This window comes from Lampris incognitus, chromosome 5, assembly GCF_029633865.1.
Source record: "Lampris incognitus isolate fLamInc1 chromosome 5, fLamInc1.hap2, whole genome shotgun sequence".
NCBI lineage: Eukaryota > Metazoa > Chordata > Actinopteri > Lampriformes > Lampridae > Lampris > Lampris incognitus.
In genome coordinates this window covers 11,064,697-11,208,875 of record NC_079215.1, presented here as the reverse complement: position 1 = coordinate 11,208,875, position 144,179 = coordinate 11,064,697, and the positions used below count along the sequence as shown (strand labels likewise).

General features: G+C 45.6%; 3 protein-coding genes across 3 annotated transcripts; 2 read left to right on the top strand and 1 right to left on the bottom strand.

The window, feature by feature from the left end:
• Positions 1 to 8,038: 8,038 nt before the first annotated feature.
• On the bottom strand, positions 8,039 to 15,001 carry tlr3 (toll-like receptor 3). The gene is made up of 5 exons (XM_056279819.1): positions 14,928 to 15,001; positions 12,000 to 12,484; positions 11,615 to 11,809; positions 9,590 to 11,442; positions 8,039 to 9,336 (listed from the first exon to the last, which is right to left on the bottom strand). Exons 2-5 carry the CDS (start codon positions 12,456 to 12,458, stop codon positions 9,105 to 9,107), a joined length of 2,739 nt encoding a protein of 912 aa, XP_056135794.1. The 5' UTR covers positions 12,459 to 12,484; positions 14,928 to 15,001; the 3' UTR covers positions 8,039 to 9,104.
• A 32,272-nt stretch (positions 15,002 to 47,273) lies between these two features.
• sorbs2a (sorbin and SH3 domain containing 2a) lies at positions 47,274 to 119,033 on the top strand. The gene is made up of 26 exons (XM_056279502.1): positions 47,274 to 47,725; positions 57,657 to 57,843; positions 79,951 to 80,006; positions 81,907 to 81,996; positions 85,865 to 85,891; positions 86,104 to 86,228; positions 87,914 to 88,339; positions 89,277 to 89,403; positions 92,305 to 92,480; positions 94,026 to 94,092; positions 94,713 to 94,763; positions 94,912 to 95,125; positions 95,644 to 95,758; positions 99,570 to 99,641; positions 101,263 to 101,319; positions 102,494 to 102,543; positions 103,506 to 103,678; positions 104,278 to 106,122; positions 106,965 to 107,044; positions 107,323 to 107,420; positions 107,835 to 107,949; positions 108,485 to 108,622; positions 108,829 to 109,023; positions 114,297 to 114,334; positions 114,985 to 115,091; positions 116,296 to 119,033. The coding sequence occupies exons 3-26, from the start codon at positions 79,997 to 79,999 to the stop codon at positions 116,358 to 116,360; spliced, it is 4,461 nt and encodes a 1,486-aa protein (XP_056135477.1). The 5' UTR covers positions 47,274 to 47,725; positions 57,657 to 57,843; positions 79,951 to 79,996; the 3' UTR covers positions 116,361 to 119,033.
• A 1,960-nt stretch (positions 119,034 to 120,993) lies between these two features.
• LOC130112545 (PDZ and LIM domain protein 3-like) lies at positions 120,994 to 139,722 on the top strand. Its single transcript, XM_056279963.1, is given in 8 exon segments — positions 120,994 to 121,349; positions 127,277 to 127,428; positions 128,589 to 128,673; positions 128,899 to 129,086; positions 137,323 to 137,450; positions 138,777 to 138,784; positions 138,786 to 138,890; positions 139,022 to 139,722. Coding segments are annotated over 8 exon segments (948 nt in total). The 5' UTR covers positions 120,994 to 121,256; the 3' UTR covers positions 139,211 to 139,722.
• Positions 139,723 to 144,179: the final 4,457 nt, after the last annotated feature.

Below are 144,179 nucleotides of genomic sequence, written 5' to 3'. Positions count from 1 at the left end.
TTACAGAGGGAGGAGTTGAGGCCAAGGGAGAGGAGTTTGGTGGTTAGTGTGGCAGGGATGAGCTGTAATCTATAAACAGCATCCGCATGTATGTGTTGTTAAGTTCAAGGTGGGACAGAGCAACGTGCAGGGCAGTGGCAATGGCATCCTCAGTAGACCTTTTGGGACGGTAGGCGAACTGATGTGGGTCGAATGTGGGGGGGGGGGGATAATGTTTTTGATGTGAGCCAGAAATTAACCATTTTTAAGCTATTTGAGACAAAAACGTAAAGCCTAGACTGAGGCATGGTAGTTGGTTAACAACATTATGATGCTACCAAACCACCAAAACACAGTACTCTGAAATGAATGTAATATATAAAACACTGTATTCACAATAAGGTTGGTGTTCCCCGCTCCGTATTAACGTTATAACCTTTAGAGTTTATCTGACTATCGCAACGTCTCTGCTAGCTAAAGTTAGCCTTCCCGCTCATTGACTAGCATTGACAGGAGTTAGCAAAAACACTGCTACTACTACTATACATATATTTCACCCTCGGGTTTCATCATAACGACAGGTTTATCTTTTAAAAATGGGGAAGTACACTTTGTTTGTGAGGGAATTTACAAACCTGTGAGTGATGATGAACAGAGGAGGATTCACCGCCGCCGCCTTGGGAAGCTGTGAGCGCCACTGACGTCACCGCAGTCCCGTCTCAGCGGGCCGCCGCCAGTACCAAAGACATGGGGAGGGGGGGGTGTTGTTGTTGTTAATAACTAATACTTTTACATATTGTGGGATGGGAATGACATGAATTCAGGCACATACAGGGAGTATATATCCAATATTAAATATATTTAAGCATATATCTAGTAGTGGTTATGTTTGTTTATTTGGGGGGGGTTTTGTCCCCCCCCCCTTGTCCCCTCCGTCCGCCCCGGTTCCGACGTCCTTGTTTGGGATCATGTTTACAGAATATATGGAATCAATTAACCTGATTTCTTACAAACTGGATGGTACCTATCATTCAGCTCGTTTCAGCGTGGTGCGAGATGGCGGTGGTCATGATGGGATTTGTGTCTTGACACATAGCACACCATAATCTCATTCCTCGAGGAACTTGGAGGTATGAATAAAAAAATGTTCCTCATGTGGTGACCCACATTTATATATCGAGAGACATTCACCTAAGAGGACGGTGTACCTTTAAGGGAAGAGGCGAGAGGTCAAATAATGCACTTCCGCTTCCGGTTCACAGTCAGTTCAGCGTCGTCGTCGAATGTATGACATGCTAAGTTGGAGCTAGTAAACTACCTCGACTACGTCTACTCTCACGTCTCCTGTCTCGTTGTTTTCTAACTCCACACTCATATTTAAAACTAATGGGAGCCAATATGTTTCTAGGGAAGGCAGAGGACGACTGTGTGATTTGCTTCATGTAAGAAAGTGATGCGGACAAAAATATGATTTGAAATGGATTTACATATCTAGATGCTCTGTTCGTGTTATTTCTCACATATTACACACATCTGGGAAAAAAGGTATTTGCTTGTGTAAACTACTAATAACACACATTAGCCCCTAGCTAACGGGTCTGACCCTTTAGCCGAGCGGTTAGTGATGTCGCCTTGTGGTGCAGTACACCCCGTATCGAATCCCGCACCGGGCAAGAAAATAACCGGTTATACTTGTATGGACTATCATTTTTATCCGAGTTATGCTGATTGAATTTTCATCTTTGGATGAAAACACATCAAATTGAGCAATTGTGAAATCGTTTGTCTTCTGCTTCGCATATTCTTACTGCATTGTTTCAGACGACTAAGTTATTACTTTGTTATGTGCGGTGTGACCTTGCCATAGATGGGCACATTTTGAAACACATAAAAAAAGAAAAGAAAAACAATCGATCTACGTCTGTAAAAACAAAAAGAAAATGTGGGGAAAATAAAAAAAAACCTTGGTGTGCTGCTGTTCTGTTGTTTTCATATATCACGCTTGTGTCCAGAGCTAATATACCCTTCTACTACTCATTCACAAATGTCCTTCACTGGGGTGAGCTCTGTAAGACCAATAGCCGTGTTATTTTTTACATAATGATAGATACTTTATGTTGGTCATTTGTTTGAATCGATAATCCATATGGAATATAAATGGTGGGGTTTTCTGATAAGGCACGACATGCCATCAAAATGTGCGGCACATTGCTTTAGGGCCATGAATGATATTTTCTATGAGACCAGGTAATATCAGTATCAAATATCAATATCAAAATATGCCACCTATAGTTTTATGTTGGTAGCATTTTCTGATCAGATAATGTAGACTATCAAAATGCGTCATGCAAGATTTATGTCAGCAGCAACTTCTGATGAGGTAATTTAGACTCAAAACGTGCTAGTTAATAGTTGTATTCTGGTAGCATTTTCTGATAAGGTAGATATCAAAACATGGTATATGCCCAAGGGCGTAGGGGAGATTTTTCATGGGGGGGCAAAACCGTGTAGGGGGGTCCGGGGGCATGCTCCCCCAGGAATTTTTTTTTTTAATGGTTTTAAACTGCCATTTTATAACAGTTTTCAGCAAAGAAAAACATGTTTCATGGCCATATGATGATGATAAGGCCTCCCCCGGAAGATTATTACTGTAAACTAATAATAAGACACGTTAGCCGCTAACTAACGGGTCTGACCCTTTAGCCGAGCGGTTAGTGATGTCGCCTTGTGATGCAGTACACCCCGTATCGAATCCCGCACCGGGCAAGAAAATAAGCGGTTACAATTGTGTTCACAGTAAGGTTGGTGTTCCGTATTAACGTTATAACCTTTAGAGTTTATCTGACTATCGCAACTTCTCTGCTAGCTAAAGTTAGCCTTCCCGCTCATTGACTAGCATTGACAGGAGTTAGCAAAAACACTGCTGCTACTACTATACATATATTTCACCCTCGGGTTTCATCATAACGCCACGTTTATCTTTTAAAAATGGGGAAGTACACTTTGTTTGTGAGGGAATTTACAAACCTGTGAGTGATGATGAACAGAGGAGGATTCACCGCCGCCGCCTTGGGAAGCTGTGAGCGCCACTGACGTCACCGCAGTCACATCTTCGCCAGTACCAAAGACATGTGGAGGGGGGGGGGTGTTGTTGTTAATAACTAATCTACTCATATATTTTCGGAATGTGTGTGTGTGTGGTGTTAGTGTGTGTGTGTGTGTGTGTGTGTGTGTGTGTGTGTGTGTTAGTGTAGATAGCGGGACCGAAAACTAAAGCATTTATGATCCTAATTCTTTTTGGAGGTGGTAGGTATTGTCTCAGAGAGTAAGGGGAAAAATCCCAGAAAATTAAAATTATGCATAATTATGCATAAATATGCAAAATATGCATTTTTCTAAAAATGGCTAAAAACCACCTTTCTCGGCATTTCAGATGATTCTGAGCATCTTGGATTTTTTTCACCTATATAAAAAAATTTCTATGACAAATGTTTTGGCATTATGCAAAATATATGCATTTTTGCAAAAGTGCACTCATGATCCTAATTTTTTTTGGAGGTGGTAGGTATTGTTCCAGAGAGGACCAGAAAAATAGCAGAAAATTAAAATAATTATACTAATTATGCATAATTATGCATTTTCTAAAAATGGCTAAAAAACACTTTTCTCTGCATTTTAAATGATTCTGAGCATTTGGGGGGAGGGAGTGGGAGTGGGGGGTGGGGGGGGGGGTTTAGGGGCAGGGGGAAGGCGGTTAGCTGGCAGGATGAAGAGGAGGGAGATTTAGACGGGTGGATAACCAAACCGCTACATTGTAGCGGGGGTTCTTCTAGTACTTTTACATATTGTGGGATGGGAATGACATGAATGCTGGCACATACAAGGAGTATATATCCAATATTTATATATATATATATATATATATATATATATATATATATATATATATATATATATATATAGTAGTGGATGTTCTTGTGTATGGGGGGGCCTTCTCCGCCTCCCCCCACATTGAGGGAGACTTGCCCCCCCCCCCTTCCGATTCCGATGCCCTTGTCTGATTTTATGCGATCAAGGCGTGCTTCCTATAGTTTTATTCAGGTGGTATTTTCTGGTGGGGTGATTTAGACCATATCCCGACACGCTGCCTGTAGATTTATGTCAGCATCAATGTCTTATAAGGTCATTCAGACGATCAAAACGCTGACAGCATGCCACCCATAGCTTAAGTGTGTTGGTGGGTTAACAAAGATTACAAGGACGCCCTTGCCATCATGTAAACTAGACTGTCCAAATGCCGTCCGTTTCCTGATAGACGCTGTGCCCACTATTGAAATTTGCGTGACAGTATTGTTCCATAAGAGAAACAAGGCCATCTAAATCCTTAAAACGTTTGGTGAATTAGTACAAATAACAATTCACTTAGCATGCAAACAAAGTAAAGGACTGCTGGCCTTTTTTTCTTCTTTTTTTTTTTTTTTTTTTGCTTTTGAATTGCGGTAGAAATGTCCGATAGGGTGGCAAAGATAAATAGATATGAGTATAAATGTGTAATCCGGGCGGCAGGCGGGGAGACACCCTGCACAGGCCGCCAGGCCATGTGGCACGAACTGTCGACGAGGCGGGACAAATGGACCGAACACCGGCAAAGACCTGTCCCATAACCAGCGGCGTTCTGCGCGGTGACGCGTATTGTGTGTGCAACAGTGCCATCGTGTGGCGGAGAGAGGAAACGCATGGAAATGTAGCGTTTAGGATACCTCGAAAGAGAGACGTTTTGTCCTCCCAGTTGCAAATTGAACGTTGGCATTAACTTACGGTTCCCTCTAATTCTTCTAATCCTTTTTATTATTGTTATTTTTAGCCGAATACGTGTTGTTACAGTGTGAGCCTAAGATGTTGAAACGGATTGCCCTCATGATAACACAAGACGACACACAGCTGCCTGAAGGCATATTAACAGATAAATAAATAATCATGTGCTAAAGGATGGAGCCACACTTAAGGCTGCATTCAAGACAACTCGGATTTGACTGAAACTGAACACGAAACGCCAAATATCATGCCGTATATTATCCCCAGCAGCCTGCACACTTGGACCCTCCACGAAACGACCTTTTGACCGTCTTACTCGCTGACCGTGTCACGTGTACTTGTGACGTTTTGGTCTGTGGAGTAATTCTTCTTTCTCGTGCACTTTTTGTTATTAATACATGTATTATGTGTTATTTGTCTTTATGTGGCACTGAGGTCCTTGTGAAACGTAATGTCGTCCCCTTGTATGTATGAGACATGCATATAAGGCAATGACAAATAAAAGCAGTCTAAGTCTAGGAAATTTAAAAAAAAGCACGACTTTCTGCCTTTTCTACACACAAAGGAATGATTGAACAACTTCCCATGCCAAGCATTGCTGTTTGCTCGGGGAATAATGATAATAATGATAATAATAATAATAATAATAATAATAATAATAATAATAATAATAATAATAATAATAAAAAGAAATAGTCACATGCGTTTCACTATTTCATTTTAAGCACTTTTGTTTTTTGTTTGTTTTTGTTTTGTTTTTTTTGATCAAGGTAATACAGCTAAGCTGGCTAGTGCAAAGAGTGGCCAATAGATGTCATAACATTGAAATTCCACATATTGCTATAATACATGCAAAACACAATTGATAATAACAGCCATCACATAATTACGCAACCAAAATGTTCCTTAAAATGTAAACACTTTTCCTGTATTATCAGGAACTATGGATATACTGACACTGTTACACTAGTTGACTCAAGTTGAATACTAACAGCCATATATTGTGCCAGAAATCAAATTAAAATAAATTTAATATATATATATATATATATATATATGTGTATATGTATATATATGTATGTATGTATGACGTTCTGCACTATCTACACAAAAAGGAATGTTTGAAGAGTCTTATCGAGGAAAGAAGACTATTTCTCAAGCCATTTGCTTCCGGTTACTTCAAAATAAAAGTCTCTGCACATCCAATGGTTTGGCTGAGCCACCAAACAGGACAGGGACTGACTACAACGGACAATTAGGTCTGCAGAGAAAATCGTTGGTGCCAACCTGCCTGCCATTCTTCAACCTGCCTTCCAGACTCAGGAACCAGCAAGCAACATCACTGCAGACCCATCACACCCTGGTCACAGCCTGGTCCAACTCCTCCCCTCTGGCAGGCACTACAGAACACTGTACCCCAAAACATCCATCCATTATCTGAACCGCTTATCCTGCTCTCGGGGTCGCGGGGATGCTGGAGCCTATTTCAGCAGTCACTGGGCGGCAGGCGGGGAGACACTCTGGACAGGCCGCCAGGCCATCACAGGGCCCAGGGTACATTCAAGGCTGGAATGGGTGCAGATCAGGGAGCAGATCTCTGGGGCTGTCCACAATGTGATTGGGTGGCTTGGAAGGCAGCAGCTGAAGGTTTTTAGGAAACATCTGGGACAACCAGATATAAAAAGTTTCTTTCCGTGGGCTGTCGTTCAAATGAACCCCTGACACTGTCAAATAATTCCAACCATGTTGTGTATACTGAACTGTACATTATATGTATACTGGTACACTCTGTCATGCCCATCTACCTCAGGCATGTATGTAAGTAAACTGCTAGCATCTATTTCAGCATCTCTGATATATTCTCTGCACCACTGCATCTTATCACCTCTTATTTCCATCCTTGTGTATATAGCTGAAGATTGTTGTATTGTTGTGTTGTTATTCTATGTTAAGTACACTGAGAGAGCCTCGAAACTGGAGTCAAATTCCATTAGTACGTGCAAACCTACATGGCCAACAAACATCATTCTGGTTCTGATTTGTATATACGTATCCCTAAATACAATGGGTCAGATCGGTATTCTCTCTAAATTAAAGCTAAGTTTAGGGCAAGGGATGTCTAACAGCCGTAAAATGAATGAATGAATAAACATTTCACTACATCCTAGGCAGTCAGCATGCTCCTCTGTGTGTATTACCATGGATAACTGTTTCTCAGTGAATTGGGTATTTAGAGCAAAGGCCTTAGCTGGGACATTTGGTTGTAGCATACCAAGCTAGCTGGCTAACGGGTCTGACCCTTTAGTCGAGCGGTTAGTGACGTCGCCTTGTGGTGCAGTACACCTCGTATCGAATCCCGCACCGGGCAAGAAAATAACCGGTTACATTGGTGGCAGCGGTGGGATCCGGAAGTGTGCAGATCCTCAGAAGTCTCTTCGGAGCGCGGGAAGAACAAGCGCGAGGGCGCGCTTCCGGGGAGGGCGACGACTGTAAAGTACTAATAAGACACGTTAGTCCCTAGCTAACGGGTCTGACCCTTTAGCTAGGTACTGATGTGTCTTATTAGTAGTTTACACTAAGCTAGCTGGTTATAGCATACTAAGCTAGCTGGTTATAGCATACTAAGCTAGCTGCGGGGAAAGTGATACAATGAAATCTGTTCTGTGGCTCAACGAAGGAACACAAAGCCTGTTCAGAACCCCTGAACTTCAAGATTTGTTGTTTCTCACTTACACTCGTAAATAAAAAGTTTGCAAAAATGACAATTTCATTGAAATTCAAGAGGTAAAAAAACTCTATAAAAAATATGAAGGGGTGGAGTTAAACCTTTTCATTTTGTAAAGTTCCCTGGATGTTTCAACTTTCTTTTTGAGGCCCGCCTATAAACTCAGCCTTTTTTCTTAAGAACTACTGTAAACAAACTGCTTAAAGGTTGCTCTTGTGAAGCTATGTATTAAAAAAATGGATCTGAAAAGGTTTACCAAAGGACACAACTGTCCAAAACGTGTTACTGCCCTGAATGGAGAGAATGTAAAGTTTCTGCAATTTATAATTTGCCAACTTTGGGTTTAGTGATAGTGAAAACTCTAAATTCATTTCACTTAAAAGCTCGGTGTCTCTTGTTATACAGCAAATATAACAAGAAAAGCAAGGTGAGAAGAAAAATGTAGTACACCGCTATCACCAGTAGATGTCAGTACAATGCAATAAATAACGAGACAGGGAACAAGGTTATTTTCTTGAATACAATCTTCCTTAATAGAAAATATATCTTTAAAACCATTTTTATTCGATATGTACAGAACTCTTTGGTCTGTTTTGTGAGAATATTTACAGATTTGTGTCACTAATACATTTATAACTTCAAATGCAGGTTAACGCTCAGCAATCTGATGACTAATGCTTCAGGATAAAAGCTGAGCAGCTAATTTAGTGTAAACAATGTTTCCATGAAAGGTTTGTGTTGGTCTGTATGTGTTTGGATTGTAAATTGCATCTATATTATTAACCTATTTTTATCATGAAAGAGATCACATTCATCCTGAAAAACAACCATTTCTGATTATTCAGTACATGACTTAGTACAAACACTTCATTTTGATGTTTTCCTAAAGTACATTGTCTTTATATACCTCACATTTTTTTAACTTTCTGATTAACTGAACAAGAATATCTTAAAAAATGAATTATGACAGAGTGAAAATATATACACAATAAGTCCAATCATTTTTGTTGCTGTTGTTTTTGATGGTGGTGTTTGTATGAGTGTGGTTACACGTGTGTCAGTGAAGTGTTTTACTCGCAGACTGTGCTAGCATATCAAGAATGCTTGCATCCATGTTTTACATTGTTCGTTAAATTGAGTTGTTATTTCAGTGTAGTTCTGTAATCAAAATAAATGAATTTACAGGGGAGTTGCAGATGTTTGAGAGTTGGTTTTTTTTTGCAGTAAATAACAGGAACTGCTCAGCTCACTGAACTTATAACTTCCATACCTAAGCATAATATTGCACACTGCTATTCCTCAAATGCAACCAATGAGATGTGGCGGTGAGAGGCAAAAAAGAAAAAGAAAAAAAGTCTTATGAACTGGTCTTTTTGTCCAGAATTGCAGCATCTCGATTCTGACTGTCTTCATAATCTTGTGTACTACTACTATATTATGTACTAATTTTGTTGCACTGCTGCCTTATTCTGTGATATCCAGTTTGGGTATCACAGAATAAGCTCTGTTTTCAACAACCTGATTGCAATCTAGTAGAGATGTTACTTCGCCTGTACTTTAATGCATGATTAAGAATGGGTTTTGATCATTGCTGCAGTCTGTTAGTCATGCCAAGTGCTATGCAAAGCTTCTGGTGAAACAGAGCCACTCTCTCTTTATGGACGGGCCAGTGGAGAATGCAGCGAGACCTCAGCATGCCCCTGCGCAGGTACAGCGAGCAAGAAAGCTTGTAGTCCTGCACATCCTGTAGGAAGACCAGAAGCACAGAGTCCCTGCTGGCCTCAATGACCTGGTGAAGCACATGGTGGGCTTTAAAACTGGATGAGGAAAGACAAGGGGAAGAGTGTACATGATTAGAAAAACAGTGATATAGAAAGACAGACGGGTGTTATGGGGGGGTAAATAACATTTTGAAGTGAGTGTAAAACATAATCCCACTTAAACCTTAGTATGACATAAAACTTTAATCATGGAGGCAAACCCCTTGATGCTTAGATACCCTGTAAATGATTTCTAAGACTAAATTTGAATACATAATGCTTAAACAAAGCAATGCAGAATTTTTTTTACCGTCTACACCAGTGGTCATTGAGGAGACATTCGGTGACGACGAACAAGACTTTTCTGGACCGTCTGATGTTACCCACGATGGATTCAAGCCGCGACATGCCAGGCAAAGAGTCTCGGTCCTCCAGACAAAAGGCACACTTTTCATTTTCTAGAGGGAGCAAACTTTTCTCCACCCACTTGATGTCCTCCTCTGCATGGATGACATAAGCGTCATATTCAAACTCCCGTCCCTCGTTGACTTTGGCGTCGCTGAAACCTAATGTGCGATTGATCAGAATGTTCCAATAGAAGTGAATCCTCCAACCATGAAAACGTACCAGGAGTGCAGTCATAATCAGTGAAATGACAGCAGTGCTGCTGAGTATGAAAAGGGCCTGAAATGGGCTCAAATCTTTGCAGGACAGTGGATCAAAGTCCATGATGGTGTGGTTGAAGTAGGCTAGCGGAGTGTTGCACTTGTAAATGTCTCTGAGATAGGGAACACTAGCATTGGTTTTATTCAACCATGTTACAAACCACAGAATGCTTTCACAGGTACAGTCAAAAGGATTTCTGTCCATAAACAGCATGCTGAGGTTGCGCATAGGTGACATGAAAACTTCTGGCCTCACAGCTGTTATGAGGTTTTTCTGCAGGTGTAAAACCTGCAGCGAGGGCAGGCCATCGAAAACTGTGTCCTTAAGACTGTTCAAGAGGTTGTTGCCAAGGTTTAGTTCACGAAGGTTACCCAACCCACTGAAAGCCCCCACAGGAATCTCATCCAGCCCATTATAGTCCATATACAAGATAGCTAAACTCCGAAGGCCCTTCAGAAACAACACTGGACCATCTGGGTTTGCGCTCTTCCAAAGTCGGGCCAAGTTATTGTGTTGAAGCTTCAGTACACTCAGGTCAGCAAGTCCTTCGAAGACATTTTTATTGATATTAGCAATGTTGTTGTTACTGAGGTCCACAAAGGTGAGTTTGGACAGGTGACTGAATGGGGAGGTATCCAAATACAAATTGCTTGTCAGGGCTTTGGCTAGCATAAGGGTTCTGAGATTGGGAACATGGATGAAAGATGTGGGGGTCAGAGTTATTGTTTGGCGATTGTTAGACAGGTATATTTCTTGAACCTGAACCAGGCCTTGAAACTCTTGCCCTGTGAGAAATTGTCCAATAAAGTTGAAGCCAAGATAAAGAGCTGTGAGATTCCTGAACATGTTGAAGGCTCCTGGGCCTATACGCGAGATAGCTGTGCCTGTCAGGTTCAGCTTTCTTAGAGGTGATGCTGCAAGTGAAACAAATGTGTTATTGTCAAGGTTTTTCAGTGTTGTGCAAACGCTCCAACCCATATCGAGATCATGAAGACCTGTCAAGCCTACAAAAGTGTGCTCTGTGATGCCTTGAATTGTATTATGCTCCAACACCAGGCTCTCTAGTGTACTTAATGGTTTGAAGGAGAAATCCTCAATAGCTAGGGATGAGGAAGCGTGTTTGTTCCCACGTGAGATATGTCTCAAGTTGAGCTTTTTCAAACTGCTGAGACCCTGAAATGTGGACTTGGTCAGGGCGCGGATGTTATTGTCCTCTAGAAATAGAGTCTCCAGTGAATCCAGCCACTGAAATGAATCTCCTTCAATTTTACTAATGCTGCTATTGGACAGATCAAGAAAGGTGAGATTGGTTTTCTCTAGCCCTCTGAAGGTTATGTTTGTGACCTTGCTCAGCATATTCTTCCGGAGAGATAGGGTCTTGATGGCAGTTCCAGACAGTTCCGAAGAGAGTGCAAAAGTAATCTGGGGGCTCAGATTGCACCCATCCATTGTTAAATTTTGTATTCTTGCAATGGACTTGAAACAACCAGCTGTAATCTAAAATTTAAAAAAAAAAGTATTAATCAAAAGACATTGAATAAATCTTACAATGAGACCCATTGCACGGTAGAAATAGAAACAGAAGAGGTAACTGAAAGGAAGGCACTTTCACGGTAGTTCTGATTCTGACAGCACCATTTCATTTCCCGTTTCACAGAAACTTACGTACCGTTTTCAGGTGCAGATATGATAGGTTGAGGATTCGTAAGTCTGATGAACCACTAAGAAAGGAGAAGTCATCTTTGTTGAGAGTAGAGATGTCATTGCGAGACAAGATGAGGGCAACAAGGTTGGGGAGTTGGGGCCGAGTGCCCAGCGCTGCCGAGACCAGTTTGTTATGGGATACATCAAGGAAAAGCAGGCTCTGTGAATAATGCAAAACGTGTAAGCGTTCATGTCATATTGCACACAGTAGTTATTACGTCCTGAAACCACTGTAAATACTATTTACTTGTGTCACTTGATCATAATTGTCACTATATCACAGTATATAATAGGGGATTTTTACAGCGTTAGAGTGACAAAACACATCTTCACATCAAAGATACTTTTACCTTTAGGGCAGTGAAGGGCTCTCCTTCTAGCTTCAGCCTATTGCTAGCCAAATTTAGCCACGTTATATTGGTACAGTGGCTCAGATCCCTTTCTTTCAGGAGAAACACTTCATTGTGCTCCACATTCAGTGACTGCAGCAGTGCCAGTGTCTGACACAAACCCTCCTCCAACCTGGTGATGCTGTTGTGGTTCACATCCAAGTGGAGGAGTCCTTGGTATGGAGCTAATGAGGCAGCAGGAAGCTTCCCAAGTCTGTTGTGAGACATATCTAGGCTGGTGATATTCCTAGGAAGGTCGGGAGGGATGGTCTTGAGGCTGAGGTGGCTACAGTCGGCCTTATCATGTTGAATAAGGCAAGCTGACCGCCCCTTTTGAGAGGCCATGCAATAGTGCACTCCGCTCATTAAATAGCTCACACTGCATATCCATGATAGGAGGAGGAAATGAGCTTGAAGCATGGCTTCAAATGGCTGGATACCCAGAACTGCAGGGGGGTGGGGGGTTGGGGAGACAAGAGTAGAATAAATACAAACTGGTAGACATGTTTTCTGTAAAAAGATTTTACACGGATTTATTTCAAAAGTTGTTTAAGTATCAAAATCTGTTTACATCAGACATTTTAATCATAAATAAATTTTACAAATAAGCGTTTACAGCAATTTTCCAATGTGGCTTGCAGTTATTTTTTTAAGAGTAGTTTCAATTTTAAGAGATTTTTTATTTTATTTTATTTATTTAGTTTTGGAAGTCCTCCCTCGGTGGTTTGAAATTACATTAGGGGAGATCAGGGTTGGTTGGCACGCCGTATCTCTCTGGCACAATTTACGTTACAATATTCTAACCAGCAGTGAATGAAAGGTTAAGGTCTCAGCTATAAATGAATATGTTTTAATGTACACAAATGTTTTCGAAAATTAGGCGATTCGTGATTAAAATCACGTTGTGCATTTGTGCCAACCAGGCCCATCACGGGGTTGGTTGGCATGCGTTATGGGGTTGGTTGGCACATTGTTGAAAATGCTAGTTACCAAAAAATGAAGCAACCAATAGAAACAATGTGAACATTTAATTCAAACAAGAACCAGAAAACGTGAACATTGAATAGAATATATGCCCATTTTTAAAACCAAACAACATTTTTAAGCAATTCATCAGTAGGAATGCCTAATTACTATGGCCATTGACCATCCAAAATAATAATAATTAACTATATTATATTACATGTTATATAATTGCACAATATAGTTAATATAATATAACATTAATATAATAGGCCCTGTGATGGCCTGGCGGCCTGACCAGGGTGTCTCCCCGCCTGCCGCCCAATGACTGCTGGGATAGGCTCCAGCATCCCCACGACCCTGAGAGCAGGATAAGCGGTTCGGATAATGGATGGATTAATATAACATTAATTAATTAATATTATATTCAATAATAGTAATATATATTAACTATACACATTGCTTTTAATCTTTCGTATGTATGTGTGTGTGTGCGTGCGCAGAACATTGCCAGCTAAAGTTAGCAACTGGTAGCAATTGTGATCAAGCTAGCAAATATGAAATCGTATTAGCCTTTAAGAATATCATTTAAGATTATAAACTTTGACTCAATTTTCATTTTATTTTTGCCTACCTGGGCGGGGCTGTTAAGTTAATGGCAACATATAAAACATATGATGACAAAATCACCATGAAAACGCTGACGCGTACTTTTGGCTCAGGATTACACGAGCGTGATAAGCGGCGAGTAAACAACGAGTTTCTTAAAGGGACAGTAACCGCAATCTTTTTAAAGGGACAGATACCCCAATACCCACAACCCACCCGCAATGTCCCCGCTGCCGTTCAGCTGTTAAATGGTAGATAGTAGGCATCTGTTGTCTGCAGAGCGCTTGTTTCCTTGGTCCGTATGTTTGAACTCCTTTGGTTCTCCTTGCCCACTTCTGCCTTGGTGTTTGTGTGTTTTGTTTTTGTGTGAGAGTTTTATTACACTGGCTGCAAACTAATTTCCCTTTAAGGGACAATAAAGATATTTTGACCTTTGACCTGCCTCTCTCACACACACACACACACACACACACTCGTGTATAATACATGTTTACCATATTTTTACTATAGCGCTGACATTTGACCCAACTTTGTGAGGAAACTGTGTTTAGCCACCATCACTCATCACACACCCGCGCCTCTCATATCAGAAGGTAGCTGACTCCTGCGTCTATTAACTAGAAGTAACACATCAGCGATATCTCTGCCTAACGCAGCTTTTATAATACTGTAGCGAATTCGGGGGGGGGGGGGGCAGTCGGCGACCGCCGCAGCCGGGACGCGAACCCGTGGCTCCCACATCGCAAGCGACAGCGTTAACCAGTCGACTAAAGGGTCCGACCCGTTAGTAAAAGACCGACGTGTCTACTTATGCATGCACGTTACAACGCGTGTAGTCCACTCCACAGACCACTTCTTTTTTTGTACTTCCAATACTACAAAACTGAAATGTTACCCTCACAAAAAAATGTAAAATAATTAACGACTTTCAAATGTTTAAGCATAGTAGACGAGTTCAGGTCCAGAAAGCAAACATTTTTTACGTTACATTTTTTTTTTTGTTTCTGCGACCTTCAAAGGAGCAGAAAATAGTTGCGTGCCAACCAGCCCCCCCGTCTACTGGGAAGGTGGTCTGCCTTCCGTCCCGGGTCTACCCGGTCCCGGAAATGTTTCTGCTGGCTGCACAAATGGATTCAAAAGACCTGCTGCGACGCGACACGCACGCACGATCCCGACATCGTACTGATCAGATCCCCTTATTGATCATCCCGCGTGCACAGCTGCTCTGTAAATGTACAGAACTATATAATATAGTCGCCCCCCCTCCTCCCCCCCTCGTCTGCCCGCACGCAGGCTGGCGGCTCTGCAGGTTCTTACCGGACTGCGTCGCCCCCCTGATCGGCCAGCACGCCGTCTGTCGTTCCAGCGGTTGTTTTGCCTGCCGGGCGGCGATCGCCTGAAATACAGGAAGAGGAACACGAACCGCCGTGGGTTCGGTTATATCCGAGGGCGAAGGAGATGCCAAGGAGGCGCCCGGTAGGCGGTCTTTGGGTGAGAGAGAAAGAAAAAAAAATCGGATCGCTATTTCCTCATAAATGAAAGTAATAGATCGCCCCTAAATGGGCGGCGGCGGCGCGGAGCGCTGCGGTCAGCCTAAAACGTGTCCCTGCGCCGCTACTAGCGTAAGGACGGTAAGAAGCGGCGCGGTCTTGGCATTTCGTCGGCGCCGGTCAGAATAAAAGCTCCCGAGTCTTCGTGGCAGTTCGCGGTGTTGAAAATTAAAATACAACCTGGCGTGTCGGCGAAATCCCGTCTGGTTGCGCACGGCGTGGTGAAATGGCTGGTTTGATTGTAGGAAGAAATGGCATGTGACGTGGGGCGCAGGGAAAGGTAATTGCGCTGACATTTGGGGTTTCGGACCCGCTTTCTTAGGAGAGCTCAGCGTCGGCGGAGCCTCGCCAGGTGACCCGCGGGCCACGCAGGACGGGTGCGAGGCTCCGAAATGTACCGCAGCGAAGTCCCTCGAGGGCCGGATAGTCTGAGACTTTCCGGAGTATCAGGACTTGAAATGGGCGTTTTCGGAAAGGTCCTAAATACACAATGACCCCGGCTGATTTCTTCAAATAGCTCGGCAAAATGTCCTCATATTTCACAAGAAAGGGATAAAAAGTGACTCGGCCATCCTAAATTGGCCCTGTGATGGGCTGGCGGGTGTCTCCCCGCCTGCCGCCCAATGACTGCCGGGATAGGCTGCAGCATCCCGCGACCCAACTGGGATAAGCGGCTTGGATAATGGATGGATGGATGGGTGGATGGGTGGGATTAAAAAGCTGAGGAATGGGATTTTTTTTAACAATCAAAAAACTTTTTTTATGTTAGCTCAAATTGGGCAATTTTTCATAACAGCCATATTTCGCTAGTGAAAGGCTCCATTTTTTTCTAGCTAGACAAACAAGCAACTCTCACATCGTAATTACTATTATTATCATTATTATTATTCATGTTTCCTGTTTTACATCCTGAAGAGCCGGGTCCAAACTATGGACCTGATGCACTGTAGGGCAGATGTCACTTGATTGACAGTACTCGTCATAATATGTGGGCTGTTCCGAGTGGGGCGATCCTCTGGACTGCATGGATGCTGATGTTGCCTGGGATACGGTTGGTGAACGTTTCCACTCCCTTCTTCATGAGTCCTGGAGCTCCGATGACCACTGCTGTTATTATTATTATTATTATTATTAGCCTAGTAGTATTTCGTGTCTGAGTGCAACCCAAGGAATTGTTATATTTTTCATAAAACCTGGTACCTACAAGGAAATTGAAGTTCGGCGTTTTGACTTGACGCGTATTACCGTGTTTACACTATTATCAGCGCAAAACAAAATTACAACGAGCAGCTGGCAAAAGCTGCATAGTAGCCACAACAGACACGAAACGAGGAATTGAGAAAACTGGTGAGTTTCACTTCGACAATCTACCGTTTCGTCTTGGGTTCCGGCGTTTCGCAACATGTACTTTCACTACGCATGTCCATCAGTCCATCATCCGGACCGCTTATCCTGCTCGCGGGGATGCTGGAGCCTATCCCAGCAGCCACTGGGCGGCAGGCGGGGAGACATTACTGAGCGGACCAGGATGTGTAAACAAACGCCATGTGCGGGCGAACCATTCCCCCATTGGTCAGAACTTTGGGTGGGAATTTATACAGTCTTCCGGGGTGACCACCTGCGGTCTGTTTCCACCCGGCATTAATCATACAAACCATAAGTGAATCATTTGCATCATCTGTACCTATGCTCATAGGCGCATTAACATTTAGGGGTACTATAGGCCCTGCGGCCACAGCAATGGCGCAAATAATCGGGCCATGAAAATAAAAGATAAAGACTCGGACTCGATAATTAACAAGATGCCCGACCGTTCAGATTTAAAAACAAAAACAAATCAAATCACTGTGAAACTGCTTTACCCATTTCCTCGTGAAGTTGTTTCTAAAAAGAAACAGAAAAAGCTGTCACTCATATAACTAGGCCGTCACGCGCATTTAATTGATTAGCTTGCCTCAAGTTCCAATATGCCACGCGGCAACATTAGTTCAGCACCCGCGTCAGTAGACAGCGACTAACGGTGAATGGAGGTGCCCTCGCTCCCAATCAGTAAACAATGTGAAACTCGTCTAATACCCCTTTTCCACTCCATGGCACCGACTCGACTCGCTTCTGTGTCGTTTTCCATTACCGTAATGGTACCTCCTCAGTGTAGCTGTTCGTCATAGCGACGCCCGTTTTACAAGTTCAAAATGTGCTTTCACGATAACGCCGCTCAAAAATGCGGCATTGTAGTAGAGGACGCCCGATCTAAAAATGGCGCCTGTTCATTCCTGTGAGAATTGCTTGCCCAATACGGTAGAGGCTCGTTCCCATCGATGCAGAGACCGGAAACGGAGTTGAGAACGGTCAACTGAGCATGCGCGAAATGCCTCTACCACGCGCCCCGCGTAGCATCCAGGCGCTAGGATTCTAGGAAGACCCGCCCCTGCTCTGCGTCTGATTAGCTAACTTTAACCCTAACCCCGCCCTAACCCTAACCTTAACCTACCCAAACAACGGAGGCGTCGACGACTTGCGCATGCTCAGTTGACCGTTCTCTGCATCGATGGGAACTTTAAAAAAAAATATTTTTATTGAACATTGTTCATATTCATGTACAGATTCTTGAAGAAAGTTCATTATAAAACAAACATGGCAAATATACATTCCATCCAAAAATACATAGAGATATCCAAAGTGCCAAAGGGAACAGTATGTAAACATTTCTATACAGTATATCAGGAAGTACATAGAGGTTGACAAATATACGGTATCACCGATGGGAACTAGCATCTACCCTACGCCCATGGTGCTATCCCATGCGCACATTGATGACGTAGCGACGCAGTGACGCGTTTCTCTGACCAATCAGAGGTCTGCAATGATTTTGGTACACGCTCCAGTTTTGTTTTGTTTTTTGGAACTTCGACGAAGGTGGTACCAGGAAAGTGGTAACAGTTACCAAAATGCCGGTACTTTCCAGTAGTGGAAAAACGACAAAAGGGCGAGTCGAGTCGAGTCGAGTTGAGCCGGTACCATGTAGTGGAAAAGAGGCACAAGACAATACGTCAATAACCAGTGCCGGATTTACCTATCGGCTTGGCAGGCTGAAGCCTAGGGCCTCAAAATCTGATCGACCTTTGATGCCTGTGTGTTTGCACAATTGTATGCATATATATATATATATATATATATATATATATATATATATATATATATATATATATATATATATATATATATATATATATGTATATATATATATATATGCAAGTTTGTGTGTTTGCATAGTTAATTTGTTTAGTCGATACGTGTTGTAGCTATTAAGCTTGACTACTCAACAACTGACCCTACTTGTTTGTCCAGCCATGCAAACTAATTGTACCATGTATCACAAGATGTGGCTCACAACTACCCAGGGAAGAGAAAAACAACACAAGAAGCAGACTTTGGACCCTATGATAGAGTGAATGGGGAGGGGGGTCATAAATGGTTGTCATTATACTTGTGTTACCCTCTTTGAAATGAGTGTGTTTCAAATTGAATGTTTCTTTATTTTAAGACAGGGACTTTTGTTTAGTTAGAAGAAACAATGTTTTTGTCAAGATCATGTCTGGTCGGCTTGGCTATCTGTAGATTGCAACAGTTTGCTCAACAGACGTTATTTACCGTAAATGTGTACTGAAGTTCACCCTAGATCATGTGCTCAAGAATTTAGCGCAATATCACACAAACTGTACACTTGATTTTGGAAGGACAAAGCCAACCAATACCATGGTATTTCAAAAATTATTTACACCAGTTGAATGTAATAATCCCACAAAATCCTGGGCAGTCTGTTTTTGGTATGGGCCTTGGCTTGTAGACCACCTTGTTCACTGCATTTTCTTTACTTCTTTTTTTTTAATTCAAACTGGGACGCTGTCATTCAAAACAGGGAGGGTTGACTGCACATTTTGACTATTACAGTTATAAAGCTGCAACTTTGTAAACACGTAAGTAAAATTATTTTGAAAATACAATTATTCCCAAACAGTCATTATTTGGGGAAAAAAAAGGGCCTCAAAATCTAGGGGGCCTCCAGCAAGGCATATGATATTTTTGACACCGTCATAGGCCTTTCTTACACATGCTGTCATAACGCACTGTAGTCTGTAAACAACCCTTCTGTAAATATTTCCATGCTTTCCATTTCAGAATAATACCGTCTTAAGCCGAGAACGCCACACTAGCATCGATCTCTGTATTGATTTTGTCCTCCCAGGAAAGCAGTGAGATAGATAAGCTGAAAACACTGCTGTGCAAGCATCTGCAGAGGACGTTGCCGTTTTCATCGGTCAGGTTAGTAGTAAAACTACGCTGATTTACAGCGTCTTTGTTAACGATAGGAAAAAGCATACTCGTTTTGTAAACGGTTTTTGGAGGCAGATTTGATTCAGATTTTGCTTTACAATTGTCAATAAGGAACAATTCTTCAAGAAAAGTTGCCCAAATATTATAGAGAAAAAAATGTCTTTTTTTTTTCTTCTTCACTGAAGTGGACCCCATTTTGCGTGAGCGCCCCTTCGTGTTGATTCATTTTACTTTTTATTTTCAGATTCTAACCTGAGCGTGAGTAAAAGATTTGAAAGTGGTGCCAGCAAGCGCAAGAGAAAAAGACTTGAAAATGATGTGGTAAAGAAGTTGAGACCAATCACGGCTTTCTTGCATCAGCCACTGACACAACCAGTGCCAGCGGTGAAGCAGGTACTGCATTGATACTAACACAAGGAGATCAGTGCGGTGGAGCTATCCAGCCAACTACTAACATCCAACCAGAAGAAAACCTCCCAAAAACAGAAACAGCGAAGCAGAATGCAGAACAGCAAGCTCATTATGAGGGAGCAGCCTACAAATGTAATGATGATGATGATGATGATTATTATTATTATCATCATCATTATTATGCCGGCTCAAAATGAAAATATAAAACTAACTAGAAGAACCCCGCTACAATGTAGCGGTTTGGTTATCCACCCGTCTAAATCTCCCTCCTCTTCATCCTGCCAGCTAACCGCCTTCCCCCTGCCCCTAAACCCCCCCCTCCACTCCAACTCCCTCCCCCCAAATGCTCAGAATCATCTGAAAATGCCGAGAAAAGTGGTTTTTAGCCATTTTTAGAAAATGCATATTTTGCATAATTATGCATAATTATTATAATTATATTTTAATTTTCTGCTATTTTTCAGGTCCTTTCTGGAACAATACCTACCACCTCCAAAAAAAATTAGGATTATAAGTGCATTTTTGCAAAAATGCATATTTTGCATAATGCCAAAACATTTCGAAGTCCCAGAAATTTTTTTTATATAGGTGAAAAAATCAAAGATGCTCAGAATCATCTGAAATGCCGAGAAAAGTGGTTTTTAGCCATTTTTAGAAAAATGCATATTTTGCATATTTATGCATAATTATGCATAATTTTAATTTTCTGGGATTTTCCCCCTTACTCTCTGAGACAATACCTACCACCTCCGAAAAGAATTAGGATCATAAGTGCTTTAGTTTTCGGTCCCGCTATCTACACTAACACACACACACACACACACACACACACACACACACACACACACACACACACACACACACACACACTAACACCACACACACACATATTACGAAAATATATGAGTGATTAAAGAGTCACTTACTGGACAGGGAGAGGTTAAAGAGCCACAAGAAAATAATGTGGACAGTCAGAATTTTCAGCTCACGCCTGGTGAGATAGGCCAAGTCCGAGTTAGTCCTGACGCAGATATACTAGATGATGGCAAACATAGATGTACTGTAACAGACGGTGGTTTGTGGACAGAATTCTCACATGAGGAAGTTTCCTATTGGGTAGAGAGGGGCGCCTCCCGAGTTCAGCATCGTTGTGGACCATTTTCAAATTCCAAGCGAGTGTACAAAAACAGTCCGGGTTTCGCACAAAAGCTCTTTTTTATTCAACAAAAGTCAATGGGGAAACACAAAGCCGAGAGTGGCTAGTGTAGGCTCCCCCGAAAGGCCGGATTTATCGCTTTGTTTTGTAAACTCTTTCCAAACCTGGCATCTTCTGCTACAGCTTTAGCTTCTGAAGGGTTTGATGACAGGCAAAACTCCTTTCTTATCCAGACTCATGAAAACTCACAGGGATGCCACGCCGGCCTACCTAACACGGAGGAGAAGCCAAACGCTAGTTTCATAGCTAGGGGAACAAATAAAAGCAGAGCAGCGGTACTGGCGGCATGTCATGGAGAGAATTGTTGCTGTAATGTGCCCTCTTGCAGAACGAGGCCTACCATTCGGAGGACACGATGAGCAATTTGGATCTCCAAATAACGGCAGTTATCTCCGTCTTTAAGAACTAGTAGCGAAATTTGATCCATTTTTACCGGCTCATATCGAATCGGTATGGGAATTCTGGATCAGGAAATCCCTCTTATTTGTCAAAAACTGTATGTGAAGAAATTGTTCGACTCATGGCAAAAAAAAGTTAAGGACACAATTCTGGCTGACGTGAAAACGGCTGGATATTTCAGCTTGTCAGTAGATTCCACCCCTGACTTTCACACACTGATCATCCATCCATCCATCCATTATCCGAACCGCTTATCCTGCTCTCAGGGTCGTGGGGATGCTGGAGCCTATCCCAGCAGTCATTGGGCGGCAGGCGGGGAGACACCCTGGACAGGCCGCCAGGCCATCACACAGGGCGACACACAACACACACACACACACATACACACACATTCACACCTAGGGGCAATTTAGTGCAGCCGATTCACCTGACCTACATGTCTTTGGACTGTGGGAGGAAACCCACGCAGACACGGGGAGGACATGCAAACCCCACACAAAGGACAACCCGGGATGACTCCCAAGGTTGGACGACCCCGGGGCTCGAACCCAGGACCTTCTTGCTGTGAAGTGACCGTGCTAACCACTGCGCCACCCTGCCACCCACATACTGATCAATTGACTTTAATTATCAGATATACGTATATCACTTGACGATGGTTTACCAAGTGAGAGATTTTCAACTTCCCTTGATCTAAAAGACCACACAGGAGAAAGCATGGCTGACTTAGTCTTTAACTAACTCACTACCGAGCTTGAAATTGACTTTAGAAAATGCCAAGGGCCGTCTCACAACAATGCTGCCAACATGGCTGGTAGGTACAACGGTACGCGGCAAAAAAAAAATCGAAAAAAGCAAAAAACAAATTTGCAAGATTTATTCCATGCGCTGCTCACTCTTTAAATGTGGTGGGCCGTTCGGCTGTTGATTGCTGCCTTGATGCAGTGAACCGTCTTGGCATTATCACTGAAATGTATACCTTCTTCTCATCCTCCACAAAGAGATGGGCAATTCTAAAATCATGTTTGCAACTTCAGTCAGAAGTGCCTAAATATTTGTCAGACACTAGGTGGGAGGCACATCAAAGAGCCACAGGAGCTATTTTGGCTAGTTAGTGCTATCACTGATGCCCTCAGTCATGTGTACTCTGATGTTAATGGGAAGGGGGATACCAGGCTTCAAGCTGGCAATCTTTCGCAGAAAATGGAAGAACTGGAATTTGTGTTTATGCTGCATGTTTGGACCCGTGTGCCAGGTCATTTTCACAAGGTCAGAGCTGTTATTGAGTACTTGTGCAAGTTTGTACAGTTCACTTCAGGATTTTTTAAGTAAAATTAGAGAAGATTTTGATGAGTTTGAGCAACAAGCAAAAGCCACTGTGCCAAATGTTAACTACAGAACTATCACAAGGAGACAAAGAGTAAGTGCACCTAGTCCTGATGCCTCGGATGAACTCTCCTCAAGAGATAAGCTCAGGATAAAATCCTTTCTTACTATATATTAGATGCACTTGAAGCCAACTTAAGAAGAAGAGCTACTGTGTACAGTGATGTTGCACAAATGTTTTCCTTTCTTGCTAATCTGACAGCATCGAAGCCAGGTGTTGAACTGCTATGGAAACATACCCAGAGGATGTTGACCTGAAACTTACTGATGAACTTTTGCACTTTCACTTGTACGTCTCTGTCTCACACAGACCTTTATCAAATGATATACAAGGAAACGATTCAGATGGCCTTCCCTAATGCAGAAGCAATATTGTGGCTGTTTCTTAGCTTAATGGTCACTAACTGCTCTGGAGCGAGGTCTTTTTCAAGACTCAAAAGAATTAAAAATGTATTAAGGGCCACAATGTCCCAAGAGAAGTTGTCCACAATGAGCATTCTGTGCATTGAAAGTGACAAACTAAGTGGAACAAATTTTGATGAACTTTCGGATGATTTTGCTATGAGGAAGGCTAGAAAAAACTTTTTTTTAGTCTTAGTGTATTTGATGATTGTAGTTTTATTATTTCTTAATATGTATTTTAAAACCGACTGTTTAACGACAAGATAAAGTAGAATCTAAAAGTGTCAGATTGTCGCTGTCAGGTAGTCATGATCGTCTTGTTAACATTTCCTAGGTAATAAGATTTTAAGCTCAACTTTTCTTTTAAAGAATATAACAGTAAACTTACAATTTCATTTTCCTAAAAATTCCTGTTTATTCCACAAAATGTTTACAAAGTTTATTTAACATGTTAATTTTAACATTTATGCATGTTTTTCAATCACTACGGTATTTAAAAATAACATATTATGTCCTTTAGAGGAGGAACTGTGAATTGCGGAATTTTAAACAGCCGTCATCATCCTCCGCCTTGCTCAGTTTTGTTCAAAACACTCTTCCATCTCCCTCTAGTCGTGAGGGTGGGGGATTGGGAGGGGCCTCGCAAGTGGAGTAGCCCAGGGCCTCCCTTCATCTAAATCCGGCACTGTCAATAACAAGTCAAGATGAGGCTCAGTTCCGCGCAGCCATCCATCCATCATCTTAACCGCTTATCCTGGTCTCAGGGTCACAGGGATGCTGGAGCCCATTCCAGCAGTCATTGGGCAGCAGGTGGGAAGACACCCTGGACAGACCACCAGGCCATCACAGGGCCCCCACACACACACACACACACTCATTCATTCCTAGGGACAATTTAGTACGGCTGATTCACCTGACCTACATGTCTTTGGACTGTGGGAGGAAACCGGAGCCCCCGGAGGAAACCCACACAGACACGGGGAGAACATCCAAACTCCGCACAGAGGATGACCCGGGATGACCCACCAAGGTTGGACTACCCCGGGGCTCAAACCCAGGACCTTCTTGCTGTGAGGCGACCGCGTTAACCACAGCGCCACCGTGCCGCCCCCGTTCTCCTTCCCAACTCGTCAGATACTGCAGCTTGGTCAGTGGCCTTATGCTTCAAACTATGACGCTCGAGGCATCCCTTTAACGTCAGTTCTGCACTTGCAGGGCTTTTCAATAGATACCAATGGTGTAAAATGTTGGCGTTAGTACACGATCCTGCAAACCACGGATACGTTAAAATCTCGACATTTCATTTTTTGTTTTGTTTTTTTGGTCATTCTATGGGTGGTCAATGATACAGAGAGAGGACAAGGTGGGATGTAGTCTAGCAGCTGCAAATGCCAGCCATTTTTACCCCCTACAAAATCACTTCATGCCCAGCTCTGATCTGAACAGGTCATTTAGGAGAGATGGCATACCAGGCCGCTAGGTTAACTGGTGCTGCCACGAGTGCAACTGACTTGGTGATTGTGCTGAAATAACAACCCCCCCCCCACACACACACACACACACACACACACAACGGAAATAAACTGCAGACCAATGTGCATCAACAAACTCTACGCAGGTATTCATATTTGAATCTCACCTCTTTTTTCTGAAAAAGAAAAAGCAACAACACAAAAGGTCATGCTGCTTACTCAATGATTCCACAATTAGGATGTCCCCTAACTCCCACTGTCATTGCTAATGCAGAATATGTAGACTACATATAGCAAAACATAGGGTCACGGTCTAGATCAAAATGTTTCCTATCTAAGACCAAATCACACAGGAAATCAGTCCAATTCATATTCCGAATTTATTTTTACCCTTTGAAAAGGGATTTTTTTTTTTTTGCCATAACACAACAACTTCAGTTGCTGAATTGAACACACACTACTTTACTGCTTCCTCTGCGTCTTTACCATGTTAACTGCTCGGGGGGGGGGCAGTGTTTGGGGACTTCAAGAGAAGCCCGTTGTGGACACCTTCAGGTTTCTGGGATCCACAATCTCCCAGGACCTAAGCTGGGCTTCCAACATAGACACAATCATCAAAAAGGCCCAGCAGAGGATGTAGTTTCTGCACCAGCCCAGGAAGTTCAGCCTGCCTCGGGGGCTGCCGATTCAGCTCTACACTACAATAATCCAGTTTGTCCTCTGCACATCCATCACTGTCTGGTTTGGATCGGCCACCAAACAGGACAGGAACAGATCACAACGGACAGTCAGGGCTGCAGAGAAAATCACTGGTGCCAACCTGCCCCCCATTCAGGACTTATACACCTCCAGACTCAGGAAACCTGCAGGCAACATCACTGCAGATCCGTCACACCCTGGTGACAACCTGTCCCAACTCCTCCCCTCTGGTAGGCGCTACAGAGCGCTGTACCCCGAAACAACTGCACACAAGAACTACTACTACTACTTTTGGCTGTTCCCGTTAGGGGTCGCCACAGCGGATCATCCGTTTCCATCTCTTCCTGTCCTCTGCATCTTCCTCTGTCACACCAGCCACCTGCATGTCCTCCCTCACCACATCCATAAACCTCCTCTCTGGCCTTCCTCTTTTCCTCTTCCCTGGCAGCTCCATATTCAGCATCCTTCTCCCAATATACCCAGCATCTCTCCTCCACACTCAAGAAGTCAAGTCAATTTTATTTGTATAGCCCAATATCACAAATTAAAAATTTGCCACAAGGGGTTTTACAGCAACACAACATCCTGTCCTTAGACCCTCGCATTGGATAAGGAACAACTCCCCAAAAAACCCTTTAATAGGGAGAAAAGAAACCTCAGGGAGAGCAACAAAGGAGGGATCTATCTCCCAAGAAGGACAACACACAATGGATGTTGTGTTTACACAACTTACACAATACAACATTGAAAGAGGACAACAGAATTATAAAATTTATAAAGAACAGTTTCTTTCCACAGGTGTCACTCTGATGAACACTTAAAACAGTCATACAGTGTCAGAAACAATCCCCATACAATACACCTGTACCACACCCACTGCTACTTTATGCAGTATACTATTTATTTATCTATCTATCTATCTATCTATCTATCTATCTATCTATCTATCTATCTATCTATCTATCTATCTATCTATCTATCTATCTATCTATCTATCTATCTATCTATCTATGTATTTATACTTTAGTATTTATACTTTATTTATACTATGCTACTTGCCCCTTGAGGCAAATGTGTAATTTGTGACAATGGGCTATACAAACAAAATTGACTTAACTTGCTACAAATACTAAATTATATTTAGTATGCATGTATATTTATATACATGCATTTTCTGTCACGTCCACCTACTTCATGTATATAAGGAACCTGCTAACATATTTATTCCAGCATCTTTGCACTCTGCTGCATTGAACTATTACCTTCCTGTTTCACCTGTGTGTAGTCATTTCTTGTGTATATTCCTGAAGATTGTTGTGTTGTTATTCTATGTAGGTATATTGGGCATCACTAAACCAGAGTCAAAGTCCATGGCCAAATAAAGATGATTCTGATTTGTAGGGTGTAGACTATATAAGTGTGTATTATTGCGTAGCAGATGAATGCAAAACCACTGGAAACATGTAGGCCACGAAGAAGCAGTTAGATGTTTCAGAACATCAAGCCAAACTCAGCTATGCTGTACTGTATTGGACCGGCAGCTGAAGAAACTGCAATACAGCTGAGAAATATGGGTTTGTTTAGTATGGGTGTAAAAACGCCTTTGGGAGTTACCCCTCCTGCAGTTTATCACAGTTACCACTAGAGGGCAGTAAAACCATATGTAGTGCTTGATGCTGGCACTCACATTGGCAATAATTTAAACTAGCATGGATGATAGATAGAGAGAGAGAGAGAGAGAGAGAGAGAGAGAGAGAGAGAGAGAGAGAGAGAGAGAGAGAGAGAGAGAGAGAGAGAGAGAGAGAGAGAGATATGGGTGGATAGGTAGATAGATAGACAGACAGACAGACAGACAGATAGACAGATAGATAGATAGATAGATAGATAGATAGATAGATAGATAGATAGATAGATAGATAGATAGATAGATAGATAGATAGATAGATAGATAGATAGATAGATAGATAGATAGATAGATAGATAGATAGATAGATAGATAGATAGATAGATAGATAGATAGATAGATAGATAGATAGATAGATAGATAGATAGATAGATAGATAGATAGATAGATAGATAGATGGATGGATGGATAGATAGAGAGATAGAGAGATAGAGAGAGATAGAGATAGATAGATGGATAGATGGATGGATGGATAGATAGATGGAGAGATAGACACCCTGTACTTTTTAAACTAATTTTTTTATTCAACGCATCAATACAACACAAAGAACTTACAACTTGAAGGAGAAGTATGAGGGGTGGAAGTAACAAAAATTAATTGATAAACTCGAGCAATTGGTCAGTGGGCGTGGTTTTGGGAGGAAGTAACAAAAATCGCTTGCCGTAAAGGATAAATGTTAGCTGGTTGTTGTAAACGATAAATGGACAGTATACAACCTGTCAATCAAGTTTATCAAATCAGCTGACAATTCATCACTCTGTTTCAATTCACATACATTTTCACCGCCTCCTTTTTTATCACTTAGTTATTGTTCCTTCCCTCCTTGAGACTACATTCCTTAAATGATAAATAGCTATTGTGTTATGCATGATGAATGATGAATGTAAGACAGGGGGAGATGATGAAACATGGCTCTGTTTTCATCGTTTCACGACTGTTCTAATCAAATCGACTTGAAAATAATCAGATCACTTGATTTTTTATCACTCTATTTTTTTTATTTTGCTTCACATCCATATTTGCCCATCTGTTTTTCCCATTCACATGCATTTTCATCACCTTCATTTTTATCAATTAATTTTGAGTCTGTCAGTGAAAGGGTAAAACTGTGTGTCCCTCGTTGTAATCCCTGCAAAAGTGAGATGTCTGATAGTTTTGCAGTGTTTCTCTTTGTCCAGGTTGCATCAAAGTTGTGCAGCAAGCTTGTGCTGTTGGCCTCACAGACGGGCAGATTTTTTTATTTTACTCTGAAGCAGCGCAGAGGGCAGGTGCAACGCAGGGAATTTGGTGGCGAGCAAATATTTTTCATGTCATTAAGCACATGTTTTATTTAACTGAATTATTCGTTGTTTCATAAAAGTACTGTGTCTGGAATTTATGGTACGTGCAGTGTGTAGTACCGGGCAAAGGCGGAAATCCCAGGGGGGACAGGGGGGCACGGCCTCGCCATCCTGGGTAAAAAAATAAATAAATAATATAATATAATTTGTAGCCCCCAATATATCACTGTAAACACAACTCTGCAATTTTTAATAATATACAATGAACTCACTTGTACTGATTATAGACACGGAAAGGCGCGTTTTTAAGTTTCAATAGATCGATGTTGCATTCTGGCCATCCATGGCAAAGGATGTTGAGAACATGGTCCAAGCCTGCAGTGTGTGCAACGGTCTAAAAGGACATCAACAGAAAGAGCCACCACAACCCACCCCAATCCCAGAACTGCCCTGGTCCACCGCCGCCACAGACATCTTCGAGTGGAACGGTCACCACTACCTGGTCTTGGTCGACTCGTACTCAGGGTGGTTTGAAATCGATCCACGTAAAAACCTCTCTTCACAAAGTGTGGTCAACAAGCTAAAGCGACACTTCTCAGTCCATGGCGTCCCTGACACTGTCTTTACAGACAATGGCACCCAGTTCACCAGTCAGACTTTTCGTGAGTTTGCCACAACCTGGGGGTTTCCACCACGCCACCAGCAGCCCTGAATACCCACAAGCAAACGGCCTGGCAGAACGGGCGGTTCGAAGCCCAAAGAGGCTGCTTGAAGCTTCAGAGAGAGATGGGACAGATCTACTTCTGAATCTGCTGAACATCCGGAACGTGCCACGAGATACAACCCTGGGCTCTCCCGCTCAGCGTCTCCTATCTAGGAGAACACGCACCACCCTACCTGCCACCTGTCAAAGGCGGGGCGCATCCGCCGGGTGAGGGAGGGCTGCGGTTTGTACTGCAGGGAGGCTGGCCACTTCGTCGCCCACTGTCCCAAGGCTCCAGCAAAAAGACAAGACCCGTCAGTAGCTGGGGAGATTCTGACGGGTTGAGTCTCCATGCCTACTTCTCCCCAGCCCTGTATGTCGTTGTCCGCCACTGTTTCCTGGGGCTCTCAAGCACATCAGCTTAGCGCCTTTGTCGACTCCGGCGCTGCCGGTAACCTGCTAGACATTGCCCAGGAGTGGGGCGTCCCTAACACTTGATTTCCGGAATAATTAGTAGTTACAACTAGGGGTGGGGCGATGCTGGATCGAATTCCGAATCGTTCGATACGGTCCCAGAGATATTAGTACATTGCGTAGTCTGTTAGGAAATGACTGACACCAAAATCAACATTTTAACAACTTTAATACTGCAGCCAATTCAGGAGGCAGTCAGGAATCTGCCGCAGCTGGGACGCGAACCTGGGTCGCCACTGCTGGCCAGCAGTACCAGGGCCGGTCATTGGTAAGCTGAGCCTCCACCAATCTGGTATGGAAATCAGATTTATGATCCGAATGCCCTTCCTGTCAAAACCCTTCCCCTTTATCCAGGCTTGGGACCGGCACTAAGAACGCATTGGCTTTTGCATCCCCAGTGGCTGGGTGCATGATCCTATCAACATACTACATGGGTGGGATATTTCCATAACTTGTTTTTAACAGGATTTATTCCCCTATGCTGTTTTGTGACTCGGTCAATACAACAAGGTTTTCTATCCACTTTATAAGAAGTCTGTTAAGGTAGCTTCATTTAGCCTACATTATGTATCCCTACATGTATCCCATTTTGCTCCTACTGACTCTCATTCTTCTCTCCAGTGCATACCTGCACCTCTCCAGGCTCTCCTCAACCTGCTCCCTACTCTCACTACAGATCACAATGTCATGTGTGAACATCATAGTCCGCGGAGACTCCTGCCTGATCTCATCCGTCAACCTGTCCATCATCACTGCAAACATGAAAGGGCTCGGAGCCGATCCTTGTAATCCCACCTCCACCTTGATTCCATCTGTCATTCCAACCACACACCTCACCACTGTCACACTTCCCTCGTACATATCCTGCACCACTCCTACACACTTCTCTGCCACTCCCGACTTCCTCAGACAATACCACACCTCCTCCTTCTGACCTTCTCTATACTTCTCCATCAACATTCTCAAAGCAAACATCACATCTGTGGTGCTCTTTAGTGGCATGAAACCACACTGCTGCTCGCTAATCGTCACCTCTCCTCTTAACCTAGCTTCTACTACTCTTTCCCATATCTTCATGCTGTGACTGATCAACTTTATACCTCTGTAGTTGCTACAGATCGGCGTATGAGTTTAAATACTTGGGGTCAATGGTCCAAAGTAACAGGGAGTGCGGAAGAGAGGTGAAGAAGAGAGTACACGCAGGATGGAGTGGGTGGAGAAGAGTGTCAGGAGTGATTTGCGACAGAAGGGTACCAGCCGAGTTAAAGGGAAGATGGTAGTGAGACCAGCTATGTTGTAGGATTTGGAGACAGTGGCACTGACGAAAAGACAGGAGGTGGAGCTGGAGGTGGCAGAGTTGAAGATGCTAAGATTTTCACTGGGGGTGACGAAGGACAGGATTAGGAATGATTATATTAGAGGGACCGCTCAGGTTGGACAGTTTGGAGACAAAGCAGGAGAGGCAAGATTGAGATGGTTTGGACATGTGTGGAGGAGAGATGCTGGGTATATTGGGAGACGGATGCTGAATATGGAGTTGCCACGGAAGAGGAGAAGAGGAAGGCCAAAGAGGAGGTTTATGGATGTGGTGAGGGAGGACATGCAGGTGGCTGGTGTGACGGAGGAAGATGCAGAGGACAGGAAGAGATGGAAACGGATGATCTGCTGTGGCGACCCCTAACGAGAGCAGCCGAAAGTAGTAGTAGTAGTAGTAGTAGTAGTAGTAGTAGTAGTTGCTACAGATCTGCACATCACCCTTATTCATGATGGTGTTGTGGCAAGTATAAAACCATAAAAAAAATGTTATCCCAAAGGGCTCAAAACGAATTTGTCATATTAATAAACACAGGTTTCAGTCTGGATGGCATTCAGTTTCTCAGAGTACCCCCAAGTCCAAGTTTAGTTTATAAGGAACAACGGAAGGTAAAATGAAAAACCCAGACATGGCCAAGCTGGACAGGATTCAGATCACAAGGTAAATCTTTGACCCACAAAATAACCTGACCTCCCCCGGTGAAACCAGGGACATCTGAATAGGGCTTAGGATAAGGTTTCCCCTTTCATATCCTATTGATCCTGGAACAGCACTCGTACCTCGAGAAGCTCGGTGACTAGACCAAGGCCTTTACTGTTGTCAGCTAGAGCTTTGTATAGAGAGGTTGTAGACATCGCTGTGACCATTTTTGTAACAGCAGCTCGGCCTCTCTAATAGCTCACTAATTTGATTAGTAGGGGTAATTGCACTCCATTCACAACACACACATTTCTTTTTTCTCTCTCTTCCGCTCAATTACTTACGAAGGTCTTTTCTGGTATAGCACTTGGCCACCTGATTGGTTTAGCTCGGTGCTAAGCCAAGGCAGCTTACAGGCTTTTTGCCAACGGTCGGATTGCTGAAGACCTATAAGCAGAGTGGAGGCCTAGCATATGATGTCAAACACGGGTGTAACAGAAGAACTTGCAGTCTGATAAGAGAAAGACGGGGTTAAGGACTGCTTGCTGGATAGACAGCAGATGAAGGAAGAAGCGGTGTGCAGAGCAAATGATGCAGCGAGGGATGTTTTGCGCCTCCCTTTACGGGCTAACCTGGCCATAGTGTATAAATCATGAGGTGCGCCGCAGACAGCGCACTGAGAGGAAGAGGGAAAGCTGACAGGAGTAAGATACAGATCCCGTTTCACGCAGGGGAGAAAGCCTGGCATTGGGGGTGGTGAGCAAGGGATTAAGGGTAAGACTTGCATCCACATGGTGGACTAACTGACAAGCCTCGCCGTGTGCGTTGCGCTCGCCGGGAGAGGGGCTAATGTGGCATGTGTGCGTGCGATTGAGTGCGCTCACGCAGAAGGGATAACTTGGGAGGCGGTGTCTCCATCAATGGGAGTGTTTGTGATTATGTGCTCCACATTCTCCATCTCACCGGCTCGGGCAAATCTCCGCCTCTCCTCGTTTGCCAGCCGAATTGCTGAGGGGTTAGAAAGCAAAGGTGAGTCTCTCTTGCCTGCCCCTTCGTGGCATGCTGTCTACGGTGGATTTTAATTTCTCACGCGCATTTGTATAATTCACTGCATGACTCCTAACTTCCTTATCACTGATACGCTGATCAGTGATAAGCGGATATATGTAAATGCAAGGTGTGCGTGCACACCGTACGCTGTGCGGTTCTTGTTTCCTACATGTGCAAGTAGGTGTGTGTAGGTATGTCTGCAGGGCTAGAAGTGTTGCCTGTCGAGTATGTCAGTCATTCATAATATGTATGATGATTTAAATCCAGACAACAAGGTAACTTTGCAGAATGGGAAACTGCAATGCAGTGTGTAGCCTATGATATCTGCTTGTACTGTTGACTGTATAGAGGATTCACCCAATGCACAACAACCGTGGTCATTTGAGATTTTGCATCATTTTACACTGGCGCTTTAAGATGCGAGCGAGGGGGGGGGCGCATAGGGAGCGGGGAGCGATACAAACAAACGGTGTTGTGCGATCGGTAGAGATGAAGAGGGGTGATGAAATAAGTGCATGGGATGTGGGACTCAAGAATCAGCAAGTGAGACTAGGACGGTAGGGCTCCGGCATGTTCCCCCTGTCTCTGCAGGAAAAAAAAGAAAAGACACTGCAGTATGTCTCCCCACCCCCACCCCTCCTCCTCCTCCTCCCCCACTACGCTAACCAATGATGTTTAGAGGTCAGATTGCCAGAGCTCGACCGCCGGGGTGTCAACCGCAGGGCCCAGAACAGGCCGGTGATCGTGCCGGAGGACAGGACACGTACACAAACAAACGCACACCCACCGCGTGGACATGATACCCGAGCCGCCGTGCACAGTCCACTACATCTGATACAGGTGAAATGGCAGCAGGCCTCGGTATCTTCTAGAAAGACTCACGTTTCGGGGAACGTTCTGGCTTGCGCCCTGAGTGGCAGCACGGGCTGTTTCTGAATATTATATTAATTCCCTTTTTAAAGCTTCCCCACACTGTTATCTGCTTCTTGGTCCCTGGCGGAGAAAGTGTATTTTTTCACGTGACCATTAGTTGATGCTGTGTTTGTCTCATTAAGCGATAGTAATCCCACTAGGTGCCGACTCAGGTCTCTTGGCACCACAGCGTCTGTCCCCTTGGGTGACAGGACATCAATACCCGACACAAATCAGCAAGGATCCGCTACTTGACTGTTCGCTCGCTGCCCTGCAGCCCGGTAAACCAGCCCGCCCCGGCTCGGCGTGGTGTGACTATTGAAGACAACGGTTAGGTCACCGCAGGGAAGGTGTAACGTATTCCTATTTATGGCAGAACACGTCAGCCTCCATTACTGTAACCGGAGCGTTTTAGGAATCCCTTCTGTTGGAGTTCCTGTAAGTTGGTCATTACTTTATCCATTTTTGGGCAACTATATAGGATTTCCTGGCATCTATGAAGCATCAATAGAGCTTCCCCCACCCCCACCCCCACCCCTTTTTCTTCCCAATTGTATCCGGCCCATTATCCCCCCCCCTCTTCCGAGCTGTCCCGGTCGCTGCTCCACCCCCCTCTGCTGATCCGGGGAGGGCTGCAGACTACCACGTGCCACCTGACAGTGAGGAGTTTCGCCAGGGGGTGACGTAGCGCGTGAGAGGATCACGCTATTCCCCCCCCCGGTGCCCCCTCCCCCCCAAACAGGCGCCCCCGACCGGCCAGAGGGGGCGCCAGTGTAGTGACCAGGACACGTACCCACATCCGGCTTCCCACCTGCAGACACGGCCATGGTATCTGTAGGGACACCCGACCAAGCTGGAGGTAACGCGGGGATTCGAACCGACGATCCCCGCGTTGGTAGGCAACGGACTAGACTGCCAGGCTAAATTGTGTTTTAGCGTGTACACACAACATCCATTGCACGTCGGTCCATCTTGGGAGACACCACCCGGACGCCCCCTGATAGAGTCCATTTTAAAAAAAAGACATTCGAAAGCAGTTACTTGTTCATTTCTTCACAGTCTCCTCCTCCTCCTCCTCCTCCTCCTCCTCGTGGAGAACCCGCCGTTTTTGGTGGGTGTAGCGCGGGTTTTACGCAGGCCTTCTCACGGAGGGGCAACGGAAGCAGGCCTCCTCCAGGCGCAAACTCTCCGCATCAAAGCGCAAATTACCACCGTCACTTCCGGTTTGAAGTCCGTCACAATCTCTCTTTAATCGACGTGTGCCCGGAAGTGAAGTGTGCGCGCGTGAGGCGCGTCTGGGTACACATCTCCCGCCTCCCCGAGCGAGTCTCCGAGTGATGCGTGCTGGCTCTGAGCTGTGGGGCTTGGCAGCAGCCGTCTCCGGGCGCCGGGCGCTGTACCTCGGATACAAGCTGTGGGGTAAGTGGTCTAATCGGGGGGGGGGGGGGATTAGATCTGTCCAGGCCCAGACTGAATCCATGGAAAGCGAATTATTGTTTACAAAACATTTGCGTTCGCTTGGCAGAACTGTCAACCTACATGGGGATCACCGGTTCGAATCCCCGCGTTACCTCCGGCTTGGTCGGGCATCCCTACAGACACAACTGGCCGTATCTGCGGGTGGGAAGCCGGATGTGGGTGTGTCTCCTGGTCGCCGCACTAGCGCCTCCTCTGGTCAGTCAGGGTGCCTGTTCGGAGGGGGGGGGGTAGCGTGATCCTCCCACGTGCTACGTCCTCACTGTCAGGTGAAAAGGGGCAACTGGTGACTCCACGTGTATGGGAGGAGGCATGTGGTGGTCTGCAGCCCTCCCCGGATCAGCAGGGCAACGACCGGGACGGCTTGGAAGAGAATTGGCCGGATACAACTGTGGAGGGGAAAAAAGGGGAGGGGGGGGGGTCCGAAAAAGAATTGTCAATCTATAGCTGAACGACATTTCTATAAATGACTCGTGGTTCTTATGTGTCTGGGAAACATGAAATCTGCCCAAGTTGTGGCTGATAACATTTCACCATTTTAACCCTAAGTAGATGTTTGGTCGGGGCTCGGTGACAAAGGATGCATTTTACTACTTGAATATTGCTATCATTCATGATAATGAAGTGCATTCATAAACACTTTGGCCACTAGTGACGGAAAGAAAACTAAACCTTGCCAAGGGAGGAGATGAAGGCCAGGGTTGTCTGTCTCTCCATAATTCATAACTTATCAGGCTACTCACATAAAAAAAAAAACCTCAATGTAATGGGGTTTTCATGTGCAGCATTTAAAAATATATATATTTTATTCCTCCTCTTCCAGAAGCCGGTGCCTCTGGTAAAAGTCAAACACAAACAGATAAGAATTAAATGATCTTTATCAGTGTGTTTTGTGGAAATGGGGGTAAGGTTCAGATGTTTTCGGTTGTTCTGAGAGCGGTAGAGTAATTACTGTGATTTCTCAGACATCGCCGGTTGCTTACACAGCGTACTTTTGTCATGGGCCCTATTCAAACAACGACAAATAAGAGTAGTGGGGTCTGTTTATTCATGTCCTGGCTGATCACCCACATTGACTTCCTGTGCTATTATGTAATTGTGCTACGCTAATCATTCATTTATGGCCCAGAGGATGTTATCAATCCCACTTATATGTGTGATAAATAGGTTTGAACTTTTAAGTGTACCTAGTGTTTCTGGGAGTTGTTCCTTTTTTTCTGGGGGGGGGGATCAAAAGTGCTAGCATTTTTAGTACAATTCAGCCTTCTGAGTTGCTTGAACTTGCGTAATGGCCGTAGAGAGTTTTCCGTTCAAAGGTTGAATCGTTTTGTTCCCCCTCCACTTCTTCCACTTCACCGAGTCCATTCCTCCGGCTGTTGCACAAATATGTCTTTGCATCATGTGGTCAAATTGATCTTCAGATTTAGGCGGCTTTTGAAGTTGCATTGCGGAGCAGCTACCAAAGAAGGAAGCGGGAGAGATTTGAAGGTCACATTCCTTATCCCAAAAAAAAAAATGCTGGCCCAAGAATTCCTGTTTTGATCTCATCAAAATAAAGTGTGACTTGGGGGTGGGGGGGGGGGGCGGCAATAAGGCACACAAAGCCTCAGAGTGGGTCTACTGTTGGTCGGCTCTGTTTCTGTGTAAAACCGGTACTGGGCAACAAGCATCCCCCAGTATCCTCCCTGCACTTTTAAGAACGCTTCTGAATCAGCGTTTCCTGTCTAGCTACAAAACTACTGGATTTCTGCCATCTCGCCATCCTATTCCTGTAGATTGACTCAAAGGGTTGGGACCTTCTTCCCCCCCTCCACCGACCCCACCCCCACCCAAAAGCTCTTAAGCAGTGCCAGCGGTCATTAGAACCAGCACACACAATAGACCAGGGCACGCCAATTGTATTTCTGACCTGTATTAATCTTTTCCTATTGGCTCTTGCTGAGTTGTTCCACTCTCCCCTTTGGCAACGCAGGTTTGATAGGATTAATTGACCCATTACTTAATTAAAGGCCTGAGAAAAAGCTGAAAATCTATGAAGAGGATTTAGCGGTTTACCAATAAATCAAGCACAGGGTTCTAAAGTAGATTATTATTCTTTAGACATGCAAGTACGTTTTACTTATAGCCTCATTAGCAAGCAGATAAAGGAATGTGCTTGTGACAATAGCGGTTCTGCCAGCCGAGGTTGGGACAGCTCTAGCTGTCTTTAGCACTGTTTAGTGTGTTATCGTATGGAAAATAGCATACGTTTTCTGTGTGTCTACGTGCATCTGTGCAAAGCTACATACATAATCCTGATTCTGAGTTTGTATTTGTGGCGGTACCGCTAGAAGAAAGAAAAAACCCATTGTGGATTGTCGATACCGTTGTAGATTGAACTGAGCCTTCTCGGCACTGTTGATAAAGTTCAACTTCGTGTGTGTTGGAATACAGTGAGGTGGCACGGTGGTGCCGCCTCACAGCAAGAAGGTCCTGGGTTCGAGCCCCGGGGTAGTCCAACCTTGGGGGTCGTCCCGGGTCGTCCTCTGCGTGGAGTTTGCATGTTCTCCCCGTGTCTGCGTGGGATTCCTCCCACAGTCCAAAGACATGTAGGTCAGGTGAATCAGCCGTACTAAATTGTCCCTAGGTATGAATGTGTGTATGTGTGTGGGCCCTGTGTGATGGCCTGGCGGCCTGTCCAGGGTGTCTCCCCGCCTGCCGCCCAATGACTGCTGGGATAGGCTCCAGCATCCCCATGACCCTGAGAGCAGGATAAGCGGTTCGGATAATGGATGGATGGATGGATGGAATACAAGGAAGCTCTTGTGCTCCGGCTCTCTCCTCTAGAGCACCAAACCAGGAGATGTTGATATTTCAATACTGACCCAAGATGCTCTGAGACATAAAGCCAAAAAGCAGGTATTGAAAATCAAGACAAAGTTCATTATCAATCAATATTATCAATATTCATTCTTATCATGTTCATCATCAGTATTCACTGCCCTGATAATTGCATTACAGTTCATGTGGGGAGACAGTCAGTCATCAGCACATGTTGCAGGGAGACATTGTGGTTGTCTCGACCGTAGAAGTAAATGGGCGAGGAACACTGTGGGAGGCAGGGTGCGGTTTGTGTATTGTATGAAGGCAAGGATTATCATTGGTCACTCATCTGGATAATGTATAGAATTAACCTCCCAGTGTATATGTGTGTGTCTGAGCAGACAGAGAAAAAAGGTCTGGCATTGCGGACCAGTACCGCTCATATGTTGGGATGACTTACTGCTGGAAAAATCTCGAGCCGTTGCCATCTTCCTTTGCAAGGAAGTTACTTAAGGCGATGCCAGGCCTTGGACGAACTGCTTAGTCCAATAAATTACTGGGTTTTCAGAACGCCTGTCTCTTACTATCTCCCTCTATTGGAGAGCCTGAACCTTATCGCAACCTTTCACTGGTGATCTGTCAAACTGCCCATCAGCAGCAGTGTGTATGCCCACATCCTCTGTCAAACTTGGACCATCAGGAGAGGTTTAATTTGCTGTTCTTCTTTGTCGTCGTCGTTCTTGTCTCGAGATAAAGAGACCTGACGCACAATAAGCCTAGCATCCAGAGTAAAAACTCCAGATTTATCATTTCAAAGAACATCCCCCCCCCCTTTTTCTCCCCTGTTGTATCCGGGCCAATTACCCCACTCTTCCGAGTCGTCCCGGTCGCTGCGCCTGGCACCCATAATACCCACAATCAACTCCCTATAAGACATGAAAGATATTTGTGTATCCTTGGATATAAAACACAAAAAGCATGCAAATGCCCATGCCACATACCATCTCTACTAGTTGTGCCACAGTCACAGTACTACAACGCCCCTTTAGAGATACCGCAATCCTCATTCATCTTCATCCCTCTTACTTGCTTCTATTATTTATGTGCCCTTTTCCGTCACACCCATTTTCCTCTCACTCCCTCGCTGTCCACTCCAGCCTCTTTGTGTCTGTGTTTTATTTTTCCATCATTTGCGCCTCTGGCTTACCCCGGTCTCTCTGATGCCCTGTCAAAATCATCTCCCCTCCCAAAGGCGCACATCACAGCACTCGCCCTTCTGCTACCGCAGCAGACATTTCATCGGCGTCCAGCTATGCAGCATTTCCTCAGCCACACACCAGCGTATCAAACACCTCGACGGTCACATGGCCGAGGCCTGTTTTGTCTGCAGAGTAAGGTGTTGAGGTGGGTGAAGTGGGGGTATAAAATTAGAGGCGTGTGTGTCCAGGCTGACAACTGTCTACCAGTAACTGGGTCTGACAGACAGATGTGGGGAACATTAGGCAGTGTGTTGCATAATGGCTGGGTGCTGTTTCGATTTTTCTTCATTGCCTTGATATGGAAATGGACAGGGGTGACTTTCTGCCAGCCAAAGTTGCAGTGCTTAATGGTGCTATGAAGGACACACTGTCAAAAGCTGTGAATCACAACTGCTGTGTGACAGAACGACGCGAGGTCATCGTCTTAAAACTGCTTGAGGGACTATATCTATGGTAAAATATTACTTTTTAAATGTTATCAGCATTGGAAGTTTCCCCCCAAGCCCAAAGGGGGGGGGGTCTTTGTTACTATTTGCTGATTTCCGAGCACGTCAAGTCAAGTTTATTTGTACTGCCCAAAATCCCAAGGTAGTTCCGAAGGGCTTTACAATCGGTACGATATACAAAAATACACGACAACATGGGATATAGGACACCCTCTACCCTGGGACCTGAATGAGGAAAATCTCCACAAGAAAAACCTTATCAGGAAAAAAAAATGAGAGAAACTTCTGGAAGAGCATCATAGGAGGGATCCCTCTCCCAAGACATCCAGGCATGCAATAGGTGTCAAAAGAACAAAATACACAAAAATAAATAACAGAATTGTGATGTAACATCATAGATTACACACAGTGAGGTAATGTACAATACATGCAGTTAATGAGAAAAAAATTTTTTTTTTTATAAATTTATTTCTGATTTTTCCCTTTTTTCTCCCAATTTAGTGGCCAATTGATCCCTATTTTAATTCAAACACCCACCCTCGTATTGCATGCGTTCGCCAACTGCATCTCTCCGGCCGGCAGTCTCGAAGGAAAGCGCCTCCCCACTTTCGTGACAAGGCGAATCCAAGCCGAACCACTGTTTTTCCGACACACACAGAGACGCATTCACATGACGAACACAAGCCGACTCCGCCCCCCTCCCGAAGACAGCGTTGCCAATGATTGCTGCTTCATCGAGTCCGGCCATAGTCGGATCTGACGAGACCGGGGCGCGAACCCCAGTCCCCAGTGGGCAACTGCATCGACACCAAGCCGATGCTTAGACCGCTACGCCACCGCGGACCCGTTAATGAGAAAATTTAAGCATGGTGGGTAATGAAATTATAACGAGAGTGCGAGGCAAATTTGGTGAATCTGTGACCATCCAAGACAACATCAGGAACCCCACAGATGCAGTCAAGAGCCCACAGTATGGGGCACCAGCACCACAAAGCCAGCTCTGCTCAGTCGGGCCCTGCTGAGAGAATAGACTTCACACGCAAACAAGAGAGGAAGCAGACTGCAACACAGCATTCACACAGAGAGAAGTGATGAGAGTGATGCAGACGTTGCCATAGCTAAAACAAATAGTGTAACAGCAATTTTCAACGAGAACAGTGCAAACGATAGCATAAATCTGCAGGAGGGTGGGACTGCGATGAAGGGGAAACAGGACGTGTCACAAACAGGCTCCGAAGTCATCAGGCGGTCGAAAGAGAGAAAACGATGATCCGTGGTCATCAGACAGTCCATAAAGGAGGACAGTTGGTCCTAGAAAGTGAGAAAGAGAGAGGGGCGGACAGGTGCACAACATGGGCTCTTATGTGCTCGGGGATACAAACAAAAGGGTAAGGGCGGTGTATTCGGAAAGTTTAGGAACATTCTCGTCAGCAGGACAAGACCAAAAAATACCGCTATGTTATAAATACACTGAGACTGAGGCCCTCCCAAAAGAGGATAGTCGTGACAAAGCCCAGAAGGAAGTCAAACTGCCAACGAGATAAACAACTAGTTGAAAGCTAACGAGAACAGATGGGTTTTCAGATTAGATTTAAGAGTCTACGGAGTCAGATACTGTGACGATGGCCGGGGGGGGGGGGTCTATTCCAAAGAAAAGGGATGTGGTGAGAGAAGGCTCTGCAGCCCGAAGACTTCCTTTTAACTCTAGCGACGGAGAGGAGGCTTGCACTTGGAGAACGGAGGACATGAGAAGGTACACAAGATCTGACCGCTATGAAGGGCCAAGCCAGTTAAGTAGTTTATAGGCTAAAAGTAGCGTACATTGAGCATGCATCAAGACGTTAATGGCAGCGTTTTAAACCTGGATCTACCAGGAACGGGGAGCCAGTGAAGGGAGGCCAGAATCGGCGTGATGTGGTCAAACGTTTTTGTTTTAGTTCATAATCCTGCAGCAGCATTTTGATCCAGCTGAAGGTTTTTAGTGCTAGCGTGCGGCAGGCCGGGGGGGGGGGGGGAGGACATTGCAGTAACCTAATCTGGTTGAAGTAAAAAGTTGGGGTCAGGATCTAAGCATCAGCCACGGACAGAACAGACTGAACTTTAGCAATGTTTCCTTTGATTTTGTTGGTTATACAAAAATTAAGAAATATAAGAAGTCACAGTGTTAAAAGTCATGCAGGGGCGTCCGGGTATCGTGGCTTATCTGTTCCGTCGCCTACCAACACGGGAATCAAGCGGTTCGAATCCCCGGCTTGGTTGGGCGTCCCTACAGACACAATACACTCTGTGCATAACTGTAGTCCACTGACTTCCGGTTTCTCCCGCAGCGGTCATGCCAGTTTCCTGTTTGTTGGCGTGTGCTAATGACAATGGCATATTTTTCGCGGTACCTTCACGATTTTACCATGGATAAATGTCAACGACGTGCACAGAACTGTCGACAAACTGTCACCTGCACCTACCAGCAAACGGGTGAAAAGTTTCAAGTTTTACTTATCAAGTTACGTCCACAATTCCGTCCAACCGTCCACTCATCCACCAGCAAACAGGAAACTGGCATGACCGCCGCAGTAGAAACCGGAAGTTAGCGGACTACAGTTATGCACAGCGCCGAATGGCTGTGTCTGCGGGTGGGAAGCCGGATGTGGGTATGTGTTCTGGTCACTGCACTAGCGCCTCCTCTGGGCACCTGTTCGGGGGGGGGAGACTGGGGGGGATTAGCGTGATCCTCCCACGCGCTACGTCCCCCTGGCGAAACTCCTCACTGTCAGGTGAAAAGAAGTGGCTGGCGACTCCACATGTATCGTAGGAGGCATGTGATAGTCTGCAGCCCTCCCCGGATCAGCAGAGGGGGTGGAGCAGAGATCGGGACGGCTCGGGAAGAGTGGGGTAATTGGCCGGATACAATTGGGGAGAAAAAAGGGGGGGGGGAGTCATGCAGAGTGATTAACCATTGTTTTCTTACATCATTCAAGCGACATGACACAGATTTTGGGGGGCAGTAAGGAGCAACAGCGTGCTGCTCCGCCTACTGCCACTGGGCGGAAATTCATGTAAACAGCTTTAGGGTTGGAGCTGGACGTAGGCCGGGATGCATATTTTCAACTGAGCAGCTAACGTATTACCTACATCACATCCTAGGTGGATGCTAAGCACCGACATTGTGAAGCAGGTGTGTCCGCAGCGGTTAAAGAGAGCCAAAGTTGCCTCATGGGAATTGTTTTTATCTAAACCAACAACCCAGAACCAAAAAAAAAAAGCCGACGCCTAAGAAGACTGATTTGTTTGAGTATGTTAAAAGGTGACCGAGCACTTCTGTCAATGGCGTTCTGTGAAATCCCACCTGGATGAGCATGGGCAATCCCGAGTGATGGAGTACCACGAGGGGGAAACTAGGAGAGGAGCGGTAGGGGTGCAGAAAAAATACATTTTGCCAATTTTCTTACCAATGAGGATTATAACGTTAATTAAGAAACCCCCCCCCAAAAAAATCTTTAATGACTTACAACAGCATATATTTGATGCATGCACACCGTTTTTTGTTTTTGTTTTAATGAACAGTTGTAAATTGACCATAACTTTTCTTTTTTTTCCTCCCATGTTGTGGCTGTTCAGTGTTGGTTTTTCCTTATATTGTTGTAGTATATGTCCTTATGTATGGTGACTAGTGAATTTCCACTTTAGGGGACCAGTAGCCTTTATCAATTAAACAACCAACCAATCAAAGATGGGGCTATAAGCATGGGCTATCTTACCATTGCAATCCCATGTGGCCTCATGTTGACTCCATGTACAGCAGTCTCCCTGACCTTACGTTAGTCTGTTGAATCACTGAGCTTTCTTGCAATAATAAGATAACCTCATCGGCATAACTGTATGCATCTCTCTCAAGTGAGGTATCGGGTTCTGACAGACACAAAAAGACAAAATAAACCTGTGCAAACAGGCTCCTCAAATAAACGTTGTCCCACTTAGGCCAGATTGTTCTAGCTGCACTGTTTTGATAATTGCCTTCACTATACTGCAGATGGCAACAGAGTGGAGATACCCCTGACCATTTCACCACGCTTTCTCCGCTGATCGACACGTCAATGCTGATTCAAGACAGAACCTACCCACCTCATACAGTTTCAAAAGTACGTGACAGAGATGAGTTGAGAGGGGGAGAGAGAGAGAGAGAGAGAGAGAGAGTGGGAGAGAGAGTATTAAAGGGTCAGAGGCATCTTCCAGTTTAGCACTCTTGTAGCGTAGGAGTATCCCTGTGTTATGCTGTGGTAATTACTGCTGACGGACACGCCCATCATTCCTTTGGCGTAAGCTGCTCTGAATGTAAGACAGCTGCTGACTCCTTGTCTAAAAGGAGAAAAACACCCCCTGTCCGCTTTTAAGTACATCCTGGAAATGTGATGAACATGTCACCGTGTCACCGGTTTGAGAATAACAATTGCCGTCAGCTGAGAGGAAGTTAATTCTTCTGAATATTTACCAGTTTTATAGTGAAAAAGGATCTTATTAAACTGTACCATGGAATTGAATGGCGGTCCACTGTACGATTTGCATGCTATGTGTGAACGAGTGTAGATTTTAAGTGGCCTCCTGCCCTCAGCTCATAATTCAGTGTGGGCAGAATTTTGAGTTACTGTGAATAAGACAATATAGGGATCGACTGTAAACTGTGACCACTTATTGCTGATTCACTCCGTCACTCGTCCTTCCACCCTTTTCCTCCTCTTGCTCCTGCCGTTGCTTTAAATTATGTTTTTATTATGTTATTTTATTATTATTATTTTGTTATGTTATTTAGTTTTTTTTTAAATTAAATTATGTATGTAAAAATTGCACATCATAACAATCTAGTACCAGGTCTAGTACCCTAATCTAAAATGAATACCCAAGAGTGAGGCCGGTGTTTTCTTAGGGTGATGCTCACTGCAGTTAGCTGGCAAAGCTAATTTAGTGGGGAGAACGGGGGTGTTTGCTGGGTCAGTGGAGGTTTGCATCCGGATGGTTGAGGAGGATATGCGGATGCACAAAATGGGAACTGATGCTGTTACTAATTTTTGCTTTGGCAACAGCCAGTGGCATCCAAAGAGCATCAATTCAAATTTAAGTGGCTAACAGGTACAACAGGAACAGTGGTTGGTAATGAGGACAAATAGCCTTCAGATATGAGCTTAAAGTGTACTTTTTTCAGTGAACCTGCCAAAGGGCTGACACAGGAATCCGCATCAGCAACCTGGCTCCCTCGTGTATTTGGTGAGGCATTTGACAAGGTCAGCCCCTGCACATCAAAAGCAAGTCTGAAATGTTAATGGAGGTGGCATGAAGTCCTTACCACACAATATCTAAGGGCCCTCAAATGTCATGTACCCACTGAGTGGCACTATGCCACGCTAACACTGGGCAGACCAGCGATCCCTAATATCAGTTCTTCAGAATGTGGAATTCTTTGGGAACCGGCAGTGGAAGCATGTGAGGGCCACGGCTCAGATAAGAGGGTTATTTTCTCATAAGATCCATGTGCCAACCTGCTCTCCTTCACGGCGCGCTGTCGTAAGATCCGCCACAGGCAGAGTAGTGGTATTTTTAGGGCTTGGACATGAGATAATTGCACACATGATGTGAATGACGGCAGGGGGGCAGGGGACTCTCTGGTTGCAGTTAGTAGTCTTTGCTGCAAAAAATGAAAATAAAAAATGACAAGATCCTTTTAAATCGTATTGGCTACAGAGGGAAACGCGATCGTGGAACGTTTTATCCTTCCGCTATTGCGTTCTCATTATGATAAGGGTCCGGTGCAGATACTCTGCATTATAAGGAGACGGTTCTTCATGACTGGAGCCAACCTGACTATTTGAAGTATGCAAGACCCTGTTTTGGTTAGCAGTCACACCGACGAGGATGTCTGTGTCTTGGTTGGCTTTTTCCACGAACACCGTTGTGCTGGAATGGCAAGCTCCTCCCTAAGTATATTTGCGATCAAACCCCTGTGGGTCCCTGCATACCAGACACTACGTATCATCCTCTGCCCTTGCTGTGGTGGGAGTCTGCTCTCCTGTCGCCATGGAATTGTGGATGATAAGACGCTCTAAAAGAGATCTGATAACGTTCATCCTTAAAAAGGCACCTACTTGACTACACAGTAAGATGGAGTAAGGGCGGCACTTGGATGGGAGCTAATGATAGACCAAAATGGATTGCATACAAGTGCATGCAAACTTCTGTGCAGACACACACACACACACACACACACACACACACACACACACACACACACACACACACACACACACACACATTCACATTCTGGCTTCCTTGCAAAAACAGAGTATTAGTTTGTATGTAAACATATTAAACGTTAACATTAACAGAATTGGTCCTTTGTGATTTCTTTGTGCCATAAGAATATACAACTTCACATTTCAGACTATCTATGCATCTATGAGTTATTATTATTTATTGTTTATTAGTATTAATGCTCACAACTAACAACTGAATAGAAGCAGAATTTACATGAATGAAAATAGAAATATATATATATATATATATATATATATATACATGCTTGCACATCATAAAAGTATAAAACTATACAGCTATATATATACACACTTGCAGCCATACAGTCATACTCACACGTTTGCAAATACAACCATACACCTACATACAACTTACAACAATATACAGCACAAGCACAAACCAAGAGACAAAAACAGACCCCAAAGACATCAGCTGTGATTTGTTCCCTTCACTTCTCTGTTGTGGCACAGTGTGGGTGACGTAGGCAGGGCTGCTGCTCCCAGTGTGTTTGCTCTGCGCTGGACGTGTGTGAGGTGGTGTTCGGTCTGTTTGCATTGTCTGTGGGCGTGAGATCGTGGAGTGGATGTGATGCGTGTGTCTTGTCTTTGGCCAGCTGGATGGCTTCCCGTCCCCTCCTGCTCTGAAGAGAGGGGGGTTGCGGTGGTGTCTATCTATAACAGGGGTGTCCAACTCCAGGTCTCGAGGGCCGCAGTGTCTGCAGGTATTTGTTGCAACCGTGCACTACACCACCTGATTAAACTAGTTCCTTCCCCTCCTTGATCCAGGAGGTGAGCTAATTAGTTAAATCAGGTGGTGTAGTGCACGGTTGCAACAAATACCTGCAGACACCGCGGCCCTCGAGGCCTGGAGTTGGACACCCCTGATCTATAATATATATAGTCATCAAATAATTTAACAGTTTGAAGTGTGTGTGTGTGTGAGAGGGGGTGGGTGGGTGTGTGTGTGGGGGGTAGCGTATCAGGGACCATCGTAGATTCTTTATAGCCAAGTGAAGTTACCCCTCGGTTGTAAGTGCGGTCCAAAATAACACGTGTCGCTGAAGAACCGGCGGAAGGGAATCGATCGGTCGCGAGTTTCGGCGCTGATACAAATCCGGAGACGGGCCACCGACCCGCGCGCACACCACGGGACAACCGCATCCGTCCTCTAGCAGGCGAGGGTGAGCCGCGGCGGTTTCCATGACGACACGACGAGCCAATGGGCGGCTTCGCGGCCGCTGAACGACTATAAGAGAAGCCATTTTGCACATGGAGGCGCGGCGTCGCTCAATTAACGAGGACGCGTTTCCCCCCCCCGGAAACAAGGAGGCAGACTCGGCCTTTTTTTGTTTGTTTGTTTGTTGTTGCCCGTTTAGCGTGGCGTGTGACGGGCGTCAAGGGACCGGTGGAAGCCGTCAAACTTGGGAGACGGGCGGGATAAAAAGCAGGGCGTCCAGCGGTTAAAACAAGCAAGCGCAAAAGCCGTGAGATGAAGTCGACGCGCAAAGTGCCGCGTCACCTTTTCTTCTTCTTCTTCTTCTTCTTCTAATGCTCTGTGATTGTGCGGCACCTCCAGCCGGGGCCCGGCATCACCGCAACGTTGTGTTGAACGGCCCAGTAAGCGCCGCCGAACCGTGAGAGAGGGGGAGTCGCCTTTGCCGACTGGCAACGTCCATGCGCGCCCCCTCACCCCCCGCCCCTCGCTTCTTCTTCTACTAGTCGGAAAGGGAGCGTCGAAAAGCAGGTGTACGGTTTCAGACAAGAGGACGCGAGGAAGAGAGGGAGTCCTTCCCTAAACTGCTCTTTAAGCTCTGGCCGAGGACTCGGGGCTCGTTTCGCATGGACCGGACCGGCTGCTTTAAGCGTAACAGAATCACCGCCGGACGGTGCGACATTTGTTTTAAGGTAGGCAGAACGCCCCAGCTGCCGATAACCGCTTATCCCCCCCCCCCCCGCCACCCCGCTTTCGGCTCTCGGCCGTCAGCGCTGAGCGCTTCGAGACCGCGAACGGCACCTCCGGGCTGCGGTAGGGGTCCCCGTGTCACTCGGCGAATCAAAGCCGTTGTCGCCGCGGTTGCCTTAACGGCGTCGGTGCGTTGGATCGGCTTCAAGCGCTTCGCTGCTCAGCGCCGCGTTTCAGCCGCCGTCTGGGCGCTGCTGTTGTTGTTGCGCAGCTAAACGGAGGCGGAGTGCGGCTCCCACCGAGGGAGCGTGCCGATGAGCCGGTGCTGTTTTCTGAGACGGGCGATCGGTCAGCCACGGAGGGCGTCCCCATCCGCTGCGCTGCGATATGTCGGCTTATTAGCGTTAGCATTCGACGTTAACAATTAACATTAACAACGAGGCCGTCACTAATGGACGTGATCAGCCCATAAGGCTTAAACTGCCTGTCGCATGTGTACTCGGCAGCATCACTACGTTGGCTCTCAATCACGACACAAACCTGGGGGGGGGGTCAGTTAGTTTGTATGCGTGTCCGCTGCGCTTAATAGATGGTGCGTTTCTGCAGCGCCTATTGTGTTTTTGTGTCACCAGGCCCGCATCGCTCGACCCAGGGACATCTGTGCATTGGGCGCACGTAAAGCCTCTTAGTATGGCCGTTATATGGTGGACTCAGCTGAGGTTGCCCGGTTTCATTCGTCTCCCGCAAAATCACTCGCGGCTTCTGACGTGTCTTTTGTGGCGCTCGCGTCTAAACCATCCGTGTGTGTGGTACCTTTAAAGTCCAGTGTTTCTCAACCCAGTCCTCAAGGACCCCCCTATCCTGCATATTTTCTTTGCAACCCTGAATAGGTACCTGTTTGTAGTTATTCATCCAATCAGCAATGACATTTGTCAGACGTTGCACACCTTGCATAATTAAGTGCTGCGAGATGATTGGTCGAGTAAGTACAAGCAGGGCTACCTATGCAGGGTTACAATGAAAATCTGCAGGATAGGGGGTCCTTGAGGACTGGGTTGAGAAACACTGCGCTTAAACGATGTCTTCAGTGTGGGGCCAGTCCTCAACTCGGAGGTTGATTCCACAGGACACATAGTTGGCTGGGTTCATTTCGGCGTATATTAGGTTCTAAATATAGCTGGTTTTTCAGGCTAATAACTCTCCCGCTCACAATTTGTAGGCTGTATCCCAGCTCTGAAAGGAAATAGTAAGGGAGAGTCTGACCCCCTTTGCTTTTATTCATCGACAGCCTGCTACCTGGATTAAAAGGATGATGTCCTTAGGATAGGTTGAAAGCCAGCATGGGTAGTAGACACGTCCTGTTAGATCCATTTTAATGTTCTTTGAACAAAGTAAGGGGGGGAAGTTTACAAAATGTATAGTGCTATCACTCCATGCTACCAGCATGCATGCATGTGTGTGGGTGTGTCTGTTGTGCAGGTTGGCGTGCAGATGTAGGATTCTTGTTGCCTATTTGAGACCAGAGAGTGGGACAGGCAGGTGCAACCTCTTAGTTTGGCTACTTCACCTGGTTAGAGATATTGATCACTCAATGGCTGATCATTGCTTTTTTAATTGATTGATGGTAAATGTGCTGCAAAGCAAGTCTCGGTTTGCTCTTTGGTTGCACCTGCTACCTGCCAGTTTAGAGTTACAGAGAGTGAGGGACGGAGAGGAAAAGGGGTCAAAGCAATCCATTGGGGAATTAGAGAATGTGATACGTTTTCTATCCAAACTACAGCATGTAATAAGGGTTGTGTTCAGTCACAGTATCTTTCCCGCTTTCTCGCCCTCTTTTTTGTGTGCACCACATTCTTTCACTTCTCCCCTTTTCTGTTGGGTTTCTTTCAAGGTGCAACCCCTATTTATCTCCCTGTCCTTGTTCCCTGTTCTCTTACATTGTGGCTGGCTCTCTTGCGTATTTACCTCTTTCAGCAGCCCCCTCCTACTCTTTCCTGCCTTGGAAAAAAGGGCTGATGTCATGGCTGAAGTGGCCTGTGAAAAGCCAGCTTGATTCTCGGAAGCTTTGTTGGTGAAGGGGGGCTGCCTGCAGGACATGCTCGCTGCCTAAACTTTCTCAATGAGTAAATCCTTTTAGAGTTCACAGTGGGATTTCATGTTGGTTGACTTTGGACATAAATCCCCCTGCTGTTTTTTTTCTCCCCCAGCTAGAATCATAGCAGTTGTGTTTTATTTTTATTTATTTATTTATTTTCGGCATGGTGCCTGTGATTGACTAATTGTCTTGGAAACTTGGGGATATAGACGGTTCTGCTAAAAGAGACAAAAACAGTATTTCATAGTAAGAAAAAAAAAGAGATTTAGGCTTGTTGTATATTTGAAACAAGTTAGTTAGATATTTGGTAAATAAAGTGGAATATTAAAGAAAGGAAAAAAATTGCTAATGAAAAAAAAATCCTTCTTATTTTGTCCTTTCAGTTGTGCAGCATTCATCACCGAACTGTACACAAAAAAGAAATGTGCCAAAAACCCCACATGTAATTTTGCTGGTGGGAAGTGTATGGAAGATATATTGGAACCATTTGCAAATCAATACATTTTGAAAAGTGCTTTTCAAGCAAAAAAAAAAGAAGAGTAACAAACGACTTGGATAGACGTCATGATCCACTAATGCTAAAACATAATTTATATTAATAGGTATGGATCATAACAATTTCCTGGAGAATGCCTGTTTTGTTCTACCTTGTTTTCTGCATTCTCTGTTTTTGTTTTCATTGCTACTAAAATCGTGACGTTTTCTCTCTGGTATGCAAATGGTTAAAAGAAGTTCTGCAGAGTTGCCGCGCTGGCGATGTGGGTGCAGGATCAACAATCTCAGCAACAAGCAGTCTTGTAGCTTTTCATTTGGGTGAACATCACTAAAACGAGCTATTGGTGTGAGCAGGAGACCGTTGCGTGGTGGAAATATTAAGTTACAGAAATTGACCTTTTGACAGGCGTGGCTACCACAAGGCTTAAGCCCCACTCAGCAGCAGCCATAGCTAGCTGTGTGGCAAACAGAACTGAACAATACTGGGGGGAAAAATAATATCATGATATATTTGTTTATTTTGTGATATTTATTGCAATATTAAAGAATAAAAAGGAGTTAATTTTACCACATATACGCAGCTTTTAACTTTCAAAGCTCCATTTGCAAAGAATTTACCACTTCGGCAGTAATTAGGGTGATTTTAGAGGGGAAAATAGGCTGTTGTCCAAGAAGGCAGACTAAATTATATTATTTTTCAGACGGGCTAGAACATTTTTCTTCAGTTATCATAAAAAAGAGCCTTGCTAGAGTTCATTTTCTGTCAAGCAGTACAGAAAATTGCCTAACATGACTGATGAGCCCAATTTGTCTCCTTTGCAATGTGGCTATTGCACACGTGTATCTCATGAGTAGCAATGCCAATTTTCCTGAAATGATGTATTGTTCAGCCCTAGGGGCAATCCATTTTTTCAAGCACATCGGAAATTACCACTCGAAAACTTGAACATATCAAAGCCTCCATTTTATCCTATATGTCACACAGCTATGAATATACCGGGCTCAAACTGAGTAATTACGTAATGCCGTTTTTTCATTTTGCTGAAATCTAAAATGTGTACTGAAAGGCAAAACTACTTTTTTAAAACATGCCAGCACCAAACCCCATGAAAGCTTCATACCTCAACTAGCTTAAACATCAAAATGGCTCTTTGTAATAGTATAACCCGATAAGTAGTTTTTGGTATTTATAGTACTGTCTTACCCATCATGACTTAAAATGTCTAAACTGACTAGTTAACTAAGTAATTCCGATTATTATAATTAAGTTAAGTGAGAAATTGTAATACTGACTAACAATTACAATAACTCATTATAATGTTGCTCAGTTTAATGTAGCATTTCAGAAACCTGGATTTTTTTCCCCCAAAACTAAATGAATGAAGTAAGAATTAGAAGTAAGGCTGTATTGTAAGTCAGTACCCTGCTTACCTGTGAATTCAAATGGAAATCAAATTTACCCGCAACTCATCATAAACTAAAACTGTCACTTGGATAACTTACCGGGGTTGACAAGCAAGTGATTTCGGAGGTTGTATGAGAGGGCTTTTGTCAATATAAGTAGATCAAGGTTAGCCCATGCCGTAAACCGATTAACGACAGCGTAGATGGCTTAGGTAGTTACGCTAGGCAGGAGTGAAGAACAACTTAAGATATGCCCATAGTGACATCTGATTTATGTTGTTTTGTTTTTGTTTCAGTTAACAGAGATTTTTAGGCTTTTGATTCAATGTCATGCTAAAAAGTTGGCGCCTCCATTGAGATTTTGAACATTTTATTAAGGTGATTCAAAAATGCATTTTTATTTTATAGGTTTTCTAAAGGTTTATTCAGCAATGCTCCTCTCCCTCCGGAAATACTATCTTACAGCATTGTTAAGAGAGTAATCGATTAAACTAATTTTGTCACAGTACTAGCAGCGTTGGGAGGGTTGCTTTGGAAATGTAATAGGTTACATATTACTAGTTACCGTGTTAAAATGTAATGAGTAATGTAACTATTTTAGTTACTGCATCAAATTAATGTAACTTATTGCATTTGATTACTTTTGATTACTTTTCTAACAAATGTTTAAAACTGGACAATAAAGCTGAAATGTCCTAAAAATATAGAGTTAACCAGGCAGTGTAAACCTCACAACAGTACTCTACACTGATTACTGTCAAACTTGTATTTAAAAAGTTCTTCAAAGTTCTAAACCGCGTTGTCCAGAAATATGCCAAAAGAAGGCATTCCTGCATGGTGAAAAGATGCAAAGCAACAAAATGAATGTTATATTCTATATATTAGCTTTTTACTGAGAGGAATATATTCAGATGCAACCCCTTTGTAATCACCAGCATTTTGATTAGTAACTGTAATTTAATTACATATTTTTCTCAGTAACTGTAATGGATTACAATTACATTTATTTTGAAATTGAATTACGTAACACTTGTAACTAGTTACTCCCCAACACTGACAATGAGATGATCTTGAAATTGTTTTGACAACCCAGCAGTGACGAACCGTTTCTGCCTTCAAGACCTTCACAGAAGGCGCTATAACTCCTCAGATGGTAAAAGAAGAAACAATTCTGTGTGATCCAATTAATTTTTTCCCCTTCGTCTTTGTTTGTAGTGTTTATGTGTGGCAGAGGAAAAATTCAACCAATCAATATTGTTTTGTGTCACTAGAGAAATCAACTACATCAGAATATTTCTCTTGGGTGTCTCGGGGAAGATTGTCTTGATGGGCCTTCAGTGTCTCAGTAGAGACACTAAATTAATGGGAGCATAATTTTGGTTTGACAGTTTGATCAACCAATTAACCTTAGATTTGCTGCCAGTGGCAGTATTGTTTTTCAGATGTAGGTGTTACAACAAGTCTGTGTCAATGCTTTAGGCAATGGATGTACTGTAGTGGGACGAGCTGTGAGACCGGCACTAACTGGATGTTACTGTGTTGTGTATGAAGAACTGAAAGTGACAAAGTGGAGAAGAACTTAATGTTTCTGTGATTTTCGAGATATCGATATTGTCTCCTTATCTGAGACAAACCTTTATTGACAAGATGGATATAGTTAAGAAAGGGTGACCAATGCCTGAAGCTCTTCATTTTATCCAGTCATGTGAAGACTATGTTCAACCATGTCAGGCTCGCAACTGGGGTGGATTTCATATGAATGGCACAGGTGAGAAACTTTTTTTTTTTATTATTGCTGGTGTTGCTACCTTGTTCTATCAAAAACTCAGATTGATGTTAAGGCTTATTGTCAAGAAATGCACATTGACTTTCTTGCAGATTATTGGCATGCATGCAGAGGCTTTGATGACTAAGAACTGAATTTGCGGAAGAGTCAGTCAGCACATTTTTAGCCTGTCTCCACCTACTCACATTATAAAAAAAGGGGACTTAAATTAAAAGGACAGTGATGGTGGTGTGGGGTGGCTGAACGTGGCAATGCTGAAGTACAACACCTCGCCCCAGCTTTTCACAAGTCTCTACCCAGAGGGTCTAGTTGGATAACGCCGGTGTGTCACCTTTCTACTTGGCTCATATCCTATTGGTCTAACGCCCTGGACCCCATGTCATATTGTATGATGCGGTCTCATTTTTTTGTTACATTTATCACCAGGGCAGTTATTATTAGGGAAAAACAAACTTGTTTTCAGCTCAAAAAAAGGTAACTGGGGGGCATCCAGGTAGTGTAGCGGTCTATTCTGTTGCCTACCAACACAGGGATCACCAGTTCGCCAGTACTTCCGGCTTGGTCGGGCATCCCTACAGACACAATTGGCCGTGTCTGAGGGTGGGAAGCCGGGTGCGAGTATGTTTCCTGGTCGCTGCACTAGCGCCTCCTCTGGTCAGTTGTGGGGGGGCTGTTCGGGGGGGGACTGGGGGGAAATAGCATGATCCTCCCATGCACTCCGTCCCCCTGGCGAAACGCCTCAATATCAGGTGAAAAGAAGCGGCGGGTGACAGGGGGAAACTTTTTTTTTTTTAATGTAACTAGAGTTTTACTACCTCTTTGATATGGTTTGTGCAGTTTTCTTTGCGCTGGCATGATTGTGTCACAGAATATATACATGTTATTGTGGGGACACTGTTTTGTGCATCATCTATGTTATTTGTGATATTGAAGAGATAGATGGGAGGTACCCGCTAAAGGTCCTGGCCAAAAAGATGCAACCCAGTATCACATGTCTACTTCGAGATGAACAAATTGCTGCAACATCTCTAAAAAAGAGCATCTCTGTTAGGTACTGATGGAGAATCGAAGCATTCGCCAAAAGCACTCTTCTTAGTATTGATCATGTCTATGCCTATACACGGTGTATACATCAGTTGCTTACGGGCGTTTGCTGAGAGAGAGCGAGAGAAAATACTAGAGCCGGGGTCTCGCTCATTGACAACCCCCATTCCAACCCCCCGCCACAGTTGCACACACACACACACACACTTGTCTTTTCTGTCTTGACGTTTGATGAAAGAGGTGCCGTGCTATAGAAATCCCATTCATCCTTTAACCCTACACCAGTCAGCGACGGGCGCTGGCATTGGCCAGGCCGAAAGGCTTAGGCAAAAAACACCGCCACCAACATTCAGATCTTGTTACCGGTCAGATACGTTGGTGAGCTTGTCGTGGAACCGTGATTGGTGACAGGAAATGTGTCTCTTTGCGGGTTCAATACAGAGATGTGGAGAAGAAGAAAAATGTCCCCCTTTTTTTTAATAATTTAGGGCTACACGATTAAAGTCGTAGAGGTCAAATGAGAAATAATATCACCTCAACAAACAAAAATACAAGTTCCATAATGTGAAACAAGGTGGCTGAATCATTTCCCTATGCAATCCATCGCTCCAATACACAAACCTCTGGTAAATGACAAAATTGTGCGATGAATTTTGCTTCACTCTAAAATGGTGTAGCCCACCCTGAATTGAACGGTGGTCCAGCAACTGACTCTGTAACATGCGCATGCACAGCCACTCCTGCTTTTTTAGCGCCACTCACTTAACTGGGAATGGCAGAGGCCACACCGGAGCTGATAATGAATTGGGTGTTGAAACTGGGCTGGTAAGACCATGTCGACACAGAATGCGGCCCTGAGAGGCTCATAGGTCAAAGTGTGTGTGTGTGTATTTGTGCATGAGGGTGCAAGTGCCTGCCAGGCGTTATAAAAATAGTTTGCTGTGGCACTTTAATGAGAACATTCCTAAGCTGCTGTCACATCATATTCGTATAATTGTTTTCTCAATCAGTCATTTGGCATATCCACGCAAAGAGTGACTTCTTTCTACACAATAAATCCAGTCAACCACGGTTCACTCTAAAAGGCCTGGGATTCAGGAATGTGACGTGATACTTCATCATGTGAGCATGTGGCGTTCATGATGTACTACCGAGGAAAGGGATGAAGGCATCTCGGGCCATCCAAGGAGCACAAAATCCATGTTGCAGACCAAGCTAAGGAAGCCATTTTGCTTCATCTCTTGTTATGAGTATAACGAAACTAGGGGAATGGCTCAACTTCGACCCTTCTCTCTTTTTGGAGAGTCCTGAGGATCAGAGTCTTCTGTGATTCTGTCCCCAAGGTTACAACATTAACACTTGTCAGTTCTCAGCTTTTCGCCATACCTCGATGATCCTTGGCATGTACCCAGATGAGTCTGGGAGTCAGCTGGTGTTTGATCTAGCCTGCTGACACACAAATCATGGTCAAGGGCTGTGGGCACCTCCAGAGCCGGAGGCTTGTGTGTTCCTTAGTGGCGGCAGCGCCGGGTATCATGTCGCTCCACACTTCACTTATCTTTAGAGACGTCTGTGCCTTTTTAACTGGGATTTTTACATTACCACTTCATTATTGGCACGTTGACAGCGGGCAGACAAAAGTTGACCCGGGAGGACAAAAATAAGCGCGTCCATGTCCGATTTATGACGCCGGCAGGTTGGTTGACACCCCTTTGTGTCGGCGCACGGTGTCGGTGTTTTATCTTTGGCGGATCTAGGCACTCGGTGACTCCCGCTGTGTACCCGGCTAGGCAGATAAAACACGTTTTTCCTCCCATTTTTGGTAGGAAAAGAAGGAAAATTGGTTTCTGTAAGCAGTTTTTCAGCTTTTTTAAGGCAGTTCAAGCAAGACGGTGAACTGCACTGGAGACAGTGAAACTTGGCCATAGCTATGAAAGTCACAGAACAAAATCTAAATCGTTTCAGCCGTTTATATATGCTTAGATGGATCATTCCTCAGTATCGGTCACCTAATCTGGGACCGCTGGTCGAGTGATGGCGCTCCGTTGAATATCTCTGGTGCCAGACTGCCGAACGTTACCGTGCGGCAGGTTTCCGGTTGCTGTTTTTTTGCACATTTTCACAAGTGTGGATGTGAAGGATGGAAGTGGTCCAAATAGTCTGCTACACAGTAGCTGCGTGGGGGGCTTTAGGTGGGCAGACTCTAAATACGAGGCGCTAATAACAGTAGTTACATCACTCCTCTTGGAATAGCAGGGAGTCTCTGTTCTACAAGTGGTTGTCTGACCCTCTCTCCTGTGTATATTTGGTGTGATTGTGTGTACATGTGCGGGCACTTCCAAATATACGTCCCAATATGGATTACACGGCGGTAAGATTATTAATGACATTGACGAGTGAACACTTAATTTGTCTGTATACAGTTACAGGTAGGTCCAGGACTGAGTGACACGTTTGTGTGTGTCTGCATGTGTGCGTTGATTTGCATGTGTGCAGACGGTGCACATCTTCTCAGCGAGCCTGCGCTTACTTTTTCAGAGGTATTCAAACTGTCAGCAGCACAAACTGAAAGCTTGTTTCATGTTAGGGCAATTCAACACCCAGGCTGCTTTCAGTCGGGAAATTCCACTTTAGATATGCCCCCGCATTGACATCATCGGCTACTGTGTGACATTTAAGCCCGACGGGAGAGGTGGGCACTGGGCATGCGCAAGCCTCCCTTTACACCTCTCTCTCCTCGTCTGCTAATGGCCGCTGCCGTCCATCATCCAGCCATGATGCTTACAAAGTCAGCGGCAGGGCTTGGTACTACCGTAGCCTATCCCACGGGATGAGAAGGAGAATTTTTGTTTGTGTGTATGTCTGTCTGTTAGGTGTGTGTGGGGGGTGGGGGTGAGGGGGGCAAAGAAAAGGGAGTCAACCCCGTCAGCCCCCACCCATCTACACCGGGGGGTAACTTTCCAGTCCCATAGATGAGCATGTCTGTGTCTGAAAATAGACCTATCTGATCACAGCTTCACCCAAACAGGGAACTCTCTCTCTTCCCCCTCGCTCCCTCTCTCTCCAACCCTCTAACTTTCTCCTCACTCTGTTGTATCCACGCTCCCAGGCACTGGACGGGCTAAGCTCTGGAAATAAAGCTTGACCGGGTGGCGAGAATCGTCCGGAACAAGGGGAGAAGTTTGGAAACGTGAGGAGGAAGAAAGCAGAAGAAGGAAAAAAGGGCAGCTGGACTCTCAGCGTACCTGTGCCTGACCGTTCACAGCGAGCATCTCGGCTTTTTTGATTTTATGACGGTAAGGGGTTTAATTGTCGTGCACCTGCACCCTGCCGGGGAAAGGTCAAGAGTTTTCACCGGCAAGACTGAATTTCATGAAATGTATTCATAGTCCATCGCTGTGCTTCCACGGGGATTTGTGCGCTCGAGTCAAGGTATTTTCATGCTTGCAGAATTCAGACTAAACTGTCATTTCAGCGTCTTTGTCGTGGCATTACTGTGCAGTCGACAAACTTAAATTCAGTACGCAGTACAGCCTTTTTCATGTTCCAAGACGAGAGTGAAAACGGAGCATATGTGCTACGCATTGATGATTTATTTATTTATTTATTTATTGCATTTCCTCAATGCATGCACCTAATTTAAGCTGAATATAACACTATGGGTTCTGTAGATTGTCAAAGATAATGATATTCTGCAGTTTGCACAGCCTACTATCAGTTTGAATTTTGCGCTAATACAGATATGAATGCACAATTTGTTATTTTGTAGTATATGAAGGATTTTGTCATTATGTGGAGTGGATTTTTTTTTTTTGTGCATACCTTTCATTTAAAAGTTATGCAAACCACAGTAGTCTTTTCAAAAACCAGACACCCAAAGGGACTTTTGGCGAACCATTTTGCCAAGCCATAGAATTATACAGCCCGTGTGTTGAATTGTTTTCCCTTTTCCAACAGCGGACAGGATAAAATTGTGTCAAATAAAACTGCGGTTTCGAGCCCGGCCGTCCCAGGAATAGCTGCAGTTAATTCTAAGCTTGCATTTTTTATTTTTATTTTTTTGAGGGTTGAAGGGTTTCTGGGTTATTTTGTTTTTGTTTTTAAAGTTTATATATATGATATATACAAAACCGTACTACATGAATTAGACTTATCCCAATATTAAATATTTTTTGTGACTGAAAAAGGAACGTATGTGGAAACTGTAGGCATATAAAGGGTTGGTTGTTATACCAAATGACCGATTCATCCGTTGTCATTTATCAAAATTGTTTTGTTTTCTGTATCCTGATAAACTCGATTTGGAAACAAGAAGCTGTGCCCCCCCCCCACGCCCCCCCATAAAAAACAAAATTTCTGTTGCCTTCCCTCTATTTACACACCTTCCTATAATTTTTCCCTAGAATCTCATTTTCCTCCCCCTCTCCTTTCTTCTTTCTACCTGCTTCCGTCTCTTGTTACACCCTTTTTTTCATGGTCTCGTCTTTCCCGCTTAACAATAGGAGTGCGCCGACCCCCCCCTCCATTAGGCCGGTCTCGGAGGTGTTGTGGAATGTCCCCTTGACCCCTTGGGTACACAGTGAGGGTCTCTCCCAGCCTGCGGTCCGCGGCTTGCTTCGCTCGGTCCCCCCCCAAACCGCGCTTTACACAGAGGCGCTTTGTTGCTGCGTTGTAAACACAACCGGGCCGTGTACGTCACATCGGCGAAGCGTCCCAGCGTATCGGTTAATGTGTCAAGAAGGCTCGCGCACGTCGGCCTCAACACCGCGCCACTAGTTTTATGGCTTCACGGTCGTTTGGATTGGCCACGGCTTAATGACATGTGTGGATCCGTAGCATGAGTGACGCAAGTCTGACTGCCAGTCTAGGAAAAGAGAAAGAAAAACCTGGTGTGAAGCCTCTGTGTTGAATTAAGTGTCCAGACTTAAGTCTGCTTGTTTGGAGGTGCAGGATCCTACAGAGCGTGCCGTGAAATGGGAACCGGCAGATCCACCGGAGTGTTTGGGGTTTTTCTTTCCCCCTGAAAGTTTTTAACTCCCTTGTTTTTGTAGCTTTCATTTGTTTTTGGGCCCTCCTTTTCCTCATTCCTTCCTGTTAGTGGTCATTTGCTTAAAAGCCTCTGACGTTACGCAAGGACAAAGACCTTCGAAAGTAGCGTTTACGGGATGATGGCAGAAGCAAGCGTCTCGAGTTTCAGTGCCATGCAGGAGTGTTAAACACATGCAGGCGGTCTGCAGATAGGATTTCTCTGATTTGCACTAATCCTTCATAACACGTCCATTTTTTTAAATTATTATTATTTTGTGATAAAGCTTTGCCAGGTAAGGGGATTTGATTATTTGTAAGAGGAGACACAATCGCCAAAAGAGGTGCTTTGTCTAGGCAGGAGTTGTCGGAGCCTTTTAAATATCGTCTAAATCCCACATAAAGTCCTCCTTTCAAATTCAGCGTGTCATTGGATGATTCACGTTGGCATCCCTTGTGTGCAAATTTGCACCGACTTTAAAAAGAGCTTTCATTTAAGGGGGAAAATTACGTCTTGACTGAATTACAGTGATAAACTTGACCATCTTCTTTTCACCGTCAGTCATTTTTTTTTTAGGTTCTGGTTATGCCATTCTAAGTGGTTTCGTGTTCATTTCAGGGTTCTGGTCTAGTTAAAGCTTACTCTCCAGCATGTGTCGGTTTGTGTGCCTCGTGTTAAAAGAACGAAGCTGTCTCTGTCAGGATTCCCAGTTCCCCCGGCGCCGCTCTGAAACTTGCGGTCAAAACGTCTTATCAGTTGGGTTCAGGGCTCACAGGTTGCACAGAGATTCTTCAGATAGAGCTTCCTCTGCGGCCCAGACCCCCTCAGAGGGCAAGGGTCCCGTCTAATGGCGGTAAATATAGCACCATCACTAACCAAGTTCTCCTTATCTTCATCCTCCTCACTTAACCCTGGTACCTGTGGAATTCAGACTATGTATGGGGATGTAATCTTAGCTGATAGTCGGTACCTCTAAAGCGTACCTTTTATGCACTAAGACTGATTATTTATATATATATATAGATATACACTACCGTTCAAAAGTTTGGGATCACCCAAACAATTTCGTGTTTTCCATGAAAAGTCACACTTATTCACCACCATATGTTGTGAAATGAATAGAAAATAGAGTCAAGACATTGACAAGGTTAGAAATAATGATTTGTATTTGAAATAAGATTTTTTTTACATCAAACTTTGCTTTCGTTAAAGAATCCTCCATTTGCAGCAATTACAGCATTGCAGACCTTTGGCATTCTAGCTGTTAATTTGTTGAGGTAATCTGGAGAAATTGCACCCCACGCTTCCAGAAGCAGCTCCCACAAGTTGGATTGGTTGGATGGGCACTTCTTTGAGCAGATTGAGTTTCTGGAGCATCACATTTGTGGGGTCAATTAAACGCTCAAAATGGCCAGAAAAAGAGAACTTTCATCTGAAACTCGACAGTCTATTCTTGTTCTTAGAAATGAAGGCTATTCCATGCGAGAAATTGCTAAGAAATTGAAGATTTCCTACACCGGTGTGTACTACTCCCTTCAGAGGACAGCACAAACAGGCTCTAACAGGTACTATTTAATGAAGATGCCAGTTGGGGACCTGTGAGGCGTCTGTTTCTCAAACTAGAGACTCTAATGTACTTATCTTCTTGCTCAGTTGTGCAATGCGGCCTCCCACTTCTTTTTCTACTCTGGTTAGAGCCTGTTTGTGCTGTCCTCTGAAGGGAGTAGTACACACCGGTGTAGGAAATCTTCAATTTCTTAGCAATTTCTCGCATGGAATAGCCTTCATTTCTAAGAACAAGAATAGACTGTCGAGTTTCAGATGAAAGTTCTCTTTTTCTGGCCATTTTGAGCGTTTAATTGACCCCACAAATGTGATGCTCCAGAAACTCAATCTGCTCAAAGAAGTGCCCATCCAACCAATCCAACTTGTGGGAGCTGCTTCTGGAAGCGTGGGGTGCAATTTCTCCAGATTACCTCAACAAATTAACAGCTAGAATGCCAAAGGTCTGCAATGCTGTAATTGCTGCAAATGGAGGATTCTTTGACGAAAGCAAAGTTTGATGTAAAAAAAATCTTATTTCAAATACAAATCATTATTTCTAACCTTGTCAATGTCTTGACTCTATTTTCTATTCATTTCACAACATATGGTGGTGAATAAGTGTGACTTTTCATGGAAAACACAAAATTGTTTGGGTGATCCCAAACTTTTGAACGGTAGTGTATATATACACTCTAGTTTATAGTAATCTCTGCTATGAGTTAATGGTGAGTTAAGTCTTTCAAAATGTGCCGTGGGTCATGTTATCCTTTCATATGAACGGCGCCATTTGACCCTTTTATAGATAACTTTTGATATCTAATATCGCCCTTCGCCGTGTGAGAGATGCCCTGTGACAAATTTGCCCTCTACCCTGACATAGAGGATGCAGATCACTCTTGCAAATTGTGTACAGTGATCCATGAGGCCCCATCGCTTTTTCTGCTGTGTTTTCTAACCAACTCGGGTGTTCCTGGAAAGCCGCTGGCTAAAAAAAAGCTTTTACACCCTAACTATGATGAAATTGAATTCAGAAGGTCGAAAAAGACCCCTTGCTTCAGCGGGTCGATTTCCTCATCGCCCTCTCAATGACCTTCATAAGCATCCCATCTCCTATAGCCCATTTGCCGCCCGGCCCAGTGTGCAGGGCCTGGCAGCGGGACCCTCTGTGCAGCAGGGGGACTCCTCTCAGAGGCTCAATCTGCGTTCACTGCCATGACTCGTTGACCTTTGGCTGCTGCGAATGCCTGCTCTTTAGAGAAAGTGCTCATAAAGATTATCTCAGCCGTAACCGATAAAACAGCTGCTGCCTTTGATGGTTTGACAGACACTGATGTTTTTCTTCCTCCTCTGTGAGTGCCGTGCTCTGGAACGCCGAGTGCATCCAGCTTCCCCCTTAATGTCACTTGAGATGCAAAAAGGTCAGCGATTGAAGTGTGTATTTGATTTTAGTCAGTAGTTTTCTCTTTTTTTTGTGTTTTCGATATCTTGCAAATGAGCATGAACAGAACGGCTCGAAATGGCAAATAAGTCAAGTGTAAATGATTTTTTTCCCCTTCAAAATTGTTTACAAGATACATTTTCTTTCAACTTCAGTGATGCAATAACCAGAGAGAGCAAGAAAATGACACAAGTTTAACAAAGGTCATTGACAAAATGTCAGACTCACAGTCTCTTAACGCTTCACTCGACTAGCTTGGTAGGCGGAGAGTTCCAGTTGTCTGGTACTGAGAGACGAACAAAATGTTGGCACTTACAGATCGATGTATTAGTCAGTGTACTTTGGATCTGCAGCACGCACAATGTGATGTGTTTTGAAGTTGTCTGAATGGTCCCCAGGCTGGAGTTTCATCTCAGTTCATATTCTAATGACTGGGCCTTAGCAGAGTTTCATCTTTTGACCCTCCGTCTATGAGAAAAAGACTCAACAGTTTCTCTATGAGGTATTTTTCTCCGTCCCCACTTGGCTTTAGTTATAAGACTTATACAGCTTAATGCTGCATGCTGATACCCTCGCGCTTTCACCTCTCAAATGCTGTCTGTCTTCACTAGTATGCTGTTTTATTCTGTTGTTTTATCAGTGGCAGCTGGCCCTGCGCTGGGGTGCCTCCCCCTTCAAATATCAAGAGATGAAAATCTACTAAAACATGTTAAATATAATTTAGTTGTATAATGCAAATGATTATGAAATAGTGTTTTTCAGTCTGTGAGCGCCTGTCAGCAGCCATTAAATATTGGTTCCAAATGGTGTTTGGTTGATTTCTGTCTGAATACATATACTTCCTGGGTGAGGGGTGCCGGCCAAACGATGCCCTACGTAAGCCCTCAACCTTTTGGCGAGCAGGTGACCTGAGGCTGCTGTCTGATTGGTTTCTTCAGATTTTGCAGACACTCCCACTTTTATTGGCAGCGAATTGGTGTTGTTTTAATGTTTTTTGATCTAATGTGATTGGACAGTTGTCGTGGCTCTCGATCATGTTCACACCCACCACCACGCTTCTTCTTGACTGTCAATCATCCACTGTCTACGAACCCTGATAAAATCTATGGGCTACATTGTCCTTCTCAATGACTCTGTGATTGTGTGGACATTAAAGCAGCTGTCAGGTGTGCTGCGCCAAGGTAAATTGCGCCCCCCTCCCCAAATTTTTAGCACCAGCCTCCACTGGTCTTTATGCTTTTTTGCCCTCATGTCTGGATGTCTTTTTTCCTCATTGTGATTTCTCCTACCCTCTTCCTGTTTCAAATCCTTATATCCTCATCATTGTTTTCCCTATTTTTCCCCTGCCATTCTTGTTGTTACCTCCATTTTCTCTTGCCCCGATTTTCCTTCTCGAGTTCACTCGCTGTGTTACCATCCACTCCTTCTCTTTGCTGCTCTTCGTGGATATCAGAGTAACGCACTGGTGTTGCATAGTTGCAAGTACAAATCGAAGGACAACTGCATCACCAGTTGTCACATCTCATTTCTTCCCCTCCCGTAGCTCTGTTTTACACTACAGGGGCTTGTGTTGCATAATTGCATTAGCGCTCCCAGGCCAGCAGCTCTGCTCGTTAGCGGGGACATGATGCAATGTGTGGGACACATGGGCCTCTGTTGTTTGCAGTATGGGCAGCGAGTGGACATTCAGGATCAGGGTTGTCCATTCATACACCCAGAGGGGGGTCCGCTAATGAGAGGCGAGGCTGGACAAACAAGAAAACTGATAACAGGGACGCTGTTTAAACTGGTTGTTCAACTATAAGCATTGTTGTGACGTTGGAATGGTTACATGTGATGATGGAGCAATCATAAATAATGGTCAGCGACCAGTAGAAGACACATGTGAGACTTACAGCCCTGACACACCGGCTGCATTGTCGCTTTGTGCGTAATGCAACTGACGTCAGTAATTGAACACAGCAACCACAGTGGAAAAGTCGGAGGAAAAACTCTTTTGGTGTTGGTCTCATGACCGAAAAATATGATCCTGTCTCTATTGTTTTGATTTACATCACTATAATTCTCTCCAGATAGCTAATATTGGACGGAGACGGTTAAATATCAAGATTTTTTATAGCAATTACTTGACATGATATTTTTATGATACAAAATTATATGTAATGTAATTGGTGGCACAGTGGTTAGTGCGGTTGCCTCACAGCAAGAAGGTTCTGGGTTTGTCCCGGGTCGTCTTCTATGTGGAGTTTGCATGTTCTCCCCGTGTCGGTGTGGGTTTCCTCCAGGTGCTCCGGTTTCCTCCCACAGTCCAAAGACATGTAGGTCAGGTGAATCAGACATACTAAATTGTCGCTAGGTGTGAATGTGTGGGCCCTGTGTGATGCCCTGGCAGCCTGTCCAGGGTGTCTCCCCGCCTGCCGCCCAATAACTGCTGGGATAGGCTCCAGCATCCCTGAGAGCAGGATAAGCGGTTCAGATAATGGATGGATGGATGGATGGATATAATGTAATTGAAATAAAAAACAATCATTATATTCAGTGCTCATAATTTGATTTGATTTTTTTTAACAATAGCTAGCTTGCCACCCCAACGACTGGCACAACACCACTTCTGCCAAGGTCTACACATTGAAGTTGATGTGTACGTTGGAGAAAACCAATGCGTGCTTGGCCCGAAACGCATTGCAACTGTGTCAGCACACCAGGGGTGGAAATTAACATTTTTGTCCACCTGCCAATGTGGCTGGTGGATTCCAAAATCTACCAGCCACTCAATTTTTTTACCAGCCACATTCTTGTTTTAACCGGCAGGGTGTAACTGCATGTGAAAAAAAATAAAACAAGATCTACAATATTCAAGCAATTGGCTATTTTAAATATTTAAACTCTTAAAATACTATTTTCAAAATCTAGTTTACTCTTCTATGGTTTTCAAAATTGTGTACACTACCTTTAAAACATTTAACATATTTGTCAAAAAATAACCAGTGTATCAGTGCCACCAAAATTCCCTTTATTATTACATAAACCAAGACTGTAACAAGTCAAAGGAATTGTGTCAGTATGGGTCTTAATTCAACACTTAATCTAACGTTAGTAACTACACGTAACGTTAGCTAGGTAATGACATCACATGACAGCTATATTCTGACCTTAATTCAACACTTAATCTAACGTTAGTGAATAGATTTTTAAAAAATTACGATTTACTTGCATTGCCACACGTAATCTGTAAATGGCCTTCCTTTTTTCGCGATTGCGTGGGCATTTCTAAGCAGTAGGCTCATCTTCTCCAACTGGGACGTGTTCGTGGCAGCGGTATCCTGCGGGGTCAATTTTCCCTGTACTATCTTTATTACATGGATGTGGCATTTGGATGATTCATGGTCTTTTATGGCTTCCAATTTTAGGTTTTTAGTCCCAATAATGAAACTGTTAGCTTTCTTGTTGGCATCCGAAGCGTGTTGACAATATACCCAACAGAACATTGTCTGGCTTGTCTCCTCGTAAACTAACCCATCACGGGACACTCTGTCTCCGTTGTCAGTTATTCTCCACTTCTCATTAAAAAAACATTTTCGTTTCGTCTTCGCCTCTTTTACCTGTCTCCTCCTGGGATGTTTTCTCTGCAGACCTCTTAACCCCTGCGATGTAACGCCACATTGTGTTTTCTGGCTCTCTCCTCGTCCTCGAAAGTGTCTGTGTGAATTAGCAGACTCGCAAGACGAGCGTCCCTATACTCTGCCTCTGATTGGCTAACCATGAAGGCAACAAGTACTAGCCAATCAGAGGCAGAGTAGGGCCGGTCATAGGGGGGAAAATAAGGCAGATTCACGATTCAGTATGTCACAAATTGCTACTTTTCTTTACCCGCCACCGTGGCTGGTAGGTTGAGCAAATTCACCCGCCAATACGCAAATCCACCCGCATTTGACGTGTAGCGGGTGCTAATTTCCATCCCTGCAGCACACAGTGATGCTAGCTGGCCATTTGCATTTACATTGGAAATGAATGGAACCCCTGGTGCAACATAACGCAACGATGCAACTGGTGTGTCCACGACATTACCCATAGAACACACTTGTTCATCAAACTGTTTTTGTGTAGCACATAAGAGTGAAGTTTGCTTTGTGCAGGAACCATTTGATTCAAACCATGGACAAAGTTTCCAAGTTTTCGTCATCTCACAGATTCCCAACACAGTTTAGTTCTGAGTTCGTCTCAATACAAGACATATATTGAAGATTAGTTTGGGCCGAGACTGCTCCAAGTGATCTGAATATCAACATGGGATACAAAACACGCTATATAAACCCACTATGACCCCACGGCTTTTGGTTTGACCTGTCCTTGGTGGCACGGTGGCCCAGTGGTTTGCGCTATCACCTCACAGCAAGAAGATCCTGGGTTCGAACCCCAGGGGTTGTCCAACCTCAAGGGTCTTCCCAGGTCCTTTCTTTGTGGAGTTTGCATGTTCTCCCCATGTCTGCGGTGGGTTTTCTCTGGGTGCTGCTGTTTCCTCCCACCACCAAAAAGACATGCATGTTAGGGTTAATACTCCTGTCTGTGTCCCTGGCCGAGGCATGGCGAGACGAACTGGAGTTGGTCCCCGGGCGCTGCACGGCGGTTACCCACCGCTCCCAGCTACACAGCTAGGATGGGTTAAATCCAGAGAAAGAATTGCCCCACGGAGATCATTAAAGAAGTAAAATAAAACATAAAAATAAATAAAATTATGTAACACTTTTATTTCTCTCCTTTTACTGTTTAAACCTGTTCAGACGGTAAAATGACAAATAAAACAATTTGCCCTCAGAGATGAAACCAGCCTTCAGGGTTGAATAGTTTAAGATATTCTGCCCTTTTTTGTTTTATTCATTTATTTATTTTTGATAAATGTATTCTGCTTATGTTTTTTAAAAGCATTTTGTTGGTGGTTTTGAAAACTGTGAGAGAGAAATCTTCATTATTATGATTATCATCGGGGAGCGCAGTTTATTTGTGGGCTTCAGCGCAGATCTTGTTTATAAAACTACAATTACCCAGCTTATCAACTGTTTCGCACCATTGGAAGTGAGCAAGCTTTGTTTGCTTGTTTTGGACATGTGTAAGGTTCGTTTCAACATGAGCCGTGCAAAAATACCCACATCCGAAAGAACGGCAACTCGTAAAGAAGCGCCCGGTGCCCAACCAAAAAGCCCAGCGTCCAAAACATCATGCCTACATTTTATTTTGATTCCCAAGCCTCGGCTCTCTTTTCACCGCAGCCCTGCACTCCCCACATATTTCCCACAGAAACGCACCACTAAAATAACTTGGCTCGGGATCAGTAATTAAGGAAAGGAGCAATCCTGAAGTCTGCCTTTTTTGGAAGGGTCAGTCTCTTGTCAGTCGAGCTTCACATTAGCCATGTTCTCCTCTGGATTTATGGAGGACCTCCGGGGACATTCTGTCGCCTCGTCGGAGGGGATTTGCTTTTTCCTCATCCCCCCCCTCAGCTGATTACTGAGCGTAGATGTAAAACTGACGTTGGCGGCAGGGCACGGTGCCAGATAGTAAATGGTGGCCCTTTTGAACCGGTGAGTAGTGTATTTTATAGGGAGTTCGTTAATATTACACTGATAGATAGATTAAAAATAGCCATCAGATGATCATTTTGGGGAGGCCTTTAAATAGATTTGCCAAAGAACAGGATCTGCTGGCATCTTGTGAGTGTGTCTCTTGAGTGGCAAGTCAGGGTTCAGGACCCCCGGAGGAGGAGGCCGCAGTTAGCTTATCTCCAATAACTGCTCACTTGCTCCTAATGTCCATGTGTGTATTCACACACAGATAGATACACACACACACAGAGGGAAAATCAAATGGAAAATCAATCTAAAAAGGTATTTGGTGAACACACAACTGCTCACTAATTTAAATTTGCATATGCCCCAAAACTGAGGATCAACATCATGTTTAACTTGAGAGAAAAAACAAAACTGACCTGCAAATTATCAAGTTATTCACAGGAACTGATGAATTGCAGACACTTTTGGGCACACCTAGTCCAATATTCCAGTTGGGCTTTCTACTAATAACCACTGACAGATGCAACAAGTCTTTTTTTCAGATTTTTTTGAAATTTTATTTTTTAATTGAAAATTTAGACAGATGTAAAAAAAAAATGGAAGACAAAAAATGGAAGCTACTCTGAGGGGTCGCCTGCATCAGCCGGCGAAACATCCTGTTTGCTTCCGGAGTAGCAACTTTAATATCTGCAGAACACGAGTGGCAACTAAACATGAGTACTGTAGCAAGATGTCAGGGCAAGACTATCTGATTCTCAAGTGGTATTTGAGACAAGGTTTCTCACATTTAAAAAAAAAAAAAGAAAGATATATATATATATATATATATATATATAATGGTGAAGGACAAGGGAATTGGTCAAAGATGTTATTCCAATCAACTTTTTTAAACTAGCCACTAATAATAAATATGCATTTTACATCTGAGTGAAAATCTTCACAATAGAGTTAACTGTATTTATGATACATGAGATGTGGTAATGCATCTGATTTATTACCACCAGCACATCCTTCCATGCTGTTTTGTAATGGCAGTCGTGGTACCTTCAGTTTTTATTTATTTATTTGGTTATTTATTTAGGTTATTTTAGGGTGCAGTGAAGGAAAATGTTGAACACTTGCGCTACACAGAGTAGTGCCCCACACTGATATACTATACCAAGGTGTATTGAAGCTCATGTGGTACTAATGGCAGCCAGATGAAGTTGAAAAACTGTTTTATGTGTGATTTGTAACTCCCATCACTTTTGACTCCTGCCATATGGGTTCTTCTTTTTTTATTTTTATTTTTTCAAGATTTTTCTTGAAACGTTATGAGCCCTTTTGAATTTTCTTAATCTTGTTTTTTTATTACGTAGATGCTTTCACGCAGCAACGCTTGCAGTGGGTTGCACCGTGCCGTGTTCTCCTTTAACCTTTGACCTACGATTCCAAACTTTGCTTCATCCTGTTAGCTCGGAGCGGCCTGTCTCCATCCTAATTATATCAACTAATTTATAAAGTGCCTTTGGACAACAACCAGTTTAGGAATGCCATATATAAACCCTGTTGCTGAGCCCTCTTTTAAATTGATTTTGTGGCTACCAGCGGTTATTCTAGCTATGCTATGGTGTGGAAGAGCCATAGATCAACAAGGAGAGGAAAGCCTCTTGACAAGACAGGAAAGGGGGCTTAGGGCTGTAATCAGTTCCAAGATATCAACACACATCACCGAGACTGCACCAAGTTAAGACCTGCGGGAGGGTGTGCTCCACATTATAGTTGCTATAGGGCCTGATATTCAAAACATTTACTGCTCAAACCCAATTCTGTCTGAGTGGTTCAGTCCACTGATTGGAAATGAATGGGTTCTGATACCGTAGGTCCCTCAGCAGACTAATAAATCCTGTTTTTCTTGTGGTGTCGGACATTATGGCTTTCTGTGGCTTGGAAATTGATAGCCACGGCTTGTGTTTTTGCAGACTCATAGCAATTACAAACAGTAATTACACATGCGCAAGTCTCCAGAGTAGCCCACCAATGCCAAAATTACAATCATCCTATAAACCACTGCAACCCAGAGAAAATGAAATTATGCGAAATAAACCAAACATACCTTGAGTGTCAGTAAGTAGGACAAAGGATCCAAAATGATTCCTTCGAACACGTTGATTGTTTGGTATGTACCTCAGACCGCGCATTTAGTGTGAGATTCAGTGTGAACTTGAGAGAACCTCCAGGAATTTGGGCCTTTTCATGATATGGCACATCTGCATGGGGCTAAGCTTGAATAAATCAATGATTTATTTGTTTACGCTGCTCCTCTTGCATGAAAATACCTCATACAACAGTATAGAGCAGGTATAGGCAACAAGGTCCAGAAAGGTCCGGTGTGGGTGCAGGTCATTGTTCCAACCAAGGAGTTACACACCTAAGTCTACAAATCAAGGTCCTTAGCAAAGGCTATTGGTTGACTAATAGAATCAGGTGTGTAACTGCTTGGTTGGAACAAGACTATTGGTTGATCTATAGAATCGGATGCGTAACTGCTTAGTTTGAACAAAGACCTGCACCCACACCGTTCTGGACCATGGTGCCTATCCCTGGTATAGAGTATTCATGTTAAATGGAAACAAACGATTGAGTTTTTTTCTTTGTTGAGTTTTTTTTCTTTGTTGGTCGCGAAGAGAAATCAAAATATCTTGGGGCATCCGGGTAGTGTGGCGGTCTATTCCATTGCCTACCAACATGAGGCTCGCCGGTTCAAATCCCCGTGTTACCTCCGGCTTGGTCGGGCGTCCCCAGAGACACAGTTGGCCGTGTCTGCGGGCGGGAAGCCGGATGTGGGCACATGTCCTGTTGCTGCACTAGCGCCTCCTCTGGTCGGTCGGGGCACCTGTTCGGGGGGGGGGAACTGGGGGGAATAGCGTGACCCTCCCATGCACTATGTCTCCCTGGCAAAACTCCTCACTGTCAGGTGAAAAGAAGCGGCTGGCGACTCCAGGAGGCATGTGGTAGTCTGCAGCCCTCCCTGGGTTGGCAGAGGGGGTGGAGCAGCAACCGGGACGGCTCGGAAGAGTGGGGTAACTGGCCGGATACAATTGGGGAGAAAAAGGGGAACCCCCCCCAAAAAGAAAGAAGGGTAACGTGAAGCCCTGTCACATCCCACATATCACCATGTTGTTTTAGGTGACATTTCCACTTAGTGTTGAGTCGGAGCCAGTGGCTATTAAAGATAATCTAGTCAACATGTTGTTTAGATGCTCAGGCGAGCATTATATTTTTGTGAGATCAACAATTCTTCCCTTAGTGGCGCAGTTCGAGATTTTGCCCCTTCGTGTCATCAAAAGAAGGTTTTGTCTGTCTGGTTTGTAGGTTTCATAGAGAAGTGCCAGGTATACTCTTAAGCCGATACCGTAAACTTAACACGTGTCGTACTCTAACCCGGAGACGCTCTGCGATACCGCATTCCAACGCGAAGCTGAATTTCACATTACTTGTTATAATACGTGTTTGCTTATGTCAGTAATGTGCGGCGAGGTATCGGGTCATGTGTTAAGACTTGTGAAACCGAGTTTATGATCCCGGATAGACCTCTCATCTTAATACTGTGGTATTCTACCCATCCGCGCTATGGAGCGCGCTTAGATTATCTGCGCGATTGGTTTTCAAAGTGATGTTTCCGAGCTTTGTGGCTGAACAACTGGTCATATTTTACATTATAATTGCAGAACCCTTTTCGCAAAAACCAATTCACACCCCAAACAGGCAATACGCTGATGAGGTATCAATTTTTGAGAATCCTTGACCGGATTTTAAGGACATATGAAAAACCTAAATCTACATCTGGTTAGAGCTTGTCTGTGTGTGCATTGGACTGTATATATGTGTGAACATAGTGGCAACTATTATTTTGCAACTGTTGTTTTGGTAGATAAATCTGCCCTTGTCTTGCCCTCCTGCCACAAGGGAGCGTCTGTAAGTGGTATTTCAGTGAACTGGAGAAGGTTGGGTTATGCGTAAGTCAGACGAGCACATGAAAACGTAAACATTTTTGGTGTATGTCGTATCATTCAGCATCCTAATTTCACACAGTTGTATTTTTTGAGGCGTCCGCAGAGGGCGTCCCCTAAATGATCGCAGCTTGAACCGTGCAGCGCGCCACCGAGCATGCTCAGAGGCCCGGCGGGCCGGTCCCTTTTCACCAGCCGCGGGTTGCGAACTGCGTTTTTAAACGCTCCCAGAAGGAGAAAGTCTAAATAAAAGCTGTTCAGAGGAGCAGAGCGTGGTAGGTTTTGCTTCCAGTGTCCAGCCATAACATTACACCACGACCACAGCTGCTGTGTCGCCACTGATCTGCTCCCTGGAAACACGATCCTGTTTATAATCTGGCCATCATTTGGACGGCGACAGGCTGCGACGCCGGACCGATGATTTACCCCAGCGCGTGTGCGCGCGTGTGTGTGTGTGTGTGTGTGTGTGGAGGGGGTGGGGTGGGGTGGGGTGTATGGGGGGGGGTGTAGTGGTGGGTGTGTGTGTTTCTCAGAGATAGATTTACGAGGACTTACTGTTTGTGAGGAAGGATTAGCCTCTGGAGGACGGAGAGTGTCTCATGATGCCTGGCTTTATGTGGTCCTGGGACGAGTAACACTCCTTGATCATGAGCAAGTGGGTTTGCCGTGTCTCACTGGGTGGTGGACCACAATATGATATATAAGGGTGATGTATTGGATCGGCTGCTTTTTTTGTTTTTTTGACAGCAACGCTTTCTTTCAACTCGTGTTCTGAAGAGGTCGTGTAGGTTAAATCCTCAATTCGTTCCTCAGGGCACCTCTTTTGATTCGTCTCTTAAAACAAGCTTTTTTTTGCACGATTGAAGCCTAGCGTTTCAGATATTATCCACTACCATGATTTTGAATGTGTGCAATACATTTTTCAGTATTTTGACTACTAGTTTTTGAATTTATGATTTATTGAATCATAATTCTACATGTCATGACCTCTCGATTGCCCAGAATAGGTCAAAAGTCTTGTTTTTTGATAATTATCATTATATTATTATTATTACTATGTGAGTTATTCAGCAGCAACCTTTTTTTTTCCTCCAAAGCAAATCTGGACTGTGCCAAATAAAACATACCCTTTTTGGAGTTTGCAGTTCTGCATAAAATAGACTTGTCAGTTTTACCAACTATTACGTGGTTTTGACTTATCGCTGTCGGCGTCACGACAACTTTGGCCTGCCTGTAACCTGTGGAAACTCACAGCGGGGACAGATGTCAATGGATATGTCTCGGACCGCTAAGATATCTTGCTTCCTCGGTCCTCTGGGTTGCGCATGCCAAGGCCCTCTCTTCAGTTGGGTTAAAGTGACATGATGTTTGCGGTTCTTCTATTTCATTTGCACTTGCTGTATTTTTAGCTCCTCTTATTCCCACGTCCGAGGAAATGGTGAAAAGTTCTGTTCCTTTAATCGAGGCAAGTCTGGCAACAGAGCATATTTCCTTCAGGGGATTACAAGACTGACAGCGGCACAGTTGGTTTTTTACCCAAGGACACAGGGACTTTTCAAATGTTTAATTATCCCCGCCAGGCTGTGTGTGTGTGTGTGTGTGTGTGTGTGTGTGTGTGTGTGTGTGTGTGTGTGTCATGTTTAGCTCTAAGCTCTTAACTTCCATTGAGGAATCTGATGTATCAACAATGTGTGCGACTAATCATCATGAGAGAATTAGATTTTAATACCTGCCCTTGTCTTATACTTGTAAATCTTCGCTGTCTACCCATTTCTCATGGGTTCTCCTCTAGTGTGTGTTTGTGTGTGTGGCTAATCTCGCAAGCTATTGTGCACATTTTTTACACCGTTATGACTGTATGAGGAACCTCTCGTGGTTGCGGTGATTCTTCGAAAAATGTTGATTTTTCGCTACCGCCGCTCCCTCTCTTCATTCACTCTCTAGCTTGCTCGACCAGCGCTGCTCTCTGTCGCTGCCCAATCTAATGCTCCTTTTCCACCACATGGTACCGGCTCAGCTCGACTCGACTTTTTCGTTTTCCATTACTGGAAAGTACCGGCATTTTTGGTAACTGTTACCACTTTTCTGGTACCACCTTTATCGAGGCTCCAAAGAAACTGGAGCGGGTACCAAAATCAATGCAGACCAGCTACACTGAGGGGGTACTGTTACGGTAATGGAAAACGGCACTCTGTGAGTCGAGCCGAGCCGGTACCTTGTAGTGGAAAAGGGGTATAAGTCACCGTGTGCATGCGTGACTCACATCTCTTGACTCGGATCGGGCCGTGACATGATCAAAAGTTATTAAAAGAATCTTGATAATCCAAAAAATGTGAGTTATAATGGAGCAACTTCCTTTAGGTTGCAGTCAAAACAGGGAGTGTTGCATATTCATGTCGCTGCCCAATCTGCGTCAACCGAGTCACACGTGTGCGAGCATAAATGGTTTCCCCAGCTTTATTATAGTATGAAAATAAAGACAGGGTTCGGGTTAGACCAAAATAGGGGCATAGCAGACCTTCGCTCTTTGGGGAATGCAAGTTCATACTGGTCGCATTCGTGCGAGGGTCCGCCTAGGGGGCTGCACATCCACAGACTGACGGGCAAAACCTTTTTATTGGCTAGATTTTTTAGTTTGAGTGCTGCATATTAAAAACTTGTTTTCTTCCACATTTCCCATTCAATCGACTTTGGGGCTGTGCAAAAGTCTTACAATGGCAGGAAAAACACTTTTTTTTTGTCCGTGTGTGTATCTGTAAATCTGGCATACAACTGGGCCCGTCAGCCTAATAATGTTTGTGCACAGTTATGACTATGATGAAGGAGCTCTCGTGGTTGTATTGAGTCAAAACCTTTGAAAAACCTGTTTTATACCACAACTGAGTGCTAACGCCTCAACTTTGTTTTTAGCTTAAGTCCGAGCACCGGAGGAAGCGGGGGGGCTGGTGGAGAGCTGCACTCTACTGAGTACATTCTTCTAGTTTTTTCTGTGTAATTCCGAAACCGTGTAAAGCTGCTTCATATATCATCTTTTTTTTTTCCAGAGAAAGAATTTGGTTGGCATGAATACCACTGTTTTTACTACGCAACCACTGGCATTACACAAACCAGTTTTAGCACTGTGGCGGTCTGCACCACATACGGGTTTGTAAGACAGAGACATGGACAGAGTTGGTAAACGAGGGCCCGTTCATTAAAACGGAGGCCAGTTAAGAATACCGTAGAGTTAAAACATGTAGAAGACTAAAAACAAAACGTCTTATCAAGGTGTTTCGTTGGGGCAAAAGCTGTCCTGTACAAATCTTATCAAGTGAAAATATCTTGTATTTGGTACAGTAAGTCCAATATTGAGTAGAGTTATCTTGAATTATATTATTCCACTGGCAGATAATTTTGCTTATTTCAATTTTTTGCTTGATTTTGGTCAATTTAATCTTCTTTTAAGAGAATGTTAATCTTGTTTTCTTGGAATAAGATAATTCTACTCAATATTGGACTTATTGTACTAAATACAAGATATTTTCACTTGTTAAGGTTTCATTTTTTGTAGTGTGGTGCGTCACTGCATGAGACACTCTGAGCCAGTTAGGCTGACTCGAGACAGGGGCGACTGCACCCCATGCTGCCACAAGTCATGGCTCCTGCATGTCAAGCAACATCCTTATTACAATGGTTTTTAGGTAGATGACTCAAACATAATAATCATACAAAATGAACCCCACCATTGATAAATGTATTTTGCTACTATTATTCTGTGTGCAGAGCTGACCATGCACACACACACACACAGGTGATAACGTCCTAGTGCGGACATCTGTACTTGTCTTGCCTTTATACCAGGATATCTTTTAATCATAATAATGAGGCCTGAATAACTGTCAACATGGTAAATAAATGTTTGTGTCATATTTTTTTCCCTGACAAAGCAAGGTCCTTTATTCCAAATGTACAATATAATGACAGTGATAGTAATGATAATGTATTTTTAAATTGATTTTTTTTTTTTGGGGGGGGGTCCGGGGGGATTGAAAGGAACAAATAGCACATCTACGTGGCTCGGCAGCCCTTAAAAAGGTTTGCTTCTTCAGCGACGAGTTTATTTTCCAATAGTTTGATTTATTAAATATGACAGTTGAGTGTTACATGTGGGAAATTTGAAGGCTGTGGCAGTGGTATTCGAGGACTCAGATATATGCAATGCGATACTTTCAAGTAGGGATGGGCAATAATTCACTGTCATCTTTTACGGTCTTTCAATGGTACCGTATCAGGATGAAATTCAGATATTGTCGTATTGTGATACACAATTTTGCCGTTTAAACGGATGAGAATGAGATTACCTGTTAAGTAATATTTCATAGAAAATGAGGTCTGAAATATTTGAGGAATATTATTTGAAAACTATATTTTGTTTAATGTACTTAACCTTACCAAACAGTTCCATGTCTTAACATGGTGTTTTTCGCACACAAGCAGATGTCGTGATGTATATCGATATTGTGTGTAAAATGCCCTGTCGTGAGAATATTTTCCAGATCCTCCGGCACTACTTTCAAGCTTCACCTCTCCCAGCAAGCCCCAATATAATCATATTAACATATTAGCTTGGGAGACCTCAACACTACTACCCATAAAAAGTCATGCTGCCTGTGTGTGCAACACAAGGTTATCCATCTGTGTCCCGGTTATTTAAATACCAGACATGTATGATGTCACTGTATGTTGTCACCTGTAGAATCTATCATGTATAGTAAGTCCGATGATGACACACGTGCACATATGTACGCCGCTGTGAAGGTCTGTCCTGCACCTTTTGGCTTTTGAAGCCTGGACCGTCCATATCAGTCATGCCTCCTACTGTTACAGTTCCTAGAACTGCTCACATTTACCACATGTCTGTCCTATAGGCTGCACTGCTTCCATACAGCACGGGTGAGGTCATATATATTGGCGAGAAGTAAATATGTTGTCATGCTATCATAAATCAGTGCCATTTGTATTATATTTATCAAGTTGCATGTGCTTTTGCATGCCATAAAGCAGTCACCGCAGTCGCACAACACACACGTGTCCTAGGCTGATGGTACACAAGTTGTGGATAGTTCATCATGTCTACCAGTGGCAGCTGGCCAGTATAAGGCGCTGCGCCGCCCCCTTCAAATATCAAGAGATGAAAATCTACTTAAACATGTTAAATATAATTTAGTTGTACAATATAAATAATTATGAAATAAAAGTGTGTTTCAGTCTGTAAGCGCCTGTCAGCAGCCATTAAATATTGGGTCCAAATGGTGTTCCAAATGGTGGACAATTCTCGTGGCTGTCAATCATGTTCACACCCACCGCGACGCCTCGTCTCGACTGTCGATCATCCACCGTCTACGAACCCTGATAAAATCTATAGGCTACATTGTCCTTCTTAATAACTCTGTGACTGTGTGGACATTAAAGCAGCTGTCAGGTGTGCTGCGCCAAGGTAAATTGCGCCCCCCCCCAAAAAAAATGTTTAGCACCAGCCGCCACTGGAGTCTACTAATGTGTTTCATCTCTGCTGCAAGGAGTTACATCTCCTCTGCTCATATCAGAAGGTTACACAGAAGACGTACATTTCTGATCCCCGTTGTTGCCCACATTAAAATCAAACAAGACGAGGTCAAATTCTAGTGTATATGGCTGGACCGTGTATGGGCAGTGTTCGAAATTGTTGACAATTTGTTACAGGGATAGTCAGTGGTAGTGTCTACAGTGTGAATTCCTGGATATTAAATGTTCATCTGCAATGTGCTGTAGTAGTGGTCCCAGTAATACTTGTTGTCAAAGTGTACTGAAGTGTATCACATGACATTGTTAAGCTATGCTCGAGTGAAAAACAAAGGCTACAAATGCAGTTGAAAGAACAATACTTTCCACTCATATATTGGAAAGTAAATTAATTATTTTAATTAATAATTCCGCTATTGCAACAATATCTCAGAAGCCAACAATGCCAGCCCTCACATGGGGGCACCAGAAGAAGTGGGTGCAACAGGGTTATCAAATCAGTCTTGTGAAATCACTCTCTTGTCCCGCCTGCCGCCCAATGACTGCTGGGATAGTCTCTAGCATCCTGCGACCCCAAGTGGGACAAGCGGCTTGGATAATAGAATGGAATGGAATATTGGGAAGTTTGATTTGAAAGAGAGCTTAATTTAATTGTAATTATAACTATTTCAATTATCTGTTACCTCCCCCTTCTCTTTCATCTGTTTCTGTCTGGATGTCTCGTTTTTCTAAGGTCGACTCTGTGGTATGGGTATGGGATCTTGTGATTGGCATGCTTTTCTACACTGGAGTGATAACATAATGCAAAAGTTGCGTAGTTGATGATGCAAGTGTACTCTTCTTCTTTGTGTTTAATGGCGGATCACAAACCGCCACCTATTGTATGGGAGTGTGTAGATACGTAAGTGTACCCAGGTATGGAGCAACATTACTAATGTGGATGCTGAGTGGTGAGGGAGTGGAGAGAGGGGTCATCCATCCATCCATCCATTATCCAAACCGCTTATCCTACTCTCAGGGTTGCAGGGATGCTGGAGCCTATCCCGGCAGTCACTGGGCGGCAGGCAAGGAGACACCCTGGACAGGCCGTCAGACCATCACAGGGCCTGAGAGGGGTCAATCGTACCTAATATGACAACGCCGTGATTGTCATTTGAGGTGCTTTAACTGTGCAATGTCCCTCATGCCTCTTGGCATGGGATAACTGTGGAATGAGCTGAAACTGCTGAACCAATTCAATTTGAAAGAGCAACAGCCAATAGGGAAACTCCCACTTCTGTGTTTACAAGTGATATCATTGGTCGGCCGACCAGTCGTGTAACTTAAGTGGTGTCGTTGGTCACCTGATCCAGTGGCCCAATTGTGTAAATGTGATCACTCAGTCGATCAGTCAGTCACTCTAAACATGGTCCCTCGGGGCGTCCGGGTAGTGTAGCGGTCTATTCCATTGCCTACCAACATGGGGATCGCTGGTTCAAATCCCCGTGTTACCTCCGGCTTGGTTGAGCATCCCTACAGACACAATTGGCCGTGTCTGCGGGTGGGAAGCTGGATTTGGGTGTGTGTCCTGGTCGCTGCACTGGCGCCTCCTCTGGTTGGCCGGCGTGCCTATTCGGGGGGGAGGGGGAACTGGGGGGGAATAGCGTGATCCTCCCACGCGCTACGTCCCTCTGGCGAAACTCCTTACTGTCAGGTGAAAAGATGTGGCAGGCAACTCCACATGTATCGGAGGAGGCATGTGGTAGTCTGCAGCCCTCCCCGGATTGGCAGAGGGGGTGGAGCAAAAACCGGGACAGCTCAGAAGAGTTTGGTAATTGGCTGGGTACGAGTGGGGAGAAAAAGGAGGGGGAAATTTAAAAAAAAACATGGTCCCTCAACAACATTCACATTTGTAGGGCTGGTCCGGTCCAGCCCGCTGGTCCGGCCCAGTCAATGAATAAATGACAAATAAAAGGATCATCAAGATTTTGTTGGATGCCCTGTCCCATTGTCGAAGCTCCTAAGCATTCTCTGGTCCCCTTTCAAGGGCTGAGCGCTTCATCAGTTGGGGGACCACTACTGAAAATTGCAGATGAACAGGAACTGACATTATACATAGACACTACCACTAACGAGACCTGGAACAAATGGGCCACAATTTCAAACCTTGACCATACACAGTCCAGCCATATACTAGGTTTTGACCTAGTCTCATTATTATTTCTCCAAAAAAAGGAAAGTCACTCAAAAGGATGAGTTTTTTTTAAGTGTGGTCCTTTACAATATCTGTTTGTTTTTTGTTTTTTTCCTTGCAGGAAAGTGTGTCCATTTGCAATAGATCAGTTAGAAGTGCTCTTCACCATGAATACAGGTTTGTAACACACGCACACACACATGCACGCACACTTTCTTTCTCTCTCTCTCTCATGTATAATGTTTTAAACGGCACCAATTTGCTATTGGGTTTCCATTTCCCAGATAATCAAATAATTTTATATATATATACACACACACACATACACACACACACACATATAGTCTTATGTTTTCAGTCATTGGGCAGCAGGCGAGGAGACACCCCAGACAGGCTGCCAGTCCATCACAGGGCCTTAGCAGAATGCCGTTGTTTTGCATCACAAACGTAAAACTGGGAAAAAAAAGAAACGCAACTAGTCCATCACCATTTTAGCGTTGAGCTGTTGTACAAGTTTCCTCGAGAGCAGGATTCCTCCTAATGTAGGCACAGCGTTAGTCAAGAACTCTGACCCTCACATTTCAATTTCAGGTTGGTTCATTCAGAGCAATTATTGTGACATTATTGAGTATGAAAACGGCATAAGTTTTGCCCTTACCAAAGAGGCCTATTCCTCATTCATGAGTACATTTTAAAAGCCCACCTCCGCTTGGCAGTCATCCTAAGTATTTCAGATCAAGACCTGTGGCAGCTCATTCACACGTACCACTCTCTCAAGTGCCAGCCATATATTCACTTACGATATAGTGCTTTAGCTTTTGCTATAGCGTAGGTTATGTAAATACATTCAAAAATATGAAAGATAACAGTGTTTATTTCTTGATAGGATGTAGATAACAACTGCAAGTCGCAAAACACAATTGTAGCATAAAACAGTTTCAAATTGCCCTACATATACAGGGTTTTGTCCTGCAGTTTGTAAATGACTAGTTGGAGTCTTCAGTCAGGTACAGTGAGGCAGAGAGATTTGGCTTTGTGGGGCAGCAGCACACTGCACTTAAACCTCCTCTGTGCAAAGGAAGCACTGTGCAAGCTGACTGATTCTGAAGGGAAGCATGTCTTATGATGTGTCTTCACCAAACAGTTCCTAATGAATAAGAATAAAATGCATCTAAGAATAAAGTATTTTCAAAGGGCGTCCGGGTAGCGTAGCGGTCTACTCCGTTGCCTACCAACACAGGGGTCGCTGGTTCGAATCCCCGTGTTACCTCCGGCTTGGTCGGGCATCCCTACAGACACAGTTGGCCGTGTCTGCAGGTAGGGAGCAGGGTGTGGGTATGTGTTCTGGTCGGTTGGGGCGCCTGTCCGAGGGGGGGAGGGGGACTGGGGGGAATAGCCTGATCCTCCCACGCGCTACGTCCTCCTGGCGAAACTCCTCACTGTCAGGTGAAAAGAAGCGGCTGGCGACTCCACATGTATCTGAGGATGCATGTGGTAGTCTGCAGCCCTCCCCAGATCACCAGAGGGGGTGGGAGAGTGACCGGGACAGCTCAGAAAATAGGGTTAATTGGCCAAGTACAATTGGGGAGAAAGGGGGGGGGGTATTTTCAGAGGCTGCCAGTTATTCCCCCTCAGGTTGTGCTTTCCATTGAAGGCATCCTCTATCTTGGCCTAGAATCCTAGTTGGCGTGAATGAAATCAGTGATCTCATATTGTTCGCCAGCATATGTCCTGTTATGGATCTCCTCTGAAGGAAATGGTTTGGCTAAATTAAGCTAAGGCAATACACAATCCTTAGCAGAGTATTTCAGAATTGCCTCCGTGGATAGTAGACCACTAACTCAATTCTCTTGCCTGTTTTCGCTTAATCTGATTTGTCAACTTGTCCGTTGTTATGGAAATGGGGCTGTTGGATGCATGTGCTTTGACTTTTCTGGGTTATGTTTCTGGCTGTGTGCATTTTTTGTCAACATGCGTTGTATATTTGTGTGTGTGTGTATGTATATCGGTGTGCATGTGCATGTGTACTGCTGCTTATGGTTATGCCGTGGTTGCCTGGCTGGCTGTGCTTTCCCAGATAGTGGAGGATGCGTTCGCAAATGCGCTGCCTTGTCACTCACACTGTCCCCCATGAAGAGGGTCCAGAGCTCACCCAACCTGCCCACAGGTACTAACACCCACACACATACCGGTCATAAACACGGGCATCCAAAGGCAAAGGGGTTGACGCACAATCTAACCAAACACCCAAAATTGTTGGCCAAGTTATTGGTCAAAAACTCAGGTAGGACTTCGCCGCTGTCACAATTAATCATGTTTTGGGTTTATGATCTGGATTTGGCTAAAGCACATTTTGGTCCGTTGTGTATTTTTTCTGTCTTTGTATGTTCTCCTGTACTCTGACTTCCCCAATTTGTTCATTCCTCCCTGTAAGTCTTCCTTTCTTTTGGTGTGAGTCATTTGTCACCCTCTTGGATTCTGTTTCTATATCGCTGCTCCTCCTGCTGTCCACTATTATTCTCTTCGCCGTTGACTCCCTTCCTTGTCTCAGATACCGAGCTTTGCCCTGATTGATCGGGCAGGGTCCGGCTCCGGTGACATAGCTGTCAGTTGGCTCTTTGCAGAAATGTGTTCAGATGTGCGGTTTGGCGGTGACTAATTGCCACTCTTCTAATATAAAGCCATGATACCCGTGACTGGTACCGATTCGGCTTTGACAGCCTAAAGCCCTACTTGCATGGGACTAGTATTACCTGGGGACCTCGTGTGATTTAGAAATTAACACCCCCACCCCCAAGTCTGTGTTTCGTGCTTACTGACAGTATCCCCTGGATATGATTGAAAATGTCAAGGCTCCGCGTACCATCCGCTCCCTGTACGTTAATTTTCTCCGCTGCCACATCTTGGTTGGTGTTCCTTACCGCATGCTGCCATGCATGTCATCCATCTCATCATCTTTTGAGATTTCGCCCCTCTGATGGATTTTTTTGGGAGGGGATTTTTTCACCCTTTTCCTCCCCAATTGTATCCGGCCAATTACCCCACTCTTCCGAGCCGTCCTGGTCGTTGCTTCACCCCCTCCGCCGATCCGGAGAAGGGCTGCAGACTACCACATGCCTCCTCCGATACATGTGGAGTCGCCAGCCGCTTCTTTTCACCTGACAGTGAGGAGTTTCGCCAGGGGGACGTAGCGCGTGGGAGGATCACGCTATTCCCCCCAGTCCCCTCCTCCCCCCGAACAGGCGCCCCGACCAACTGGAGGAGGCGCTAGTGCAGCGACCAGGACACATACCCCCATCCGACTTCCCACCCGCAGACACGGCCAATGGTGTCTGCAGGGACGCCCGACCAAGCCAGAGGTAACACGGGGATTCAAACTGGCGATCCCCCGTGTTGGTAGGCGACAGAATAGACTGCCATGCTACCCGGATGCCTCTTCTGGTGGATTTGAGCTTGCTTTTTCTGCGAATGAGTCTCCATGCAGTGTAGCGAGGTGAGCGTCCTGAATTTGCACCCAAAATGCTGTCAGAACTTTCATTTATAATTTCCACTGCAGCCTCCATGATTCTCTAAAGAGGCAGAAAATACGACTAAATTACTGAGATGCTGATTTGCAAGGGACCAACATCATCAGATGACCTCTGCATTTGGCGGAATATGGTAGGTAACTTGCGCTCGGATTTTTACTTCACAAATTACAGATACGGCCAATTCGCGCGGGATCAAGGTCACAGACGACCTCTGCAATTACTACAAATTACTAGAGGACCCCTAGGTAATACTAACCCCACCCGAATAGGGCTTTAGACAAGTTTCTTGCTACATGTCCGCATTATTAGATATTCTACTGATTTGGCCAGTTGGGAAAGTCGGTGTCAGGAGGAGTATACGGTGGAAGTACCACGCGAGCACCCTTCATTTTTACTTACTCGGTTAAGTGTAATGAATAAAGACCCATTGAGGTGAAAACGTGGTAGGTCTTTTGATATTGTCGATGACTCTCTTTTGAAAAAAAAGTACTTATTTCTTGAATTCTTCTACAAAGATCACTCTCAGTGATCCAGCACTAGACGCCACTGGATGTGGACACTGTGCTCTTTTGCAGGTATGCTCGTGATACACAATATGCTCAAGGGATGGGTATATTTTTCTATGGATAATTACATGTTTTACTGAAAACACTCTGGCACAGATTTTGGGGGGGGGTTGATGCAGAATAAATTTTTTCGAAATTAATGATTCGTTGCATGTGACTTGACCCCCTTTTAAATGTAAATTAGTAGATAATGTTGTGGTTGCAGACATCTGATGGAATGTAAAATGAGGACTATGTAATGCCCCGCGGCGATATAGCGGCGGTTCAGAATCGGCGATGTGAACTCTGTGTCCTCCCAAACGTCTGCAGAGAACAGAAATAAAAACTCCCAAGTCCCAGCTCATGAAATTGTCAGCAGCGCTGCAGCCACATTTAATCTTTGTTTTGAAATTCTCATCCTTTCAAATACTTTCATATTATCTATATTATATTATTATTGATGGACTTCTTTTTTTTTTTGGAGAACTATTTTACTAACCGGGAGTCATTTGGTGTCTTCCTCTCCAGTGTGTAAGCTGAGGGCAGAGCCAAGCGTTTCAGACTGTAGTAGTAAAACACCTGCTGCGGCAAATCCTTCTCTTTTCCCTCTGCATCTGGCTGTGTAAATGCAAATTAAAACATCAATCTGTGAAATAAGAAAGGATGTCAAGATTAAATTCATCAGTTGTACGTACTAATGGGACTTGTCACTGATACCATAATCATATAGTGCAGCTGCTCAGCCTCCCAGGCGTCCCAGTCTGCTTCTCCAGTTCCCCCAGTAATCCCTCGTAATAGCACTTTAATCCCTGTTCTGAGCTCCGTGTTGAGTGGCTATAGGGCTAACATTGAACGTGTGCTAGTAGCGTTTATATTTTGCTGGTCTTGCAAGTTAGGCAGCTGTGTCTATATTTGCAGGTTTTTATGCCTTTACAGGCATGATCCTCTTTTATACACTTTTGTTTATGTTTACTTCCATCATTATACCTAACAAGTAGCTCTAGTCACTATACTGAGAGCTTTCATTTTACAGGGCTTCCTATCATAAGTTATTCTTTGTTTTTTGGTTTTTTAAGGCAATATTTGGCAAATTAGACAATACGGGCGGCATGGTGGCACAGTGGTTAGCGCTGTCCCCTCACAGCAAGAAGGTCCTGGGTTCGAATCCTGGGGTTGTCCAACCTTGGGGGGGGGGGGTCATCCCAGGTCGTCCTCTGTGTGGAGTTTGCATGTTCTCCTCCGTGTCTGCGGCGGGTTTTCTCCGGGTGCTCCGGTTTCCCCCGCCATCAAAAAAAAAAAAAAGACATGCATGTTGGGGTTAATACGCCTGTCTGTGCCCCTGACTGAGGCATGGCAAGACCAACTGGAGTTGGTCCCCGGGCGCTGCATGGCGGCTGCCCACTGCTCCTAGCTACACAGCTCGGATGGGTTAATTGCAGTGCACAACTTCCCTACGGGGATCAATAAAGTATCTCACAATCAAAAAAATACTGTAGATGGAGTCATCTTCACATCTTCATAAACCATATAACTATGATTTCTGTATTACAGTGAATCATCTTGGGTAAATATAAAAACTGATCAGGGTTTATTTTGTTTGTCTTCCCCCTCTCTGTATGTTCTTCTATGCATATTGTTCCACCTCATGTTCCACCTGTGTATTCTTTATCTACTACTACTACTACTACTACTACTTTCAGCTGCTCCCGTTAGGGGTCGCCACAGCGGATCATCTGTTTCCATTTCTTCCTGTCCTCTGCATCTTCCTCTGTCACACCAGCCACTTGCATGTCTTCCCTCCATGTAGTCCATGTATTTTTTATACTATACTTTAATCCAAGCAATATTGTACAACCACATCCAAATCAAAAGTAAATACTGATCTTGGCATTTGCTGTAGGGTCTGATGTGGTATGGCTTTTCTTCTAATTGTCACCTCCTCTTCTGCTCTGTGCCCTAGGGAGTGAATCTCACTCATCGGATTCAGGTATACATTTACTTATCAATAAATGGATATGACCATATATCGTTTTTCACTTTGTCTAGTTCGTTATCTGGAGACTCCAGATGTCAGAAATGTCAGTGTGAGTTTAGCTTTAGAATCCGTAACAAAGAGCCCAAACTTCAATCACCTCTGCCTAACTGGAATTACTCCCACTATATGCTGATGACAGTGTTGTGTTGACTCTGTGTGTGCAGATGCATGGCGGTCGCACAGTGTAACAGATGGCCTGAGGAACGGAGATGTCAGCAGCTCTTCTCTAGCCGCCAAGGGTTTCCGCAGTGTCAGACCCAACCTACAGGACAAAAAATCTCCCTTACAGGTAATTTCTCTCCCTCTCTCTCTCTCTCCCTCCCTCTCTCTCTCGCTCTCTCTCTCTCGCTCCATTCACACAATACAGTTTCACAACTTTGCTTATTATCATTGTTTTTGTTTGCATCTCGTAAACATATAGATCCTGTGTTACATTCCACTGTTTACATGTGGTGTTTGCTTTTAATTGAAGAATGTTTTTGCTTCAGCTGTGCCGACATCTTGTTTGCCTTCATCTGTTCCCAAGCCTCAGTCTTTCTGCAAGCTGATCCGTTAAGTTTTTTCAGCAAATATTTGGAAGCTGATCAAAAAGATTCTCTTCTCTCAAGACTTGTCCATGTGTGTGTGTGTGTGTGTGTGTGTGTGTGTGTGTGTGTGTGTGTGTCTGTCTGTCTGTCTGTCTGTCTGTCTGTATCTGTTTATAAGCAAAATTGAAATCAACAGACTATTAAGAATGCATGTTAAACTATGTCTTTGGAACTGTTTGACGATTATTACTTTGTGTTTTACCAATATATACACTTCTTTTGTTGTTGTTTGAACGTCTTTTGGCTGTCACATCCCAATTGGTCAGCTAGGCTTTCAATCAGGTGCCACTTCCACCTCCCAGGAGAGAAAGTTTCCACTCTACGCCATCTGGCACTAACCCACCCCCCTACAGCTCTCTTGGCACTCTGTCTGATGCGTTGAGGCCTGACTCCTTGGTAATATCCCAGAATGAGAAGGCCGTTTTGAAGGAGTCCTATACAATCAGTAGTACATCTTCTTATTCCTATTCAGAGTCTGGCACAGACCCCTCCACCACTGTTCCTCCACCCACGCATGAGACCCCACAGGTGTATCAGTCTTCTGTGCCAAACAATATTAGCAACTGTAGTACCACCACCACCACTAATACTCGAATCCAGGAACGTAAAGTGTCATCCCTCAAGCTGACCCCGGTCACCATCCCTGACCCTCCTGCTCACCTCCTCCCTAAACTGAAGCCTCCTCCTAAGAGTCAGACCCCAGCTTCTCCTGCACCCCCATCCCCGCCCCCTCGAAGGGATTCCACCATCTTACAGGCCCAGATGCAGACCGCCTCGTTCTCAGTCCACCTGGAGCCCAAGACCCCCAGACCTCCGGAGCCCCAGCCCTTAGACCCCACAGTGGCGTTCATGTTCTCTCCTCAGGCCCAAGTTCAAACTCCACCAGGTCCTACGCCAGTTTCAGCCTCTGTGGAGATGAATGATGCTGCGCCTGCAGTCCCACCCAGACCTTCCCCTGCAGAACTGTTGGTATATAGCTGACCACATAATGAGGCTCAACACAAAGCTGCGATTATGTGCACTCCCACAGCACCCATCGTGCTGTGGGTTTTGTCTAGATGCTGCCATCCAAAACTAACTGTGTGTGACCTTGTATCTGTGAAAGCCTCGTTGTGTGTCCAGTATTAGTGTTGGCTCATTTGTGTTTTAGGCAGTCTGCAGGATTTGAACTAACAGCCTCCTCCATTCACAGAGTGAACGACAGCGCTTGCGTAAAGTCATGTCACAGCTGAGTGACAGTTCGGTGTGGTTACACAGCGGCGTGTCCCTGCCTGCCTGCCTCACCTACTCTTCCTGTTTTGGCCACATGGCTGTTCAGCAATGTCACTAAGCACTTTCCATCTCTCCTTTACTTTTTTCAACAAACCTCCTGTCCTTCCCAAACCAGTGGCCTCCGTCCACAGACCCTGCGGCACGGCACTCCCCCTACCACTCCCACAGCTCAGAATCACTCCACTACCTGTCAAGCCTAATGCCTAAAGCCCTGACGCCCACCCCGTATGTCCCCGGAGGAGCTGGTGGTATGGCAGGTGTGGCCAGCGGGCTGAGCCCTACCGCGGCTAGCAGTGTGTGTGTCGGTGTCAGCGTGTCGCCCTCTGCTTCCCCCGTGACGGTGTCGGCTCTCAGCCACTACTCCACCTCCACGGTCGGCCTGCTGGAGGAGCTGCAGATCTGTAGCCTCGACTCACCCGGCGCCTCTCCCACACCCTCCCCCACCCTCAGCCACGTCTCCGCCTACACAGCCACCGCTGGCCCCGACGACGTGCTAACAACAGTTGTGGCCTTCGCTGCCACAGCTGCCACCATCACTAACGTAATTATACCAGCAAGTCACTGACGTTACCGCATGCCACTATCACAACCGTATTGTTCCCTTTCCACCCCGGGCTCCGAGGCGGGAACCAGACTTCTGAAATATGTGTTCTTACTGTGGATTTTTACCCCCCCCCACACACTAACCCAGCTTCAACCAACTTGCAAAATACCGGCCTTGAATTCATGTTGTTGTGTTTCCGTATGTTAGTGTCGCTCAACTCGCAAGTCCTCTCAGTGTGTGTGCCTTATATGTGTGTCTATGACAAAGTTTTCACCTTCCTCTTACCCAGCCTACCATCTCCTACATAAAAAAATTTGTTTTTCATGGATCCAACTGGATGATTTGCCTGTATGTTGTCATGAAGCCGAATGGGAGCGCGTTCCTCGGAAGAGCCTTCCATTGTGATTCTGTCCCGTCAGCTCCTGTCAATAATCAGATTGTGTTGAATTTGTAACGTAGTGTATGTGAATCTGCAAGAGGTGTCTTTTCTGTTGACTGTCAGTGTTTTGCCCTCTTCCTCTGCTAATCTCCAGTGCTTCAGTGTGTGCCCCCCCCACCCCCAGCTGCCCAATATTCTGACAGTATACTCTCTCTTCAGATTCAGCATGGCTTTCTCACGAATAACATCCAACCTCTGATTTGTCTGCGTCCGTTCCTGTCCATGTGTCCATTCTTTAGACCCGGTCCCTCTAACCTAGCTGAGGTTTTACATTTCGTAACAGAATACGTATCAACTGTCTCCCGCAAAACTGACCAGTTTCACTGAAGAGTAGAAATTTTCACCCAGTTGAAGTTTTCCTACCACAACGTCCACCCTGTTATTCATGCAAACACAACTACATAATTTCTGCAACTTTTGATTGTGCGTAGTAGGTCTGGTTTATTTATTTATTTATTTTTCTTTTGTCTGTTTCTGGCTTGCTGGTCCTCCCAGGGCCAGGTCCTTTCTCAGGCTATGAATGGAGGTACAGGACACCCCCAGAGGCCCATGTCGCCCCCAGCCTATCCTCCTCCTCCCACATCTCTCAACACCAGCCTTCATAGGCAGAGCAGGAGTTCAGGTGAGCCACCAGTCTCTCTCTCTCCCCCCCCCCCATTTTTTTTTCTTCAAAGGGAACTATAACCTTTTATAAAAAAATATATTTGAAATTGAGCTATCCACTTATGTCACATGAATACATGTAAAGGCCTCCAAGTGGAGTTTTTGGCAGGATCATGTATTTTATCCACTTAAGACGACGTTGTGAATCAAGTTTTGCAAAACTAAAAATTATTCTATATGTATTCCAGAATCCAACCACCACTCCTCCCCCCACCACAGAAAAAAAGATTAAATTAAAAAGAGGATGCTATTCTTTTTAACTTCTGCAAACAATAGATAAAAGCTAGATGTAGTAACTTGGTCTGGACCCTGACTTGTGACTTAAAATTTTCACTATTCTTGTTGCTACAAAAAAAAAATCATGGGAAAAGGTGGCATACCGATTTTGGATCTAAATTCAGGAACACTTTCTTTGTCATTTCATCTCATGCACCTGCGCACGTGAAATGAAACGAAATGCCGTTTCCCCCAGCCCACAGCAGTACAACACAACGACAAAAACACATCCAAAAACTACAGGAACACACACAACCAAACCAACACATACAAAAACAATCACTGTCCAAGGGAACAAACGCCAGTCAGGACGACCGCCGGGCCAGCCCAGCCCACCCTGCTTCTGCGTCCTGTCAGACAGCCTCCTCCTTGGGTGCAGCTCCAGGTAGGGGCAGCGGTCCCCGGGCCCACCGGACGAAGCAGACCAAGCTCTCCCAGCCGACCCAGCGCCAGCTCCCCCAGCCGGACACCCTCGACACACCTTCCCGCACTCCCCACGACGACATCAAAAACACCAGTGAGGCCGCCACCAGACCGGCCCCGGTGCCATCGGAACTGCTGGTCCGCATGGGCCAGCCCAGCCCGCCCTGCTCTCCCAGCCGATCCAGCACCAACTCTCCCGGCCATCAAACGAAGGCAAAATGCAGACGTGGGCAAAGACACTGCATGGACAGTACTGGGTGAGGCTGCCGCAAATGTGAATTCGCGCTGCCACCTTCCGACACCGGCACTGGGTGAGGCCGCTGCAAACGCAAATTTACGCAGCCATCTTCCCATGCCGGAAGCAGAAAAATTGAGCTTGCCTTTAAATGTTCTAACCACTCAATATCAAGGTCGCATACGTCTCTTGAGCGTGGAAAATGGACCTTCGTCTGAGTGAACAGAAGTCACTTGTCTGGCATTGAAATGATTTACTCGTACCTTATTTTCTTCACATCCTCTTCTGGGCTGAAGAGGGAGTGGGTCATTAGTGCACCCATCTTGTAAAGGAATGGCAGTCGGGTGCGAGGCGAGGTTCACAGCACATGTTTTATGTACACCTAGTTACGGCAAACCACACCAATCAATCTGATATCGACTGACTATTTTTCACAATTGCTGCAAATCAGAGTGGGAGATGACGCTTAAACCTGCTTCACTTAAATCTTTTAAGTGTGACCTACAAGAGGGCCTTTATTCATTATATCCAACGAGGCGTGGTGGCGGGTCCAGTGCTGGTAGCGCTCAGCCAAACTGCACACTGTGTGAGTGTGGGCGTATGTGCATTTCTGTTTAAAACTGCTAAAAGGAGTTTTCGTTCTGATGCCCCTATACTGACCGGCATATGCAAATGACATCATCGGAGAGAAAATTAGAGGTTGCTATATGATGATGCCGTGTTGGAGTTGAATCACTAAACCTCAAGTCTCGAGTCCCCAGTGTTCAATTCCAAGTCCCCAAAGAAGAGTCCAAGTCAAGTCCCCATCACCTGAGTCCGAGTCATCAAGGTTGAGTCTGAGTCTGAGTCGAGTTCCAAGATGGGTTCCAGTGCTCCACTCTGGCACCGTAAAAAAGCTGACACACAAGTAAAAAAGATCTCCATTAAACAAAAATGACACAGCTGTCACCATTTCAAAGGGAGTTTATTTACTTTGTGACACAAATGCACTAGCAAGCCTGTGTACACACACCAGTGTTGTAGTCGAGTCACTAAACCTCGAGTCCGAGTCGAGTCTCAGGTCCCCAGTGTTCGAGTCCAAGTCTGAGTCATCAGTGCTCAAGTCCAAATCGAGTCACAAGTCCTGAAAATCTGGACTCGAGTCCTGGACTCGAGTACTACAACACTGATATGATGATTCCAAATACTCGTCTCCGGGTCAGATTCCCTGCAAAATCTGATGAAACGATGGGATCCACAGTCACAGTTGGAGAGACAAAAACTCAACACCTGTTTTTCCAAAACACCACTACGCCTCTCACTCTTCTCTCCGAAACAAATGCACAAAGTACGAGAGGGTGGATGTGGGTCTTTTGTGACAAGAGGCAACACTAATGTGAAATGAAGTCGTTCTTCCGCGAAACACAACCACCCTTATTTCTTTTCTTTTTTTTTAACTACTTTATTAATCCCCGTGGGGCAATTCTTTCTCTGCATTTAACCCATCCTAGCTGTGTAGCTAGGAGCAGTGGGCAGCCGCCATGCAGCGCCCGGGGACCAACTCCAGTTGGTCTTGCCATGCCTCGGTCAAGGGCGCAGACGGGAGTATTAACCCTAACATGCATGTCTTTTTGATGGTGGGGGAAACCGGAGCACCCGGAGAAAACCCACCACAGACACGGGGAGAACATGCAAACTCCACACAGAATGGACCTGGGATGACCCTCAAGGTTGGACATCCCCGAGGTTTGAACCCAGGACCTTTTTGTTGTGAGGCGACAGCGCTAACCACTGGGCCACCGTGCCGCCCTTGTCCGAAGGGGCGTGCAAAGTCAACAAAACCTCAGAAGTCCCCGCAGCAGTTTTAAATGTGTCATATGTTAGAACCACTGAGACCAATATCCCTGTCACCCCCCCCCCTCCCTTCACTTTCTCTGTCTGTCACAGAGGGCAGCGAGTCAGTCACCAGGGAGTCTGTGGTGTCCGGCCACACCAGCGTCAGTAGCACAGTGCCCATCGCCCGCTTCTCAGAGGAAGAGAAGAGGGTGTCCGTCATCAAAGCCCCTCACTACGAGGGGATCGGCCCCGTGGACGAGTCTGGCATCCCCATCGCCATTCGCACGGTGAGTCCTGAAATAAGCGAGGTTAAACACCGGCTTGGTAGGAAGTCGATGCAGAGTTAAGGTGTTTTGTGGCGTTTTGTGGCCAGCCTCTACAGGAATGTGGCGTGTCCTTTGGCCCTGGTCACTCCCATTTCTGTTGTCTGTTGTGTGAGCAGGCCCGTGAAAGGGGGATTCTTTTCAGCTGTCAGCAGCTTTAGACCCCACGTTAAATGGCCCTTTTCTCTCTTTCACTCCCTTCACCTTACTCTTTCTTCTGCTTTCTCTCACTCTCACCCTGTTTGACTCTTTTTTTTTTTTTTGCTGCTCTCTCCCTCCCTTCCCTTTTCGTGCAAGTTGTAATTAAGCGTTCGTTTAAGGCCCTTGTTATGTACTGCACTGCAAGGTAGTCTATGACTTGATATTGTGCGTGTCTGTGTAACTCACTTCTCCGTGTACGAGTCCCTCGCTCTCGTAACCACGGCAGACAATGCCAAGGGAGCGAATGAAAAAGTAATAAAAACAGAGAGAGGGATAGATACGAAGAAAGAGAGAGACGCATCAAGACAGGCAATAAAAGCTGGGAGAGAGGGTGAAGGGACAAGATGGCAGAACAGCAGGAAAGAGAAAAAAACAGATGCACACTGGTGTGAGCAGACAAACATTTTTGCGGCCCTTCTGGTTGGTAACCATGGTGAGGGAAGGGGTAATTGGCTTTTCTGTTGGCCGGGCCTGTGTCATCTGGGACGGCCTGGTCGTATCACGTTCCCTCAGGCCGCAAACTTGCACCTCTCCGTCCAGAGTGCAGGAAATGCGTGATGTTATGGAATGGCCAATACGTGAACACTGTCTGTGATCTCATTTTTGATTTAACACACACACACACACACACAAAGCAGGCACAAAGGTCAACTCATGTCGGAACACAAAGATGTGTAAGGTAGGGCGGGCGTCCGGGTAGCGTGATGGTCTATTCTGTTGCCTACCAACACGGGGATCGCCGGTTCGAATCCCCATGTTACCTCCAGCCTGGTCGGGCGTCCCTACAGACACAATTGGCTGTGTCTGCAAGTGGGAAGTCGAATGTGGGTGTGTGTCCTGGTCGCTGCACTAGCGCCTCCTCTGGTCGATCAAGGTGCCTGTTGGTGGGGGGGGAACTGGGGTGAATAGCGTGATCCTCTTAGCTCTGCGTCCCCCTGGTGAAACTCCTCACTGTCAGGTGAAAAGAAGCGGCTGGCGACTCCACGTGTATCGGAGGAGGCATGTGGTAGTCTGCAGCCCTCCTCGGATCGGCAGAGGGGGTTGAGCAGCAACCGGGACGGCTCGGAAGAGTGGGGTAATTGGCCGGATATAAGGTGTGATTGTTCTATAAAGCTGCCATGACTTTACCTTTAATATCTGGTGGGTCATCAGTGACTGTATGGCTGAATCGAGAGTGTGTTCATTTCTGCACAGTCATGTGGTGAGAAGTGATCCTGTTCTCAAAATCGGATCTCACTCCAGTCGTTGACCTCAGCAACCCTTCTTGTGCTGGAACGTTGATTTATGTGTTTGTTTCTCTCTCCGCAGACAGTGGACCGGCCGAAGGACTGGTACAAGACTATGTTCAAGCAGATCCATATGGTTCACAAAGCTGGTGAGATTGGGATCCTAACAGCTTTTATAATCTTGTGCTCAAACCTCATGAAGTTACTTAGCTATGCATTTAAAGTGTGTGTGTGCGCACGCCAGTATGTGTGTGTAAGTATATGCACTGTCTCTGTGCATGCAGGCAGGCCAAAGAGTATTTGTGCCAGACCTCATTAAATGAGATAGAAAGGGAGGAAGTGGGGTGAGGGGTTGGAAGAAGCGTCTAATGGACACGGAGATGCACAAGGAGCTCTGCAGTCTGTTTGTGTGGGCTTCATCAAATCACATAGGCCGTACAAAGCTTGTTTTTGTTGAACTGATGTTTTTTTCCACAGCGGAACAAACAGCACCGCACATAAACAAATGTGCAGGCGTGCACACGCACACACACACCATTTCATAATATTATGCATATTTTTAAGATGTGCAAGCTGGTGATTATTGGTGCATCTCATTATTCTTCATTGCACTCCTCACTCTTTATATATTCACACAGTCCCAGTGGGTTTTCCAGTGTTTTCCTGAGATGGGAAGAATTTTTTTGCTTATTTTGGGGTACCAGGAACTAACAAAGGACTTTATTCAGCGTTATGTTGTGTACTCATTCTTTGTTCCTCCCCTCTATAGATGACGACTATGCTGACACATACAATGCAACATATGCTGTCATAAACAATGGTGAGATTGAGTTGTGTATGCAGGCGTACTTGCCTCACTCAGTTGTGTCTCATATAATAAGACATGATTTACAACCTCTTTGTCTCATCCTGTCTGTCGTTGTCTCATTATCTAGCTCGCCGTCTCTCTTCTCTTCCACCTGTAACAGATGCCCATGTCCTTTCATCTAATCTCACCATGGTCCACCCTGCCCCGCGGACACACACATACCGGCCCCTAGCCAAGAGCCCCTCAGACAACGGAGGGCCCCCGGGCCCCCGGGAGCCTTCGCCATCCCCCGTGCCTCCTCCACCCCCACCTATGCCCTCCCTCCTCCAACTGAGGACCCGTGATTGTGACCGTGAGAGAGACTCACCAGACATGTAAGAGGGACTTGGTCTTACGTCAGAGGGTGATGATGCGAGGGCTGCCCACACCCTGGGCATGACACTGTATTGGCTGCATGCTCAGCGTGTTAATGCCCAAGGCTCAGCGTTTTCGGTTTTTATTTTTCAAAGCCATCCAGCATGCCGAATTTCGCCACAAGAGGACACTATTACATAACCTCACACGAACAGGAACAACTTTTGGATCCGTGGAAACATAAAATCCGTGTGAAAATCAGTTTAAACCGATCTGTTCCTTTTAAAAAAAATCTGGGTGTTTTTCGGTGAAAATCTGTAAAAACTGAAAACGCTGAGCCTTGTTAATGCCTTATCTCACTCATTTTGCATGCCTATTTTTCTACAATAGAAATGTACATCTCCCTCTCCTCAGTAACATCCACCTCATTGATTGGTCTGTTATATTCAAGTTACTCTTCCATACAATTTGAATTATATACTTTGTACACAATATGCTGTAAAATTTAAGATTCATCACATAACTTTCTTTGCACCAGGAATGAATGGGGTCCACCTGACAGGAAGGTGGACACACGAAAGTACCGCGCAGAGCCCAAGAGTATTTTTGAGTATGAGCCAGGGAAGTCCTCTATTTTGGAGCATGAGAGACCAGTGAGTATCTTAAAGACTTTGGTATTACACACTGAACTATGACATTTTAACATAAAAAATCCATTGAAAAGCCCATTACCCATAATCACATCCCTGGTCCACCTCCTGCATATTGCAAACCTAGCTCAGAAAAATCTGAGCTCGGCTCATTTTGTTTAATGCATTGTGTTTACCGTCAGGGAGAACATACCAATGGGTGCTTTAAGCAGCATGTGAGGGCAGTCTTCGTTTCCTGTGATAGTAAGCTCTGTCCTCTAGCCATTTCTGGTAGTCCTGCATGTTAAGGTGCAGTATGAAAGTAGTTATATAATTCTGCTGCTCTGCTACACCTCACGGCTGAATATCCTAGAAGGTCCATTTCAAAGGTAGAAACTGACTTTAACTGTCAGTGAACTTATGTACACGTAACATAATTGTTTGTAAGGGTGCAACATTTCTGCGGACTCTTAATATTTTTTGCCGTTGCATAAGTTTTAGGAATTTACCCCACTGTCAAAATATTTTCATAATATGTGCTTGGATCACTTTTCAGGGGGCAGTACAGCAAATAAAACAATCAGGGTTTCCTCCAGTTGCACCAAATCTGCTTTTCTCTCTGTGGGCTGATGGAGAGAGAAGAGGAGCAGGAGATGTGCACAGGGAGGTCAGCGAGAAACAAACACAGGGCACCTGAAGTGGTGGAGGGAAATCATGAGGAGCACTGGGGTTATATAAGAGAGACGTAGCGGGGAACAGTTAGGTCCTGTGAAAGTTTAGGAAATGTTTAAAGGGTAGGTTGGCCCAGGTGAGCCATGTGTGAGTCACCTACTTGATGGTTGAAAAAGGCTGTGAGAAGGAAGAGAGATGGAGGGAATACCACTCAGCCTGATCCGGCTCGTCCACTCGCAGTGAGACTGACCAGTTTTCTGTGCTAAACAACCACTTAGCAAATGTCAAAGGATTTTTCTGTGTCTGGCTACTGCCTCTTTCCTGTCATCCACTTTGATAGGCAGCCAGCAATCATTTGCAATCAGCAATCACACTCCATTTATTGCACTCTTAAATGTCCAGGTGAAATCTAAAGTAGTTTGATTTATCAGCTGCAATGCACAGTGCACAAAAATAAAAATTAAAAATTAAAAAAGTTAGTTGTTCCTTGCCAAAGCTCTTATTCATGTGGTGTGTGCGTATGTGAAAATTTAAAGCCAGTCCTCAGCATGCCCTGCAGTCCCTTCTTAGCCTTCCTCGTAACAGAGTGACTCATCTTTTCTCCGAGCCATATCCTCCATAGAGAGTCAAATGCAGTGCTACAACCCCCACAAAGCACCCCCCCCCCCAACGATACGGGCAGTGTTTCGCCTAGCTTGCAAGCGACGTTTCCCTGAACACGAAACGTTAAAAAGACCACTCGGTGTCTGTAAAGCAGAGTGGCGAATCACTGCTGCATCTGCACAGAGGAAAAGCAGCAGTAAAGCCTATAAAACATGATTGAGATGCAAGACCCCCGGCTGGAGCGCAGGAGACACTGCACCATTCATCACACTGACGTCTGCTGGGGGGAAATAGAAAAGGTTGCTCTGGCTCATATTTTTTTTTCTTCATGCTGCTAAGATGAGCGGTTTTGTTTTAATTTTTTTACATACTGCAGGAATGAGTGATGATAAGATGACGATAGCTATGCGGTGGAAACTATGACTTTCAGAGCTTATATTTGTTTCTACATCCTAGTTAGCGCATTATATTCTGAATTTGTCCGACAACATGAGTGTTTTGTTCACTGTAATGGGAAAGCATAGAGCCTGGAAGAATAGGGTCTTACGATTAAATGGACGTCACGTGTGTACATATGACAACAACTTAGTGAGATGACCAATATGCTCACAGTCAGAGATAGACGGTATTTCCATTACACGTACTTGAAATATGTATTTGATTGCATTTATCAAGAATCAAGAACAATTTATTGTCATTTCTATCACATATTTGCGTACACAAAAGAAACATTTCGTTTCAGCCATCCCACAGCAGTGCAACACAAAAGATAAAAACATGTCCACATTTCCAAAAACACCACCGAAAACAAAGTAAACAAAAAAATCAAAAACACACAAACAGTTAACAACACAGTCCATTCCATGCAACACAGTCCAAAAATGTCACTGTCCAGGAGAACGAACGCCAGCCAGGGGTGACTGTCGGAACTGCCGGTCTGCACGGGCTAGCAGTTAGCGTAGCCTGCCCCGCTTCCGTGTCCTGTCAGACTGCTCTCGGTGCTTCCTCTTCCGGCGCTGCTCCAGGCAAGGCCCGTGGTCCTTGGGCCCACGGGACACGGCAGACCGCGCTCCCAGAGCCGATCCAACGCCAGCTCTCCCAGCCAGACACCTTCGACACACCTCCCCCGCGCTCCACACGACGACACAAACGCAGACGCAGACAAAACCACGGCACAGTCGACGCTAGGCGAGGCCGCCGCCAGACCGCCTCGGTGTTTCCTCTCGGGCACAGCAGACCGAGCTCTCTCAGGCGATCCAACACCAGCTCTCCCAGCCATCAAAAGATAAAAATACAAAGTCGGAAGATCAAAATAAAAACTTCACACGATGACTCAAATTTAGATGCAGACGTGGACAAAGACGCTGCGTAGTCGGTACTGGGTGGAGCCGCTGCAAACGTGAGTTCGCGCCACCATCTTCCCACCACACAGTCAAATTCAATTCAGACTCACAATGACTTGAGACTAACTCAAAGCATCACATAAAATAAATACAATAAAATATAAATGAATAACAAGTATCATTTTGTCTCTAATAACATGACACCCAATTATTATCAACACAATTGACTTTAAATCAAACCTACTTTAACACGATGAAACAAGTACGTATACATGCATAAGTACAGTCACTGAACGTAAATGTTGTCATTTGTATTTTTATGCTATGACAAACTCATAATGTTATTTGACACAAGATACATCGAAGGACTGTATTTTTGTGTTTGCAAAATGCCAAAATATTTCCTCTCGAATGAGAGAAATTAGTTAAACAAAAAAAAACCACACTGTTTTGACCGTGACAGCAGATTCACCTTAAACGGTTCTATCAGAAGAGCCATTATTTACATCTAATGTCAGTCAACTGATGTGACATTCAGACCAGGTCTAGATTTTTGATAACTCGTATTCATCAATCGAACATGTCATCATTTTAACATTACCAACCAACATTTTTATTGTTGGTAACATTACGAAGGGAATGCACATTTTTAGGCCAACAGACGATTCAAAACGCCCCTACCGATGTTGAAACCAGACCTACGCCCTTGCACCCATCCTTTGAGTTAAAATCACACCCCCTACCTATTTGGCTTGGTATGTATTCTTGAGCCCATCATTAACATGCAAGTTCTGATAATGCAGCAGCAATGCAGCACTGTTGGTTGGTGAATCCTAATTGGATAAATTGCATCTCTGCTGTCTGTGTAGGGTTTCCAATGGAAGCTTTGTAAATCTCCCTGTAAAGCATGCCTCATTATGAGACTAGATTGGGAATAATGTTCTGTCTCGGGACTGCAGCCTCTACTGCCCCCAGTGGTGCAAAGGTGGAGCTACGGCGCTCGTGGTCAGCTCATGCTGTTTGCATTACAGCCTTTGTCCCCGTGACACAGTGTGAAATTTTTCTATTCTGGTTCATTCTCTGCCCCTCTCCCCTGTGCATCCGTTACCCGCTCCTAACCATGAGGTCCATATCTCTCTGTTTTCCTCTTTCTCCGCTACCTTTCTTGTATCTCCTTTGCTTTCTATCTCTCTGTTGCTGTCGGGCTTTTCCTCCAGACCTACGATGACATAGATTTAGAGAATGAGCCTTGGTATAAATTCTTTTCCGAACTGGAGTTTGGGCGGCCGGTAAGTCAGGGCCTAGTAATCCCTCCCACCACAAACCTGCCATAGGCACCCCACCCGTGGCTTATTTTGTTGTCTGTACCATTAGACAGGGTGGGGCTAGTTGCTTGGGCATGAGGGACTGTTGGGTGCTGTGTTTCCCCACCTTTGTGACAGGTTGTGGGTCTGTCTCTGGGTTGTGTGATCTTGTGGCTAGTTGGCACTGAATGTTCAAACACTGCTCAAAAGAAAAAAAATAACCTGGAACTTTTTTTATTATTATTATTCTAGTTGATTCTTTAATAATTCTCTACCTGTAACCTAAAGATGTCTGGTTAAAGAGAAATGTTAAAATGCAGGTTATTTTGCAGTGTGCATGAAGTGTTTTTGGGGCTCAAGCTTGAAAGCCGGTGGAACTGCAGAGTGCCATCTACAATCATAGTACATAGTACTCATTAATTAATCAGTGATTGGTGTACTGCTCTTGTACTACACCTTCTGCAACTTCACAGTTTCACCACCTTCTCTGGCACATTATAGAAGTAGTTTTTTTTTGTTGCTAGTTTTTCCTAATTTTTGGTCCAACTGTCGATGATTGGCTGAGGTGCTAGAGTTTAAGAGAGTTTAAGGTTTAGTGCCCTCTATTGGACACTGGCAGCAGCAGTCCAACAGTCAATTAGTGTGGGTAGTATTGCCTCTAGCCACAGATCTTGAATCAATTCCCACCTATCCCACCTGATTGAACGCACACAAGTTTCTTTGAGGCCAACCCATCTCTGTCTGTGCCAGAGCACAACATCGAGAGATGACTTGCAGGGCTTATTTGAAACGTGATGGAAATGTGACATTCACACCTGGCATGACTTCCCGATTCTCTAGGATCATGCGAGACTGCGGAGTCACATTTCTGAATGCAGTGGTTTAAATGCTCCAACCATCCGAATAAGCCCGTAGAATGTAGTTAACTTCCCTTTAAAGCCAGGACAGTGCATTAAGTTTGTATTAAAGTCACATATCACAAGACAATTTCGAACCAGTTGCAGGTTAGCTGCAATTTGCACGTCATCTGCACAAGTAGACCAGAAATAACTCACAGGTTCAGTGTATTATGGACGTAATGCAGCACTGCAGCCTGTGCTTCACTGCTTATGGCTTGCTTGCTCTTTCACTCTGCATGTTGGTTTGTGTGTGTGTGTTAGTGTATGTATGGTACAGACTGTGACTCAGGGGTCAGTGGGTTTAATTTTAGTATAGGAATGGTTGAACATTTTAACAGTAGTTTTTATTGCCAAAACAAAGGTTAATGCAAGAATAGCTGGACAAAACGTATACATTACTTTGGAGCTTGTGTGGATATTATTAACTTGTGTGTGCACATGTGGGTTGTTGGGAAAAGTGTATCACTGTTTGTAGAGTCCATGCACATGTGTGCATCATACATGCAAAGTGTGTGTCCTTTGTGAACTACTCCATCTTTGGTTCCTCAGTTTCGCTAACTGGTGTCACTCTCTCCACATGTCCCCTTGTTTTTGGGTTTTTTTTCTCCCCATGACGTCACCACTGCTTCTCCTCCTCCACCTCATCTTCACTTTCCTCCTATTCCTCCTCTTCCTTACCTCCTCCCTGCTGCTGCTTGGGGCTCAAGCCTCCTAAAAAACGGCTGGATTATAATCCAGACATCTCGGCTCGCCAGCACATCGAGGTAATTAAATTCCTGAGTGTTCCAGTAGTGTTTCTAGTTTCAAACTGCTAATCCTACTGATATGATAACTGTACATGTTCTACTGAGCAGATGAAGGGATATATAACTGCTCTGAAAAGAGAAAAATGTAGCAGTCATGACATTGCCATGTGATCTCATCCCATCATGTCAGACATCTGCCACATGCTGTCTTTGCTCTGTGATGAAATTGTTTGGCGAAAATTGCTGAAACAAGGTTATTCCACTGAAATGTAATATATTAAAATGTGATGTGAATCGCTTCTAATTGTCCCGTCAGAGGGTAAATTGTGCAGAAAATGTTAACTTGCATATAAAATGTTTGCTAAATCTTGCTTTTGAAAATTATTCGATTTTTGTCTTATCCCAGATTTTACTTATCTTCCAATAAATTACCATTTGAATCAGTAAAGACAGGAGAAAGCCCAGTAAAAACAGGAGAAAGCCCAGTTAAAACCAGCAAAACAGGAGAAAGCCCAGCTAAAACCAGTAAAAATAGGAAGAAACCCAGTAAAAACAGGAAAAAGCCCAGTTAAAACCAGTAAAACAGGAGAAATCCCAGTTAAAACCAGTAAAACAAGAGAAAGCCCAGTAAAAACCAGTAAAATAGGAGAAAGCCCAGTAAAAACCAGTAAAACAGGAGAAAGCCCAGTAAAAACCAGTAAAAACAGGAGGAAGCCCAGTAAAAATCAGTAAAAACAGGAGGCAGCCTACAAAGGCGGGGTAAGGAGAACAAAGAGGTTAGCTTTGAGTTGGGTATTAATACTTTTGAGGGACCAGGGCTGTTGTAAAACATACCCAAGACCCTTTGTTGTTACCAAAAATACCCGTTCCAAAAAATCCACTCCAGGTTTTGTAGGGGAACATTTGGCCCATGTGCCTAATCTCCTTCGCACTCGCATCCTTTGCCAGTCCACCTTTGCTCTTCTCCTTTCAACGCTGCCCCTGAAGACGAGAGTAGAAGTTCCTTGTCGTATCGTGCGTCGGTAGGCCTCCACGTGGAACCATGGAGGATCCCTCACACCGTAAACAGGGGGAACGCTTTGAGGGTCGCACAGCAACGACGCGCGAGCTGAGCATTGTGGGCTGCTCTGCCTCAAGTCTTTGTTCCTGCGGCGCTCACTCTTCTTCTCTTTTGTTATCTGCCCTCTTTCAGACATCCCTGTGCATCACTCCTGCCGACAAGGCTCCGGAGAGGCCCGCGAGGTAAGCTCTTCTTTTATTGTCGTCTACCCCCACTTGCCCGCACACTCCCCCAAACCCACCCGCTCGCCTTATCCCTCAACAGCAGTGTGTCTTGCTTATAAACACCACTGCGTCTACATCTGTGCCGCCGTTTCTCCCCCTCCCTCGACTGCATGTAGCTTCAGCAGTCGCTGCATATGCTGTTTTCTAAGGGACGGCGCGTTTACCCGTGAGTTGCCGTAGTCGCTGCTGGCAGGTCGCTGTCCTTCCTCCCCCTCTCACTTGTGTGCCGAGTCTGAATAAATTAACCCAGCTGAACCTATTGATTCCATCCTTCCTTCCCCTCCTCCCGCTCCCTTTCACTAAATCCATGCTTACTCGTCTTCCTCGTTGAATGGAAAGGGCAGAACGGGGTGTGTTGAATACGCCTTGTCGTTCATTTAGGTGACGTGGAGTGTATTTGTGATGACTAGAGCGCAGCCAGACAAAAGGTGCTTTGGACATTTTAAATAAGAGTACGCATTACCCACAATCTCTTGATCGGAATAATGCCAACAGAGTGCCAAGTGTCTGGAAGAGCACTTGTAATATCCATCATATAATTGTGGTTCGTTGTAACCACTCTTCTTTGTTGGTTCATGATTTTTTTTCCCTCATATGTGTATACTCTGTCTTCTGTCCAAGTCAAATTTACCCATAGGGACAATAAAGTATCCATCCATCCCTCCCTCTCTCTGTACAATTCTTTGGTATTAAATAAGCAGTTCCCTAAATCCACAGAAAGACGAAACATTTTAATTAAATCTCGTTCAGATGGTCATCAATTAATATGAATTTACTCTCACTTCAGAGTAAGTAAGTGGTATTTGTTATGGTTTTAGTAAAGTGCATGGTCAGTTGAATACACTTTTAAATGTGCGAGCTCACATTTTATTCAAATCTAATTTGCATATCGCTGCCATCATTTCCTCTTTGTTTTACAGTGCCGCCAGCGACTACAGGAAGAGGAGGAAGTCGGAGCCGTCGGGTTCGGCCCATACCCATTCGAACCAGGTTAAAACCGCAACGTCCCCTAAGCCTTTGGACAACTACAAAGCCAGCACCCTTAAGAAACCTCTTATCCGGTCCTCACCGTCATCACCCTCCAGACCTAAAGGTACACACAAACACAACTTTAACTCCTGTTTACTGGCCAGTCCTCTCTCTCTCTCTCTCTCTCTCTCTCTCCAGCTAGCTCTCTCGTCTGTCTCTCTCATCTGTCTCTCTCTCCTACACAACGTTGCTACACATGCACCCTTGTATTCTGTAAAACGTGGCCGGCGTTATTAACATTATAATCACAGTGAGGCAGCATCTCTTCTCGTGCTGTTCAGAGGGCATAATCCAGTTCAAAACGCAGTAAACTGGCAGACAAGGGTATTTGTGGACAACGTCGGAGATAGTCTAGGTTGACCAAAGAGTTATTGATGTGTTGATGTGTTGGTGGAATAATGTGCAGTGCATTCATGTCTTTCTCTCATTAATAATGTCGGAGGAAACCTGAACACAAAAGATGATGTCGTCTGTTAGACTTTTATTCATTTGTTTGTAGTGTGTTGTTGAAGTGCAATGCCTTTGGACTTTCCCGCTTGAGATTCCCTTTCTTGGCTCTTTTCACTCTCTAATCTCTCCCCCCTTTTCTCTGGGTGCTCTTTTTTAATGTGCTCTCCTCCCTCTTCTCTCTTACCACGCTGCTCTGTGTTGGACATCTAAAAGGTGGGGATGCATGCAACATGTACTCACCCCAGTTGACCTCTCCAGATCCGTATCTGCGCCCCTATCTGTCCCCAGATTCCTCTGATGCTATCCACCACCAGGAGGAGAACAGCCAGGAGGGCAGCTCCTCCTCCAAACAGTCAATCTGTTTTAAGAACGACTGGCAGACAAAGCACCAGGACACTGAGACTTGGAGCAGTGCAGAGGATGCACCGCCCTCACCCGGCAAGATCAGGTCTCGCAGCTGCGATGACCTTTTGAATGACGGACATCCTAGTTCAGGCGGGCACAACGCCACCCGGTCAGAGAGTGCTGGGTCACTGGTGTGCGATGGAGGTCCCTCAGGTCAGGCTGGCCGCCCCTTGTCTACCCGTTCCTTGCCCCGTCCCCACCGGCGACGGGCTCACGATTCGCCTGGCTTTCTCCAGCTCTACCGTAAAATGCACCACATCGACCGTGCCCAGCTCATTTCATCCGAAGTCATCCGCTCAGTCCGTGCCCGTATCCTGGAGTTAGAGCGGCAGCCACATTTGCACCAGCATCGCCTCTCTCCTTGGACACCATCGTGGGGCGTGGAGTTGCCACGTGATGTGGTACCAACACGAATCTCTGAATATGAGCGTCTTATTCAGAAGTCCAAATCTATGCCCAACTTGGGGGACAGCGAGGTGCCATCAGGCACCACGACACCTGGTGGTTCATCATCTCGAGCTAGCAGTGGTGGTGGTGGCACACCCAGTTTTCCAAAACGCCGATTCTCCATAGAGTCTTTGCTAGAGGAAGACAACAACGGAAACAATGGAGTGGTGCCACACACCATGGATCGCCTGCATCAAGCTCGGAGCCCCCCAGAGGGCCAGCCTCGCATTGGGCCAGAGCCCCACCATGGGCGGCCATTTGCTGCTCCTCATGGTCTTCTGCAAGGCCAGCGAGCCAACCCAGAGTACTCTGACAGTGAACAAGACGCTGCTGCATCAGACCTCAGTGACTTCATCCAGGTGGAGGGCTCCTCGTTCTGTAGCGAGAGTGACTTTGACCATTGCTCACTCACGTCCTCTGAGAGCTTGTATGGCTCCTCTATGCTACACCACCAACACCTTCGTCACCATCATCATCATCATCACCACCATCACCACCACCCTGCTCACCAGAGTTTAGGCCAAAGCCAGGGCTACCAACACCGCCACCTAATAAGCTCCTGTAAGGGCCGCTGCCCAGCCTCCTATACTCGCTTCACCACCATGCTGCGGCATGAGAGGGAGCGGGCACGTCAGGAACGCCAGAGACCTCCACCACAGACCCGTAGCAGCCTTTCCCAAAACAAGACCTCACAGTCCCAGCAAGCAATGTCCAAGCTGGCCTTCCTTGTCAGCCCGGTGCCTTTCCGTAGAAAAAAGGGCTCACCGCCTACCTCAAGAAGGAGCAGTTGTGGTGGTCGAGGCAGCCGACCCAAGTCTAAAGAGGCCATCTATGAGGCACTAGATGCGGCATTGAGAGATATATATGAGCACATCCGAGCAGAGCGAGGCCACAGGGGCTCGAGGGCACCTGACGACAGCATTTTGCGGAGAATACTGGCAGAGCTCCTTCCTGATGTGCCTGAGCGAAGCTCCTCGTTGCGGGGGAGGATAATGTGTCGGCAAGGGGGTCACTCCTCATCTTCTCTGTATCCGGATGGGAGCTCCACAGAGTTCAGCTCGTATCGACGGGACACTTCCACACCTCAGCTACAGTCACCACGGCTACAGTCGCCAATCAGTGCCTGTTATGGACACCATTCAGACGCCTCAAACAATAATGATTACGGAGAGGAGCGGGGCAGCGGAAATGCTCTCTGCTACTCAGGTGGAAAAAACACAGCACACACATATGATATGTGCACATATGAAAGTCCTCATATGGCCAGCGAGCCACAGCGATGCTCGTACTGTGCCTAAACACATAGCCACCCACACACACTTAGTCATAAACACAGACAAACACATACTGTGCACATATACAGGTATACACACTTTGCATGCTTTTCATATAGCACATGGATGTACGTATGGCACACTTGCAACCCATCTGTCCTTGTTAAGTAATTGGCTTCATTTCTACACCTCCTGTGCCCACCCGCCTGTCCCTCTCAGTGGTCTGCTGTAAACATTTGCATGTCATTCAAGGGAGCCTGTTTTTATTGTCCTTGTGAGAGTGAATAATTGTGAAAATGTGTATGTACTTTTTTTATGGATTAAATTTTATTTTCTAAATGATTGTTTTTATTTGCTGTCAGTCATCATATCATCCTTCTATCATTTTCCTCCCCTTCCTTTTGTGTCAGTTCTTTGTATGGTCATTATTGGAAATGACTTTTGGTTATATACATTTCTTTGGAATGCTTTCCCATTCTTTATCCTTAGTGTACTTGCGCATTTTCCTGTGCTGCGCTGTGGCACAACTTCCAGCCATGTGTTTTTCCTATGCAGTGGAAATAAAATGCGATTTAGTTTCCTTATTTTTTTTTCTTTAAAAACTTTTTGCCCCCAGCTCTCAAGTCCTTCATCTCCCCGTCAGAAACGGCATCGTCACCCTACTACCACTCAGCCTCATCCCAAAGCCGTGTCTGTCCGTGTAGGCATGTGAAATGGCGGTGGTCGCCATGGTAACTCCTCTGACCTTTGTCAATCTGTCTCTGCAAATCACAGATCAGGATGTCTCCAGGGGTTACTCCACCATGGATGGACGCCACACCCCCCAGAACAGAAGAGCCACCCCGGACCGAGAGGTAAAGAGCAGGACCGAGGCTCTGCTTTGGCCTTTACTAAGCCTTGCATGCTTGTTTACTTGATACGAGCCCACAAAAGAGAAGAAAAACCACCTTGGTTCAGTTTTATGTGTGAAGATTTACTCCCAGATGATAACGTGGTGATCTTATTTTTCCTTTTGAAAACTGTAAATGGGCTCATTTCTGTAGCTCCGCTCCCCACAGAACGATACAGCTGGGTTTTATGTGACACCTGATAAACGCTCGCCGGCGTTCTTTCTCCCACTTTCATCTCCTAGGTCTCCCATAAACAGATGACACAACTCATTCTGTTCTCTCTCCTCCATCAGAAACAGCCTGCGAGAGCCATTTATGATTTTAAGGCACAAACGGCTAAGTGAGTACAGTACATGCAAAGCACGTATGTAAGGATCTGCAGAGCATGAATGTCTAAATCCGTGTGCGTAACCCCTCACCCGCCACATTATCCAACATCCTTTGAGAATGGTACGAGCTCACTGTCTGCACCATCTCTCTGTCGTTGCCTTGTGCAAGATTTTGGGCTCAAATCGCTTTTTATGTTCTAAAAAAAAAGTCACGATACTCCAACATAGATGGCTGGGATAGTTTACTGTGACATGTGTTGGACAGAGTGCATGAACAAAAACAAGAGTTCAGTCACCACAACGTCATGCTTTGTTTGGCTGCCACTGCTGATGTTGTTTCAGTGTAGTGTGCTCTGCCGCTCCGCTCACGTCTTTACTTCAGAGCGGCGGCGCCGTATGAGGATTTTATACATCTCTTGTTTCAGGGAGCTGACGTTCAAAAAGGGGGATGCAGTAAACATCATCCGGCAGATAGACAACAACTGGTATGAGGGCGAGCACCGCGGGCGAGTGGGGATATTCCCCATTTCATATGTAGAGGTATGTGTTCATGGGTGGGAGGGTGGGCATTTTGTGCTGTATTGGAGTGCAATGCCACTTTTCCGCTACATGGTACCGGCTCGACTCGACTTGCTTCCGTGTCGTTTTCCATTACCGACCATGGCGTGGATTTTCGGTTCTCCGTTTTTTTTCCAATTGCAAACTGTACTCCATTTTGACCGCTTCGGTATATCAAAGTGCCGGCTGATATCCGCGTTTCTCTGACCAATCAGAGGTCTGCATTAATTTTGGTACCCGCTCCAGTTTTTTTGGAACCAGGTGGTACCAGAAAAAGTGGTAACAGTTACCAAAAGTTTCCAGTAATGGAAAACTAAAAAAGGGCAAGTCGAGTTGAGCCGGTACCATGTAGTGGAAAAGGGGCATAAGTGATGTTTACTTTGTTTGTCCTTCTTTTAAACACAGACACTCTCGCACACACACACATGGGTTTAGTCTAATTTTCCCAACATGCAGTTCAACACAGGTCCCCGCCGGGACAACTCGGTTGTCATCTAATATTACCTTGCATTCACAGAAGATGCCAGCCACAGAAAAGCAGCAGCCAGTCAGGCCTCCTCCACCAGCACACGTCAGAGAGATCGGAGAGGCAGTGGCCCGCTACAACTTCAATGCCGACACAAACGTGGAGCTTTCTCTCAGAAAGGTAGTCTGGGTGGTGTTTGTGTAGGGGTTTTTTTTTTTTTCCCAAAACACATTTATCATACACTTTCCCGGTTTAATGTACGACACTTGTGGTGTAAATTTGTAACATCATGTTTTAGGGTTTCATGGATTAGCCCGGTGCTGTGTCACACTTTAAAAAATATGTGCGGGTCTGTTCGTTGACCTGGGCATGTGTGTGTGTATGTCCATCTGCAGGGCGAACGAGTGATCCTGATAAGGCAGGTGGATCAGAACTGGTATGAAGGGAAGATCCCAGATACCACCAAGCAGGGCATTTTCCCTGTCTCCTATGTGGACGTTGTCAAGCGCTCCCCCTCCAAGAGCTCCGCCCACCATGTAGATCCTCATGGGTACCCTGGAAACAGGACACCAGGCTCTACACCCACCAAGGTAGCGGGGTAGAAATTTACCCATTTAATTAGCAGTTAATTTGATTATCATTTTTAGGGGAATATTGGGCATGTTTTTTTATTTATATATTTTTACTTGCAGGGAGCATTAAAATATTTTCTAGAAAATTCATAAACCCATCATAAATGAAAACACTGGTGTGTTTTACTCCATTATTTAACCATTAAAGAGGTTTTGCAGCCACAAAATACAGATGAAAATTGTGTTAAAGCTACACTATACCAGCTTGGCGCAGTAGTGCCTCTGGTTGGATACAGGCGGTACCACTGCAGTGGCATAAAATAGCAAAGGTTACTGTATAGCACCTACTGGGGATTCAATACACCAAATAGTCTTGCTGCTAGAGCCTCAAGTGAGTGGTCTGGTACAACCAGCCCTCTCGTAGTCTTCAAGTTTCATTGCTGGCTCAACACAAAAGAGGGAAATAAAAATATTTATGCAAGAACAGGATACATGTGCACATACCACATGTATTTTTGGTCTCACGATATTGTCAGTAACAAAGAGTGCTGTCATGCACCAAGTAAGGACAAGCACTAATGCGTCATGGGTAATTCTGAATAGTTTTATATTTGGCAGCAGACAACAAGTCGACACGGCACAGTGGTTAGCGCGGTCGCCTCACAGCAAGAAGGTCCGGGGTTCAAACCCTGGGGTTGTCCTCTGTGTGGAGTTTGCATGTTCTCCCCGTGTCTGCATGGGATTCCTCCGGGTGCTCCTGTTTCCTCCCACAGTCCAAAGACATGTAGGACAGGTGAATCGACCGTACTAAATTGTCCCTAGGTGTGAATGTGTCGGCCCTGTGATGGACTGGCGGCCTGTCCAGGGTGTCTCCCCGCCTGCCACCCCAATGACTGCTGGGATAGGCTCCAGCATCCCGCGACCCGAATTCGGATAAGCAGCTTGGATAATGGATGGATGGACAGCAAGTAGACATTCCGGTGTCAAACCTTCATTACTGTGTGCCGCTGCAGCCTTGTGATGTATATTATTAATCCTAAGGAAGTGCCTCTCGCAGCAAACCAGTGCTGCTACTGTGCCATGCTCGCATAGTGTAGCGCTGAGCCGTCTCGTGTAACCAGCCCAAATAGGAGTGAATCAATGTGGTCAACAATTATGGAGATACTTATGTAGGCAATATTTTTAAATATGTATTAGCATTTACGATTTTAGTATACACAAGTCACATATTGAATAATTCAACACAATAAACCCCTCTCCCGACATTCCTAGATCCTCAAGGAGAAATACAGATTAAAGAAATAATGAAATTGCATACAACTAAATTGAAGACACAAAAAAAACCACTGCTATTCCATTTTAAGCTTTTCTCTCTATTCAGTATGTTGGATTGTTGGGAAGCAAGAGTAGGTATGGGAAATGTTGATTGTATCAGTGTTTGTATGAAGAACTGTCTGAGTAGCGATATTATTTAGTCAGTTGTGCCTAACAGGGATAGTGTAGCACGAGTTCATGGCTCATCTAAACTACTGACCATAATATATGTAGTGTTTAGTGTCAAGTCTCACTTTGAGACACACATACCCATGACACCTCCCTCCCTCTCCACTTCAATTTTGTATGTCCTCTCTCTCTTCCTTCTCACATTACCTTCTGTAGCCTTCCTACAATGCTCCTCCACCCTCTGTTACCCATCACCTCTCCTCCCCCAACACCGGTATGAAAATGGTGCACCTGCAAGCTGTCACCAACGAGTGGCTCTCCCTAACTCTGGACCCTACCATTGCCACTGCCGGCCCCTTGCTCACACCCACCCCCATACCACCGACGCCTCCCCCGCTTCCTGCTTCTCTCATTCCTTTCCTAGAAGCTCAGGAAACTAAGGTGGCCCCACCCACACCTTCTCTAAGAGGCTTCACCCCACCACCTCAAACATTGTCCAGAAAATCAACCCCCACGTTTAAACAGGCGACACTAAAAACAGACCCCTCCCCGACTGTCCCGCATTTCTCCTCACCCCCACCTCTCCAGCCGCCTCCCCATGCCCGCTCTCATGGGCCCGGCTCCTCACTCAAGTATCTTAGTGGGGCAGGAATAAGTGAAAATGAAACAACCGAGGCATTACACCTGGAGGAGATGGAGCGTTTCTGCCATACAGAGCCGAAGATGACAACTCTTCCCACGGGAGTTTCACAGTTGTGCAGATCGTCTTTACAAGCAGATGAGCGAAGCCAAACCCCCAAATCTAAGCAGCAAGCGGAAGATCCTTATGACCTGCTGTTGTCTATGATTCTGGACGGTCATACCGGTGCAGACAACGGTGAGGCGATGAGGTTGCCTGTAGCAGAGCTCCCACATACACACGTGACCGGCGAATCCCAAAGCAGGGTTATTCCAGAGGCAAGGCCTCATTACCCAGCAATGAGCCCCCCCGCCACGGCACCTCCCCGTGAATCAGGGAGCAGTTTTCAGCTCGAGCTGGAATTTCACAAGCCCGTATCAGTCGAACCGATGTCTTTCGCTTGGGAGGGGCAACTGAAAACAGTTGATGAGGAGCCAAAGGAGTCTCACAGGCTGCCGTCTGTGAAAGGGATAGGATATCCCGAGTTGTTCATAGAGGAAGAAGAACCTATAGAAGAAGAAAATACTATAATGTCTAATGAGAGGCTGAATGTGCAGGTAGAGCATGCTGTGTGGACTGAACCTTTTGGATTTTGAAGAGCAGGCGTGCTCATTTTTAACCCTCATGTTCTGTTCACTAACCAGCAGCTTTGGATTTCATAGCAATAAAACTGTAAAATGTATTAAAAAATACCCAGTATATACCCAGTATATCTTATATTCATTTGTTATTGATAATGTTCACAAGATTTGTGGTTAATAGTTATCTAAAGGAAAACGATCACAATTTTCCCACATTTTTTCCATGTGTGTCTTGTAGGAATAACACCGAAACGCAAAGTGGTGCAGAAAAGTGTCTTCCAGTGATGTGACAGGAAGACAGTGAAGACTTACTTCCTATTTTTTTTATTTATTTATTTGATTCCCGCCCCTTTTGTCCCCAACTGTATCCATCCAATTATCCCACACTTCCGAGCCGTCCCGGTCACTGCTCCACCCCCCTCTGCCGATCCGGGGAGGGCTGCGGACTACCACATGCCTCCTCCCATACATGTGGAGCCGCCAGCCGCTTCTTTTCACCGGACCGTGAGGAGTTTCACCAGGGGGACGTAGCGTGTGGGAGGATCACGCTATTCCCTCTCCCCCCCAAACAGGCGCCCCGACAGACCAGAGGAGGTGCTAGTGCAGCGACCAGGACACATACCCACATCCAGCTTCCCACCCGCAGACACGGACAATTGTGTTCGCAGGGACGCCCGACAAAGCCGGAGGTAACACAGGGATTCCAACTGGCGATCCCCGTGTTGGCAGGCAACGGAATAGACCGCTATGCCACCCGGACACTTCCTAATTTTTTTAACGGGGTGCATTGAATAAGAGAATTTTAGTATGAACACTCCACACAGCCTATATGAGAAAATGCGTGTAACAGCGCCGTATAGTGTTGTTATTTGCATACAGCCTATCGGCAAAACAGGAAGTGCATTTTTACATTAAGAGATAGTCTGCACTGATGGATGCTTTTCTGCACAATTTCAGTATCTTTTCAGAGACGCACAGATGACTGCTCAGTGTTATGGCTGCTTACGGTGTGTTATCCCTACAGCATACACATATATAGAGAGAGAGATAATGTAGAAAATCAGGATTGTTTCCCTTTAAAACAGATCATTTTGACCTGAACAGAATGCAAGGGTTAACAAATATTGCAGAAGTTACTCTCAGGTGGACAGTGTTGCTTTTTTTATCACTGGTGGGCGCAGCCGCCATTCACTCAGGTGAGATTCAGATTCCCATTAAAGATTTAGATTATTGATTCGGTTCAGGATTGATGTGTGTCATTGCTTCCGTAGGGTGACATCATTCCGATCTCGTCAATACGACTTCCTCCCATTGGCCTCCTCTCACCCTCCACACCGCCTCCCTCCTCACCACCGTCCTCCTCTTCTTTTTCCCACTCACAACAGCCTGACGCCCTCCCCCACCCTTCTCCCCCTCCTGTCTATCCTCCTCCGCTACTTGCAACCACCTCTCCTCCCCTCACCACTTCACCGCTACCGCAGTCACATGTTACACCAGATCCCCCCCTCCTGAACTCTTCTTCAACTCCTGGCTCTCACCAGTCTTCTGCCACTCCCCCCGTTTCCCCTTCCCCGAGCTCTCCGTGTCCTCTCCAAATCCTAATGGGGGCTGACTCAGAACCATCCCCTCCTCCCCCATCCTTCTCCTCCTCTCCTACCCTTTCCAATCTACCCTCACCTCCAACCAAACCCAGTCCAGAGCCTAGGTCTTCCAAAGTCAAGGTAATACTGCTGATGAAACTCTGGAATGATGGTAGTAGTGGTGATGATGATGATGATGATGATGATGACAATAATGATAGAGGTGGCGTGGGTATCATCTTACCATGATAATGGCTCTTTTTAAGTTCTAACCATGCTTATTGTGCTGTCTCATGTTCACTGACATTGGTGGAAGTGACGAACCCGGGTTTGTGTCCGTGTGTGTTAACAAGGCTGTGTAGGGCTATGCTAAGAGCATGTTTGTTCATCTGAGTGACTCCCCCTATGTAGGAAAGGAAGTTGGTGTGTACCCAAGTACATGGGGACTTGTGTTAATATTGCCAGCTAGAGTGCGTTTTTGGCAGCATGACACACGCTAACATGCTCGTGTGTGAGTGTTCAAGATAGCTGACTCAGTCAAGTGAAGCTTACACGTGTGTTACCTCTGGTTCTTTCAGCCGTCTTTTAAGCAGGATCTGGCGGTTGATGGTAAACCTCCTCGTAGCCCCATCATGACCAGGAGGTCCTTTTTGTCGTCCATTACAGGTCGAAGGGTAGGGGGGCGTGTCCTCATCACCCTGTGCTGTAACCTTACTAGCTGTGCAGGAAGTGACACAGACTTCTAATACTTATACCTGACTGGTTAAACCACATCATTAAGATGCATGCTGTATTTTATTTTTTTTATTTATTCCCTAACTACAATGCATTTCAGAAGAGACTTGTAGGCTCGATTGTGTGATTGGTCGATTTTTGTCTGTGCAATATGACTGCATCAGTCCATTAGTCTCCACAAACCTTTAAAGTAAACCCTGCAAATACTACATTTAAACACATCACCGCTCTCTCCCTCTCTCTCCTTTGTCCTCCTCCTTTTGTGTTTCCCAGCGATTTGTCCAGGATGCCCTCCATGGTGGCGGAGACCCGTAAGTCCACCTTGTCATGATAACCATAATCATCCATCCCTTCATTATCCAAACCGCTTATCCTGCTCTCAGGGTCGCGGGGATGCTGGAGGCCTATCCCAGCAGTCATTGGGTGGATGCGGGGAGACACCCTGGACAGGCCGCCAGGCCACCACAGGGCCCATCATTGTCATTTCCACATAATTGTTAATGTCATTGCACAACTAAATGCTTCCTCTTTGTGGATGACTGTACTAGCTAATATTTATAACTGCAAAAAGATTTTGTTTACTTTATAAAATGAATAATTTGGGTGAGCTCACTTGCACCAAAAAAAATCCCACTTGTATTAGAACTGCAGCTTACATGTTTAAACACAGAAATATTGGGGTGAAAAGGAGAGAATAAGTAAACATTTGCATTCTTCCCATTACAACATCAACCAGTTTCCAAAACAATAAGACACATAGGGGCAGTATAGAAGATCTTAGGGCAGTTAACACATTTTTGCAGCTATCTGCGCCTGCCAGCATCCCAGATCGTTTAAAATCTATTAATGACAAGTATGATCTCTGATGGCTCTCTGCTTAAACTATCATTAAACAAGTAGCTGTGGTAATGTGGTTGAAGCTGCATGACCTCCCTGGGGTATTCTTGTTTTACCATCACAGGTATCAAGCTCTGTATAACTACCTGCCCCGTAATGAGGACGAGCTGGAGCTGAAGGAGGGCGACATTGTTGATGTGATGGAGAAGTGCGATGATGGCTGGTTTGTTGGTAAGTGGCGGAAACAGTCCACATACCCTGTCATGTTGAAAACAAAAAATTTTTTTTTACATTTCCCTGTGTTTCAAATCCTTTTAAAGAATTTAAGCATTGCTTTGTGTTACTCCGTGGAGAAAGTTGGTAAATGTGAAAAAATACTTGGGTCACTAGAGGGTGCTGTTGACCCACAACACATTTTAACACGATACTGTATGTCTGTGAATGTTCTCATTCAATACACATACTGTATGTTGGGGAAGTTAATAGGGAGGGTGGTGGGATTGATTCAAACGCAACGTGTTGCAGTGCAGTAGTGTCAAGGCCATCCTGTGCTGCTGCAGCAACTGTGGATGCTTTGTTTGCAGGTTAAACTCACAGCATCATTTCAAAAGATCGACTTTTCACTGTTCTGCTTTATGATAACGCTATATTGTGGCATCTAAGCAGAGCCGGCCCAAGGCTTTATGGGGCCCGAAGCAGAATTTGATTTGGGGCCTCGCCCACCCCCCACGCTAAACCCACCTCCCACCACCGACAATATTATTTCCATGCTCGATCGTTACCATACCATTGTCATGACTTACTACTGTGCTGGAAAGTCTTGAAATAAACCAGCAGACAGTGTATTTACCAAACAAGTTAACTATTTTAATTGCTTTTGAACTGTGCAAAAGTACAGAACAGTACCTTTATCCTGCTGTTTTTTGTCCTCCTCTTTCGCTTCTCTGCGCCAGACGGATAAACCCTTTTAGGCGACATACTGCCGCGATGTACTTGCTTACAGTTATAATGCGCATGAACCTGACCCCAGCTATGACATAGGCAGCGGAAATGATTAAACCAGTAGCATTAATTTGTCAGTCTGTTAACAACATGATATCAAAATATTTAGTTTTTGTTTTTTGGTGATTACTACTGATATATCACACACACAAAAATATGTATATTTATCAACCTGTCATGTTTGACATTTCAAGCGCTCTTGGGCCCCCCCCCCCCCCAAGCGACCACTTAGTTCGTTTATGCCTTGGGCCGGCTCTGCATCCAAGATATGTTTACATTTGCTGCTGCCTACCAAGGCCTGTTTGCGCAGTGGGGAGTGGATATGTCATCATGTGTTGATTTAATATTAAGGGTCCTGACATTTTTTTTATCTTGAAGAAACTTCTAACAACAGTACTGACCTTCTGCATTTTCACGCTTTTGGTTTGTCAAGGGACCTCTCGACGGAGCAAGCTCTTTGGGACCTTTCCAGGAAACTATGTGAAGCAGCTATCATGATGATACCAGGACCCCGTCAACCCTGCCGGTCTCCTCTCTGACGCCAACCATCAACCCCCAGCACAGTTTCCAAAAAAAGGGTCAACCAAGACCTTTTGCACATATACTTGTGTGTAGCATGCCAGCTCCACACAGCGAGAAGAATATTTAGCTGCAACTAGCCACCTTTACGGGAGACTTATTTGATAAATATAATTCCTCTTTTTCCTCGATCCTGGAGCGCCCAAACATTATACTGCAGTCCGTGACCTTTAACCTTAAGAGGCTAAGGATCCAGAACGAAGACGGCAATCACTCAATCATAGCAAAGTGAATAGCGCCCTCCTGTCTTTTTATTTAACCAACTTCCTTGGACAAGAATAGAAGTGAATAGACATTCTAAGGCAATACTTGGGGGTTTAGTAACTTTAGTCACTGCCCAGTTTACCTGTACACATGTGGTTGCCTCAACAATCTTTTTGTCCATTATAACAAATTCAACACTTGTTACATTTCCACGCCGGATTGCAGGTGACTCCCAAAGGGTATTTATTAAGCAAGGAGGGTATTTGAAGAGCAGTATTCTTCGGCCATTTCATGTATACACACGCGCGTTTAGCGTAACAACTAGTTGCAGCACATTAAGGGCATCGCAATCACGCAACTGACACCCGGCAGAAGGTCACTGACGTGGATGTCGGTTTACTGCAGTTTAACTCGTGCTTCTGTTACCCCACGGTATTGAAGACCAGATAATGAAATTGGAGCCTCTTTTGTCTCTCCGTAAAATTGTTACTTACGGTGCATTTTAACTTGCGGCACTCGCCGCCCGTGCAGGTACGTCGGCTCTGCCGGTGTAAGATTTGAAAGTGAAAAAGTAGAACCTGTTGGCTTGTGTTTTCCGTCATCTTACTAGCATTAATGCACTTTGATTAACCTTTTAACCGTACAGTACACAATTAAAGGATTCCACGTGAAATTTTAATGGTAAGATGAGCCCGTCCCGGGTGTTCGGAGGCAGCGCTAACCCTGTGGTAGAACTGTGTAAGGAAAGTTTCCCACTTTTTATGTCTGATATTTATTAGCGGATGCGTGCCGACTAAAGTGTAAGAAAATTAGTCCGTCCGGAAAAAATGCAAGTTCTAGAATGGATGGAGCAAAACTCTTTTCTGACTCCGTGTACTTTTATTTTGATTTTATTTTTTTCCATTGAAGTGGCTTAAGTTGAAGTGTACTTGTAAAATACGTCAACGGTAGCGAACCCACATTTGACTGAAGCTGTTTTTAATTTGTAAGAGGTATTCCTCTCCCGTTGCGAGTGGATGACTTCACATGACGCAGTAGTAAATGGTCGATAATGAATTGCCAGATGTTATATTGTTTAATTTTGAGTTTATTTAAAGTGAGATTCGGATTGGATGCATTTTATTGAGCAGTGCGGTCGTGTTACTGGGTGTTTTCCAATAGACGGTGACGGCATCCTGTCACTGGCCAGGCCGAGTGTGTAGATTATCACTAAGATCATATGTATTGTTATAACATTTGGAGCCTATGTCACCTTGGCGTTTCATGTTCAGTGAGTATAATTTACAAGTTGTTTTTTTGCCTTTCACTTGTCTTCACATAGACGATGGACACTGACAATGAAGCAATTGTTAAAGCACCTTAATATATTTTTGTTTGTTCATTCTTTGGTTTCTTCACATCGTCACCCCATCATCCAGTTTCCTTTGGTGTGAGTGCACTGTGTGTGTGTCTGTGTGTGTCTATGGTGTTTTTGTAAGCCTTTTGTATGAGAGTCAAATAACGGCCAACCTTCAGTTCTTTATAAAGTCTGCTTTTTCACTCCCACCATCATGATTGGTTTCCTCTTCTTTGTTCACATGTTTGAAGGACATCGTCAGTGGTGCTTATTTCCGCTCCTCGAAGGCTGCCGGAGGCCTTGTTATCCTGGTTCTCCCAGGCCCATGGTTGCATCGTATCAGTGGTGTGGTTTAGATCAAGCAAATAACAGCTATATGCTATGTCACATATGTATAAGCAACACGGCGGTGGTGACCGAGTAGGGTCGACCGACTGCTGCCACACATCTACATCACCTATTTTACAAGGCTCAGCGTTTTCGGGTTTTTATTTTTCAAAGCCATCCAGCATGCTGAATTTCGCCACAAGAGGACACTGTTACATAACCTCACACGAACAGGAACAACTTTTGGATCAGTGGAAACATAAAATCTGGGTGAAAATCAGTTTAAAAATCTGGGTATTTTTCGGTGAAAATGGGTAAAAACCGAAAACGCTGAGCCTTGCCTATGTAACAGTATATAGACCTCATCTATGATGCAAAAAAGCCATTTATGCAAACTTCATGGAAATATTTTCTGCATCACTTAGTAAAAAAGTGTTTGGAAGTGTGAACCTAATTATGAACTGTAGTGTTCAATCGTAAGCCTCTTGTATGTCTTTGATGCTGTAGAAACAGGCTCGGGTGGAGACGCTGGATTTCTCGAGGATCCGCGGGCTCCTGCTACGCCTTTACGTGTTTGGGGAAATGTACAAGGGGGTACGAGTGCAAATCCCAACGCTCACTCATGTCATGAAATCAAACGGGAGTCAACGCATACTCTTGGACTCTTGAGAATTTCTATAATCTCTTTTGTTTGATAATTTTATGGGGCAATATTGCTAATAAAATCAAGCTGATGTTTGATATATTTTCCCTTTGTTTCTATTGAGACGTTTATACAGTTTGTTTTATCATGTGGTGTAAAATCGAGCTCAGTAGAAAGCGGCCCACAGCAGCAGCGGTAGAAGATACCACTGATGGGATGTATTTGACAAATGGAGAAACTTCTACACCCGGTTAACAGACATCTGTATCTTAATCCACTATTTGCAGTGTAGGCGAAGTTGAGGTACATACCAGCTAATGACTAGTCCATACATGAGCCAGCTATGCAGATGACTACACCTTTACATTTGCAGGTGTGGGTAATGGAGGAAGAAATGCACAAGTGTTTTTGGATACAATCCATCGGACATCTAATCTAAATCTATTGCCACTTTTCCACTGCATGGTACTGGCTCAACCCGACTCGACTCGCTTTACTTTTTGGGATCTCGTTTTCCACTGCAGACAGTATTGCCCCACTGGTCATTTGTGGGCGTGTTGACTAGTTTGTGTGTTGTTTTTATTTATATTTAAATAAATATATTTATATTTTATTTATTTGTAATGGTATTTTCACGTCACCTTTTAGTATTGGCTCAGCTCACTTGGGCCCTCAATGGAGGTGGTGCCAACAAAAAGTACCTGGTACCAGGTACTATCCCTAACCTTTGCCCAATGGAAAACCAAAAAAAGCGAGTTGAGTCGGTACCATGTAGTGGAAAAGGGGCATATGTCTATCTGTCTCTTATTTGTCTGTCTGTATTTCTCTCTATGTCTATCTATCCATCCATATAAACCATTGTGGCTCTGCTGCAGACAAGTTTGGAGTCGGCTCCGTGGTACTTTACCATAGACACTCCTTTAATTGTGTGGAGGTTGCCTTCTGTGGTACTTTACCATAGACACTCCCTTAATTGTGTGGAGGTTGCCTTGTTTCAAACTAAGCTCCTCCATATGACAACTATGGAAATGAACCATGACTCAGGAGCCCTTGAATATAGCTACTCCCCAGAAAAAGCTTTTGCCTTTCTTCAGTGATGGATGCTGAAAAGTAAGACTGGGTGATCGTTGTTGGTGTCCGGATGTTTTACCTGGCCCTTTCCCCCCCACTTATACACAGCGGAAAAGGGCTCCTTCCTGTGGAGCGAGGGAAGGCCTGTTAAACAGCATGTTGATTAGCCTGCCTTGTTAATCGGGCTTTCTCAAAGTGCTCTCGTGGAAACGCGGACGCCTGTTCGGTGATGTTTCTGATTTCGCTTTCCTTGGACCTGGGGGAGATGAGGTAAGAAAAAAATAGCTCTTGTAAACTGGAACTACAGCAATGCACATCTAACTGCAGCTATAAACAAACAGCAACAACAACAAAAACTGGTTGACTGACGGAGAAATGGAAAAAGCGGAAGGTGTGTTTTAAGAGGCCTAGGAACCCCAAACAGACACAATTCCTGGTATCAACGATGAGAATTAGAGGAGGTGTTGTGAAAAGTTTAGCCTGGAGGAGACTGGGACTGTTAACGGTTCAATCTCAGATCCCATAAAGAGAGAGGGAGAGAGGGAGAGCCTGGGTCTCATCCAGATCAATAGAGGCTGGAATGTGCCCGAGGGACCTCCAGAGCCTCTGAGGAGCTGCGCCTCCAGACCAAATAAGGACAGGAGCAGCAGGACTTGTCAACCGGACTGAGACGGAGGCTGGCCAGGCTGGAGGCTGCCCAGCGACGAGGACTGGATGAGGGGGCCGAGCGCACAGAGAGGCTGGCTTACATCTGGAAGGCTCCGTGCATAACACCGATAGCCCAAACTCACCCCAGCCGTGCAAGGGTTAAGCGGCAGCGGGTTTTAAAGGCGTTCAACACTTCTGACCACGCAGCTCGCTCGGGTGGACTGGTGGCTGGCGGGGCACTTCCGGCAGTGGTGAAAGTGCAATACAAAAAGAAGAAAATAGAGAAAAACCCAAGTGTGGGGAAAGCTTGGGAGGCAAAGGGCTGGTAGGAGGGAGCGGGGAGCCTGCTCCCAAACTCTGCCTGATGACCTCACTCTCGGGGTGTGGTTTACCACTTGCCCACCCCTTTCATCCCCTCGGCTGTGTTCAAAATCGCCCTAACTTGGACTTTCCCTTGCTTTTTAACAAGTGTTCCCACAGTGAGCAGGGACAGCCACACACACACACACACACACACAAACACAAACACACACACCTCTCCACAGCTGCATGTAGTGGCGCAACAGCAGGGAGCCGCTAAAAGGACATGCCACTCAATGTAGTGCTGAGCGGTCCGGCCCCCTGGGGCTTTCGTCTGATCGGAGGAAAGGACTTCAACCAGCCCCTGACCATCTCCCGGGTGAGTGTGTGTGTGTGTGTGTGTGTGTGTGTCTCTGTGGCTAATCTCGCAAACTACTGGACCTATCAGCCCCTGACCGTCTCCTGTGTGAGTGTGTGTGTGTGAGATAGAGAGAGAGAATGTGGGTATGAGGTCATTATACAGATATAGCCTCCTCTTAACCACAGCTATCTCCAAATGTGTTCAGCCTGACAGGTATTGTTCATTTTAGCCTCCTTATCTCATTCCTCTCCTTTTATATTTGCCTCTTCTCATATCTCCTCATGTTAAACAGACAGGATTACAGAGAGCAGTCGAGGATTCTGTGAATTCCCGCTGAATCGAGCCCGAATCTTGTCCTGATGTGAACCACCTTTACCGTTCTCCGTTTTGCACGACGGCACCGTTGCCAGGGTATCGTGCCACTAGGAGTTGCCCTCCTTTCTAATTGTTGCTTATAAACAGTGTTTGAAGGGGGGGGGGGGGAAGCACATTTGCACTTGTTGCTAGTCCTGAATATGAATCTTGGCCCTCCGCATTAAGCTGATTAGATATAAATCTGCCTTTTTATTCTCGTGGTGCAACCAAATGTTTGGTCTGGGCAGTGGTTTGTTGATCCAGCAGGGTCCATTCTCAAATCAGTATGTGTGGAGCTAAAACTAGTGCGAGGCTTGCACCTGTGTTGCATCAAATGAGCGAGGATTAGATACAAATAGCAGCTCACATTGTGTACCGACACTCGTACACACACATGCATGCACGCATAAAAATACACACACACACACAGTTAGAAACACAATGTAGGTGATGGGGTTCATCTTCAAGAATGTAGGTGTTCTTTGCACATAGTGAAGTGGGGAAAACGCTGATAAATCTGCGCTACGGTCACTTGTGATCCTTTTGAACTGCACATGGGTAAAAAAAATAGAGGCTGTGAATTATATAGCTCTTCACAAAACTTCCACGACACGCAGGCAGCTGGGTAAACACAGATGAGACTGGATTTGGAGTTGATGAGTATGGCTCTGTTGAAAGCCACAGTGCAGCATCACCACACTACACGGTGCTGCACAACTGTATAAGAGTAGTGACCGAAAGGGTGAGAGTTCGCGGACACGAGCGGCTGAAATGAGTTTCCTCCGTAGGGTGTCTGGGCTCAGCCTTAGAGATAGGGCGAGGAGCTCGGACATCCGGAGGGAGCTCCGAGTAGAGCCGCTGCTCCTTCGTGTCGAAAGGAGCCAGTTGAGGTGGTTCAGGCATCTGATAAGGATGCCTCCTGGGCGCCTTCCTTTGGAGGTTTTCCGGGCACAGCCAACTGGGAGGAGACCCCGGGGTAGATCCAAAACTCGCTGGAGGGACTACATGTCCAACCTGGCCTGGGGACACCTTGGGATCCCCCGGGAGGGGCTGGAGGGCCTTGCTGGGGAGAGGGACGTCTGGAGCGCCCTACTTAGCTTGCGGCCACTGCGACCCGACCCCGGAGAAGCAGCTGAAGATGAATGAATGAATGAACTGTATGAGGAGCATGGCTACTGAAGATTAAGAGGGACATATTACATGTAACATACAAAACTATTTCAATAATATAAAAAAATCTTTAAAAAGTCAGCAATTATAAATACTTTTTGAGAGAAATTAATGATTTCCTGTTCGATAACCTATTTGATTGAACGATGGTCAATCGGTAACAAATAACACCTAGAACGTCTACTCTAGGTGATAGGTAATGGTTGATGCAAGATCCAACGGGGTGTAGGCACAGAAGTAGCCATGATTGGCTGTTGCGTCGGCCAACAGACAGCGCAGAACCTTAAAGCGCACTCACTTGAAACAAACGATGTGCACTAAAACATCGTCCTTCGACTTACATATGAAGTCACGGATTATGTTGCTAGCTAGCGTTGTTTAACGCTAGCTTTATAGTTATTTAGCTGTGTGTTTTTTACAATCCACGTTGACATAGAGTTGGTTAGTAAAGGTGCGAGGGCTGAAGGCCCGAGCTGCATCTGAGGAGCGAGGCCGCGGGCTCAGGGGGATCCTGGACGAGCGACCGACCGCGAGGGCCAAAGGCCCGAGCTGCGTCTAACGTCAATCTACTGTTTCCCGCTGTTCCTAAACTGAACTAGTTAGCTAACATGCAACTTAATTCACCCCAACTATTGCTCTGTCTGTCGGTCTGGCAGTCGGTGCGTTTCGAGGTTCCGCGCTGTCTATTGGCCAACGCAACAACCAATCACGTCTACTTCCGTGCGTACACCCCGCTGGATCGAGCATCAACCATAGCTAATTGACAAGCCAGGCTATCGAAGAAGCTATCGACCCCGCACACAGGGACTTGTATCTATTCTTAACATGGGTACTGAACTTGACACCACGCATCTGTCTTCATTCATTATACTGAAATACGGTGTCAGAAGTGGGATAGTGGCAACTTGCCACTGCTCAACGAACCTTTCCTCGGTTTCATCGTTCCACCTGACAGCAATCGCAGCGTCGCTTTCTCTTCGCCATGTTTACATGTGTGCGGCAGACAGCACTCTGTCATCCTATTGGTCAACGTCAAGAAACGCATCGTAGGAGTTGTCAGAATAAATACCAAATATTCTGACACGCTAAGACTTTTCATTGGAGTGTCATGGGGCGTCCCAGATAACACATCGCTGTTCAGTTATGTCACAAAAGCATGTTAGTAAAGAAGCCTGTTCTTCATTCCCAATGTTCGTAATCGGGCCTGACACTGGAAATTTGACAGCGATGACAAAATCGGGGTGAAATCATGTAGTCTGATCCCGGCATTAGGGCAGCCACAGGGACCACAGATCTTTTTCTCAGCATGTCTACTAATTTGATAGTTGTCAGGATGTAGAAAGAGTTCGACCAACTATTACGATAAGTTTTCTTATTTAAAATCCCTGATAGCCACTTTAAGAAATGTTTGTGTTTTCTTGAATGTTTGCTATCAACTTGTTTTGCGTGGTTTCATACATTTCATTGCATTACATTGAACTGGTGTTGACCAGACACAAGGGTTCCCAGATGACCCGACTGTGTTGAGGTTAAATGGGTCTATATTTAAGAATGGCGCTAGGAAGGACTGGCTAAAAATGTTAGTGGTCAGCTCTCTAAAGCGCTGGCTCCGTCTGATAAACCTCACACCTGTTGTGTTAGCGAACAGGCTTCAGCCATGACAGAAGACTGGGAGGAACTAACAAAAGAGGGGGAGAATGGAGAGGAGAATCGGGCAAGTGGAAAAGAATACACGGAGAAAAATAAGAGATGTTGGAATTGCATGGCACGTTTATCAAAGACGGAGAAGAACCGTGAAGGAGGTGGCCCGCTATTACACACATAACATCCCAGCTACTTAAGTGTTGTTGTTTTGTTTTGGTTTTTTTGCCTGACTTTACGTGGCAAATTAATGAATTTACCCCCTTTTCCATTGCTCATGCTCACTTGCTGTTGCTGCACGGGAACCACATCCCTCTAATAAGCACAGCTGCATGCAGAGGCTTCCTCACACTGCCATTTTTGGTTAGGGAGAACGCTTCTGCTCGTGCCCCAGCACTGTTTCCTTCCAGCAGGGTAAACTAAGAGGCAGCGATTACCATTTGCTGCAGAGAGGCAAAGACTACTGAACTACATCTAGCGATCATTTAGTAAGCCTTTTCCTCCTTTATTCCTTTTTCCTTCCATATTTCTTGCTGACTTACTGATTTTCTCCTTTCTGTTATCCTTTCCTTCCTTCCTTCCTTCCTACCTTCCCGCCTCCATTTTGATTGATTTATTCCTTATTTCCTCACTGGCTTTCTTTCTTCCTTTCTTCCTCTAATATTGTTTGATTTTCTTACATTCCTTTTTTGGCTATTCCTTCCATATGCAACTCTCTTTCTGTTATAAAGCCCCTTAATCTTTCTTTTTTTGCTCGGAAAGTGGGGAAAGGCCGTACAAATGCAACGATTAATGTGTTTTGTCATTGCCCACATGTTGGCATAGCTTCCATATGACAGAAACTCAAGAGCGAGCACGAAGGGGGTAGCCCTGAAGGCCGCTGCGCAGGACGGACCAAGGGTGGGACCCTGGGGTGGGACCCTGGGGTAGGCCAGAGCAATCCAGCAAATGCCTGACTGTAAACCATCCTCTCTCTTATACAGCATGATGCATCCACTCAGCCCTCTCGTTCAGCGTTATTTATAGGCGGATGACCTTGTTTCCAGCTTCAATACAACGTCCCCTTGAGAGCGATACAATGTGTCTTTAAAGTTCAAGTTTCCTCAGTGTCGAAATGCAATATGGCTGTCCACGAGTCAGGACGATTTGCAGGATACTGTATCTGGTGATGTTCTTCTGGCTCCGACGTGGAGAAAAAGAACAGGCCGTCTGCTACGGTATCTCTCCATCTTGCCACGGCCCAGCTAGTTATCTGGGTTCACATATTAAATTTGATCACTTCCTGGCCGGCAGCATCCATATTCCATCTGGATGCCTTCAATTGGCGAGGAGCAGCAAATGTTTATTTTATCCCCACGACGAGGGATGAACAGTTTACATGCACACATACCAACCAGGCCAGCGCATTTCTGAAATGGGAGCCCTCGTGTCACATCACGGAAAACAGCATGTGTTGCATGAGGTAGCGCAACACACATGCACGCATACACTCTCAACACACTATCCCTTTCGTATAGTCCAATTTATGTATGCACTTTAAATGCAAAGAGTTTTAGCGCTACACAACAGAAAACAATATCGCAAGTAATGGAAAACACATAAAATGAAGTATGAAATACACGAAACAGACACAGGAGGGGTTTTTAGGGTATGCAAAATGCACTGCGAGAGTGCAAATACTCGACTGACATCGTAACGGTAGCAAAGAAGGGTGAGGGGATTTAAAATGAAGTGTAGAGACAGACATGCTTCTATTTCTAGTCTTTACAGGTCTGCCAGTGTCCATGAAGTGCAAAAAAAGTGCAGTATCTATGCAATGATGAGGGCTGAGGATGAAGAGTTGGGGCCACGACATGGCGGAAGAACCTATTTACGTGGCAAACCATCGTGAAAGCACTGAGCTGTTTCTCCGACCAGAGTTAGATGAAGGGTTGACCTGCTCAGTGGGGTCATGGAGGCCCTTGAATTTTTTTTACATTTTTTTGGGGGGGGGGGTGCATTCTTCCTACATCTGACATTATGCACTCGGCTGAGGAACAGGTGATGGCCATATACTCTGCACACCTGCCTTTTGTAAGGGACAAAGCCTTGTCAAGCTGCTCGATACGGATAACGTGAGGAGATTTGGGGGATGGCTATTGGATATTTACACACACAAAAATGTTATTGTGATCATGGCCAAGCATGTGGAGGCATTCGCTGTTAATCTCGCACAGCGAAAACAGTCCGGTTAGTTCAGAAAACCATATCGCTTTACTGTAATGCAGCCTTTAAGACCAGGGAATGACAACATTCAAGTTTGATCACAACATCGCAATAACCAAAATCCCAGAAAATATCCAGCCTCCTTTCACACTATCAATACTGCATTATTATATATTGCCCAGCTCTGCTAAAAAATAACTCATTCCAAAATAAATCAGAAAAATGTGAAACAAACAGTAGTCTCTGCTTCTGTGCCCCCGGCTCTGCTAATCCCCATCAGTTCATAAGGATTTGAATAGAAATTTGCATCCGAAGCTTCAGTGATAGGATCCACCCGACCAGACCTTCGCACAGACAGCAGACCTTCAGTGATGCGACTAGATGGTTCCCTTGGAGTTACGCGAACAGGGTTTCAAGTAAAGTGGCTGTCTTAAAACAGCGGAAACTAAAGAACACCTCCTGCCGAGCTTCTCCACCCTTTCAGCCCTCGACGTCCGTTCTCTCACTTGCACGGTATGCCACCCTTGCCTATCCCTTACCCACCCCGAATCCTCCTCCCTTGTACCCTCCTGCAGATCACACCAGGCAGCAAGGCCTCTATAGCCAACCTGTGTCCCGGCGATGTGATCCTGGCCATCGAAGGGGTCCCTGCCGCAAACATGATGCACTGTGAAGCCCAGAACAAGATCAAGGAATCGACCACCCAGCTCTGTCTCACTGTTGAAAGGTCCAACCCCACATAATTAATTACGCTTGTTTATGCAAATATAGTGGCTAGAACTTGTTGTACCATAACTCATATTACGGTAGAAAAAGGGAAGTGTGGCGTCCGGGTAGCGTAGCGGTCTATTCCGTTGCCTACCGACACGGGGATCGCCGGTTCAAATCCCTGTGTTGTCTCCGGCTTGGTCGGGCGTCCCTACAGACACAACTGACCGTGTCTGATGGTGGCAAGCCGTATGTGGGTATGCGTCCTGGTCGCTGCACTAGCGCCTCCTCTGGTCGATCGGGGCGCCCGTTCGGAGGGAGGGGGAACTGGGGGGGGAATAGCGTGATCCTCCCACGCGCTACGTCACCCTGGCGAAACTCCTCACGGTCAGGCGAAAAGGAGCGGCTGGCGACTCCACGTGTATGGGAGGAGGCATGCGGTAGTCTGCGGCCCTTCCCGGGGGGTGGGGCAGAGACCGGGACGGCTTGGAAGAGTGGGGCAATTGGCCGGATACAATTGGGAAGAAAAGGGGGGGGGGGGAATCCTAAAAAGAAAAAGGGAAATGTGCCAAATCCGGGTCTTCATATTTTTCATCACCAGTTTATAGACGGAGCCGCAACCTCAGAATCACTGCAACACGTAGCAGATGCCCTGAGTGTTGTGCAGAAAGATGCAGATGGCATTCCTTTCAGCTGATTATGCTCCACACAAATGACTATGAGAACATTTGTGTCTTCATGAGTAAACACACGCACACACACACACACACACACACACACACACACACACACACACACACACAACAAACACTTGTTTTCAATACCCGAGAGGACCCTCGTTGACTAGATTCTTTCCCTCTGGCACCTAACCTTGATTATCAGCACCACATGCCTAACCTTAACCCCACCCAAGTCCTCACCCTGAAATAGACTCCTGAAACAGTCAAGACTGGCCAAAATGTCAGCACTGCAAACAAGCCTTCAGCCTTGTAGCTACAAACACATATTGGTCCTCACAGATACAGCTGAACAAGAACACACACACACAAACCACACACACCACCCAGTCAAGCAGTGGCCTTGAAAAACTTTAGTGTACGATGCATCCGCACCCCCGCATAAGAAACCCCACTGATCTTCCTCTAGCCGTCCATCTGACCTTCACTTCTGTTTCCCCAGGAGTGAAACCAGACTGTGGTCCCCCAAAGTCACAGAAGAGGGCAAAGCTCACCCGTTCAAAATCAACCTGGAAGCAGAGCAGCAGGTGTGCGTGTGTGTTTACTGTGTTGTCCATGTGACCAACGTGCTTGATTAAAGCAGCATGGCTGCTGTACCCCCCCCCCACCACACACACACACCACCCACCCACACATACACCACCACCACCACACACACACACGCCCCAGCTTCCCCCCCTCGGTTCTTTATTTTCTCCCTACACACATTCCAGGAATACAAACCTCCCTCTTCCTTCCTCCCTACATTTCAGGAATACAAACATATCGGCGTGGCTCACAACCGGAAGGCCCAGCCGTTCATCGCAGCAGCCAATATCGACGACAAGCGTCAAGTGGTCAGCGCGGCCTACAACACGCCCATAGGCCTCTACTCCTCAGGCAACATCCAGGACGCCATGCAGGGCCAGATCCGGGGCCTGGTTCACGACAAGCCCGAGAGGTGAGCGTGTCTACCGGTCCTCGTTCTGTAACACTTAACACTGACCCCGGCACCCGGGCTCAGCACCCGCCAGCCTGAGCTGGCCACTGTTGTCATGGTAACCTAACAGATCCCCGTGACAGAGCTGGCGTGGCTAGCGTATAGACCTCTACATTAGGACGTATATTCCATCCCCAAATAAGGGGTTCTGAATCCAGCCCTGCTTGAGTCCAATGTAGAAACGCACACAGGTGTACCTGGCGAATGACTGTAAATTCTCAATATATGGCACGAACTGATTATTTACCGAACCTGGTGGACGATCTGGAGTGACCCCCAAGTTTGGACAACCCCGGGGTTCGAACCCAGGACCTTCTTGCTGTGAGGCGACCACGCTAACCACTGCGCCACCGTGCCATGTGTGTGTGTGTATATATAATTATATATATATATATTATATATATATAATCCAGTGATATATAATCACTGGATTATAGTGAGTCGAGTAAATTCTTTATGAGACAGTGTTTATGGCATGAAACAGGCTTATACTGTCTCATAAAGAATTTACTTGACTCACTGGATTAGGCCTGTACTGCTATGCATTCAAATCTTTTTTCCTGTATCCGTGTTGATATTCCGCTCCTCATTAGTTGAGCACTCAACACCATTGATGGTTTCGGAAAAAAACGCTATAAATACATATATATATACATATATATATACATACATATATACATACACACACACACACATATATATATATATATATATATATACATACATATATACATACATACACACACACACATATATATATATATGTGTGTGTGTGTGTGTGTGTGTGTGAGATGGCCTGACGGCCTGTCCAGGGACCCTGAGAGCAGGATGAGCGGTGTGAATAATGGATGGGTGGGTGGATGGGTGGGTGGGTGGATGGCTGGATGGATGGATGGCTAGATATAGAGTTTGCATGTTCTCCCCGTGTCTGCGTGGGTTTCCGCCGGGTGCTCCTGTTTCCTCCCACAGTCCAAAGACATGTAGGTCAGGTGACTCGGCCGTACCAAATTGTCCCTAGGTGTGAATGTGTCGGCCCTGTGATGACCTGGCGGCATGTCCAGGGTGTCTCCCCGCCTGCTGCCCAACGACTGCTGGGATAGGCTCCAGCGTCCCCTGACCCTAAGTAGGATAAGTGGCTTGGATAATGGATGGATGGCTGTATGGATGAACCTGGTGGAGAACTGTGGAAAGGTATTGCGGTGAGCTCTAGTCATAAGCCAAAAACTGAAATCCACTGCTCACCGCTGAGCTGGTCAGGGCGCCAACCACTCTAAACTGGAAGGGACGTCCCTCCACGCCGGGCGGGCACACCACTCTGGCGAAAAGTCAAAGTCAATGGGTGCTACGGTGGGTTTTCTTGCCAATACTTTAGAAATTAAATCATTTGACTTAGAATAAGTGCTTTGGTAAATGATGACATTACTGTTACGGAAAGGTGCTGTATTAAAATTACTACCTCCGCTCAATTTGTGCATACCTCTTAGTTTTGGAGCACCTCCGGCACTGACTAATGCACACCTCTTCAGCAAATGAATTATGTTTGCAGCAGTTTTAAGGAAGAAAAAAAAAAAAGCTCAGCTCATTTCCCTACCTCCAAAACATTTAATTGGCTTGTTTGTCTATTTTAAATGTATCCAACAGCTATTTCTACGTGTTGCACAGTGTAGCTGGTGGCCCCATCTATTTAGTTTAGTTTAGATAAACATTTATCTTAACGTGATGTATATCCTCATGGTTTGGACTCTGTAAATCCTTGCTGCTGTGTGTGTGTGTGTGTGTGTGTGTGTGTGTGTGTGTGTGTGTGTGTGTGTGTGTGTGTACATGTTTAACTCTCCTAATGTGGTCCAAATGTCCCCATTAGGATAGAAAAACCAGAAACCACCTACCTTGTGTGGCCATTTTAGAGGTCCTCACAAGGAAGAGGGTCTATTTTAGGGTTAGGACTTGGTTTTAGGGTTAAGGTTAGAATTAGGGTTAGGTTAAGGTTAAGGTTAGGGTAAGGGTTAGGGTTGGGCATGTAGTTTGCGTGGTTAAGGTTAGGGTTAAGGGCTAGGAAATGAACGTAGTCAATGAGGGGTCCTCATAAGGATAGTGAAACGAGTGTGTGTGTGTGTGTGTGTGAGCACCTAGACAACAAACAGCTACGACAGCCTTTTGGCCAACAACACTCGCACTTCATTTCAGCCGTGGCACCCTGGACGGACAGACCTGGACGCGTGTCTCTCACTAAACACGCTAAAATATCATCAGCAGTGGGGGGCGTCCGGGGGGCGTGGCGGTCTATTCCGTTGCCTACCAACAACGCGGATTGCCGGTTCGAACCCCCGCGTTACCTCCGGCTTGGTCGGGCGTCCCTACAGACACAATTGACCCTTCGCTAAGGCCCGCCCCCCTTAGTTACTGTTGCTAAGTCCGTCAAGCTTTAACATTATTTCACGGTTAATAAAAGTAATTACTTACCTCGGAGCGGACAAAGCTGCGCTTGTTGATCTTTGAGGGGTTCAGCTGGATGTGAGGACGTCCACAGCCTGCACTTTTCAGGGTTTGATTCTGGTTTTGGAAAGGGGGGAAAAAAACGTACATCTCCTTCCAGCCTCTCCGGGTAACGAGTGTCACTGTTACAAGTGGCCCAGGCACAACGTTTAACCATAACCAGCTAAAAGTCCAAAAAAACCAGCTCGGAAATCTGAAACTTCTGCATCGGAGTCAACGGAGCGCCGCCATGAAAGTGTCGGACCTCTGTCCTACGCGGCGCTGTGACGGGCAAGTCTGCGTTTCGGGGGCTTGGCTTAGCTAAGGGTCAATTGGCCGTGTCTGCGGGAGGGAAGCCGGACGTGGGTATGTGTCCTCGTCGCTGCTCTAGCGCCTCCTCTGGTCGGTTGAGGCATTGTTTGGGGGGGGGGGAATAGCGTGATCCTCCTGTAGCGGGGAAGGAGCCCCGCTAGGTAGGGGTGTAAGGGGTGCAATTAGTATAGGCCTACCCCGGACGTCTAGAAGAACGCCAGATCTAGGTCTGCGCCCCCTAGTACAATTAGCCCCAGTACCAACCGACAGTTAGTGTATTTTACCTATCTGTCTTGGCCCTCTGATCCTGTATGAGCCAACAAAAGTGGGCTTCAGGATGTTTGTCTTATCGGCACGGTGTCTACCTGAAGTGTGGGGAGCTCCTGACATAAACCTTACCTTAGCACCACCACCCCCCTTCCCAGTACCTAGCTAGATAGGTGGGGCGCCCCTACCTACTCCAGGGCAGTAGCAACGCCACAAAATGTATACACACAGTCAACAAACCATAAACCCACCACTGGTGGAAAACGTTTTAGTAAAACAAAATTTTTTGATAGTAACGCAAAGCTGGTTTACAAAATAACCCACTTTCACTAAATTGAACAAAAATTACAAGAACATGCAAACAGTCCCTGAAGTGTCCAATACTACATTCAATTCGGGGTTTTTGTTTTTTTTTTTTTTTTTTACACACGGTTCGTCGGGATCTTCTCACCAGGTCCCCGCTCACTAATATAAATCAGCCTTAGTTGTGATGGTGGTCTTCCCAGTTCACAGTTCAATTAGAAAAATAAAAACATACCTGTTTCTGATGAGGGTCAAAAGCATAAAAATCCAAATGCCAGGCTGCGTAGGGCAGGTAACTCGCAGGATGAGGCAGGGGGAATCGCTGAGACGACGTCCGGATGGCAGGGACTCTGGACGGCAGGGACTCTGGACGGCAGGGACTCGATGGCAGGGATTCTCTGTGGCAGGGACTCTGGATGGCAGGGACTCTGGGTGGCAGGGACTCTGGGTGGCAGGGACTCTGGATGGCAGGGACTCTGGACGGCAGGGACTCGATGGCAGGGACTCTGGGTGGCAGGGATTCTGGATGGCAGGGACTCTGGACGGCAGGGACTCTGGATGGAAGGGATTCTGGGTGGCAGGGACTCTGGACGGCAGGGACTCTGGACGGCAGGGACTCTGGACGGCAGGGACTCGATGGCAGGGATTCTCTGTGGCAGGGACTCTGGATGCCAGGGACTCTGGGTGGCAGGGACTCTGGTGGGCAGGGACTCTGGTGGGCAGGGACTCTGGTGGACAGGGACTCTGGTGGACAGGGACTCTGGGTGGCAGGGACTCTGGACGGCAGGGACTCCGGACGGCAGGGACTCTGGTGGACAGGGACTCTGGATGGCAGGGACTCTGGACGGCAGGGACTCGATGGCAGGGACTCTGGATGGCAGGGACTCTGGATGGCAGGGACTCTGGATGGCAGGGACTCGATGGCAGGGACTCTGGATGGCAGGGACTCTGGACGGCAGGGACTCTGGCTGGCAGGGATTCTGGGTGGCAGGGACTCTGGATGGCAGGGACTCTGGATGGCAGGGACCCTGGTTGGCAGGGACTCTGGTTGGCAGGGACTCTTCTAGCGGCTCCTAGAACTCCCGGTCCGGCTCCTTTACGCTGCAAGTGCGTGCTCGTGTGATGGCGCGCGTCCGTCTCCCGCTCCGCAATGATTTATTATCGGGTTAACCGTGTCATAGCTACACCGACTTCCGCTCGACATGGCATTTAATGTGACCTCACTATCGAAGGCCTACACTGCTGCCTTCTGCTTTCAGACATAGCTGCTACGCCGCTAGTCCCCCACCCAGAACAACACTCTGTGGGCCCCCTTAGTCCGAAATCACTCCACTTACGATCCACGCATCGTTTAGCAGCCGAGCCGTCTTCCCGAACTGGGTTTATACCACAGCCTATTTTTTTAGTCCCTCGCTCGCCTCGCCTCGCCCTACCCGCCGCCTTACTTGAGGCACGCGCTTCCTTTTCTCTCCTTCCGCTTCCTCTTCGGCGCATCTCTAGCCCCGCCTCCCTCATCACCGATAGGCCAACCTGTCCTGATTGAGGTAAGCAGGCCAGTAAACAATAACCACTGTCTGTACACTCCCACGCGCTACGTCCCTCCCCCACTGGCGAAACTCCTCGCTGTCAGGTGAAAAGAAGTGGCTGGTGACTCCACATGTATCGGATAGTCTGCAGCCCCCCCCCCCCCCCCCCCCGATGGGCAGAGGGGCTGGAGCAGCGACCGGTACGGCTTGGAAGAGTGGGGTATTTGGCCAAGTACAATTGGGAGAAAAGAAATATCCAAAAACAAAGGGGGGGGGGGGAATCATCACACGTGATTACAGCTGCTCAGCCAGTCTCCCACCCGAGACAGACAGAAACTACACCCCCACCCCCACCCACTTCAGCTTTCTTTCTCTGTTCTTATTTGTGTGTGAATATGTATGAATTTGCTCATAAATGGATTTACAGCCCACTTTGGTTAATGGATGACTGCTGTTAGTCTTGATCTGTCATGTAGTAGGCATATGGTAGTCTATGCCATGCATCTGGGAATTTGTGTTGCAGTTGTACGGAGTTGATTGTGTTTGTTTGCAATAAAAATCATATCCTCAGCATAGCATACTTGTTTAATTACAGATCATGAAAATATAACACTGTTGTGGCGTCCCATGTATCATGACACATTGGACCCCTGCGTTCCCAGTCTACCTACTCACTGGGTCCAACACGCACTCCGTGTCCTATAGGACCTCACGATTTCAAAACAGCCCTGGCTACATGTTGTTAATGGTTGCTATGGCAGACAGCACATTCTCACTGTGCCATTTTCCAGAAATATACTTCTGAACCCTCTTGAGGGATTGAAACAATCTACTGAAATGTTTTTGATCAGCGCCATCTGCTATGAGCGTACCAAGCTATATTCCCAAGACTGTCTTGGGTAAACTGTTCTATTCTCTTCTGCAGAAATTTTGTTGTTAGAGGATAGACGGAAATGGGGTTCAAACCGGTAAGGATTAATGCCACCTGTGCTCCCCGGTGCACTCTCTGCATTCCCAAAGGCAGAAGAATCGTAAGAAAGCTGTAAATCTCCAGTGTAAATCTCCAGGGTTGGACCACAGGCGGATTATGAGAAAATGGGCCCCTGGGCATGGACGCGTAAAAGCCCCTCCCCGCCTCCCCAGCAGGGCAGGTACACTGACTTGCAGCTACCGGCACAATAACTGAATTCACCTGTGCCTCAACAGGATTCACAGCACACATACACACAATCCACGCCAGCAGCATATCAACCAGGACGTACCTGCACTTCCCTTCAGTCTTTCAGCAGGACTTTTGGGGCTCTGTTATTGACATGTGTGACTAAGCGATGTAGGCCCTGTGTGACGGCCTGGCGGCCTGTCCAGGTTGTCTCCCCGCCTGCTGCCCAATGACTGCTGGGATAGGCTCCAGCATCCCCATGACCCTGAGAGCAGGATAAGCAGTTCGGATAATGGGTGGATGGATGGACTAAGCGACAAGAAATGCGAACTGCCTTGGTCATTCTAGTGTTAATAACAGCGACTTGACACAGAGGCTCTGGTTTAGGGGCCCCGAGCCCTTTGGCCCCTGGGCCAGGGCCCGGTAGGCTCGTTCAGTAATCCACTCATGTGTCGGACTCGGACACGCTCCGATTGTCATGTGGTTTCAGCAAAGACGTCCATGCAGTGACGTCACATACGGTCAGAGGGATTTCTGGGATTTGCTCGATAAGCAGCTTCTGCTCAACTGTGCAAACCAGTGAAGTGGCAGAAAACCCGTCATGGTCTCAGGAACGGGTGCGCATGATTTGATCAGGTTTTTTGATATGTTGTTAAGGAGAAGACCACAATTTCACTATAATTAATTAGACCATCATTCAGCCCATACTTCAACGATGTCTAACAGTAAATATTGATTCTTTAACTTTTGAAGAGATCTCTCTTGTGTATTTCTAGATTGGTTGAGGTGGATTTTTTGGGGGGGGTTACCGGGGGGTGGGGGGGTTAGCCCTTTTTCTCCCCAATTGTATCTGGCCCAGATACACCAGTGACCAGATGTGTAGCTCATCATTGAATATGGCTTACTGAAGCACATGGGACCAGTCTTTCCATGGCTTACCAGATGGCATCCGGATGTGGGCCACTTCAGGCAATGATGCGGCACTGATGGCCCTTCTTCTGGCCCTGACAAAATGGATATGTGAGCCTAAAGTGGCCCACATGTATAACAGCAAATATGGCCCAGATACGCCAAATCCCATGTGGGCCTTTTTTGGCAAAGATGCGGTGCTCTCGGCAACATGTAATCTGGATGTGACCCTGAAGTGGCCCGTGTGGTAAATGGTGAACATGGCCCAAATATCACAAAACAAATATGGGCCACCTTTGGCGAATATGTGGCACATGCGGCATTGCTATGGCTTGGTTCTGGCCCAGATCTGGCAAACAGGAGCGGACCGCCCAAGTGCCACCCTTCCACGCGGTATGCGGGCCGGATGAAGTGTCGGGTGTGGGACGGGCCCGGGCCACAGAAATGTTGCTATCTGGCTTAGCCCCGGACCTGCTTCTGGACGAGACTGTAACCCACATGTCGTGTGTCAGACGTGCTGTCAGAACACAGCACAGCTCTGCAGCCAGTCAGGAGGACGCAGCACATCTAGTATATCAGGTCAAGTTCAGTTTACTGGAAAAATTACTTCCGAAAAAAAAAAAGCACTAAGTGTTAGCCAAAGTGATGTAGAGAAACTATGCAAATTAGAGACAAAACAGAAACTACTGGGCTGTGGGACAGACCGGCCCGTCAGCACTTCAGACATGTTAAATGTCGCTGAGGTGCAGCAGCTAAAGTTGAATTGATATGACTGCAAAACCGCCCGTTGGGTGGACTTGAGCAAAAACAAGAAGGATTTTGCCTTCGCTGCTCACCAGCTGGGATCCTCCCTCCTTCCCTCCCTCCCTCCTTCCCTCCCCCCCTCTCTCACACCTTAGTTTGGTCGATGTGCTATCCTCACTTCCTTCACTCCTGTTATCACTCTCATCTTTTTCTTCTCCTTTTATGGCCTCCTGCTCCTGCTGCTTCTTTATAATCTGTAGCTGGCTGCCTCCGCCTAATCTTGCCCGCGGTATCCAGGAAGTATTAGACGCTGTCCGTCACAGCGGGAACGCATCAGTTCTGCTGCAAGCAACCTAAACCTAGTAGTGGGCACGTGGAGGTAGAAAGTTCCATTTGAAGCCATGGCGGGGCTTTGTCATGGTTAAAATGTGTGTGTGTGTGTGTGTGTGTGTGTGTGTGTGTGTGTGTGTGTGTGTGTGTGTGTGTGTGTGTGTGTTTTGTTTAGCTCAAGGACCTTAACTTCCATTGAGGACTCTGACGTATACCAGATGTTACAGAGAGACCAAGAGGATCACCACCAACCCCGGCAGTCCGGCTCCTTCAAAGCCCTGCAGGATTTCGTTGACAGCGACGGTGAGTTCTCCCCCCCCCCCTCAACTTCCCGGGAGATTATGAGCATCCTGGCCTCCTCCGGCTTGGTCGGCCTCCCTATACAGGACACAATCGGCCGTGTCTGCGGGTGGGAAGCCGGATGTGGGTACGTGTCCTGGGTCGCTGCACTAGCGCCTCCTCTGGTGGGTCGGGGCGGGGAGCTGGGGTGGGATAGCGTGATCCTCCCACACGCTACGTCCCCCTGGTGAAACTCCTCACTGTCAGGTGAAAAGAAGCGGCTGGCGACTCCAACGTGTATCAGAGGAGGCCTGTGGTGGTCTGCAGCCCTCCCCGGATCGGCAGAGGGGGCGGAGCAGTGTGGGGAAGCTAATTGGCCGGATACAATTGAGGAGAAAAAGGGGATATATATATGTATATATATATATATATATATCTATATATATATATGTGTGTGTGTGTGTGTATATATATATGTGTGTGTATATATATATATATATATATGTGTGTGTGTGTATATATGTATATATATATCTATATCTATATATATATGTGTGTTGTGTATATATATATATTGTGTGTGTATATATATATATATATATGTGTGTGTATATATATGTATATATATATCTCCAACGTGCATGAAAGTCGTGCAATGACCAATGACCACATGGCAGTGAGAACCGTTCTTCTTTCCTCAAATTGATTTTAGCAACAGTAAAGGTACAATCTATTGGAGCCTGTCGTGGGAGAATCCGCACATTAAAGCACAGGCTACACGTTTTGCCGCTCCTCAGATTGCCGCATAGCTCGAGCTTCTCCTTTTAAAAGTCAACACATCTGCAGCATCATGCGGCCGCGTCGCCTCGGTTGCCTTTCACTCGTCTTTTCCCTCCAACAGTTGCTCGCCGACAGGTGGCGCTCACCTCTCGTTCTCTCGACTCGTCCTCGTCTCCCAAAGTGTTGCGCAACCACTCGTCCGCGGGCGCCACCCCCGTGCGTCTCTGAGTCAGTGGCCGCTGTGTTGAGTGCTCTCGCTCTCGCTCGCTCTCTCTCTCGCTCTCTCTCTCTCTCTCTCTCTCTCTCTCTCTCTCTCTCTCTCTCTCTCTCTCTCTCTCTCTCTCTCTCTCTCTCTCTCTCTCTCTCTCTCTCTCTCTCTCTCTCTCTCTCTCTCTCTCTCTCTCTCTCTCTCTCTCTCTCTCTCTCTCTCTCTCTCTCTCTCTCTCTCTCTCTCTCTCTCTCTCTCTCTCTCTCTCGTCTTCTCTCTCTCTCTCTCTCTCTCTCTCTCTCTCTCTCTCTCTCTCTCTCTCTCTCTCTCTCTCTCTCTCCCTCCCTCCCCTGCTTGTTCAGGCACTCGGGCCCATTGTCACCAGGACGGTGAGAGCCCCGACCACCAAGCCGACTCCGCCCACGGGGAACCTGCAGAAGCTGCCCCTCTGCGACAAGTGTGGAAACGGCATTGTGTACGTATATGGGAAAACAGGGCTGTGACGTAACTGGCTGCAGCACCCTGCCCCGTTTATGTTCAAATATCGCCCTCGTGACAACTTTTTCATCTCCCCCCCCCCTCTCTCTCTCTCTCTAATGACGCAGGGGGGACGGTTGTGAAAGCGAGGGATAAATTTCGCCACCCCGGTTGCTTCGTGTGCTCCGACTGTGACGTCAACCTGAAACAGAAGGGCTATTTCTTCGTGGAAGGGCAGCTGTACTGCGAGACGCACGCCCGGGCCCGAACGAGACCCCCGGAGGGGCACGACCTCATCACGACGTTCGCTTCTTCGTAAAGGCGCGCGCACGCCCGCCCCCCCTCCCGTTATGACGTCACAAACAATTACTCACAGACACGCGCACGCGCACAGGCACGTTTTTGCCAAACAACCCCCTCATGCTGTACGTGTTGCGGGTGTCCGTCTCCATTCGGACGTCTTCTTGTTGTGTTTTGCACTAGGGCTCGGGGGGTGTTGAGGGGGGGGGGTCACACTTTCTCTCACATTTTAACACACACAGGTTTTGATTTTCAAAGTTTTGTCGGTTTTGCAAAACAAAAGAGTAATAATATAAATAAAAGCACACAACGGAAAAGTTGAAGAGTTTGCCTGATGGGGAAAATGGCGGCGCTGTAGTTTTAAGACACTGGGACTTTTTTAACCCTGTGAGCGAGACAACGGGTTGGGCCTCCTTCTGAGAGGAGCCTCCCCTCCCCCCTTGGGTGAAACAGCACCCAGCTGAGAAGGCCGACCTCCCCATCGCTCTCTCCTCAGGGAAAGTCTCCGGCAAATAAACATTATCAATCTGTTGGGAGTGACTAATTACTGATTTGTCTGTTGGCTTGTTTTGCAGGAAGAAAACAAAGAAACGCCACACTAGCCGAGAGCAGCCGTGCCCAATTTTCAGTAAGCTCAGACAAACACGTCATATGGGTGTCGGACGCGTGTAAATGCTCCGAGGCACAGCCATGCAAATATTTGCAGAGGCTCACAAGCGCACGCGGGCCCGATCTTGCAAATGCGTGTGGCCACCAAAAGAGGATTAGGCGCGTGTGGAAAACCCATTCGAGTTGGGTGATTGGAATGAGGAATCCTGACTTTACCTCTCAGAAGTCCTTAAAAGTTTTCCCCCGCGCCCCTGGTCCCCCTGCGTACTTCACAAACACCTAAATATGGAAATCAAGTCTCGCACGGGCACCATTTGGTTTGCAAATGAACAGGATGTGAACATGTTAGCGGCGACCACGGATCACAAGAGTTTGTAGGTTAGGAACGACGAGTGTGACGTGAAATTATACGAGGTGGTGTGGACATCTTAGAAGTCTTTGTTGTGACAGGCATCTGCAGGTTCTGCAGTGCATCTGCCGTTCTGTGCCTATGCAACACATAGCATAGCATAGCACAGGTGGCGCGGTGGTCAGCGCTGTCGCCTCGCCGCAAGAAGGTCCTGGGTTCGAACCCTGGGGTCGTCCGCCGCATGTTCTCCCCGTGTCCGCGGTGGGTTTTCTCCGGGTGCTCCGGTTTCCCCCCCCCCCACCATCCAAGAGACACGCCCCTGACCGAGGCATGGCAAGACGAACTGGAGTTGGTCACCGGGCGCCGCACGGCGACTGCCCACTGATCCTAGCTACGCCACTAGGATGAGTTAAATCCACCCGTCCATCCATTATCCGAACCGCTTCTCCTGCTCTCAGGGTGGCGGGGGTGCTGGAGCCTATCCCAGCAGCCACTGGGCGGCAGGCGGGGAGACACCCTGGACAGGCCGCCAGGCCTTCACAGGGCCAACACACACAAACACATTCATATGGCCGGTTCACCTGACCTACAGGTCTTTGGACTGTGGGAGGAAACCGGAGCCCCCGGAGGAAACCCACACAGACACGGGGAGAACATGCAAACTCCACACAGAGGACGACCCGGGACGACCCACCATGGTTGGACTGCCCCGGGGGCTCGAACCCAGGACCTTCTTGCTGTGAGGCGACCGCGCTGGATGGGTTAAATACAGCAAGTAATTTCCCTACAGGGATCAATAAAGTATCTCAAAATCCAAAACAAAACCAAACAACGCAGCTTCGTCAGCGACTGATGCCCACAAACAGGAAACAAGGGCGTGAACCCAACAGGATGGAGAGATGTCTCCTTCCCCTGCCTCACTCTGCACCTCTAAAACCGATGACTTTTCAAAATTGCATACTGGACGGAGTCAAGCGGAAACCTCGTATTACATCAGCCTTCAAGTTTTGTCCTCTCCCTTCCCCTAAAGTCTCCAGAAGTTCCCGCGTTACAAATTCAGACCATCGAATTCAATTTCTTCCCTCGGTCACAGTCCAGAAACTTCGTAATATCTCATTTAGAGAGGAGGGCACGAGGTGCATTATTTGTAAGACTGAAGGGAAATATTTGAACACCTGGAGAATACGACACCGTGCGCTCGTGGCGATGTAAACACGCACGTGCAATTTCATGCGGTTGCCTTTTTTATTTCCCACTTACGCATGTATCATATCGGCTCACGATCAAATGTGTACAAGGCCCCCAAAACAATCTGTATTCCAAGCTTAACGTCTAGGGACGTGTATTTCTCCGCAATGTGAACAGCTGACAAAAACACCGATTGACATTTACTCATCACAGCACGTCCTGCTTTGCGTTCCACAAAATTCAAAGGCGGATTTTAATTTGAAAATCCAAATGCGCTGAAAATGCACTGAAAATTGTAAACTGGTTCTTTGTTAGCCGTGCAGCAGTTATAGCAATGTCAGGGTGATGGAAATAAACATTCAACGACAACACATTTGCATTTTTTATGTTTGCCTTGCTTTGTGGTTGCACACGTTCAGACACTGACCCAAATGTGACATGAAAAAGACGCCCTGCAACCGACACCGCCCAACGCCCCCACGTGATGCATGCACAAATGGACCGGCAATACCATTAAGAGCTTATGTCAGCATTTTCAAATTTGTACTCTCTCTCTCTCTCTCTCTTTCTTTTTCTTTTTTTTTATAGAAAAAAATAAACTCTCATTTAATCAGGAAAGCCGTGCTGAGACTACACATATATTTTGCTGGTTGTGCCCCGGCCAAGACAGGCAGCAAAAAACCAGTAAATTGCAGTTAGAGAAAGCATATGACAGATTACCAAAACAAATGCTGGAGCTAAACCAATTAAAACAGCTACGCCCTGAAGAACCCGTCTGTAAACCCCTTAACAAGGTCTCGAGAACATCTAATGTGACCACCCGCTTTAATTCAAGTCCTGCTGAGGATAAGTCCACATGACAATAGATTGCGTGGTTAAGAGCTTTTTTTGCCAATTTGCCAAGTACGTAGAGGACGTCAAGGAGGGGGGAAAAAAAAACCCTGCAAAAGCAGTCAGCAAGCTTCTTCAGACGGATATATCTACACAAATATTAAGGCGGGACACCAAGTTTGTGGATGGGGAGCAGAGACCGACCAGCTTGAGCATACAAAGAACAATGGTGAGTGAAGGATTTACAAATTCTGGTGAACCTAAGTGCTCCGTGGCAGACCGGTATCTGACACATGAAGACACTATGGGGATGCATATATATATATATATATATATATATATATATATATACACACACACACACACATATACACACATACATATACACACACACACACATATATATATATATATATACACACACATATATATATATATATACACACACACATATATATATATACACACACACATATATATATATATATACGTATATATACACATATATATACACACACACACACACACACACACACACACAGACGGGTGACAGATGTAGGAAAAAGCCAACAGAAAGTGTCTTAGTAAGGTGTTGCTCCACCATGAGCCTCCAGAACATCTTCAGTGCTCCTTGTCACAGAGTCTCCAAGTCTCTGAACTCTACTGGAGGGATGGAACATCATTCTCCAAAATGATATTCCCTCATTTGGTGTTGTGATGATGGTGGGGGAGAGCGCTGCCCAACCAGCACGACGGTCCAAAATCTCCCATAGGTGTAACGCTGGGTTGAGATGTGGTGACTGCGAAGGCCGTAGTATATGATTTACATCACTTTCACCCTCATCAAACCATTCAGTGACCCCTCGTGCCCTGTGGATGGGGGCATTGTCATCCCGGAGGAGACCATTCCCATCAAGATAGAGATGCTTCATCACAGGGTAGAGGTGATCGGTCAGAATAACTTTGCATTGGTTTGCAGTGACCCTTCCCTCTAAGAGGACAAGTGGACCCAAAACACGGCAGGAAAATGCCCCCCCCACACACACACACACAGTATAACAGAGTCTAACAGAGTCCCCGGACCCCCTCACTGTAGGGGTCAATCATTTAGGTTTTTCCTGTCATTTATCAACCATCTGTATTTTTTCTATATATAGTATATATAGAAATGGGAGAAAAAGCTGAAAAGGACTGGGGATTGCTTAAGTACTGCATGTTAGCATCTAAATATTGAGTAAATTTCATGCAAACTTTTGTAAAGTTGGCGATATTGAGATGCTAATCAGATGTGTTTAGGCTGATATACGGGCCTAATTTGTGCCGGAGCACGCTCCAGGACCTCCCAGATTTGGACCGGCGCCTATTTGATTGGCTCTGCCACCTCTTTCGTCACTATAAAAATCTGTAAAAACGTCGTCTCTAATATTTAATGTTATCTGTTCTGTCACTCTATTATTTCCCATTGATGTTTTTCGTAAATCACTTGTTTGCCTACGTTTGATGCATTTTAAATCAGCTATTTTTTTTAAAGAGAGAAACGTCAATTGCTCAAGTCACTCAAGTGCATGCCACGTCACAGGAGCTAACAATACCGCCATATTAGGCTCACAACAACTAGCCGCCTGCTCTATCAAAAGCCATTGATTAAAAAATTTTCAAAAAGCCAGTCAAATTTGTTAAGTTTTTTCAGACCAGCAGGTCAGGCGAACCCTAAGAAAGCCATGGTAATTTCGGAAGACCAACAAGGAAGGGCATAGCACAGCAGCAGCTAGCTTGCACAAGGGTGGCAGCACCTGCTACTAGCAAACATGACGAGCAGGAGGAGAAAGAGGAGGATAACGAGCCAGAGGGCAGTCGCAGAGAACTGTTTTCAAGGTGTACCCCTACATACAGGGCGAACGAGCGATAGAACCCTGGACCAGAGGGCGTTTTTCGGAAGCCTGGCAAGGAATCTGGAGAAAGGTACTGTAACGATCACTGATGAATAGGCTCAGTGGCCCTTGGCTAACGG

Bases quoted from the DNA above. Each gene is read 5' to 3' on its own strand.
- sorbs2a (XM_056279502.1), top strand. The intron at 94,764-94,911 runs GTGAGATTGAGT...CACCTGTAACAG, and splicing joins ATATGCTGTCATAAACAATG to ATGCCCATGTCCTTTCATCT. The intron at 109,024-114,296 runs GTAGCGGGGTAG...TGTGTTTCCCAG, and splicing joins CAGGCTCTACACCCACCAAG to CGATTTGTCCAGGATGCCCT.
- tlr3 (XM_056279819.1), bottom strand. From the start codon at position 12,458: ATGCTTCAAGCTCATTTCCTCCTCCTATCATGGATATGCAGTGTGAGC. The intron at 11,443-11,614 runs GTACGTAAGTTT...TTTAAATTTTAG, and splicing joins CATATCTGCACCTGAAAACG to ATTACAGCTGGTTGTTTCAA. The intron at 9,337-9,589 runs GTAAAAAAAATT...TTCCTCATCCAG, and splicing joins AATGACCACTGGTGTAGACG to TTTTAAAGCCCACCATGTGC.